The 121,896-nt window shown below is 45.7% G+C and overlaps 4 protein-coding genes across 9 annotated transcripts; 1 reads left to right on the top strand and 3 right to left on the bottom strand.

The window, feature by feature from the left end:
* Nucleotides 1-1,115: 1,115 nt before the first annotated feature.
* Nucleotides 1,116-3,139, bottom strand: SMIM4 (small integral membrane protein 4). The gene is made up of 3 exons (XM_038148750.1): nucleotides 3,029-3,139; nucleotides 2,523-2,699; nucleotides 1,116-1,444 (listed from the first exon to the last, which is right to left on the bottom strand). The coding sequence occupies exons 2-3, from the start codon at nucleotides 2,671-2,673 to the stop codon at nucleotides 1,377-1,379; spliced, it is 219 nt and encodes a 72-aa protein (XP_038004678.1). The 5' UTR covers nucleotides 2,674-2,699; nucleotides 3,029-3,139; the 3' UTR covers nucleotides 1,116-1,376.
* Nucleotides 3,140-3,189: 50 nt separating this feature from the next.
* On the top strand, nucleotides 3,190-29,275 carry NT5DC2 (5'-nucleotidase domain containing 2). Its single transcript, XM_038148742.1, has 14 exons — nucleotides 3,190-3,567; nucleotides 10,666-10,850; nucleotides 11,569-11,643; nucleotides 13,446-13,501; nucleotides 15,187-15,280; nucleotides 18,907-19,035; nucleotides 22,106-22,166; nucleotides 22,417-22,519; nucleotides 23,010-23,111; nucleotides 24,348-24,429; nucleotides 27,505-27,591; nucleotides 28,014-28,154; nucleotides 28,390-28,454; nucleotides 28,910-29,275. Exons 1-14 carry the CDS (start codon nucleotides 3,324-3,326, stop codon nucleotides 29,169-29,171), a joined length of 1,686 nt encoding a protein of 561 aa, XP_038004670.1. The 5' UTR covers nucleotides 3,190-3,323; the 3' UTR covers nucleotides 29,172-29,275.
* Nucleotides 29,276-31,445: 2,170 nt separating this feature from the next.
* On the bottom strand, nucleotides 31,446-84,343 carry STAB1 (stabilin 1). Of its 3 annotated transcripts, none has more exons than XM_038148711.1 (70): nucleotides 84,217-84,343; nucleotides 83,002-83,137; nucleotides 77,459-77,595; nucleotides 75,905-76,020; nucleotides 74,732-74,817; nucleotides 73,627-73,696; nucleotides 72,726-72,821; nucleotides 72,179-72,295; nucleotides 71,240-71,436; nucleotides 70,918-71,051; nucleotides 69,128-69,255; nucleotides 68,825-68,916; nucleotides 67,739-67,861; nucleotides 66,034-66,180; nucleotides 65,387-65,449; nucleotides 64,687-64,800; nucleotides 64,234-64,287; nucleotides 63,339-63,419; nucleotides 62,894-63,052; nucleotides 61,950-62,012; nucleotides 60,538-60,639; nucleotides 59,517-59,603; nucleotides 59,117-59,228; nucleotides 58,426-58,609; nucleotides 58,148-58,241; nucleotides 57,090-57,248; nucleotides 56,146-56,241; nucleotides 55,678-55,773; nucleotides 55,026-55,073; nucleotides 54,025-54,155; nucleotides 53,538-53,646; nucleotides 53,246-53,323; nucleotides 52,779-52,880; nucleotides 52,190-52,297; nucleotides 51,581-51,712; nucleotides 51,258-51,386; nucleotides 50,491-50,547; nucleotides 49,582-49,677; nucleotides 48,292-48,487; nucleotides 47,715-47,810; nucleotides 46,694-46,739; nucleotides 45,963-46,042; nucleotides 44,923-45,048; nucleotides 44,399-44,472; nucleotides 43,980-44,054; nucleotides 43,282-43,401; nucleotides 42,277-42,324; nucleotides 42,071-42,154; nucleotides 41,311-41,457; nucleotides 41,031-41,168; nucleotides 40,343-40,402; nucleotides 40,066-40,242; nucleotides 39,476-39,562; nucleotides 38,874-39,020; nucleotides 38,635-38,700; nucleotides 37,911-38,139; nucleotides 37,116-37,265; nucleotides 36,446-36,550; nucleotides 35,870-35,977; nucleotides 35,532-35,725; nucleotides 34,799-34,943; nucleotides 34,251-34,384; nucleotides 33,775-33,940; nucleotides 33,454-33,560; nucleotides 33,121-33,240; nucleotides 32,588-32,740; nucleotides 32,349-32,468; nucleotides 32,003-32,149; nucleotides 31,616-31,777; nucleotides 31,446-31,545 (listed from the first exon to the last, which is right to left on the bottom strand). In XM_038148711.1, the coding sequence occupies exons 2-70, from the start codon at nucleotides 83,080-83,082 to the stop codon at nucleotides 31,495-31,497; spliced, it is 7,836 nt and encodes a 2,611-aa protein (XP_038004639.1). In that variant the 5' UTR covers nucleotides 83,083-83,137; nucleotides 84,217-84,343; the 3' UTR covers nucleotides 31,446-31,494. The 3 variants fall into 3 exon arrangements, with proteins under 3 accessions (XP_038004639.1, XP_038004640.1, XP_038004641.1); XM_038148712.1 differs by having other exon boundaries at nucleotides 83,002-83,154; nucleotides 84,217-84,306; XM_038148713.1 differs by lacking the exon at nucleotides 84,217-84,343 and having other exon boundaries at nucleotides 40,343-40,399; nucleotides 83,002-83,495.
* Nucleotides 84,344-91,270: 6,927 nt separating this feature from the next.
* On the bottom strand, nucleotides 91,271-120,864 carry NISCH (nischarin). 4 transcript variants are annotated; one of them, XM_038148731.1, is made up of 21 exons: nucleotides 120,612-120,864; nucleotides 115,056-115,139; nucleotides 114,144-114,326; nucleotides 110,764-110,812; nucleotides 109,013-109,176; nucleotides 107,574-107,669; nucleotides 105,918-106,013; nucleotides 105,450-105,605; nucleotides 104,115-104,183; nucleotides 103,485-103,670; nucleotides 103,150-103,278; nucleotides 102,622-102,735; nucleotides 101,680-101,788; nucleotides 98,985-99,106; nucleotides 98,075-98,130; nucleotides 96,286-97,593; nucleotides 95,690-95,864; nucleotides 94,343-94,496; nucleotides 93,666-93,794; nucleotides 93,147-93,308; nucleotides 91,271-92,667 (listed from the first exon to the last, which is right to left on the bottom strand). In XM_038148731.1, the coding sequence occupies exons 1-21, from the start codon at nucleotides 120,696-120,698 to the stop codon at nucleotides 92,039-92,041; spliced, it is 4,257 nt and encodes a 1,418-aa protein (XP_038004659.1). In that variant the 5' UTR covers nucleotides 120,699-120,864; the 3' UTR covers nucleotides 91,271-92,038. The 4 variants fall into 4 exon arrangements, 2 of the variants coding, with proteins under 2 accessions (XP_038004659.1, XP_038004660.1); XR_005258347.1 differs by lacking the exons at nucleotides 91,271-92,667; nucleotides 93,147-93,308; nucleotides 93,666-93,794; nucleotides 94,343-94,496; nucleotides 95,690-95,864 and having other exon boundaries at nucleotides 96,877-97,593; nucleotides 101,672-101,788; XM_038148732.1 differs by lacking the exons at nucleotides 91,271-92,667; nucleotides 93,147-93,308; nucleotides 93,666-93,794; nucleotides 94,343-94,496; nucleotides 95,690-95,864 and having other exon boundaries at nucleotides 96,913-97,018.
* Nucleotides 120,865-121,896: the final 1,032 nt, after the last annotated feature.

Below are 121,896 nucleotides of genomic sequence, written 5' to 3'. Positions count from 1 at the left end.
GTCCAGAGAAATAACTAGGGCACAGGGCTCTTGCTTGAAAAAAAAAAACATATATTGAAAAACTTACTTGTTTTATGACAACAGAGCACAAGGGAGTTTGAAAAGGCTCAAGAAATAAAATCAGATGGAGCTAAAAGTTCAGCAGTTTTCAAAATCTGGCTTTTTCAGTATTGCTTTATTCTTTACTGCTACAGTCAGGGTTGACTTCAGTGTCTGTGACTGCTAAAAGCAGCTTGTTCACGAGTTTTGGGCTCTCCCTTGGAACTAAAGTCAAGGGTTCTTATTCCAGAGGAATAAATAGAGGATTTCCTCAAGTTATTCACTTGCTGCTCAGTCAAAATATGCAGTGACATAGTCACATCTTTAATTCTATCAGCTTTTATCCCTTGAAAACACAAGTAGCATTAATCCTCCAGATCAAGTCCTGGGAAGGCACAACATGAAGGTTTCCCTTTGTTTCACAAGTGGGGAACCTGCACCTTGACCTCTGCAGAGCTGCCCCTGTCTCTGAGTTGATGAAGACTTACAAAGGCTGGCAGGAGGCAGCACAGGCACCCCTGTAAGCGCATGAACTCCCTCGAGGTTGATTTTAGGCTGATCTTCAGAACTGGCTTCTTTGTTGCACCTTCAGCCTGCCCCCCTACCCTTAGAAATTAAACAATTGTATCAAAGTAGGATACTGGAAGATTACCCTGTACCAGTCACCGACCCCCACCACGCTCCCGGTGTCCCTGTGCAGGGAGCAAACACAGCTGGGACACAGCAGCCAGCCCTGGGGACAGGATTGCCAGGAGCCAGGGGTGCCAGGACTGACACTGCACAGTGCTCTGCCCTGTCAGCCGTGGGCAGCACAGCCCAGCGCACGGCTCACTCTCCACACACTGTGGGCTGAGCAAACACTGAGCAGTAAATCTGTGCTCTCTTTATCCAGTTAAAATTGTGCCACACTGCAAAGAAAACAAGGCAGCTGCCAGAGCAGTTCCTGTAAGTACAAAAGAAACCAACTCAGAATTGCTATTTCCATTTTGCTGAGATGGATGCACCCTGTAATATTTCTTTCCCACTGGTCTTGTCACAAGGGAGGTGTTTCACCAAGCAAACAAAAGCAACACCCAGACTGTTTACTCAGTTTACTTTATTTAAAAGCACTAAGCAAACATTAAATTAGTGGCAGAGCCCCAAATACAATGAATTTCACTTCATTTAAATACAAATATCACAGATATGGAAGAACCATGTGAGTGTATTACACACATGTGTGGATCACAGTTCATCTTGCAGAGCCAACATCTTCCCCCACCTTCAACGTGGCAGTGCTGCAGCTTTGGCACTTGTACAGTTGAAGCACTCAGGAGCTCCCCCTTGGAGAGTTTCAGCTAAAATTCCCCTTTCTTCATCCTTGCCTCGTACAACCTTTCAGATTGTTTCCTACGGTAAACATCATCTGCAGAAAAAGATGGTTTATGTTAGAGTTTCCCCAGTGTAAGCTGGTGTTAAATACGCGAATCCTGTCATCTCTTTTTAAACTTTTCAATTCAAACTTCTGTTGCAGATGCTGACTGACAGGCAACTGGAAATTCAAGCCAACAGAAATCCTTACTACCACTTAAAATAGCTCAGATTCTCTCCCATATAGGCTAAAGTTCTTCCCATCGGTCCCAATGAAATGTTTTTCTAGGAAAACTAAGTTTCCAATGTGAAACAGTTGTTTCTTGTCTACTTTCCCACGAGGGTAATTAAAATTACAAATGCCCTAACTAGCTGAAGGGAAATTAAATTATAGCCATGAAGTCAATGCCTGAGGGCTTCCAGCCTGACTTCAGTATTTTAGTCTTTTTTATATCAACAAAACACAGGAATATTCCCACCTCCATGGTCTTTCCAGTCATTCTTCCTGTCTCCCTGCTCCCTAATACCACACACAGTTGGGCACATCCCTTCGGTGAAGTACACAAAAATTTCTAGCAGGGTTTATTAAAGGGAGGAATGTCACATTAGAAATAAATGCTTTGACTTACAGAAACTAAATGCCATTAGCCAAGTTCTCTTGAGCTGTTTTCATACTTATTTTTTAAATCGTAGAAGTCACAGTTCAGATAATGCCACACCTCTGCTTAAATGCTGGCAAACCTCATGAGTCTTTTTCAATTATTGCAGAACGGTTTGAGTTGACAGGGACCTTAAAGATCACTCCATTCCATCCCCCTGCCATGGACAGGGACACTTTCTGCTAGACCAGTTTACTCCAGTCCAACCTGCCCTTGGACACTTCCAGGGGTGGCACAGCCACAGCTTCTCTGGGCAATTTATGCCAGGGCCTCGCAATCCCGAGAGGAAAAATTTTTTTCCCTAATATCCAATCTAAATGTACCCTCTTTCAATTTCATTCAGTACCCTAAACCCAGGGTTTTAGTTTGTTTCAGCCCAGTGTTTCTGCAGGGGAGGCAGGGCCCGAGCGCCCCTCGCTGCCCGAGCCGGAGCAGTGCGCGGCAGGAGCGGCTCCAGGGCGGCCCCGCACTCACAGAAGGTCTCTTTGCCGACGCGGACGTTGATCATGAACCACTCCATGGCCCCGCCGAGCACAAAGAAGAACGGCAGGAACCTGTAAAAGCCAAAGCGCCGCTGCCCGGGCACCAGCTTCAAAAGGCGCTTCACCCTCTCGCTGACCAGCATGGCCGGGCGGCACCGGCGCCTTCGCCCTTCCCGGCCGGAGGAGAGAACAGAAGGGGGCGTGTGAGAGTGGGACCGGGACGTGCCGCAGTCGCAGCGCGGCCGAGCCCCGGGCCATGGCGGCCCCGCCGCCCCCTCCCCTCAGGCGGGAACGCGCAGCCACTCGGGAACGCGCAGCCAATCGGGGCCGCGCAGCCACTCGGGAACGCGCAGCCACTCGGGAACGCGCAGCCACTCGGGAACGCGCAGCCAATCCGGGCCGCGCAGCCAATCGGGAACGCGCAGCCACTCGGGAACGCGCAGCCAATCGGGAACGCGCAGCCAATCGGGAACGCGCCCGCGCCCCCGCGCCGCTCACCTCCCGCGCCAGGGCCCCGCGCGCGGCCGGACGGACGGAAGGACGCGCCGAGCGCCACGTGACCTCCCCTCGCGGCGCCTCGCCTGATTGGCCGGGGCGGGGCGGGGGCGGGGCCTGGCGTGAGGGACCCGTGAGGCCCCGGCCCCGCCCCCCGGCCCGGCCCCTGTGGGCGGGGCGCGCCCGGCGCGGCCGAGCCCCGGGCATTGGGCTCCCGCCGGTGCCGCCGCGGGCCGGAGCGCAGCGGAGCGGCCCCGGCTGAGTGCGGCGCCCCGAGGCTGCGGCGTCCGGCGGGGACATGGCGGCGCTGGGCTCGGCGGCGCTGCGGAGGGGCGGCGGCGCGGCCCCCCGGCTCCTCGCCGTGGCCGTGTCCTGCCAGAGCTGCCGGCACAAAGCCACCGGGGACGGTGGACACGGGCAGCCCCGGGAGCAGCACCCGGCGGCCCCCGGCAGAGTCGGCGGCCAACCCGTCCCGGCCGAGGGCGCCGACACCAAGACCTACCTGTGGGCCAGGTACCACGAGATGAAGAAGCTGGTCTACGGTAAGGGGCTGCCGCGTCCAGCCGGGGCCGGCCTTTCCGTTCTTTTTTCCCCCTCTCCTTTCTCCTCTTCGCATCTCGGTGCCTTTCCCCTCCCCGCAGCCCTGGGGATGTGCCCGTGCTGTGCAGATGCCGGGTTAGGAGCCTCTCTCCCGGCGATGCCATCCACATCTTCCGTCGCCCGCGGCTCTCTTGGATGGTTTTATTTCATTGAAATCCGGTCTTGATCTTCCTCTCCCCATCCCGGGCTTCCTTCTGTGCAGATTCCCAGTCTGAACTCAGCGTTGGAGGACATTCAGGGTAAATGGGACTTTTCATAGCTAGCCATCGTCGGCATTGTCGCGGCAGATGGTCTAAATGAAAGGCTTGTTGCCTTTTTCTCCAGTTTGCCTTGGCTGGCACACGGAATCGCCTTAGACTAGGACGAATAGATGGCGATGCTGAGTGAAGGGGTGACGAGTCCAAGTCGCCCCTGGCACAAGGGTGAGCCTGGAGAGCTCTGATGCTGCAACTCCTGCCATGGGTCCTGGTCCTGAGCTCAGTTTGTGTTCCACATGTGTCACGCCAATGCACTCAGGAGTGCATTTTTGCTTCTCTGACCAAGAAGTTACCTGGCTCTGTCGTGTCCTTTGAAATCTTGCCAAGTGAGGCGAAAACTCAGACTGCTCGCCAAGTCTGTCTGCGTATAAAACAGGATTGTGGTCTTTTTGCCAGCGGCAGACCTCCACTGTATTAAACTCTCCTTAAAATAGCTTTAATGACATGAGGGCAGGGAACTTTTTCCTGTTGATTTCTTGATTCTTGGAATGCCGAAGGTAAGCACTGTAGAGAGCTAGGAAGTGAGTTTGTGCCTGCTCTCACAGAACTCTCTGTTAGCTTTTGTTTACTTAAGGGATTGGATAAGGACAGCAGTCAGCCCTAGGCATCTGGAAGAACTTTCTCCCTGTTCTGAGATCGACAAGGTCTGTCCTTCCTTCCTCCCCCATCTTCCAGTCCACTGGATTTGACATCAAATCTCGAGTCCTTCATGGTGCACAAACCTAAAGGAATTGGCTGCTGATCCATTAGGTGCTCAGGCTGCTGCATTCCAGGATGAGAGCTCCTTTCCCAGCGCTGTTGAAGGCAGTACAGGATGCTGACAGAGGTCTGGGGCTTTGGTAATACCCTCCAAGACTGAGTTGTGGTTTTAGCCCCACTGCTTGAAAGAAATTCCAATTTGCAATGCTTGTATTGCTGTTTGGACCTTGTTATCCTCAAAGGCATTATTTTCTTTGCCATAATGGGATTGAAACCATAAATGCAGATGTGTGCTGATAGGCTGTGTCATGGTCTCTTGGCAGAATGCTTGGTTTGCTACGTGAGATTGTGAAGTTTGTGTTCACATAACTCTGTTGTGATGCAAGAGATGCAGTTTTTAATTGAGGTGGAGCAGTAATCACCAGGAGTAAATGCCAAATGAAGTCAGGTGAAGTAGCCCAAGTGTTACAGAGCAGACTCTTCAGGAACCTTCAGGAAGCCATCAGATATGTTGAATAAGGCCTCATTTGTTCAAAGAGTATCTCCCCAAAGTAAAATTTCAGGACTGTGCTGTTATTGAAATCTTGTCAGGAAGAGACAGAGTTGGTCCAAGTTGGCTTTCATTGCTGCTTTGATGACTGAACAGTTGTGCAGAATGTGGCATCGGTCTGCTCCACTGAGCTTGGTTTCTAGCTCTGGTGTCAAGGTGAATGTCTGTGCTTGGCTTCTCAGTATTGCCCAGCACTGAGGCTGGGCAGACTCCTGCTGTGCCTCCTCCTCCTTCCCCCTCTGAAATGCCACCTTTGTGCAGTCCCTTGTCCTGTGCTGTCAGTGACTGCCGCTGGTTTGGAGGGAGTCTCTGCCAGGAGAATTCGTTGTGTGTTTTCAGACCAGCCCTTGCTGAGCACCAGATCCATGGGGCACTGTTGTGTTTTTGCTGACTGAGTTGGCCAGGGCAGGCTGCGCAGGACGAGTTTCCGTGCAGTGGAGCTCAGTGGTGCTGCAGGTTTGGGGCCAGAGGAGAGGCACAAGGGGTTCTCGGCTCTGTATAAAGACATCTGTGCTCTGCCCGGCTGGAGTGGGGTGATATAAATGACAGCCCAATGTAGCTACACAGAGAGTGCCTCTGAGGTAAAACTTCCTCTCAGTGTTGACCCAAGAGAAGCCACTGTCTTCATTATCCCCCTGCCTATTGCAGCACTGACTCTTATGACCAAATTTCACTACCTGTAAAAACTTGAGGCTAAAAATTTGAGGCACTTACTATGCTTTTTTTTTTTTCTTCTGCCAAAAGGATGGTACATTCACATTAGTCAGAGGGCTGGAGTTGAGCAAGACTTGCTGTTTTGCTGTTTTCTGATCTGATAAATGTCAAGGAAGGCTGATAAGCTCTCTCAGTAAGCTTTGAAGTCTTGCACTCTAGGAAACATCGGAACAGCCAAGCCAGTAATGCTTTGGCTATAAGCAAGTGTTTGTTTTTTCCTAGGTGTTCCAGATCTGTAAACATTGGCTACACTAACTCAGCTTTTCTAGGGAACTTTACAATACCTGCAAATTTCTTGCCTCTGCATGACAAGCTTGAGAATGGTTAAATGTGAGAACAGCCAGAACTGGAAGAGTGACCAGTTATGTAAACTTGTCAATTTTGTTTTCTTGGATATAACCCATTTTTTCTTGTGAAGAACTCTTGTAGCATTTCTCTAGTGCCTTTGTATGTTTTAAAAAGTGTAATTTTGGAATGAAATTATATTTTTAATATTGCTTATGGTTAATGTAGATTTCATTGGCGGGAAATCCCAAAATATTTAGGCATAATAGCATAAATCCAAGGTCTTTTAACATGGTTCCTCTGAAATTAAATGGTCTTTAGGTAATACATTTCCTTTCCTACCCTATTGGTAGAAGGATCTGCTTTGGCTGGTGGGAGTGCTTTGCAGGAAATGGCACAAAACAACACTTCAAAAGAATAAAGGGGTACTTGGAAGGGAGGAAAACTGGCAGTTTGTCTTTAGAAAGCAACTTAGTGTGAACAAGGGAAACTTTTTGATTCATGAAGAATGTGGAGGATGATGGCCGTCTGCTTCTCTGTACCCTTCTTTTCCCTGCTTTTCTTATGAAGAAATTAGTGCAGATGTCTGCTGGGTAGAACTTCTGGGAGCACAAAGGGTGTGAGCCATGCGGATGAGTTGCCGTGTTTGTGTATAATTCGTCTCTAACATGCTGGATCTGAGGCTGAAAGAACAGGAGCGTTTCCTGCGGGATGCTGCTGGCACCCCGGGAGCGCAGAAAAGCAGGAGACGTGCTTGGCACCTCCTGCCCAGAGCGTTTGTCACATCAGAAGGGGCCAGATGGTGTCTCTAGTGTCTGCTCACAGTTAATTACCTGCTTTTGTTTCCATCTCTGCTCTCCTGTTGGGGATTGAGGGTTATTGCTTTCTAACAATGTGGGTTATTGCCTGGGAAGAGGCACATGGAGACACTGGAGACATAGAGACACTGATTTAAGCAGCTGTCCAGGTTCTCACAGTGGGAAAATGAAGATGTTGTATGTTTACTTTGCATTTACACCCAGGTGTAAGAGATGCACGAGATCAAACACGCTTTCTTGTGGTCTGCCTTTGCTGCTGAATTTCATCGTGTGCCGTGGACATGCAGGCACTTCCCTAAAATCTGTCGGAGTTGCAAACAGGAGCAAATTGTGCAAGCAGGCAGATTCCTGGGGCTGCATCCAGTGCAAGAGCAACTTTTTCCACACCGTCCTCCCATGTGCTCGCACTGCTTCTCCCTCAGATCAGACTTCCTGGGTGAAGTGCTGAGTAGGCAACAACTGATGTCTGCCTTTCTAGTTAGGACCCAGACAGTAAGAGTAGTTGGCATTATTATTCTTTTTTAATAACCACAACTGGTCTTCATTTTGTGTGGCTGTTTTTTTTTTTTTTTTTTGTAATTTATCGTATCTGTCCAGCAATTTGTTATGATGTCTTGGCAAAGAATAAAAAAAAAAATGGCATCTTCATGAGCTTCTGGTGGGTGTCTGTTTGTTTTGATTTGACAATTGCCAGGAAATCTGAGACAAAGATCCCTGGCAGATTACGTGCACAGCATCAGCAGAGCAGCAGCGCCCAAGCCTGCAGCCCAGGACTTGATTAAGCACTAAGGATTGGTAACCACCCAGGAGGATATCTTTGAAAAACATACAAACAAAGCACCACAAAAAAAGCAAACCGAGCCCCCAAACAAACACAATTAAACCAAGCTTCTTGAAACCTGGCTCAGTAACCCTGAGGCATGTTTGGACTCACGTATTGAAACTGATGATGTGTGTGCTCCCAGGTTGTGTCTTTTCCCTGCTGTAGTTGGAAGCTGCATGGAGACTGCATGAGTTTGAGGAGATGGAGACCTGCAGCTCTGTTGAGGAGAGTGCTGCAAAGGGACATTTACACTGAGATAAATGTGCATCTTGAATCTCTAGACTGAACCTCAGAGATTTCCTCCTTCCCAGAAGAGCAGTGACTTTGAAATTACTGTAAATTCAAGGTGTAGGGTGCTGGAGTGGACAGACCAAGCTGCAAGTTGTGAGTGCTGTGGAATAGGAAACACAAGGAGATGTGTGGTGCTTAGGGAAGTGAACATAGAGAATGTTCTGTATGAGCCAGTGGGTGTAAATCATTTTGGCTGGTGTCTGCATCCTTTTTCAGCCCTTAGGAGGTAAGAGAGAATATGCTGTGTGAGTGACAAAATGTGAGTGGGGAAAAATGACCTGGGCAAGAGGCTGTCAGAGGACAGCAGAGAGGCTCTGTACCTTTGAGGCTGGCAGGGAGGAGCATTGCTTCACTCACTGGGTCTAAAAGTACTTCATGAATCGTGCTGTGGCACAGGAACTGCTTATGCTTCTGATCACAGATATAACTTGCTTGGTGAAGCTCAGGCTGCTGTCTCCTTGTTGCAAAATCCTGCTTCTCCCTGAGTTTTTCCTGATATTTTTGCAAAAGTTGTGGCTGGCATGTGCAGTTGAATCTAGAAGATTCTCTTTTCTTCTGTGAAAAGAGAGGTGGGGTTCAGGCAATGGTATTTTGTGGTGCTCTCAGGCTATCAAAATGTGTTGTCCTGAATATATTAGCAAAAGGGGAATGTTGGAAGAGCTTGACCTCTCTGTAGGGACACTGTAGCAGCAAGTTGGGTGCATTTGTCATAAAAAGACAAAAGTGCTTTAATAGAAGAGTAAAGCCCTGCACATTTCCCCTGAGGTATGATTAAGGTTGTGTCATCATTATCCTTTTGAGGGAGAAAAATAACACCCAGCAAATCCCAGTGTAAGCTTAGAAAAAGGTCTTTCCACAAGTTGACTGGGGGTGAGGACAGGAAATGGAACTCTGTTTATTTATGGTGCAAAGAGCATTTATGATGAAAGTATGAAAGTTGTGATCATCTGAATCCTATTTACATTTCCCATCTTTTAAAATCTCGGTGGAAAGTACTTGGATTGCATCCTCTCTCCTGAGCCTCTTCCAGGAACTTTGCCACCAGCAGAGCCCTGACAGAGAGCTTCTGTTCCTGGTGTGTGGCCAGTAAGTCAGCCCTCCTGCCTTAAGACACTGCTTTATTTTCTAGTGATTCCTTGCCACATGATCTGGGGAATTGTATTTGAAGGCCAAATGGAAGTCAGTTAGGAGAGAAGGATGGGTATGTTTTGTAACAGTGATTTTATTTTCCCTGAGAAAGAAACATTAGAAATGTTTGAATCTATTTCTTTGGTTACCTCTCTGAATTAGAGCTCACAAAAGAACTTCAGCCTTTTGCCTAAATTCTGTTATAATTCCAGACAAAGTCTTTATTGGAAAGGGCTGGTATCTCTTTCTAACAATGTATTTTTTGTCCTAGACACAGATGGAACTTGGTTTTATAGCAAGGAAGCAGTAAAGAACCAGGACAGGGGTCCTTGCTTAAATGCCAAAAGTTAAGGTAGGAACAGAAAAAATCCTGATGCTGAGTAGGATCTGGAAAATGTGCCTGCTCTTCTATCATTCAAAGAGAAAATTACCCATCTTTGAGGAGGGAGGAAATATCTCCTTCCCCTCTGTCCCCCAGTGAGATTGTGACCAGGCAACCTACTACAAAGAACTATTTTTATTGCCCTTTCTTGCAAGGGACAGTTCTCATGGAGCGGGGAGCCTGTGGGGAGATCTGTTCCTGCCTCTCCCGTTGCAGTGGAGCGAAAGCTCTCCTCTCTGGACTGGCTCTGGGAAGGGATTTATATACAGGTAGTTTAGCTGCTTGGTCACTTAACCCCATTTTCTCAGTGGTCTGGGGAGCAAAGTGTTATTCCCAAGCACCTTGAACAGTAACTCTGCTTTGCAGTGGCAAACCACATGTGAGGACTGAGCTGTGTCCACAGCTGTTTATCAGAGGAAAGCAGATCACTTGCTGCTATCAGCATTGCCTGCTCCAGGAGCATAACTTAGTGTGGGGTATTTTTTACATGTACGTGTTTGTACTTTGTTTTTTCCTGACAATAAATATAAAATTTTAAAAGTCCTAATGGTACTTGCAGGATTTCTCTGTGAAGTCTGGTTGCCTCTGTGAGAAACAAAAAATGCCAAAACACAAACCTCAAAATTTCTGATTTGGAGTAATCTAGACTTTTCCAAGAGCCTGTTTGCTTGTGCGAGTTCTAAGGGAGGGGTGTGTGTTTTTCTGGTGATTTATCACAGCTGCCTTTCACATTGAAGCCTGCAGAAACTGCAGCTGCTCTGAGATAGAAATTTGACACTTCAAAACCTCGGGTCTGCTTTGCTTCATGTAGGCCAGAGACCAGGGGGCATTGTTTTGCAGCTTCCTGACACAAAAGGTCGGTCTGGCTGTGCAGATGGTTAGAGAGCATTATCTCCAGGTGCAGCCAGAGGTTTCACAGTGTGTTTTTCCACGGGGACGTTATTTGAGTGAGTGTACGGCAGCAGCCTTCCACAGCAGCTCTGTGCTCTTTGCTGCTGCTGTGTGGCATTTCCAGCTGCTGTCAGGTCCAGAACAAAAACTAAACTTCAGTGATGCTCTGTTTCTCTAACCTCTCCCCTTTCCCCTCTTTTAGATCTCCTTCCACCAGGAGTCTGCAATCTCCTCAACCCCGCCGCCATCTATGCTAACAATGAGATCAGCCTGGGAGATGTGGAGATCTATGGCTTTGACTACGACTACACATTGGCACAGTATTCTAATTTACTACACTCCATGATTTTCAACACTGCCAGAGACATCCTAATAGAACAATTCAAGGTAATGAGGTGCTAAGAGTTTCCACTCAATTAAGCTTGCTGCTGTCTTTGCAATGCCTCAGACATGCTTGTGCAGGCATTGTGCACACGTCAATTAATTGATTTATTGAGATAAACTTAGCATTTCACAATCTTTGATTGCAGAATTAATTTCCTTTGAGATTATTTAACATGATATACATTCCTGAGGTTTTATAAGTGTGGAGTGGAAACCTTAGTGTAAAAAAAGCCCTGGTCAGCTGTACTCAACTATGGAAATAATGCCTACAGGATTGCTGGTTGGAGGTGCACATGGTGGCTAAACATAAATCATGGGCCAACACTGAAGCTGTGCAGGACTTGGAATGTGCTGGTCGATGGGATGATGCCCTAGAGCGTGTCCCAGAACAGACACTCTGTTTGCAATGGGTGACTGCTTATGCATTTTTTCTCATTGTGCCTTTCTGTTTAGAGGGGCTCTGCAGTGCCAATCTTTGCCAAATATATGCAAAGATTACAAGAAGTGTCTTCACTGTCTCAGTGAATCTGATGCATTTTCACTACTGTCCCTTACATGAAAAAACTAGTTTTGGGTATCCTGATCCCTTTGTCTTACTCCATTCATCCACTTTCTTTGCTGAAGGGGCAAAACTAGGCAGGACTAAACTAGCTCAAGGTGAAATGATTTTGTTGATTATCCAGTGCTTATGCTCTAATGATGTCGCTGTTTGTCTTCCCAGTATCCAGAAGGGCTTGGGAAGTATGACTACATTCCAGGGTTTGCCATACGTGGACTTCACTATGATGTACAAAAGGTAAGCTGTACAAAGTTCACTCTCCTGGGCTTTGTCTTCCCCTGTATGTTTTTAGTGGAAATACTTTATGTCGTTGCTTCCAATAACATCTGTCGCTGAGTGACCAGCGAGTCTGTCTGGCTGGGCTTTTCACTGCTTGTGTTCTTCCCCTAAGAAAGGTGTCTATTGTGCCAGCCTGACCTCCAGCAGAATAGACATTCTAGCAAAGGCCTCTGGTAAACAGCCTTGCCAATTTAAAAGTCAATTCATTCAACAGGCTAATTAATAGAAAACCGAGCTGGTTTATGTGATCATTTCTGTCTTTCAGGAAATTTCAAAAACAAAACTCAATCCTGCATCTATGAGTACTTGCCAGGAGCAGAGGCATAATGTCTTACTCTAATAATAGAAATGACTTGTCAGGAGAATGCTTTAGGAAGCCTTCCCCACCCCCCACCCCGAATAATAGGACTGCCTGGAATAAGATCCAAGCTACTTGAGATGCATACTTCTTAAGAACACAGGCAGCAGAGTGCAGGCATTAGCTTTAACCCTTTTCAGTGCTTTGGCCCGATTCCCTCAAAGCCTGATGCCCAGTGATGTCATGCTGGATGCTGCAGCCAGGCAGTCAGGAGGGCTCAGCACAGCAGAGAAAGTTGCTTCACCGAAGTAGCTTTCTCATGTGTTGAGTTTGAGTGGATTCAGAGAAGCAGGCAGTGCAGGCTGGAGTGTGTGTGCTGTCCTCCAGCAGGAGGGCAAAAAGAGAATGAAGGAAAAAACTATAGATACTTTCTGTCTTTTGTCCTAACTGTGGAGACAGCACGGCAGCAGACCCCTCGTGCCTCTGGCCTTACAAAGCAAGAAGTAGATATGTGGGAAACTGAAGGTTCTTTCTCTGTTTAAATCTTTGGCTGCTGTATCTGAGAAACACGGGCGAGTGGCCTGGCCAAGCAAAGCAGTGTGAGTGAGTGGAAAGTAGAGAACTCTCTTTTCTCAGGATCAGAATTTGCTAGAAGCACGGAAATCTGGGTTATGCCTATCTAAGTAAAACTTTCAGCATGTTTGCCTGCACTCCTCACAGGGAGGTCTGCCCACAGTGTAACAAGATGCACTGATATGGGATCCTGATGGAAGAAGTTCAATGCCACGTTCCTGGTGCGAGCTGTGCAGTGATGTGAGTTTAGTGTGAGGCTGCTTTCCATGCCCAAGGACTTGTGTTACAGCTTCAGAATGATGGATGGAGAAGGATGGCTCATGATTAAGGGAGTCTGATAGTAAAAATGGAAAGAAAGCTCTGTTACCATCCTCGTGTGCTCCTGAACATCTTTCCTTCAATGTCTACTGGGGAGGGGAGAGCTCTTGTGTGAGGAAAATGACTGAGTGCCACTGTGCTCTGAGCTAAAACTTGCCCACTTAGTTCTGCTTAAGATAAAGGTGGGGGGAAATAGATCTGTGCACACAAAGCTCCTTTGGAATGTGTGTTTTCTTGAAGGAAGATAAGAATAGATTGTCTTGAGTCACAGATATATTGTTGTCCCTGTTTTTTCAACTGCATCCCTGTCTACAAACTGGGGTGTAACAGACTTTGGCTCATAGAAGGATGGTGTTCTGCCAAAGAGGCCAATAAAAAGTCACAGTATGAATAAATGTGTCTAAAAGTAGCTGGAGAATAAGCGCTGTCTAAAGTGCATTGAAGTGGGATGCTCATATTGAACTTTATTTTCTGAATGTCTTTTGTGTGGAACTTTGAACTTTAATAAGGTTTCTGTGTAAATTTTAACAATAACTGGGTTCTAACAGTAAATCTCTATCCCTTGTCACAGAGTCTTCTCATGAAGATCGATGCTTTCCATTATGTCCAGCTGGGGACTGCATATAGGTCTGTCAGTTCTGAAAATCATTTTCTAAATGCTTATATATGCAAAAGTGGATTTCTACATCTCAGTGTATGTTCATGGTAAATGTTGTTCTGCTTCTTTCCTGAGCAGAGCACAATCTTGTCTGGCTCATCCTGTTTGCTCTTGCTTCAAATGCTTACCTGGCATATAATTGCAATGAGTTATTTTTTCTCAAGCATTTCAAGCCAGGTGTGGGTGGGAAGACCTGGAGCTTTTTGTAATGGTTAATAGCACATCTGGTCACGTACACTGCGTAGTGTTTTAGCTGCAGCTACAGCATGGCTGGGTTAACACCTGAGAGCAAACAGAGCCAATAGGAAAGGGCCCTTCACACATGGGCCTGTCTTTTCCAGGCAGGAGTTTGTCCCAAAAGTGCTCTGCTGTGCCTTGGAGAGTGATCTGGGTGTGCAAATCACGTATTAAAGCAACATAGACATGCCAATAAAGTAATAATACGTCAGAATCTGGGCTCACTTCAAGTCCCAGATTGTCCTTTTTTTCCTTTAGTTCTCCAAAAAGTGCTGGGTATGCTTTGGAATAAGTGGCTGAAACAGTGCAGAGCAATTTTTTCTCCTGCGAGTTGTGAGACTGGAGAGTGAGAAAACAACTTGCTGGAAGAGGGGTGGGGTTGGTGTGTAAGAAATAGTAATTTATAAATATCAATAGCAAATCTCCTGTAAATCCTATGTTGTATTTCCTGAGCATGGAAGCCAATGTGTTTTTTTCCCTTGATCTCTGCCCTTTTTCTGTTAAGCTTTAGTTACAGTAAACACTCTAAGAATATTAAGAAGGGAGTTTCATAACCAGAGAGAAAATTGGCTTCTTTGAGTGCCGACTTGGGGTTGAGGGGACCAGCAGTTTGTACTGCTCCATATTTTACCTCAGCTTCATAAAGAGATTTTTAGTGAAAACACATTTTAATTTTCTTTTCCCTAGTGTCCTTTTGTAACTCTCTCTTTTGGAGTTTCCTTCCAAAGTTTCCTTTGCTGTTGTGCACAACTGAGGCAACATTTAACTTCTTAGATGCTGTGTCATAACTGAGTAGAAAAGGAGAAAGGGAAAGTTGCTGACTGCTTGAGCAAAGAGTCATCAAAATTGTGCAAGAGGCAAAACCTGCAGCAGTCAGATAACCTGATGTTATGAACTACACAGATCAGCCGTACTCCTGGTTTTGGTGGTTTTGAGGAAAATAGCCTTTTATGTTGAATGGTCTTAGTCAAGATCTTGTTCTGTTAAGGAAAACTGAATAAGAAGGAAACTGTTTTCAGGAAGCCCTTTTCCTACACCCTTTCATTAAAGGTGATGTATCTCATGGAAGGAACATCTCCAAACCAAGTTAGTTACCCAGTGCTGCCCAAGTCAGGTCGTGGGGCTGATTAGGTGGGGCAGTCCTGTCAGCAAATTGACAGCAGACAGAGAGAAGCCTCTGGCTGGACTCTGCTGGAATGTGGATAAAGCCCCTCAATTAACTTGTAGGAGCAAAAGAGGTATCTGAAGAATGTCTTGGGAAAGATTTTATGTGAGTCTTTAGAGCTGTTGGGCTCTTTGCCTGTCTCTTTTGAGCAGGAGGAATTTTTGAGTTTTAGGAAAGAGTCTGTTTTTCTCTACTGTTTGTAGCACTGCACAGACTGGTGATTATTGACAAACTGTGTTGTTTTGTGTCTAGAGGGCTCAAACCGGTGCCTGATGAAGAGGTGATTGAACTCTATGGTGGTACACAGCACATCCCCCTGTACCAGATGAGTGACTTCTATGGCAAGGTATCGTAAGCCCTTAGCTGCTGGCATGCAGCAGCAGCCCTCTTTGAACAGCTTGGAAAACAGAGGGAATTGTATGCACATGTAAATGACTGCAGCCTCCCTCGGAGAGGCTGGTCCCCAGTGAGCTGCAGTGTGTGTTTTTGTTCTAGTGGGAATATGCCCCAGAGGTTATTTAGCAGTTTAGCATCTGAAAGACATCTGCAAAGCATTTTTAAATACCAGGGCTATTGGCCTAGAGCTGAATGGCTTTGAAGACCGATAGGGAGATGGTCCCTGGTTGTTCCTTGGCCAAATCTAGCTCCCAAGCTACCCCAGCAGCCTGCAGTGCATGTTTGCAGTGAGCTGTAGGGGAGGAGGTCTCTATGGGTAGCAGCAGTAGGGTGCTTGCAATGCCTTTCTCTCTTTGGTTTTGGGTAGGGTTTTTTCCCTTCATGTTAAGGATCTTCATCCACACTCTGTCAGAACTGCTCATGGGGTATTATCTGTATGGTTGTAGTGCATGAGTGTAGGGAGCAGTAAAATACTGACATTCTGACTGTGGGAGCTGTAAAAATCCTCTGGTTGCCTGAACCTAGAGGAAGTTAGGAGAGGCCTTTCTTCCTTGAGTGTCTTGTGTGGGGCAGTGGCCAAGCAGGACCTTTCACATCCCTTCTCCCAGAACTGCTTTGTTTCTTGCCTTAGTTCCGGTGCCTTAGGGGAAGCTGGAAGGAGAAGGGCACACTTCCTCTGGCAATACTCTTGTGAATCTGCTCTGTGAAGTCTCTAGCAAGGTCACTGTTTGATTTTTCTCTTTCTCTCTTGGGAACAATTAATCTGAGTGGTTGCTTTCTGGATAAGTATATACTCTGTTTATAGCTCAATGATGTTTCCAGCTTTGAAATAGGACATTTTTGTTTAGAATTTGATCTGTCTGTAAACTGCCCTTGATTGGCCTCCTCCTGTGCAACTCTCCCCACTCCTGCCAACTCAAGATGATTTAATCTTTCTTTTTAAGTAATTGTAAACATGAAACCTGCTTCAGGTTGTGGCCTTCTGTAGCACCAGGTGTTTATGCTGAGGTGCCTTTCTGTGCTTTGTATGTACCAGGTGCTTTCTTCTTTACTGTAGTTGGTATTGAAAAATTTGGCCACAGAAGTAGCCACATGCAGCTTAGTCTTTGTGAAGAGGTGAATCTCCTCTCCTAGTTATGTAATAGACTCCATGAACTAACAGGAGGATCCCAAAGAGAACAAAAGTATTTACAATTAATAGCATTTGCATTCAGCAATGTCTGCTCAACCTGTGCCACTGAGTGGGGCATATTTTCCCACATTAGTGAGAAAGATGAAAGAAGGGTTAAGATGACTGCTGGTGTGAACAGCTGCAGTGAACTGGTGAGGAGTGAGTTTTTAGCATGGATCTTTGATTTGTTCTCAGTCATGAGGAGAACAGTCCCCTCAGTCTCCTCATCAGCCATGCTGATGTTGCTGTATGAGCAACAGGAAGGTTGCTAACAGGCAATAAGAGAAGTGGGACTGATATGGCTGAAGTGTTTAAATACTCAAATATTTACTTAAATACTTCAATAAATCCCTTAAGTGTTTTCCTAGTTCTGTTAGCAGGAGTGTGTGGACAGCTGCCAGCATCCCAACACCTGCAGTAGATGGGCACAGATCTTTCCCAAGGTTCAACACTGCAGCTGGTGTGGCTTTACATGTGATGGCCTGTAATGAAGGTGGACATCTCAAGGGAGTTGTAGAAAAAGCACATGTAACATTCTGAAAGCAAAGTCCAATTTTTGTCACGACTCCTGTCGCTATCTGCCTAAGGAAGTCGAGGCCATTAAGGGGAATTGGAAGAGATTGGACTTGCCCTGTAGAAAAATGACACAAGGCACAAAAATGAAATCAGAGTTGACAAGGTAAATCTTTGCTGTTAACACTGAACATTTACCTGTCTCCTCTGTACTTCAGGTATTGAGAGGTAGGACAGGTCATTGCTCTGCTGCGCTCTGCTAAATTCCATACCTAGTTATTTCAGTAGGAACTGCCTGCCCTTGTCCCTCTTGCTTCTTTCCCAGAATCTCTGAACAGGAAAAAAAAGATGAAGGCTGTTTACAGAAACTGTTGGTTTTGCTATGGGAGAAATATTCCCTTAGCAACCAGACATCAAAATGGACAGAAGTGTTGGAAGGAGTCAGTGAGTATCCTAACCAGCACCACCGTGTGTGGTATGTGGCCCTTTTTGTTGTCTTCTGCTGTAGGTGAAATTGTCCTGTGCTGGGTGGATGGAAATTGTATAACCCTCAGCACACCAGCATAGCTTTTGATTGCAGCATTTCTTGGTAATACACCTCAAGCAAAATGCTGTTTGTTGTTCCTTTGCCCTTTTGACCCCAATTTGTATTGCCCCAGGTATTGCCTTTAGGCAGGGCTGGTCTCCTGCCACCCTTACCCAGTCTAAATGGGAGAGGTTCTCTTGTTACACATGCTGGCATGACAGGGCCACATGTTTGTCATTAGGCAGCAGGGGCCCCATCAGCTTCCATGATCTGCACCTGCTGTGGTTTTCTGGATGCTATTTTCACGTCTGTCTTTCACACAGCTGTAATAAACACTTTCTGAAGTGGGCCAGTATTATCCTGCAGTGTTGCAACTTTACAGCTATCAGTCCTGGATTGCTCAAAGCTCATGCAGAGATGTGATGGAACTGGGTTGCCAGGGCACTGCTGGTGACCAGGTTCATGGGGAAGTCTGTGTGCTTCCCAAGTTACTTTCCATACACGGGACCTCAGTAATTGTCCCATTCTTGTCTAGAACTTTATCAATGGAAAATGAAAAAATTGATCCCAGCTTCTTCTTGCAAGGGAGACTCACTGCAGTTCTCTGCACAGGTGGTACCTACAGAGTAAATAAAGTTTATTTTACTGGAAAGCCTCTCTGGGGCCAAAGTTGGCTCTTGGCCTGCTGATAGGTTTGTGATTGATAGGCAATAACAATAGCAAATGTGTGTGAGAGCTGCAGCTCTGCCTAATGCAAGGGGAGTTATTCCTTGGTCAGAATGCAATTGTCCATTTCCACTTGACTGCTGGTGGGCTGGAGTTCTTTTTCCTCTGGGCTTTCTGTAGTGACAGGCAGGCATTGACGAATGGCTTGTTGGAGTGATTCTTACACTGCCTTGTGAAATCTGACTGGAATGTGGTTAGAGCAGCTTGGTGCCCTGTGTAGCCTGGTTAAAGTGAGTAATGTGGCATCTTTAGCAAGGCCCTTGTCTGCTGCTGTAGCAGAGCATTGTCTGTTGGCACCTGTATTAATGTCAAGAGTCCAGGTGGGAAGCAGAGGTTGAAATAAAAATATCTGGGACCAGCTCCCTGCTTCCTGCATCTTCACCGTGTGGTATGAATGATGCTGGGTCTGTGTAAAGATTTATGTGAAGGAGACACCTCTCTCTGTTCAAGGTTGGTGTTTTGGTTGAGAAGAGAGGGCTGTTTGCTGAGTGACTGGGATTTGCCACACTAGTGTTTTTCTTTTTATTAGCCTGGAATATATTTCAGATGATGCTGGGTGATATGAGTTTGTTTGTTGGCTTTACTATTTTTTCCCCAGTTTTTTCAGTCTAATGCCTCCCTTTCATTTTTTGCTTTCCAGGGTCCATCACTTAAGCAGTTTATGGACATTTTTTCTCTTCCTGAAATGACACTGCTCTCTTCAGTCATTGATTACTTCATCACTCATGGCATTGAATTTGACCAGGTGCATCTCTACAAAGACATATCTGTAAGTGAAATGTCAACTGCCCCACAGCTCCCACCACAACAGAGCTGTGAGCCCTGCAGCACCCAAACACAAGGGGTTTGCAGTGACCAGCCTGATATGACAGCTCTGTTGTCCCTCTAGATCAAAGCATTACCAGGGAATATTCAAAGCTGTGTTTTCAGAACATGTTTGGGCTCTGTCTGTACTACAGAGCTGGTGTTTTTGGTGTATCTTGTGTAGGAGTGCCTAAGCTGCTCAGGCTGAAGGTCCTTCCATGGGAAATATGTCACAAAGCTTGTGTAAATATTTTCTGGTTCTGCAGACTTTTAAATTGTTTTCCTTAATATATCTCATTTGTCAAAGAGAAAAGCTGTGTACCAGACAGTTTCCTTTGTACAGTGATTGTTGTCAAACACCAGTCCTGGCTTGCTCTGAGAATCCTGTACCCCTTGCAGCTGCAGAGTAGTCTGATCCTTTGGGTGACTGTAGTCTGATCCAGTGGTGACTGAAGCTTTCATGTGTCATTTACTCCAAGGTGTTAAGTGGCACTTGAAAGGGCTGTGTGGGATTATCAGCATTGTTGGGGCTGTTTGACTTCTCAGTTCATGCTGTAGACAAGAAGTAAGTGCTTGAGATTGCTGCTCTGGATGCCTTATGCTGACAGACAATACATTTTCCTTATTGCACTCCTTTTTCCATGGAGAAGGGTTTTTGATTGGTACCTTGTTGTGGGAATCTTAGGTTCACCCACTGGCTGTTCAGTTCTGGGAGGGAAATGGGGCTCCAAGGGGAAATGGGGCTCCAAGTCTGTGCTGCTGCCTTGTGATAAGGATCCACCTGTCAGCTGTGTGTCCTGACCTTCTGTTGATGCTTGATAGGAACGTGCCAGCCCATTTCCCACAAGACCTTAACATGTTTCAAGGGTGTTGGGGGTTGGTTTTTCTCTTGGGGTGGGGAAAATGTGAAGAGGGGATATAGCTGACTCCTGAGGCTTTTTGTGGAGAGTATCTTCTGAACCTTCTTTTGAGATCAAATGGATGTGTTCCTAATTGAAATCTTGAGAGCAGGGGGATGGATGTCACAGCTGATACGTGTCCAGTGCAGGGTAACTGGCGTGGTCCAGCCCTCAGACTCCTGCTAATCCTGGCTTTGTCCTTTTGGAGGAGAATGTGGTTATCCCTGAGGAACAACTGAAGTAGGCAAAGAAGAGAGCTATGGCAGAAAATCTGTGGCAATGCCTGAAATCTGTATTGAAACTAGGGACCATCACATGCTCTCACCAGAAGTTCTTGCTTTTTTCCTGTACAATGAGGATAAACAAACATTTTTGCAAAACTTATCCCTTTGCAGTACCCAAGTTCAAGTGCAAAGAAATGCTTTGTGGACATGAGCACAGAGATCCTTCTGTGCCTGCAGAGGACTTGCATAGCCCAGCTGTTAGGACAGCACTGGCTTAGCCTGCCACCCTGCTGTAACTCTTGGTGGTCCTGCTGATGCAGCCTGTGTGTTTGGGAGCAGGCTAAGTGCTACAGGCACTGAGTCAAAAGGGCAGACCCTGGGGCATGGTAAAGGTTGAAGTTGACATGTAATTAAAGTAGTCCTGTCACACCAGTTTGGTCACTTCATATTTGAGAGTAAGAATGTACAGTTTACCCTGCTTCCCCTTGGAGGCATTTTTTTGAGCCCTGTTTGACACCTACCAAGGCTCCAAGATTTTACCTGCAGAAGCATTACAGTTTTCCTTTTTCTTTTCTCCTTCTTTTGTTTTATTTTGGAGGGCAGGAGTTTAGGGAAAGAGCACACTGAAATTTTTCTTCTCTGCAAAGGTAGTTTTGACACAAGTCCAAAGTTCTGCTTGCTTTTAGTGACAGTGCTAGTTAAGAGAAAGCTGTTTTCTTGTTAGAGCTCCCGTCCTCTTCAGATTCCTTCCAATAAGGCAATGAGATGTGACCTCTGCCTTTTTGCCCTTCAAATCCACACGGTGGAAAGAAGCTCTTAAAACTCCATTTTGAAGTGGTTATGCCTCCACCTTCATCATCCCCTTTTAAGTTGTAAATTGTGGTTCTCTCCAGCTCTGAAGGAAATATTTTTGGGGTCATGAGGAGGTTTCCCCAGCACTGCCATGAGACCAGTTGACTGTGTCACTGTAGTGATGTCAGTGGTGAGTGTGGGACTCAGTCTGAAAGGGCAGCTCCTGAAGGGGCACACACGGTGTAAAATGAATTTAGGGTTCTGGGGAAAGGCAGCAATTGTTTACCTGTGTGAATTGTCAGGGATGCAAACAGTGCTGTTCAAACAAGCATCTGCATGTGCAAGCACTGCAAACAGTTGCTGCCCTGGAAATGGTTTTGTGGGTCTGGCATATCTTGCTGGATGGAGACTTGTGCAGAATCTCAGTTGGGTGTGTCTAAAAAATGTATTTTATCTTGGCTTCTGGCCTGGAAAATAGAGGATATTTGGAGGCCCTTGACAACATCTGTTTTAACTTGCTTCCCTCCCAGCTGTGTTTTGTGCCACCCTGCTAGTGGGAGCTTCTGCTCTGCCTGTGCACACTGGCTGCCCAGGGCTAGGAGCTGTGGCCCTCCTTGGCTTGTGAGGAGCACTTGGGAACACAGGTGCTCTCCTCTGCTGCTGTTCACCCTGGCCACACTCCTGTCCTTTGGGTCACACCTGGCAGAGCTTCCACAGGCACAGGGGGAGGAAAAGCCACCTGGAGTCTGAGACACAGACAGTACAATGTTGGGACAGTGAATGGTTTTGGAGTGGCACAGTCTTTATGGCCTTGGAACCAGTGGGGTAGCATGTGCTCATTTCAAGAGCAGGAAGGAACTTGTGCTTTCACAGATAAGTTTTGAGGTTTTCCCTCTTGCACTGCATCAGCTGAGCCAGCCCCCTTGTTCTTCAGGCATCTTGGTGAGCCTTGCTGGGCAGGCTCTGCTGCTTTGCAATGATGGAACTTCTGTTCATTCAGCAAGGAGGGGATGTGTCATTACTGCCTTGATCCTCAGTGGTGGCAGTAGGTTTGCATGCTGGGAAACAGGAATGCCATGTTGTAAAACTGAAACATTTTCCCCCCTGCTCTTTTCTTTAGGATGCAATTAGAGATGTTCATGTGAAAGGAGTGATGTACAAATGGATTGAAAAAGATATGGGTGAGTTAACTTGAGCTCTGGTACCAAACTCACTTGCCACTTCCTCAGTCTTTCTCTTAAGGTAGAACTGGTGGGGGTGAAGAAGGCCACTTTGTCACCATGGTGGTTCATTGCCTGCCTGCCTGGAGCTAACTGTGACCTGTTGCATCTTTAGTGGTATAGAGGCTAGATTTGGTTTGGTTTATAGAAATGTGGTCATGACTTATGCCAAAGTGTTCTGATTGATGCCGTGTGTTTCATTCTGATACAGAACAGTATATTCTGCATGGGGATGAAATCTATGCCGTGCTAAACCGCCTGGTGAACCACAAGAAGAAGCTGTTCCTCATCACAAACAGTCCCTTTAGCTTTGTGTGAGTACCACTATTGCTCATCAGTGGGTCACCATGGCACAGCAAGAGCTCCCTGTGCAGGGTGCTCCCTCCTCTGAGCACCTGGAATTCATATGGGACAGGGTTTTGTGGCAGTAGTCATGGAGCTCTCTGAGAACTGTTTGTGGTGAATGTTGCACCCACAGCATTGATCTCACTTTTTGGAGAAGTTACAAGGCTGTGGCTGGCCACAACATTAGAGAGCTGACACTTCCTATTGCCTCTAGCAGTGTTTGCTGTATCATAGACTTCCCTGGGCTTCCAGTGGTGCAGAAGAAAGCGTGTGACAGCTTGAAACAAAGCATAGCATCAATACTTCATACAATGAGACAGCCTTGGGGGGTTCACAAATCTCTGTTTTCTTCTCTGTTACTAAATAAGAGTGAATTTAGGGCATACTGTTGTAAAGATGCAGTATTGGGTGAGAAAAAGAGTACTGGATCTGTTAATTTTTCTGTTCCTTTGCCCTTAGGGACAAAGGAATGAAGCACATGGTTGGCAAGAACTGGCGGGACTTATTCGACATGGTCATTGTGCAAGCGGACAAGCCCAACTTCTTCACTGACCGGCGGAAGTACGTGCGCAGGGCAGCCCTGCCTGGGGCTCGGGCTCCCTCCCTGCAGGGAACTGCTCCTCTGGCCTGCTAGAAAGCAGTGGTTTGCTAAGCATAGTCTAGCTCCAGGAGGGATTCGGCCTTCTCTCAGATACTCTCTGAGGAGGCAAGAATTGACCAGTCTGGGAGTAAGTGGATAGAATGTGTAGAGCCAAGCAGAAAACGTGTTTCTAAAATGGGCATGAGAGATGGCCATTTCTTGTCCTGAGAGTGTGACAAAATCTTTCCTTTTCTTCTTCCCCACAGCAAGTATCTGTGTGGTTTGTTTCTTGAGGTTTTTTGGGGTTTTGTTTGTATTGGATACATGTTTGGGAACTGGCAGTTCTGGAAGCCTTTGTATGTGGCAGCTGGGGTTTGCGGTCAGTTAGGAGCTGCCAATAGACAGGCTGCTGTCCTTACTTTGCTCTTTGGCTTCTTTGCTTTGGGTGCTTGTATCTGCTCAGTTAGGGGATTGGTCTGTTCTTTCCTTTGTATGTATTTTCCTCCCCCACTACCCAGACCGTTGGCATATGCTGGAGTAAACCTATGGAATGGCTTTATAAGCTGTGCTGGCCTTGTAAAGGTTTTTTTCATGGGCTGCAGGTGAAGTGCTTTACAAGCACAGCTTGGAGCTATGCTCTTGGATCTGGCCCTCTTGGAAATGAAACCTATAGCTGCCTGCTGCCTTAGATCCACTCATGGAGTGGAGAATGTCATGGCAAGCCCTCAGGAAAAACAGGAGGACAGCTCAGTTCACCTGGTGAACTCAGCATGGGGACTGCTTTCCATTCTCTCTGCAGACTTGCTTTCTCCTATTAGGACATTCCATGGTCTCTGTTGGGCTGGGGCATAGCCAGGTTGGAAGAGCACACGAAGTGCTTTCATGGCAAAGCCTTCTTTGCTTTGGCATTTCAGAAGGAGTTATTATAGTTATTTTCTTCCTCTCTGTATGTGAAAGCAAGAAGAATTGATTAGGGATTTTGACATGAAATGGTTACAGTCAATGGAAGCATTTTGGAAAGGTATTTCCCTTTCATACTTTCTCTTTCCCTGAGAAAATAGTGCAGAACGCCCAGAAGGTCACTTAGAACTCATATAGAGCTTTTATTTTTAAGTTGTTACATAGGTAAACAAGTTTTGTGATTCAAATGTTCTGGTTGCTGGGTAACAATCACCAAAAATCAAAAGAAGTTGACATCTCCCCTTGGTTTTTCCCAGACCTTTTCGAAAACTGGATGATAAAGGCTCACTGCAGTGGGACAAAATAAACCAGCTGGAGAAGGGAAAGATCTACAAAGAGGTAAAGAGAATGGGTGCAAGCAGGAGTCTGAAATGGTGGGGACTTATAACACACCTGCAGTTTTGGAAATCACTGGAAAAACAGGACAATCTGCTTGGTCGGGGTGAGGGGAAATGATGGGTTCTGCTGTAGGACACTTGTTCATGGTTGGTGTATGAAAAGTAGAAAAAGAAGTCCTTGAAAAGAGCATCTCTGTAGGTAGAGGGTAAGAAGACATGCTCTGGGCTCTGTGGTGGCTGTGGGTAGTGTCCCTGTGTCCCCAGGAGCTCTCGTTGGCCTGGTAGGACACTGTCCCCCAGAATGCTTTCAGCATGGGCTTGGCACTAGGGATGGAAGGACAGAGACAACTGGGAAAAGGCAGAGCAGGGCCAGGTAATTTAAGGTGTGGGGTACTTGCTTTTCTGCCCAGGGGAGCCTGTGCTGAGTTGCCAGGCTGGGTTGTCCCTGCTGCTGCCCTGTTTGTGTGAGGTGGGGTGCTAGGGAAGCATCCCCCGGATGTGTGGGAGGGCCAGTGAATGTCCCCTGCCCCCATGTACAGTGAAACCTTCACCCTGGGAGCTCTGCTCTGACATTGTCCAGCTTGGCCAACTGTGCACTTTTCCCTCAGGTCTTCTGATTGTCCAGGTCCTGAAACTCTTGTCCTGGAGGGACTCCCAAGAGTGTGGTAGTTGAGGCTAAAAAGGCACAGCTCTCTGAAACCTGTTGTGCATGCAAAGATCTACCACACCTCACTCCAAATTGTTCTTGATGAGGTTGGAAAAGGTGGACTTGTGTAGAATAAAAAAATAAGGAATAAAGAAACAAGGGTGATCCAATAGGGTACAAAGCATCGAAGAGATTACAAAGCCTGGCTCCTGACTCTCCCCTTCTGGAAGGACCAGCATGTCCAAAGATGAGCTGCTGCTCTGGTGAACTTGCTGCCCTGGGTGTTATCCTTGCAGCTGGTCTGTCCCCTGAGACAAGCTGCCTCTGGCTTTAGGACGGTTTGTTCTTGGTTATTTGAGCTGTCCAATCCCACGGGAAGAAACTGTTAGTGAGATTTCAGTCAATTAGCTGGGACCTGACCCGTTGTAGCAGAGTAGGTCATGTCCTTGAGTAGTGCTGTTGGGAAACCTCTGTCTGGTGGGTCTGCCAAAGTGCTGGGCTGGTGTCCCCTCCTCTGCCAAGAGCTCGGAGCTGGGAACTTGCAAGCAGAGCTCATTCCCAGTGGGTTGGCAGCTCCCTCAGGAGAAAGGGCACACCTCACCCGTGGAGTTCACTGCTGCATTAAATCCTGCTCTTGACCCACCTCCGTCTTGTAGCCACAGGTTGCTCACCCAAATGAATGGTGCACTGGGAAAGGGAAAATATGAGGGAGGAAGGTGGGCTGGGTAGGATTTTGGGCTCCTCTGCAGTTCTTCCCCACCATCATGTTTATCTGACTGCATTAAGGTTGTTGCCTAGCTGTGGTTCTTAGGATGTGACAGAGTGTGTATCCTGGGTGTAGCCCACCCTGTCTCCAGGATTTTTGGTTCCTTGGAGTGTCACAATATGCTTCTTTCTGGCAAGTGTTACTGGCCATGGACCTTGCTGTGCTGGGAATGTTGCCAGAGCCTCTGAGCTGTTCCTGTCCCCTGAAGCAGGGCTGGATGGTATTTTTTTCCTGTGGGTATCCCATGAATGGGACCTCAGAGATGGGTGTTTTGCCCTAGGGACTGGGAAGCTGAAGTGATGCCCTCTAGTCCCTCTGTTTCAACAGATGTGGTGTTTTCTGTATGTGCCAAGTTTGTACTCCATTCCCTCTCCAGATCTGTGATCTTGGGGGAAAGGAGGACAGGACCTGGAGGTCTCAGAACAGGTCTGTGGCTCCATGGAGCTCCAAGCACAAGTTTCCTGGCTCTCAGGTCCATTGCTGTTTGAGGTGACTGGAGCACAGCAAGAGGACTCTGCTCCTTCCAAGGCTGTGCTCCATTTGCTTTTCTGCCAGTGGCTTCCTGAGCAGGCCTCGTGTGAGCAGCAGCAACGTTGTGTCCAAGAAGGGCAGAGGCTGCCCAGTCCTGTTTCTGTGCTGTTAAGGGAAGTCTGCTCAGCTCCAGGGATGCTGCAGGAGCAGAGGGCCCAGCACCCTGGGCCTGGGCAGCCTTAGCTGTGCATTCAGCAAGCTGCCAGTGGCTGCTGGGGGGCTGCCTTGTGTTTGGGGGCTTTCTGGCCAGGCTGGTGCTGGTGGTTGGGGCTGCTGGCTCCCTCCTGCCACTGGAGACTGGCCAGAGGGATTGCTGCTGAGTGCCTCATGGGTTCACACTGACTGCTTGTGCTGGTCTGCTGGCATTGATGGGACTGTTTCCTTTCCTAGTGGGTTTTCTTTTTATGACTCATGTGGAAAACTTGTGTGGAGATGGAAGGGTAGTCCCTGAAGTGCCTTCTGTGCATGTGTGGATGTTTGGAAAGTCTTGAAAGCTGCTTGGTGCTGTGCTTTAGCTGGTGCTTTGGGGTCTGGTTTGTTTTACTCAGCTGTGAATCTGTGCAGGCTGCCTGGCTCTTTGGCTTCGTTAAACAGTTCCTGTGGACATGTGGGTGTTGGTAATCTTTGGGGTTGGAATGGTGGTCAGGGATGTAGAACAGCTCCTGACTGCAGAAGCCTTGCCTGGCAGTGCTCACCTTCCCTCTGGTGCACCCTGTGAGGTGAAATCATTATCACCTGAGACCAACAACTTCTAAACCAGGGGTTCTTTCTGCCCATCCTCAGGCTTTTCTAATTTAGGGTTTCTTGGCCTCTAAACTGCCTCCTTTTGTTGCCTTTTTAGACCATGTTGTCTTCTTGACTTGCTGTGCCTTAGACCACAGAACTTTTCCTGAATTCCCTGTTTGAAAAAACTCTTCGGAAGAGTTTTTGCCTTTTTCTCTAGCCTTAAAAATCTGAGGGATGTACAGGGGATTGTCACATGGGAAGAAAGTGAAATGAGGTGAGGAAGGACAGAAAGCTCTGGGTGTAGGTGGTGGGGCAGAGAGCAGGTTGACACCCATGCGAGTGCTCACACCTGCATGTGGTAAGGTGGCCTGTACCCATGTTTCACTCTGTGCTCCTGTCCCTTGCAGGGCAACCTCTTTGATTTCCTGAGGCTGACAGGCTGGCGTGGATCCAAAGTGCTCTACTTTGGTGACCATCTATACAGTGACCTTGCGGTGAGTGAAAGGTCTCTGCTCTCCAGTGAGGTGGGAGCAATCCCACATGGCTGCTGGGACTGGAGATAAGGCAGGGCCTGCTCTGAGTGTTCAGAGCTGCGCTGGGTGTCCCCCCCCACAACAGGACACACGGGCTTCCCCACTGCTGTCAGACAGAGGCAAGCACTGGAGAAAAGGCTCCTGAAGTACTTTCTGTGGGTAAAGTGTGAATTTGAGAGCAGTTTGTATTGATCCCACTTTTTTAGGTGCTTCATGCGACTGATCCTAGTGACCAGGAGATGGTTGTTGCTGGCACAGGCCATAGATGGCTGTCCCCTGAGAATGTGAAATGGGAACAAGCCCACTCTTCTAGGAATCAGGGTTGTGTTTGGCTTTTAGTCTTTATGTTGAATTCTTGGTTGTTTTTTCACCCTGACCTCCAGGACCTCATGCTGCGTCACGGCTGGAGGACTGGAGCCATCGTTCCTGAACTGGAGACGGAGATCCGGATCATAAACACAGAGCAGTACATGCACTCCCTGACCTGGCAGCAGGCTTTGACAGGGCTGCTGGAGAGAATGCAGGTAAACAGCTCCTGGCTGAGCAGGACACGTTTTATGCTGCCTTCTGAGCCTGAATTTTGGGTTTAGCATGGAGATGGGGGGATCTTGCCCCCATCTTGCCTGGCTCTCAAAAATATCTCATCCTCCTCCTGGTGCAGTGGGCTCTGGGTTTGTGAGTTACAGTGGAAATTGCAGGGAGGTGAGGTATGGCCTGCAGGACTGATGGATGTGATGTTTTCTCCTGCTGTCTTTGCAGATGTATCAGGATGCAGAGTCTAAGCAAGTATTGCTGGAGTGGATGAAGGAACGGCAGGAGATCAGGTGAGCATTTTCCCCCCTCACTTGTGAGGTCTCTTTGAAGCTCCCAGGCCCTGTTTTGTAACCTGCTTTGGGTACAATGCTGCTGCAGCTGCTGGACTCTCGTCCTGCCTGGTGTCACTTGCCTCTGGGTGGGGGCCATGCAGCAGTGCAGTCCTGCAGCCTGGGAGGTTGGACTGGTTTGAAGGCAGGGTGGGAAAGCGGAGTGCTGGGAGGGCTGGTGGGCTGTCTGCTACTGCAGCTCCACAGCTCCTGACACTGCCCGTACCGGGTGGAGTAAGAGTGCACTGAGTATTCATCAGTCTCACTGCACAGGGACTGGTCTGCACCACAGCCTTGGGAGGGCGTACTTGGGGTGATCCCCTGATGCCCAGGGAGTGGAGTGGCCCCGGGCTAAGAGTGTGGGAAGAATCTGTGACCACAGTTACAGCTATAGAACACCATCTCTTTCTTTTCAGGTCTGTGACGAAGAACCTGTTCAACCCGCAGTTCGGAAGCATCTTCCGCACCTTCCACAACCCCACGTACTTCTCCCGCCGGCTGGTGCGGTTCTCTGATATCTACATGGCTTCCATCAGCTGCCTGCTCAACTACGACGTGAATTTCACCTTCTACCCCCGGCGCACCCCTCTGCAGCACGAGGCTCCGCTCTGGATGGATCAGCTCTGCACGGGCTGCATGAAAACCCCCTTCCTGGAGGAGATGGTGCACATCCGGTGAAGGGCAGGTACTGCAGGCAGCAGCAGCACGGCCGGGGCTGGAGTGGGGCCGGCCGCTCGGCCGGCAGCACCTCTGTCTACCACTAAAGGGCGTTTGACACTTGCGTATGTGTGTAGATGGTGTGTTTATTTTCTCCCTTCACTGGCTCCATCCCTTTCCCTGAAGTACGTTGCAGGCTGGACAGAGGATGGGTGCTTGTGCAGGGAGTCCTCTCTAGGAGTAGGTGAGATGGAGGGACCAATGCTCGTCGTGGGACACTGCCCCTCCCTGCTCTGTGCCCAGAGACGTGGCTCAGGCATGGAGCTCCACATCTCCAGTGCTTGGTGACAACACCCATGGGAGGTGTGACAAGGTGTGTTAGGTCTACAGCTGCCCCCATAGCCTGGGACTGCAGCGTGAGTGACTCTGCAGATGGACAGGGAGGGTCAGGGCTGCCAGCTGGGCAACCACTCGAGCCCATCAGTGCATCACATGACAAAGCACCCGCAGCGTTACCTGTCCAGCAGCCCTCAGCCCCACCCTGCTCCCCACCAGACTGCTCTGTGCAGCTGGGGACCCTGCTAGGTCACTGGGCAGGATGTGCAAGCCTTGGGTGTGGGAGTAGGTCACAGGGTCTCAAAATTACTGTCTGGGGATATGGCTGCTTTTTGAGAAAGCTCAAGGCTGCGCACTGTTGGTATTTTGGGGTTTGGTGCCATGTGACATCAATACTTTGGCAATTGCTGTGGTGTGGTCTGCTGTGAGCTGCAGAGGGATGTATTCAGCCCTTCAGGGAAGGTGCAGGCCTGGCAGCAGAGGAGGTGACCTTCCATCTGTGTTCCCTGAGATGTGGCCTAAGGTGGCTGGAGGGGCAGGAGAGGATGTTTGAGGAGGGGGCGAGTGTGAAGTGCAGGGGGGAGCGTGGCCAGACAAAGCCCTGTGGTGCCTCCTCAGCAGGAGGAAGAGCAAAGAGATGCTAATAGTGATGCCAGAGTCTATAGGATTGGACAAGGGGGACAGTCAGCAGGCCCAGGATGGTGAGAGCTGGTTTAGGATGGGAGGTGCAGAAAGTGGGCTCTGCACCTGGCTCAGGGCCTTGCTAGTCCTGTCCAGGCTTCAGATTGTCCCAGGGCCATGCAGGATGTTGGGGAGGGGAAGAAGGCAGGTGAGGTGGAAAGGGAGTGTTGGGAGTTTGTGCCACTGTGATACTGGTTGGCCCTAAGCCAGGAGCTCATGCCCTCAGAAAGCTGGCTTGTGTGTGGGAAGTGATGGCTATAGGATGAAGGGGCAGCTTGCTCAGGGGCAGTCGGTATTAAGGTGACAGGGAGGAGGAGAGAGGGGACAGAGAAAGGAGGGCCTGGCAGTGAGCAGGAACGAGGAGGGGAATGAGTGACTGCAGCGTGGGTAAGGGCTGTGGGTTTGGAGGGAGCTGGGCACCAGCTCACCAGTGTGAGCACTGGGCCGTGGTGATGGCTCTAAGCGTGTCAGTGTGGGGGCAGCCGAGGAAGAGGAACGAGGGTGGTGTGGAGGACCCTGTGCCAGGACCTGTGACTCAGAAAGGTGCTGCATGTGTCAGCAGCGCTTAGTGAGTCACACAGACACACACACACACACACTCACACACTCTTCTCCTACCTGTTCCGCCCCAGTGCTGTGCCAGGCTGGCCTGTCAGTCTGTCACTTGTGTGTCACTGCCTTGTCTTTGTGCCATGTGCCAGCCTGTCGCACACTTTCAAGATGCCTTGTGCTCAACTCAGTGGCTTGGACAATCTGTTAACGTGGCTGCTCTAATCCAACACCTGTAGTAGGTGCATGTGGCACTTGTCTTTGTGCTGTGTGTAGTGTGTAGCCCAATAAACGTCTGCAGCATGTGTAACTAACTGACTAACCCGCTCACTGCGCTCGCGGGGCTCCCCTGCCTGCCCTGGGGGCACGACCAACGGCAGCCTGGGCTGGAGAGCGCGGCTGGGGCGTTCGGCACGGAGCAGCGGTGCCCTTGCAGCGGCACTGCAGGCAGGGGCACCCGGAAAGGTGTACCTGACCATGGGCGGTGGGAGGGCACAGGAGCGAGGCCCGGGAGGCGCCGGGGGATGCTGCACGGAGGGCCGTACGTCCCTGGGAGCGGCTGAGCCGGGCTCTGGGTGCCGGGGGCTTGGGCAGGCACCGCCTCGTACGGGGCCATGACAGGCGTGGGCGGGGGCACGCGGGGCTGGAGCTCCCACCTGCTGGGGGCGGCCGGTACCGGCGGGGCGGGCGGCGGGAGGCCGGGGCGGCGAGGCAGAGCGGGCACAGGCGGTGGCGCTGAGCTGTTTATTCCCCGCGCTGCGGCGCGGCGCGCTCGGGGTCACTGCGGGAAGGCGCGGGGGTCGCTGCCGGCGTCCGCCAGGGGCGGCTCCTGCGGGCAGAGAGCGCGGCGTGAGCGCGGGCGGGCGGGGGCGGGGCCGAGGGGGCGGGGCGTGGCTCACGTGCAGCGGTTCGTAGTCGGGGGCGTGGCCGCCGTACAGCGGGTTGGGGATGGCCACGAGCGGCCGCTGCGGGCGGGGCCTGGCGCTGCGCGGGCCCGCGCGCTCGGGCCGGGGCCGCGCCTCCTCCTCCTCGTCCTGCTCCTCGTCCCCGCGGAGATCGGCCTGCGGCGGGAGCGGCGGGTGGGAATCGGGGCGCGGGGGAAAGCCCCGCCCACCCCCTGCCCGTTGTCGCCCACGGGTCCCCCCCCGGCGGGCCGGCCCCTCACGCGCAGCCGCCCGCATCCCGCACCCCGCGCCGGGACCGCGCGCCTGCCGCGGCCGATCCGCCCGACCCCCGGCTCCTTCCACCGCCCTCGGCCCCCGTCCCGCTCCCCAGCTCGCCCGTACCTGATAGTACCCGAACTGCCCCTGCTGCCGCCGCCTCCTCACGCAGTAGTAGGCGACGCCGGCCCCGGCGAGCAGCGCCAGCGCGAAGCACAGCGCTGACAGGGTCCCCGTGGCCACCGAGCCCGGCCCCTGCGCCGCGCCGTTCACCTGTGCCGAAAACAGCGGGCCCCTCACGGCGCTGCCCCGGCACAGCGGTGGCACCGCCGCTGCTGCTGCTCTGCAGCGGCACCGTGGCAGCCCTCCCAAAATGAGCCGTGCCAGAGAGCGGGGGACAAGGCCAGTTCTTGGGATGACTGTCACATTATCCCCAGGCCTGATGCCAGCCCTGTTCATGCCCCAGACTCACCTGGCCAAGGTGCACAAGGGGCGGTGGGATCCTCAGTGGCTCTGCTATCACGTGAATGATGCCATTGAAAGCTATGATGTCCCACTCCACAATCATCGTGTCATTGATCCCCTTGGCGTCCTACAGCACAGGACACAGATGATGTCACCTGCCCAGAAAGGCTCCCCATCATTCCCTGTCTCAAAAGAGATGTGGTGAAAGCTTGAGGTGTTTTTGCCCTCTGCCAAGGCTAAACCTACTGAGCGCTTTGTAGTGTTGCTTGCTGGGAGCTCTGATACATGGAGGTCGTATCCTGACTGGGATGGGATGATGGTGCCCGTTGTGAGGTTGAAGCTGAAGAGGATGACATTGCTGGATGACACGTGGAGCTTCAGTTCTTCTCCTGTCAGTGTCTGAATAAGCACCAGTGCACAGGGGTGAGAAATGGATGAGCTGGTCTCTCCCTTTCCCTGCTAATGTGCAGCCCCTCCAGCCAAGCCCAGGCTCTCTCCGTGGCCACAGACAGCTTCATTCACAGATAACATGGCACAGAATGTGCAGAGCAAAGGGGATTTGCCACCCTTAGGATTGTCAAAGCTCAGCTGGAGAATTCTCTGAGCATCCTGACCTAAATGGCTCTTCTGAGGGAATGGTTGGACTGGAGACCTCCAATCCACTGGTCCTCTCTGACCCACATTCCTCTTCCTTCCCCAGGCTATTTCACAATGTCATGCCAGCTTTGGTGACACCTGCTCTCCTCTGGGGTTCTGATAGTTCATCCCTGCTTGCTTACCTCATTGTCTGCAAAGCCAGAATTCAGAGGGGCAAAGAGAGTTTTGGGAGCAGACACATCAGACAAATACATGAAAAAATCCAGTCCTTCTTCTGTGTCATTGGCAAAATTGAGCAACATCTGGAAGAGATGGGAGATCTTCCCCATCAGCACGTTGCTGGCAGCACAATGCTATCCCCTTCCCTGGCCTAGGAACCCCCAGCCCTGGAAAGAAACCCCCTCTGTGTCTGTAGCCCCTACCTTGCAGACAGACCGAACCCCAACTCCTCCCTGTCCCAGCTGATCTCTCCCTCTGCCTTGCGGCTCCTGCAGCAGCAGGAGAGCGGTGCTTACGGAGTAGAAGGTGGAGAAGCGGTCCTGGTCTGCGAGCACATCGGGCAGTTTCCCACTGCACCAGTACCCATCTCCCACAAACCCATCACGGCAGCTGCAGGTCACGTCTGCAAAGGAACACCAGGCTGTGACTGGACTCACCAGTGCTGGCTGCACCGAGCACCTGTTGATTTCTGGATACCCCAGCACATTCCCTCTGGACATGGGGAGAGGGAGTGTGCCCACCTGCCCTCATGCTCCAGGGCGGTTCCCTGCCTGCTGCCCTGACACAGCTCTTGTGCCCAACAGAACTGTCCCCAGGGAAAGTGCTGGCACCCTCACCCTTCTCGCGGTAGCAGAACGCATCCCAGGTCTCACTCAGGTTGCTTCGGGAGCCATAGTCCACGATGCCCACACGGCTGGAGCCACAGCTGGGGTTGGGGTAGGCTGTGGGGTATCCAGCTGTGCCATTGTCCAGCCAACCCACCAAGCACAGATGGAATCCCATCTAGAAGAGGAAAATCAATGATTAGATTAAAAATAGCTCTGTCCCAGATTTTCTGCCCCAATGAACATTCCCATTGTGCCTCATCACCACACCCCCAACATCCAAAGTGTTGGGCACAGTCACAAGTCCCATCCCAGCCTGGCAAGACCCACCAGCCCTCCCTGTTTCATGGATGTAGATGGAGCAAACAGGGCCTGGCTGAGGGGTTGAGAGGTCACCCACCCACATGTCACCCCTGGGCTGGCCCAGGCCGTGGGAGATGCATGGCCTGTCCCAGCCCCACAGGGGACAGAGCCACCCCTGCCCTGACCTGCTGCGCTGCTCCCAGCTGCTGGAATGTGGCCAGGGAAGCGCCTTCTGCAGCACAGGCTGCCTGAGCCTGCTCGTAGGTGAAGTCATACTTTTTCTGGGGTGACTGCAGGTGAAACACACCCATGGTCTTATCTGCAAAATACCAGAGCCCAGGAGCATCAGTACAGGACACACAGAGCCACCTCCCTGGGCAGCCACGTGGGTCCCTGTGTGACCGTGGGCAGCACTGCCAAGGAGGGTGGGATGTGGACAAGGCACAGGTGAGGGAGAGGCTTCCTCTGAGCTTCTTGCCTTCCACACGGGAGCCACTGCCACCAGCAGCCACGTCACATGGAGCAGACAAGGGTGGCTCGCCCTCCCCATATGACATGTAGGGAAAAGTGAGATGTGAAAACCATGCCGAGCTACAGAGGTGAGTCCTTGTCCCCTTGGCCATCCCACCCTGCAGCTCTCCTGAGGGGAGCTCCAGGCCAAAGGTGAAGGATGACGGAATGTGGCCTCTCCATGGAACACCGTCCCTGGCCCTGCAGGGCTGAGCACACTCACCGTGGAAGTGCAGGTCAGTGCAGATGGCCTCCCGATGGCACTGCCCGTTGTCTTCCAGGCACCGGTCCGTAGGGGGCACGACCTCTTCCAGGCACTGGATCCCGTCACCCACGTAGCCCTGCTTGCACTCGCAGCGCCGCTCGTTCTGCAGCACAAGGGAAGGGTGGCAGTTGTGTGAGTGCAAACACACTGGGGATCATTGCATCCCTGTGGAGACGGGGATGAGCCTTCAGAATGCCTCTACAGCCTGCTGAGGCTGTGACAGAGCTGTGAAAGGCCACATGGCCAGTTCTACGCCCACACCCAGGCAATGTCACATCAAGTCCTTGGCACATGCTGTTTGTTTGAGCTGAGGTACGTGGCTCCTGACTCTTGCACTACACCATGCTACCAGTCCCATCTTCTGGCCTGTGATGATCAGCTTTGGTTCTTCAGCAAAAATGGCCAGCATTGTCCCTGAGGGACCATCCAGGAGCCCCCAAACCAGCCCAGGAATGACACAACCGACACAGCTTTTGCTCCTTAGACAGAGGAGTGGGGGAAAACAGCCTCAGCCCCAGAACTGCCACAGCAGCACAGCCCCTGCCTGGCGGTAAGCGCCCGCAGGATGAGCGCAGCGCCTGAGGGCACCGGAGAGGAGGGGCAGGGGACTGCAGGAGGGGGGACACTGTCACATGGCTGTCCCAGGGCGCCCGGCTGGGCGGCTCTCCCAGGCCCTCGGGGCCGCGCTCACCGGGCCGGTGCTGATGCAGCGGGCGTGCTCGCTGCAGTCCCCGTTCCTGCCGTCAGCACAGCGGTCGATGGGCTCGCAGATGTAGCCGTCCCCTCGGTAGCCGGGGCTGCAGGCGCAGGACACGTTCACGCCCGTTTGTGAGCACTGTGCGTGCCTGGCACAGCCCCCGTTGTCCTGGCTGCACATGTCGATCACTGCGGGAGGGAAGTCCTGAGTTAACTAAACCATCTCATGAGGTGTCCTGGGGGTCAGCCTGGCTGTCCTGCCAGCTGTCACCCCCATGGCCATCGGCAGACGGACACCTGCTGTCCTGCCCCGTGTCCCGCGGCTGCCCGTACCTGAGCAGCTTCTCCCGTCCCCCTCGTAGTGCAGGTCGCACTCGCAGAGGTTGCCGGCGCGGCAGGCGGCCTGGGCGTGGCACGGGGGAGAGCAGGTGGGTGTCACCACTGAAACCAGAACACACCCGGCTCACAGTGACCGCAGGGCTGTGACACGGGCACGGCTGCCGCCACCAGCCTTTGCTCCAGAGGCCACCCGCCCCACACTGCCACCTCTCTCCCTCCCGCCGTTCTCTTCTGCAGGTGCCTGGCCCAAACACAGAGGTTTGTTACTCCATCGAGCACGCCTCAGATCTTCACCTCAGCCTCGAGCCCTGCTTGGAGCACCTCTGAGCTCAGCGACTTGCTCATGATCCAGTAGAGCTTTTCTCCTCCATCCCTTCCTCACCACCCCAACCCTTGTGAAATTCAACAGCATGTGGCAGATCTTGGGATGAGCCTCACAACTGAGAGCTCCTTTTTGGAGATATTTCTGAACAGCTGCTTGAACTGCCCAGCTCCTGGGAAAGCAGCCATGTGGCAGCAGGTCTGAGGGAACAGCAGGCGGGTCCCAGGGAATGGCTGAGCACCCCTCACCCAGTCTGATTTCACAGCGGTCCCCAGTCCAGCCCTCGGCACAGAAGCAGAAGCCGTCGCCGTGCAGGCCTCCGTTGCACACACCGTTCTCAGTACAGTTGCACTCTGTGAGGAATGGACAAACACAGCATTTATGCCTTGGTGGAAGGGCCCTGGGACAGCCACGTGGCAGAAATGTGGCATTGTGGGCAGGTGTGAAGATGGGCACAGGAAGCTGACACATCCCTTCCTGCCAGTCCTGGCCCCCTGTCACACACGCCCTTCTCAGAGGAAGAGAAGCCCCTGCACACACAGTACCCCATCAGTTCTCTCCCCTGGGCGTTTCTGGAATGTGTTTCTCACTCTGAAACATTCCTTGAGACCCCGTGAGGCCCAGTTTGGGATGGGAGGATGGAGGACTCTTTTTTCCCTCTCTTTGCTTTTGTCTCTCATGGGCACAGGTCCTTGCTGAGCATGTGCCAGGTGATGCTCTTTCTGTACGGGGTTCATCACAACTTCTGCATCCCGCAGCTCACAGTACAGTGAAATACTTTCTCCCAAACTGGGGCTCTCAGCTGTACTCGACAAACGAGGAGGGGTCTTTGACGCTGTGGCCTTATCAGTCGTGGACTGCAAGGGGGTGAGGCCAGCAGTGTCCCTCTCCTGAGGCCCCGAGCCCCAGCCCCGGTACCTCGGCATTCCGGGCCGTATCTGCCGGGCGCGCACAGCTCGCAGCCCGTCCCGATGAACTCCTGGCTGCAGTTGCAGATCCCCGAGCCGCCGATTTTGTCATCGCAGGTGCCACGGTTGTTGCACGGCGCCTCCAGCCCTCCTGGGCACGCTGCAAATGGGGCACCTTAGCGAGGCTCTGGTGACAAAGGGACCCTGTGCTGGAGGGTCCCTTTGCCACCCGCTGCCCCTTCCCCCCAGACCCCGCACACCAGGTGTCCCTGAGCTGCTGCTCACGGGCTGCTCGGACCACAGACAGCTCAGCACTCTGGCACTGAGTGCTGGGGACATCCCATGACAGCAAAATTTAGGAATGGGGGCAAGAGGGACAAATTTGGCACAGCTTCCAGCCTGGGAAGAAGCCCTGCTGTGATGTGCTGGGTCTGTGCTGTCCTGCCCCACACTAACAGCAGACTCACCCAAGGACGTGAAAGCTGCCCATGGCACAGAGGGCAGATGCCAGGGAATGGTTGAGCATTGACAACATCTAGAGATGAGTGACATGCCTGACAGCTACCCCCAGCAGCCCTGTGCCCAGGGCTCTTCACAGAGACAAGATATTCTCCAAGGAAAGGGAACTCCTGTCATAATCTCAGGGTATTGCTCCCTGCACCCTCTACAGGCTGGGGCTCCCCGCCTGGGGTTTTGCCCACCCTTCTCCATGGAAGCACACTCATGGATGTTGGATGTACTGAACCAGCCATGCCACCTTCCCGCAGGGGACACGGCCGGTGTGGGACAGGGGTGTGGCTCTTACCCCGGCAGTCCCGGCCATAGTGGTTAGCACAGCACTGCGGGACCCAGTGGCTGGACACGCAGCTCCTCCTGCAGCCTCGTCTGAGAGGCCCCCTGGAAGAGAAGTGTCTCCTGAAGGGGTCCCACGGAGAGTGTGGTGGCCACGCCGGCCTCAGCAGGGAGTTGTGGTGGAACAGGAAGGTGTTCCTCAGCAGGTGGTTTCCATAATAGTAGCAGCGCTTGGTTTCCCCCTGTGAGGAAACAGGCAGAACACAGAGATTGCCACACTGGTCTCTGATAACTCACCTTGACTTTTTTTGTGCCACTCATTCAGTTTTATGGCAAGCAACAGAGGCTTCCCTAACTTGTGCTGGGGCTGGTGACAATGGAGCCCCAGAGGAACCTCAGGGACATGTCAGAAGCCAGCAGTGAGAAAGGGGTACAGCCACTACCTCCCAAGGCTGCTTGCCATGGGATCCCTGAGCCACTCGCAGGCTGAGCTTTTTTGCTGTAAATCCCCCAGAGCCACCCCCACTTTCACCCACACAGGACAGACCCAGCAAAGACCACTGGACCCCATAATTTTCAGCCCAGCATGACTTGGAGCAAGGCATGGACCATGTGACTGAGCCAAGGGCTTGCCACACGCAGGTGAGCCTTCATTTTGCTGCTAAAACATGAGGGGCACATGGGTGTTGCTATCAGTCCCCCATGGGCCTCCCTGGTGACAAAGCTGTGAGCTTTACCCGTTGAACGGAGCCAGCAGGGCAGGGTGGCTCGAAGCCACAGAGTCCACAGCTCTCTGTAGATCCCTGTGGAGGGGAGAAAGAAACCTCTCAACAACTCAATACATGCTGCTGCTGCCTCTCTTTGCTGCTCAGAGCTTTTCCAAGGAAGGGCAGCAAGCCCTCCAGAGATCCCTGTTCCCAGGCATGGGGCTGCACGGGTGGCCCAGATCCTCCTTCAGCTCATCACAGGCGCTTACCTGCAGCTCAGTCAGGGTGAACTCATCACACCGAGACCCCAGATCTGGTGGCTCCAACAATCTATCGATGCCATAAGCAATGCCCCCATTGAACTCCATGTGCCTCTGGATGATGGTGGCGTCGCCATTCCCCAGCAGAATCTCCCCCTAACAGAGGAAGAAAGCAACTTGTGATTCTGGCACATCCTACATCCTGGCTGCATCACCCAAAAGTGGCTCGGTTTTGGCTGCTGTGGCTTCTTAATCACTCCAAGAACTCAAAAATCTCTGTGCACATGTCCTTGACCACCCTTCCTAATTAACACTTTTCACAGCCATCTCTCCTAAGGATGGCCTCTGTCCATGCAGCACGTGCCCTCTGAGGGTTGTTGCCAGGTCATTGTGACATTCATGTGCAGGTACCAGCCACCTGTACACTTCCCTGCCAGCTGGCCATGCCTTGTGCCTCTTTACAGCCCAGCTGCAGTCAGGGAATGGAGCGTCCCAGCCTGCAAGCACCCCGGCTCTGTGCTCACTCCCTGACAGAAGCAGCAGTTGCCCCATGGCCATGCCCAGGGACACTTGCTCCATGGGAAGCCAAGCCTGGAATCGCCAACACTCACCACGTGGGCTTTGCTGCAGCTGAATGAGATGGTGGAGCCATGCATGGTCCGTATGGTTTCAACCTGGGGCACGTTACCAGCAACAATCTAAGAGGGAAAAAGAAGAATGTGAAGGAGAGACTGACAAAACTGGCAGTTTGTGTTAAGACATAGTGAGGGCAGGGGTCAGTGGCCAGCTTTAGAGGGGTGTGATGTGGCAGTCCCTGAAGCTGGTGTGGGTGGCACAGCACAACTGTGCTGGGTTTGTCCCAGATTCCTGCACAGTGAGAGGCCAGGGTGTAAAAGCAGGGCCTGGCTTTGCTCAGCTGGACTCTCCCCTCACTCATACCCCTGTACATAACAGCCTGTTTGTGAGCCTTGCAGCTCCCCAGAAGCTGATGACAGAAGGTTTCAGCTCAGCCACCAGAGGTTCACCACGATAGTGTAGATGCCTCAAGTGCTCAAACAGCTTTGGGTCTTCTCAAGACAACAGATCCGCTGTGTGTTCCACGGCAGCAGAGTATTGGCAAGGTCACTCTGACACAGCCATAGCAGACAGTGGCACCTCGAGTGGCCCTGGCAGCTACAAGGCTGCGTGCTGTCACGTTTACCTTGGCATCCCTGATGATGTGTGCTTTGAGGTAGGAGGCCAGCACGTCGCGGTGCTCCCTGCGGTACAGGAACTTCTGCTGCTTCTCCGGGAGGGCGCTGAAGGCGGCGTCCGTAGGCCAGAGCAGCGTGAAGGGTCTGTGCACGGGGTTAGCGAGCAGCGGCAGCAGCTCCGCGTCCTGCCCGACAGCACAGCGACACAAAGGGGGAGCCCCGAGCACACAGTGACCGTGCCCGGGCGCGCAGCACCTCCCCAGGGCAGCAGGGGCAGCGGCTCACCTGCAGCAGCTTGCTGTAAATGGTGTACCCAAAGGCCTCGGCCACGTCCGTGACGTTCTGCTGCACAGGGAAGAAAGCAAACAACTGACGCCAAGGGCTCCCCATCCAGGACCAGCAATGCAGGGGAGAAACCAGACAGACAACTACAGTAGCTAAACACAAGTTTATCTCTGTCACTGTCATGCTGATGGTTTGGCCTGCAAAGGGCTGGCATTCAGCAGCCACCACTTTTCTGATTCATCCTGGATAGACACTGCTATGGCAGGAGCTGGGATGAATTCCAGCACTCTGTTGTGCTGCACAGAAAATATGTTATATTCTGTAAAATGCAGGGTCTATAAACCCCTAATGCTTGCTTAAGGAGTCACAGAGAGACATTGGCAAACTCATGCTGCAACCTGCTCTGTGCTGGAAAAGGAGTGTAATGGCTGGCACGGGACAAGATCCTCCTGCCTGCATCCAGAACTGTTATTCCCTCATGATGGAAAAGGCTCCTTATGTTCCAAATATCCCACAAATGCTGTCACCTTCGCAAGCCAAATCTGTGGCCTCAGACAACCCCTAGGCAGGCAGAGACAGGGAGGAAGAGCAGCCCAAGCAGCTTTGGGCTGAGGCAGCACTGCTGGGAGAGAGATCCTCTCTCTGAGCACACCACAGCCCTGACAGCAGGGCACGGCTCCAGCCTTACCTGTGAGAGCTTTGAGGAAACGTTACGGCCCACCAGGTCACCGGGAATGAGGATCTTGTTGATGAAGTGAATGACCCCGTTCACACCCACGATGTCACTCGTGAGCACTTTGGCTTCCTCGTTGAGAGTGATGCTATTCTGCGGGAGAGGGGACCTGCTGAGGCCGGCACCAGCACAGCTCCATCCTGTGGGCCCCGGGCAAGTCACCTGCCACAACCACAGTGCCTGCACATGGCAGGAAAAGTGACATCCTGACAAATGGGACAGCAAAGGGAAGTACCTCATTCACTGTGATCTTTATTTTGTGGCCAGATAAAGATGTAAGAGACTCCTGGCCTTCCAGGTCACTGGAGAGCAACTTCTGGCAGCCCACAATGTGGTAGCGGAGCAGGTCCCGGAGGAGGCCTCTGCTCTTCCACTCCTCGAACTACAGACAGAAAACAGGAGTGAGGTCACACCAGGGCACTTTGCCTTGCACACAGAGCCCCCAGCCCTAATGAGGGAGACCTGGATTGCCTGAGTTCCCTCTGACTCATCCCTGAAGGAAAGATGGTCTCCCCAAAACACACTGAAGGCACAAAACCTTTTGAGAGCTTTGGGAAATTTCAACCAGCTTGACTAGTCAGTGATGGGGTTAGGATATTCCATTACACTGACACCAAAAAGCTGCTATTCTCTTATTCCTGAGAAGGAGTAAGGGGTCTGTCACAGATGCATGGGAGCCTTCTTGTTACCAGCCCCATGAGCACCAAAGGCCCCTTACACCACTGATCTGGCACAATGCCTCTGAGGCCCACAAGACATCATCTCCAACAAGGGTCTCCTTACAAAAGGAGATATGTCCACCCCTGTCCAGGTTGTCTCCTCAGTGAGATGCCTCCAAACTTCTGCTTTTACACTGATGGAGAACAGGGGATGCCTTTAACTCTCCATGGTGCAGCCCCTTTGCCGTGATTCACTGGGCAGAGCAGTCCTGGGGGACATTGCCACAACTGGAGCTGTCAAACACCCAACACAGCTTGGCATGGGAGGGCACTTACCACTGTGGTGTTTCCTATGAAATCTGTCTGTGGGACGAAGACAGTAAAAGGTCCTGCCCCACTGAGCTCTTTGATGCTTTCTGCCTGTGTTAGAAGAGCATTTGTGGGAAGGGAAACAGAAAACATTTTTCCAGTTAGCAAGACCCTTTGCAGAAAGCCCTAGGTGGGATTTACTACACAGAGACAAGGACAAAGCTGTCACCAACCTGTATCATCCTAAAGAACATGGATGCATCTGGAATCCTTCCAAGCTCCTTAAACAAAGGGAATCAGGTGGTGTTAGCAGGGTCCCTTCCACTGGTTCCTCAGCAACCAGCACAGTGATCTGCTCCTTCCACTCTGGGTCACTCTCCCACCCCAAGAGACACCAGTTCTGGCACTCCACAGTGATCTTCCCTCCCTCCCTCACCAGCTTTGCAGGCACAGATGACATGGATGCTGCTGTGAGCTCTGCCTGCACCATTCATGAGTGCTGCAGGATGGAGTGGCCAGAAGATGCAATCTGGCTGGTCCTGCAGCACCTATCTCATGGGCAACTGCCCTGCGCTCACGGGACACCTCAAGTGCTTCACAAAGTCTCCGCTTTAATCTCACTGTGCTGCCACTGCCAGTTCTGGGATGCTGTCCAGAGGGCAGACATACCCTAGAAGGCAAGGGCCCTCTCCTCACCACACTGATTTTCAGGAAGAGCAGAGGCACACACAGTCCATCTCCTTTCTCATGGCTCTGCTGTGCACACAAGCTTTTATTTGCCTGAAAAGGTCACCAGTTTGCCCAAGGACAGCCATTGTACTGGCAAGAGAACTGGACACAGACTGCTGCCCTCCTGGCTGGGTCCCAACTCCTGGCATGGCCATAGGGGACACCTGCCCTCATCCCACTGGGCAGAAGTGAGTTGCCTTGGGAAAAAACAAGATCACTCCCATTTGTTTATGACAGGAAGGAAGCAGTCCCCTGGAGGTATGGCCAATGTTGCTGACAGCAGTAGAGTGTTCCTTCCCTTTGGAACAAAGTCACTTTGCCATGTTTCTCTCCCATAGCTGGCACACCAAACACACCTATGATTTATGGAGAGTTTGCTCAAAGCACCTATCTCCTCTCCCACACCACACACGTGTCAATGTGACACCAAGATCTGCTCACCCTCGGGAGAGGAGGGAGTGGTCTGCTGCAGGGCAGGGGACACAGAAGGTGCAGCACAGGCCTCTCACCTGATGCATTTTGCCACGGCAGGTGAAGCCATCTCCAATGCTGTGCCAGGAGCAGGAGCAGTTCCGAGTGCCAGGGCCCGTGTACTTGCAGAGCCCAAAGGGGCTGCAGCCTCCGTTGTTCTGGCAGGGAAAGCAAAAGGCTGCTTGGAGGGCTTCTCCCACCACCTGAACTGCTGTGTGTGGGAGCTGCAAACTCCATCCAGCCCAGTGAAAGGAAACCATCCCTTCCCCCTGTTTAGTGCCTTAGAATAAACCTCAACTAAATTCTCAAGGGCTTCCCAGCACCAAATCCTCCCATGAAGTAAGACTTTTACACCTCACTTTGGAACACAGGGTCCGTGACAAAGCCCCTGATTCAGAGGGACAGTTTGACATGGCAGTGACGCCTGTGAGCACAGAACACTCTGAGGCTTTTGAGCACATCCCACATGAAATGGACACAAAGGAAAAAGCCCATATGCCTCCAACCCTGTGTCCCTCTTCCCACCCTGAGGGAATGCTGGGTGACAGACACAACTGCAAGTGACTGCAGGAGGCAATGGAGACCAAACACACAAGGAAATCCTTCAGTATGTGGAAAAGCAAGACTTCAGCTCTAACCAACCAGGCTAATACTGTTCCTGCTGTTAACTCCTGGGAGAAGGGAACACTTCCAGACTGTGGCCTTTGCCTCTGGAAGCAGCCAAATGCTGGCATACCTGTTCACACAAGTTGATGGGGTTGCACTGGCTCACACCATCCCCACTGTAACCAGGCAGGCAGTTGCAGGCGACCTGGAGGGAGAACAGAGCCTTGGGCTCAAACTTGGACCCAACAGAGGAAACACACAAGGGCTGCCCTGGAAAGAAGGCATGTGGTGTAGCAACCACTGCTGCCTCCATGAATAACCAAGCTTGTGTCCACAACAAATATAACCTGAGGCTGCCTTCAGCCTCTGGCCAGCACAGCCATCTGCTCTCATGGAAACAACAATGTTTTCATGCTCTTCTAAGGAACCTTCTCTGCATGGAAGGGAGTAAGCACAAAGCAGGGCACTGCAATGGACAGAACTGTCTCTAGTGACAGCTCTGACTACTTCCATGATAATGTTGTCCTGACATCCACCCCACACACTCACCTTCTTTGGGCCTGTTTTGATGCACTCTGCGTTGGTATGGCAGCCCCCATTGCTTTCCAGACAGAGATCAATTTCTGCAGCAAAACAATAAGGCCGAGTTATTGCTGAGGGCTGCTCAAGGCAGCTGGGAACTGGTGATCCAAAGAGGTTTTGGGAAAGCAACAGGGAGAACTTTTCCAGTCTTGTGATAGCAAAGGAATAGGGTGCAACTACAAAGTTACTCCTGACACATGTGGGTCTCTAAGCTGTGACAAATCTGCCCACAGAAAATTCCAAGCCTGTCTGGGTGTACTTTAAAGAATATGAGAGGACTGGGCTCCCCCTAGCTCCATCTTCACCCAGAGCACCACTGTGAGAGACTGCTCTCACCCTCTGTCTCTAGGCCTCTCCACGATATGCATAAGAGCAAGAAACCTTGCAGGAATCTTTTTGTCTGAGACCAAAACCTGGTGTTTTAGTCTGAAATTCCCCTTAGTATTGATGCTGCTCCTCTGCTACCCCCAAAACACACCCTGAGCACTCACCCATGCAGAGTGTCCCATCCCCAGCATAGCCTTCCTTGCAAGCACAGGTTCTCTCTCCTGGGGACACTTTGGTGCACACAGCGTGCATGGAGCAGCCACCGTGGTCGATAGTGCAGGGATCTATTTCTGTGATCAAAAACAAAAGGAGAAAAATCAGCTCAGAACACCTAAGAATGATCAACTGTGCCAGAACGATCATCTATCTTAACAAAATCACAACATCTTGTTAAAAATCTCTTTGTTTCCCAATGAAGCTGTTGGTTCTTTAAGGACATGGGGCCTTATCCAGACCTGAGACAGGTCAGTCCAAATAAATAAGCTGAGTTTGAGTAACCTCCAAATTAGAAATCTTTCCCTTACAGCATTTGCTCACTGAGCACTAATGGTTAGATGAGAAAAAATATATATACCTGAACAACTCACATGTTTGAGGGTTTTGTTGTTGTTTTTGGTGGTTTTGTTTGTTTGTTTTTGTTCCCCCCCCCCACTCAATTTCCAACAAGGGCAATACTGAAAAGAAATTGGAATGTCTACCAGTGTTTTGACTCTTAAAATTTTATCTCTTGTTTTTTTCCTGGTCTGTTTGCTTTTGACAGAAACAAGGTATGTAATGTAGCTCTGATGAAGTATTCTGAAATTCCACCTCATTTTGGTTCTACTGCTGCATCATTACCTGGTTTTGGTACGGCCAGGAAATAGAAGAATCACAAAGTTCTAGGGAATTGAAGCACCCACATTCCAAGGATTCATGGCCAAAATTGTTATAACTTTGCCACCAATACTGTCATCTTAGAAGGAGTACAATCCATTCATGTACATCAGGCTGTAAGAGCTGCCCTCCTACACTTGCCTGCCTTTTTATCCCTCTCTTGCAGGCTTTTGCAACAACAGGAGCATCCTGTGTAAAGCTCTGGACTGGAAAACATTTCTACCAAAGCATGGCAGAGTTCATGGTGGATGGCTGAGAGGAAAAGGATTTGAGTGATCTTTCCTCTGGCAGCTTCCTGCCATTTATTTCACCGTGTCTTTGCTGGACACACCTGTGCAGTGGGTCCCATTCCCTGTGTATCCAGCAGAGCAGAAGCAGGTCGGCTGGGAATCTGTGGAACTGTTGAGGCAGCTGAAACAAGACAGGGATAAACAATCACTGACAACACCTCCTGATCTGCTCAGCTGGTGGGAAGCACTGCTCAAATCTGGCATAAGCAAGGGACCACAAGGACCATGGGAGGCACATTGTAAGTATTCCTTTACAGCTCCAAACACTCCAGTCACGCTGGCTAAGACCTGGTGTCCAGCCCAGGCCTCCCACAGTGCACCCTCACCACACCCACGAGCTTCTGCAAGGTGCAAGGGGGATGGCAGGGTCCCTGCCTAAAACAGGAGTCTGGATAATGGATGGAGAAGGGAGCATGGGGGAGTAATTCCAGCCCTGTTTCATTCCTTGGCAGGGGCAGAAAGGGTTTGTAAATTGCTGGTTGATTTGCTCCATGCATAAGGCCAGCCTTGTAGTACCTTGGAATCTCTGCTTTCTGCCATCCACACATGCTGAAGGAACTTAGAATGGATTTATGCCTGGACAGACAAAATCCTTGAGGAGACTACATGTGGCTCAGGTCCAAAGAGAGTTCCCAGAAAGAAACTGACAATTATGCATCTTTGATGAGTAGGCACCTTCTGCCAGCCCTCTGCCAAGCCCTAAACAAGAATCACTTCTGTGTAAAATTCACACAAACACACATGGATGACTCAGCCCCTCTTCTGCACTTACTTGGCCATTTGATGGCAAGTGTTATTGCATAAGTCAATCTTGATTCCTGCAAGAGAAAATACAAATATAACTTGGAATTTTTGGCTGGGGCCATTTCTGCCATCTAGAGATAAGGAGCCTGCAAACCAGGAATGATGCTAACTCTCTTGTCCTATGTGGCAGCAGGAAAATCTCATGAGATTTGTGTTTTGGCACTTGGCAAGGGAGGGAATTTGATGTTCTCTCTCTGAGCTAATGGTTCAATTTGATTTTATCTGTGTGGCCTCTGCACTGATTGGAATGAAACAAGGACTGAAAGCTTGTTAACCCAGAACACAGAGCCATTTGGTTTTGGCCCTTTTGAAGCAAAAGATTAACTTTTCATGCTTGACATTTACACTAGATAGGACAGCTCTGCTTGATTTCTATTTCTAAATTCACAATGAAATCAACCGTTATGTGTAAACCTTTAAAATCCCAAGGTATTTAGAAGCTCAGGTTTCTCCTCACCCAAATGCTAATCAAAATCCATAATCCATCTTCAACATGCTATTTTGATGCACAATGACAGATTTATTGAAGACTGCACACCACATCCTGAGCTCACCTGAGTGACTGCATCTGTGAGCAGTAAAAGCAGCTCAGCAAACACACTGGAGCCTTTAGAAAATTCAAATCAAGCCCTGCCACCTTCTTAGGAAAGCAACAGCAGTCATGACCAACCCAAGGTGGCTGGAAGCTCCCATTTCCCTCCCAGAGCAAGGGGCTGTTTTTGAGGTGCCTCTAACCTCAGTGAAGGTAGAAGCAGGGATAGGCTTTTCTTGGTTTACCAAAATAACTCAAGGGCTTGTGTGTGGTTGGGGAAGTCACAGCAAATGCAGCTTGTGTGCAGGAATGAGAAAGGAGAGTCTGAAAAGGTTTTGGGGGAATGCAGAGTACATGTGACTCTGTGTCAGAGCAGACAGAGCTGCTCTGACAACTTGATAGGATCCCTCAGATTTCTCTGCCACTCTTACACAGAGGCCCCTTCACGCTCACGTACTTTCTTGGCAGGTGGGGCCCGTCCATCCCGGGAAGCACTCGCAGCTCCCATCCCCTCGCAGCCCATCGTTACAAATGCCATTGTCACAGGCACATTCTGCAGGGGAAATACAAACACCACTGTCAAACCAGCCAGGGCTCACCAGAAGAGCCTTGCTGCTATTGCATTGTCTGCTCTGTTACTAATCCAACACATCAAACTGCCATCAAGAAAATGTCACAGGAGTATCAAAAGAAAATGTCACAGGAGTATCAGCTCCTGATCCCTCACTGCCAGGCCAAAAAGCCCAGGAAGAGGTCACCTGCCTGAGCTTGCTGTAGTTTGGGTGGCAGCAGGAAGAGCAGCACAGCACAGCACATCCTTGGTTTGAGGATGCAAAACGGGGCCACTCCTCTGACTGGCCACAAGTTCTCCCTCCTGCTGTCTCTCTCTCAGAGACCTGGCAGCCATTTGCCTGTCTCAGAGTCCTGGCACCTTTCTGCTCTCCCACCACCCCTCCTGAGAGCTCAGATGTGGCCCCCTTTCTGCCCTTGCAAGCAGTTTGGTAGAGCCAAGCTGCCACAGCCATCGGTGTCACCTGATTTGCAGTCGGCTCCGTATCGTCCCACTTCACACATCTCACAGGCAGTGCCGTGAAAACCCTCCAGGCACCGGCACTCCCCGCTGCCCTGGATGCCATCCTGGCATTCCCCGTTCCCAGAGCACCACCGGCCTGGCTTCCCGGGGCACATCTCACACATGTGGCCATAGTAGCCGGGGCAGCAGACGGATGTCTGGAAAACCAACAAGAACAAGCTGGGGTGAGCCATCCTGTGCACACAGACAAGGTACAGCTTGATTGTGGGAGCTGCTTGACTCCCCACTCTGTGTGACAGCCATAATTTCAGACAGCACATGGAAGGAACAGGTAGGATGGGGTGAACATCCTGAAATGAGGTGCTCTGTTGCCCAGAGCTTCATGCAAAGGTCTGCACTGCCCTTGAGAAACATGGGCCCTTTGGTGAGTAACTGAAATATCCTGTCCCCCTCCAGCCTATCTCCTGCCTGTGTCCTCAGTGCATCTGTCTGCTGGGCAAAGAGAGGCTCTGGCAGGAGGTGATTTGGTTCTAAAACCTGATTTAACTGCTCTCACTTCTTTCTGCATCTACCCATGGAGGGAAGAAAATCACGACAGGACAAAGTTAGATATTACAGATGATGAGAAACAACATCTAATGAAGCAATGCAAAAGTGCCAAATGAGGTACAAGCGCTGACTGAAACTCTCTATGTGTCTACAGTAAGTCTAACTCCCTCTCTCCCTTTTCAATTTCCCATTCCCTCCAAACTTTCCAAGTGGTGCTGAACACCTATAAGACATCAATTCACACAAGCCTTTCTTTTACCATTTTCTCTTTAAGTGGTTTCTTCCAGCAACCCATTTTCACAAAACGGGTAGGGGTCATAATACACACAACATGAGGTGTGAGCCCTTCTGCTCCTCCCTTTGGTTCGGCTCCAATGAGTCATCAGTTATTCGGGAAGGCACAGGCACAAGCAGAATACCATCACTCATGCCTCATTTCCTTAGGAAACCAGACTGCAAACATTCAACTCCTTCTCTTCCTCTGCAGGACAAAACCCAGAGCAACAATACCAAAGCAGCAGGTCCCAATCCATCATGGTGCAGACATTTCTGCAGATCTGTTGTTGTTCCAGTGCCCTCCACCTCCCCGAAAGAGAGTGATTCCCAGACACCCCAGTCTCAGCCATGCAGCGGCACAAACACAGCCAGGATTTCAGCACAGCCTGCACTTCCATGGCTGTGCTTCTCGCACCCATCTATCTTGCTTTTGCCAAAATGAATCAGAGGCAAATGTTTTTCTCACCAGAGAAACTTTTGCACAGGTGAAATGGCAACCCGTTGTTGTTGCACCCCCAGAGCGCAATCTACAGTTAGCGAGATTCCCTCTTCCAAGGGGCTCCTGAGGATATAATCAACATAGACACATATAAGAGATAGTACAATATTTAGACAAATAATGTACATTTTGGTGCATATGTCAGCGTTCTTGCTTTGTATCTGACAGGAATAGCCCTAAAAATCTGAACTACTCAGAGCTGAGACCAAGGAAGCATTTCTGGATGTGAGGTCACCACACAGAGTCTATCTTTTACCTGCCTAACCCAGGGTACACATTAGTCTGAATATGAGAAAAAAAGACTTGGGAATTTTTTGGGTATGGGGTAAAGCAGCGAGGCCTAAGAAACCAGATGTAGCTGCTAGGCATTGCACAGCCAGCATGGAAATTAAATGCTTAGTTGTTTTCCTCTCTGGACATGTTTGTCACTCACTCACAAACAAGCTGAAGGCACAACCAGCCCATCTGCATGAACAAATCAATGGTCCAGACAGGGAAATTGCTACAGGCACTCTTAAATTGGCTTTCCTTGATGATAATGCCAAAATAGTCAAAGATAAAATTAAAAAAAAAAAAAGAAAAAAAAAAGAAGACATCTATTCTTCCCTGTTAAGTGGGAAAATGAAAGGGCTCCTGAAATTCAGGCAAAAGCGGGTGCCAGCTCTGGGTGGAGCTTCATGATTCATGCACATGTTTTTCCTGTGTAACTCTCCCTTGGTTTCTGCTTTTTCTTGCAAACCTTGGTAATGGATGAGCCACAGAGGACTCAAGGGCACATTTTTTCAGGTATCAAGATGACACCTGTAGAGCAATAAAAGCATCTCAAAGCACTATCTGCAACCAGTCTGTGAGCTGTCACATGAATCCAAGACTCACCAAAAGAACTGATCCAGAAGGACACTTGATCCCCTTGTCACACTTGCCGCACCTTGACTAGGGCACAGAGAACAGGACAAGTCACCAGTGTGCCCTCACCCACATCACACCAAAACACTAATCTTGAATTACAAATGCTGCTCTATAGGCTGCTGCCTGGGACAAAGATGTTTTTATCTCTGTGGCTCAGAACACCAAAAGAAGTGATCATAGGCCACACCTTTCCTGAATCTCAGGGATTTTTGTAGCCCTGGGGTTCCTTCACACAAGGCTGCAAATAGTATTTTTTTCCTGATCTGTAGCAGGCAGTCTGACACTTCAATCTTCAGGTTTAGTGGCTTAATTGCCATGAGCCACAAGGCACGTGCAAGCTGGATTTTGGCCGTGACTCCCAGGCAAAACAGGGAGCATTTTCTAAGGGATCTTGTGGTCATGGCATGCAAAAATTTGGGCTGGATTTTCCTTCCACAGCTGAGTATCTGGGAGTCCCTGCGCTAGCCAGCCTCATGGCTGGCACTGTGAGGGAGGCTCAGCAGGGGAGCTGAACATGATCTGCACAAGAGCTGCATTAGATGCCCGGAATCTCCAGGCAGGAGGTGCCAAATGTCCACAATGTCCCACTTTATGAGGCTCATCTGGGGTTACACCACAAGCTACTGTCTCATCCATGAGGGCAGCCAGGGAAGGTCGTCTGTTACCCATGAGTGTGGCTCAGCAGGTGGAGGAACCCTGTGAAATGGTGTCAGCTCCTTGGACGTCACCATTACCTTCAGTATGGTGGTGGTATTGGCAGTGCAGCGATTCTTCTGGACCTGGAGCACCTGGGACACCCCGATCAGGATGCCATTCCTCGTCTCAAAGGACTTTCCATCCAAAGGAATGTTATTGACAAACTTCTGCAAAGCAGGAGATAACAGCTGAGACAATAACCTTCAACTCCTTTTGCATGGATTGCTTGGCAGCTCCAAGACAGTCCAGCAGAAAACTTGTGAGGGTGTGCAAAAGAGAAAAGGGAGTATTGGGTCACCAGCCTTAGGAAGTGATAGGTCAATCCAGAGCCTCAGATGGCAGAACAGCCTGCTTTCCTTACCTGAGTGCTGTTCTGGTAAAACATCAGCCAGTAGGAGAGCCCTAACATGCTGTTCTTATGAACTCCACTTCTCAAGTCTGCAGGCAAGAGCTTCTCTCCCAGTACAATGTGGTACTGCACTGTTTCATTGTCCTAAATCCACAAAAATACAAATGTTTGGAGTCTTCTGACTTCCTAGACTACAATTCAGTCAGAGGTATGGCATAAGAAATGTTCCTAAGTGCCTGTAATAGCTAATTAAGCCCACAGAACCGAGTAACTCTCTGATCACACTTAAGGATTCTGATACTTGATGAACCCATTAATGTTTTTTGGAACCTTTCAGAAGTCTGAAAATTGCCACAGCCAGCCAGGAAGTGGAAGATGTTGTGCCATCTATCCACATACTAATTTACTCTGCCCTTGGGGTCCAAATATTCTTTTCAGGTCCCACTGCAACACCCCTGGAAATCCTCTCATTTCTCTGCCACATTTCTCCCAGCTTTTAGCATCAGATATTCATCTCCTCTGTGTGCTGAAATCCCCTGAGCTTATTTACTCTTTGGCAGTGTACATGCCCCTGCACCCACCACAACACATACTCAAACTGCAAGCGAGCAGTGAGCTTACCAGCTGGGTCACATTGGCAGCACGGCAGTACTCCTCAATGGAGTTATTTCCAGGAACAAAAATTGTGTATTTTTCAGAGGACTCAACTTTCCCAATGAGCTGGTACTCCTAAAAAATGTCAAACAGTAACATTAGCAATTACCCTTGTAATCACTAAAACCCAAACCACACGCGAGATCAATTGCAAAGGCAAGAGGAAAAGCTTGAAAATGGGATATACAACTTCTACTCAGCCTGATTGCTACATCTGATTGCTTGCTCCTTGTCCTGGCTGACATAAGAGCAGCTTCCCAGCTATGAAAAAGCCCTCTCTTTCTTCTGGTTTTCTCTGCCTTGTACAGGCATCAGAGCACCTGCAGTAGACAGGTCATCTTCCACTGTAACACATGGCAGTGATCTCTAGATCTAACTGTAATTATGTAACTCTGGCTGCTCAAAAGCTTTCCTAGAATACTCCTCATGTAGGACACACACGATCTCCCTTTCTTACCAGGCAGCCCGAATTTAGGTCCCCCAGTAGAGGGTGAGCTGGGCATTTGCTCCAAAGACTGTTGTGACAGTGACAGCTGTGCTCACCTCCACTGCTTACCTCTAGCAGCTCCTGGAATGTGCTGAAGGAGGCCACAGAGCTGAGCTGCTCCTGCAGACCAGGAGGGCTTGGGGGGATAGCTCCTGGGGGCGGCAACAAAACCTGTGGAAAAAGGTTCAGAGCAAGGCTGAGAAAGGGGCTGAGGGGAATCTCACTGGACTCCCACCCTGCTTGCAAGAAAGGCAATTAAAAGGCCTCATTTTACACAGTCATGTAGGAGCCTGAACTCCTCTATCAGCCGAGATAAGGGGAACTCTCCTCCCACTGGTCCTGGAGACAAATGTTTTAAACATTGAACACTGCTGCACAGGAAACATCTGTCAGGACCTTGTGATAACCTCATAGATTTTGCCTTTATATCCCTTCCTAACCAGACATGTGCTCCTCCTTGGCCCTGTAACACAGGCAGCTACAGAGGCCTGCTGCTACAACAGCAGCATTTCCCAGTGCCACATGTACTGACATACCTTACTGAGGACATGGATGATGCCATTGCTGGCAGGGATGTCACTGACAACTACACTTGCATTCTGGATGATCAATACCTGCACAAGAACCAGAGGGAGAAGCAAAAGGATCAGGAAGTGCAAAGCAAGTTCAAATAAAATACATTGTTCATTCAAGGCTGCACATGGTTAATCTGGGTACAGTTTTTGAAAGATGCCTGCATTTGAGGGCACTAGTGTCCCACCCAGGCTCCCCGCTGGATACAGCAGCCCCTCAGCAGTTAAATTTGAGCTTTATGTAAGAAAGCCTTACGCCACTCATGGTGTTTATCTGCCATCTGGTCTGTGGGTTGAGAGTGGGTAATTCTGGCCCGTACTTTTTGAGCTTTTCAGCAGTGAAGACACCTTCAAGGAAGTGGGCTCTGTGGGGAACAAAATCAGATAAAGAAAAGATTAGGGAAGTGTGGTAATGACAGGGAGATAAGACCATACCACCCAACATTCACATCTCTCACAGGAAGTACTTTAGCACATGGAGAGAACAATGGAGAGAATTGTTCTGATGCCATCTGACTGGGAAAATCTCTCTGCAAATACATGAAAAATAAACCCACTTCCCATGGTCTGTGATCTGTTATGTTTTAAATGCCTGTTTAATTTTTTGCCTGCTAGATATTTAAATTTACTTCTATATTTATCTCAAGATATGTCCTCATTGGTCATGCACAAGAAAAAATCCATTTCATGGCTCTGGTACTATTGTTTGGCCCAGTAAAGCAAAGGCAGGAGGCCCCTCATACCTGACTAAAAATGGCAGCATGTAAGGGGTCAACCAGAAATCTTTGTCAGCATTGCTCAAGTTCTTGATAGCTGCCTCTGATGGCACCAGGACAGTGACATTGGCTCCTGCTGGGATGCTGAAGAGAGATTTCTGTTGTCCAAAGCACAAAAATGAACAAATGAGACACGCCACTGCCACATCTATAGTACAAAATACACCACCAGCCATCCCGCTCTCGCAGCCATGTGAAAGGGATGTGAAGGAGCAGGGCAGCTGCTCAGCAGCACAGCAGGAGCTCCTGCCTCTCCTGGGCATGGCAAGCAATGAATGCCACAGGTGCTTTGGCCAAAACAGCTGACACCTGATTGCCAAGGGAAAACCTGCTGTTTTAAGCTCTACCTTCCCAATTCAGTTTTCCTTCAAAAACGTTCAATCATATCCATAAATCCTTTTTGAATGCCCAACATCAGTGCTGGGGGAGGGATCAAGATAACTGCTGGCAAAAGCAATTTTTTATGCAGCAGGTCAGGTGAGCTAAAGCTCAAGTTAGAGGCTGTCCATCATAGTGAGTTTGCACAGACTTAGTGCAGTCTGTGGAGGGTCTCTCTTATTCCCATAGAGGCAGGGAAACAGCAATGAGAAAAGGAACAAACATGCAGTTTAATGTCCCAAAGGATGCTCTTCTGAAAAACAGTGTTGTAATGCTAACTCTTCTTTCCCTTCTGTGCTGTTTTTTGATGACCAGGAGTTACAGATGGTACAACCATGAAAATTAGGTGCAACACAGCTCCGGCTTCCTCTTGTGAGAGAAACAAAGCCCCCAAGACACACTCATGACCCTCATTCTACCACAAACTCCCCAGCTTTTCTACATGCCTGCTCTGTAACCATTTCTCATTTGCTTTGCTTTGTTTTCTCTAAGGAAAAAGATAAATGGAGTTGCTTGTCCTCTAACAGACTCATTCACAGACTTCACTTCTACAGAGCTTACCCATGTGAGTGTTCCATGATTTCTCTTACCTTCACCCAGTTGTAGAAGCCTGCAAAGTGGGAATTCCTGGCCAGCTCCTTTCAAATGGAAACAACAGAAGAGTTACCTCTGCTCAGCACAGGGTACAGGGCTGGGGATCTCGGGGTGGGGGAAAGGAGCCCTTTGCAAAATCAAATCTGGCAACAATGACTTCAACATTCTTCTCACTTCACAACCATTACAGGCACCATGCATTGTGAGGAGAGATGGGCACCGCTAAAACCAAACTTCGGCCATTAAAAAGATATATTTCCAAATTTAAAAAACTCTTTTGAACTCATCTGCAATGAGTTCATGTGTACCAGGGACAAAAGATTGAATCCACAATGGCCTTTGATATTTCTAAAGACAGAAAATGGGCCTGACAGCTCTGACCTGAAAAACTTTCCTAACAACGAAGGAAAGATGACTTATTGCACAGGACAGGTGCTCCCTGCACAGAGGTGAGGCAGCTTAGAAATTCTGCTTTCACTGGCAGTAATTAGTCCTGGCATCACTCTGTCCCTGTGGCCTTGGAATACACTTGGGCTTCACGCTGATGCTGGTAGAAGGAGTCAACTCAGGTAACAGGGAAAAGCAAAGAGAGAGCAGAGCCAGTTCTCTCCAGTCTCAAAAAGGCCCAGACATTTGCTCTTCACTAACTTTTAGAATGTCCCCATAGCATGTCATGCCATCCCCAACATAGCCTTCAGAGCAAACACAGGATCTCTCTCCTCCACCAAGGGGTACACACGTAGCCTGCAAATACAAGGAAAGGAAGAAGAAATTAGAGAGCAAACACAGGTTATGTAGTGTTACACCCATCTCAGAATTGAATTCTGGCCTTCCAAGGGCTGGTCTAGAGTAGCACACACAAACACTTTCCCCCTGCTGCCTTTACGGCAGCACTGAGTGTTCCCCTCATGCAGCCAAGCCTAGGTGATTGCTGTGGTTGTGTGAACCCACAAAAATCAGAGGATCCATCTTTGAAGCCTGTCAGTGCAGGCCAGTAAGATGACATAACATAAGCCTTTGTAATTCTCTCAATGCCATGGCTGCTGCAAAACCTGTAAGTGAGCAGGTGAGCCTGCCCTGCCATGCCAGCCTGAGGAGAGCTCTTTAACTACTCACCAGGTCATGGCAGCCACCATTGTCCATAAGGCACGGGTTGATGGCATCACAGCTGTGGCCATCACCAGCATAACCCCTCTTGCAGACACACTTGCTCTGCAAGAAAGACATTTCAGTTTTATAGACTTACCAGAGCATCCTCATTTACTATCCAAAAAATGTCTAAGGCAGGAAAACTTATCCTTAATATATTTTCCCAAGTTTTCTTCCTGATCTCTCAAGACCTGGAAATGTGGAGTTGTTTCCTTAGCAGAGCATCATCCTCTATCAGCAAAAGCTGCCTGGTTAATCAAGCGCATTGATCCCCTGCATTGCTTGGCTGCGGGGGTCACTTGAAGATGGTGGTTTCCTCCTTTATTTCCAAGTTTTTAGGGAATAACACAGACTTCATGAATGACAGAAAGAGGAGTTCATTTCAAATCTTCCTGCTTTGGAGATACCTAGGAGAGGACTTGCACATCTCACCTCACTAAAATGCACTACAGCTTTTGTACCTTTTTTCAGCACATTGTGTGATGCTCCCTGTGCTCAGTGGGGAGAAGCAGCACCCTGAGAAGTCTCCTCTGACATGCACCTTCCTCCTACCTCTACATGCATTGCTCTTGGCCCAGCTCCCTGCACAGACTGTCTGAACAGCTGCACATGCTCTTCAGTGCTGTGGTCTGGGGACAGGGGCACGCAGCAACTGCTGCCTTAGGTCAAGCTCTATTACAGAGTGTAGTCCTGTCCTTTGGCTGCACAAGTCCCAGAGTCGAGCAGCAGTCCTGAACGCACCTCACATGCAAGTGCACTGTGATGCTGCAGCTGCAGATGGTGTTTCTGGCAGTGGACAAGCAAGCTTGGCTGCTGGCCAGCCCAATTTTTACCTCTGGCAGTCCAAGGCCACCTGAGAGCAGCTGAGAGAGTATTAGTCCCACCACCAGGCTGCTTAGCTTTGCTCATACCTGCCCAGGCCCGGTGTACACGCAGTCGGCGTTGAGGTGGCAGTTCCCTCTGCTCTCCAGCATGCAGTTGTCTATGGGCACACAGGCCTTGCCATCCCCAGTCCAGCCCACATTGCACTGGCAGGTGGCAGTGCCAGGGCCTGTACTGGTGCACAGGGCCTTCAGGAGAAAGGACAGAAAAGGAATTACACCCAGCAGAAGGGAGAGAGTGCAATGAAAATACAGCAACAAATCTCCTTCCTCACACTGGAGAATTTCTGATGGACTGACTCTGATTCCAGCACTGGGAACTGGGGGTGGAAGCATCTTCTCCAGAAAAGTCATAGAAAACTTCATAATAAAGTGATTCTGGAGACATTTTGTGTTTTAATAGAGGTAGACACTCATGTCTAAGGTGGCTCAGAAGTCGTAGGGCATTCATTATCATTGTGTAAAGCTCTTCCATTACACAATAAGTATTCCCTGAAGAGGAGAACCACAATCTCCTGCCTGGATGTCTGGGATGGAATCAATGATAGATGGCAGATACCTCCCTCTAAGGAAAAGACCTGCTTTGTACTCAGTGCCATGCTATTCTCTTGTATATGGCCCAATGTCTTCCTCTGACTGAAGGGTCTAATTTATGATGAGGTCTGATCATATGGCAGTAATTTCCAACATGAAGCACCGCAGTTTTTAACCATGGATACAAGTGCAGTGTTGATGGTTACTGAGAATATGAGTTGTATCTCACAGTTAAGCTACAGAGAAAGTAACACATTTCGAAGAGCTTGAGGGGAATATCATTGCAAATCAAAAAATATCTGTACAGCTAATCTGTGTGGCTGACAAAATATCTGGTGTGAACCAGCCAAACTATCCTTGGAGTGTCACATTTTGGTACCAGCCCAAATGATAGACATCTTTACAATGACTATGCCAAGGCACTTGTTATTCCACCTCATCTGACAGACAGGAAAAATTAGCACACAAAATCTGTAACAGTCCCAGGAGTGCTGGATCCCTGTTCTGATTGAGAGGAGTAGCCTCTCCACTCTTCACAGTCTGATCCCACTTACATTCTGTGAACAACCTCCCCGTCCTGGCTGACTGCACAGGTCAATGGGCTGGCAGGAAAACCCATCCCCTTCGTATCCATCCATGCAGATGCACCTTAAAAGTATAAACACAAAAGGGACACAGGTAGAACAGTCCCTCAAGCAAGCAAGATTTATTAGTAGCAGGCTGGCTGAGTCACTCAAACCATCCTGGGCACCAAGTACACAGACACACATGGCCACAGGGGTGGCAGCCATGTACAATGGCAGTGTGCCCTCAACGTGCCACAGAGACTGACCTTGCTGTGTCATTGAGGCTGCAGACAGCATGCTGGTGGCAGTACTGGGACAGCCCACTGGGGCCACAGTTCCTGGATGTCTTGTCACAGAATTTCCCAGTGTAGCCTTCCTTGCAGGACCAGGACTGACACACCCCCCCACTGCCAGGCCTGTTGTCACAGACACCATGGACACAGCCACAATCTGTCAAGGACATGCAGTAGGATTAGTAAGTAAAAAAAGTCCAGAATCCACCACAGTTGTAGATTTCCAGCTTTCCTTCACAATCTCTTGTGAAGACAAGACATCAAATAATCATTCCTTTATTTTTTTTGACAGGGGGGATGTCTGCTGAGAGACATCCATCACAAATCAAGTCTGGCTAGGGAACAGATTCTGCAACTGCCTGGGTCCATGTTTTCCACAGGCTGTAAGAACAGACTCAGATTTATGCTATCAAGCTCAAGATCATTGTCAACTGTCTTTTGTTTCCTAACAGGAGAGATCTAAATTAGGTTGATGTTTGCAAAACATCACCACTGTCATATCAAACATATTTTCTCCACTGTTGTTTGAAGGGACACACAGGATGACGTTTTTGTCACTTCTTTCATGATGCTGGTCTTGCCAGAATGGAATCCAATATACATGAATTTGCACCATTATCTTTGTTCTAAATTTTCCTTTAGTCTCTCCATCAGAGTTACTAACCTTCATCACAGTTCTCGCCGTGCTTGTTTGGGTTTGCACAGATGTGGCAGGCTGTGCCTTTGAAACCTTCAAAGCAGTGACAGTTGCCATTCCCTTGAATGCCATCGCTGCACTGGAAGGAAAACAAGAAAAAAACCAAAGCGATTGAAACTCAGAGAAATGTCAAGGCATTAATATCCATCAAAGGTACTTTGATACAGTAACAAACAGGACTTTGAAGAGTGATTGTAGTAATACAAGATCCCACACAGCCAGAGCTGCGTCCAACAGCCATGACCTAATACTCACTAAATATGTGCCATCCTCTCTGGATCTTCTGCTACCACCTCTGTGAGCTTATCCCTGGAGCACAAACTTGGAATTGTACTTATCTCAAACTACACTCTCCAACCACACTTACATTTCCCCGGCCATAGCATGGGCTGGAAAATCCCCCAGGGCATGGCATGCAGTCTGGACCAAAGAACCCCTTGCAACATCCAGGTTTCTGGAAAAAAAAAAAAAAAAGGCAAAATTGATAAGGTATGACATGACTTCACAAGAATTTCCTGGAATATGCTCATAATTCTCAAATTCTGGTCCTTGTCTCTGCCACGGAGGGAAACAGAACATTGTATTTAGCATCTGTGTTTCTTAGGAGCTCCTGCACCTAAATTATTTTTCAACCATGACCCTCTTCCTGCTCACAGACAATTCTTCTCAGAACAAACCTGTGACTTCAACACACAGGATGCATGTTTTTTATGAACTTTTAATTCTTTACTAGCGCTGGTCCACTCACTTTCACTTTATCCTTGCCCAGAACTGCATTCCTCTGGAGGGATGTAGCAGTCCTGGATTGCAGGCCTTGTCACGACTGACCAAAGGAAGATCATAATACAAACAATCAGCTGTATTAAATGAAACACCCACAAATCATCACATCCAGTGGGCACTGTGAGAGCTCAGGAGCTGCAGACAAACATGAGGTTCATAAATTCACTAAGAGAGACTTTCCTGAACCATCTGACAGTGGTTCATAAACAGGATGCAATCACTTCACAGCTTACAACATTTTCCCTGTGCTCAGCTTCCTTTGGGAGAAATGCTAAAGCTGGCACACTCCAGTTAACACTACACCATCATGGCTTCCTACAGCTTGGCGGGTCACAACAGGGACGCTTTATTTTATTTATTTGTTGCACTTGGGTGTAACTGAGCTGCCTCCTAACATCTGCAGTAGGTTGGTACCCTGTGTTCTCCTGGAAATACGGAGGCATAAAAAATAAAAGGAAAAGCAGATTGCTCATCTATGTGATGGTCCTGGGAACAGCTTTCCTTTTGCTCCCATCCAGCCCCTGGACTCAGAGTCAGCTCCTGGTGAGTGAGGAAGGGCAGAGCTGAGCTCTCCCAGAGGGAACGTGTTCCTCCATCACACTCACCGTGATGGTTTGATTGCAGTACCTGGCGCACCCCTTCTTCAGGACGTTCAGGCCTTGTGGATCATGGATGTAAACACATTCCTTTGGGGACAGTGTTGGTTCCTGCACAAACAAAACAAGCCACTAGCACTGTCACCTTCCCCTTGGCTCTTTTTGCTGCAGAGAGCAACTGTGCCTATCTCTGAGCTGGGGAAGTTCACTGAGGAGCCAAGGTGAACAACACAGAGTTGTGGCAGGCCTAGGATGAACCAAGGCACACAGTGGCCTCCTCCTGCTCCCAAGAGTCCCCAAGCCTGAGCCAAGGTGCTGCCCTTTAGCTCTAATAATAGTATCTGTGATAAGGGAGACAGCAAGCACTGGGCAAGGAAGGGAGGGAGAGGAGACAAGGGGGAGATAAGGGTGGCAGGGAGGAGAAATAGAGGGTAAGAAAGAGGGGAGGAAAGAGAGAGGAGAGGGGAGGAGGGAGAGAGAGTGGGGATGGAAGGAGTAAGGACAGAATTAGACAGTGAGGGAGGGAAGGAAAAAGACAACGGTGAGACGAAGAGAGGAAGACATAGGAGGAAGGGTTGCAAATAAGATTGGAACAATGCTCAGTGACCTGTCTTGGAGTTGGGCACAGGTAGAATTGGGCCCCAGGTGATTCTGCCTTTGCCAGCCTCAGTCAGAGAGGAAAATAAGCAACTGGTGATTTTGCAGATCTCTATTTCAGACATCCATGCTGAGACAGCATTAGCAAGTTCTCCTGAAAGTCAGACTGCTCAGAGGACACCCAATAAGGGTGGTGAGCACCTCTCTGGCTTTCACAAACAACATCTTGGGTCTGGCCTTCACATTGCAATTTCCTGGAACTTGCTGTTCTGCTAACCTCAGCATGGGATAACTCAAACAGCAGCACTCCTCCTTCCTCCACCTTCAGCTAGCTCTGCTCATCTCTGAATCAACAGGGAGCACAGGCCAGGAACATAGTGTTTCTCACCCTCTGCAGAGCAGAAAGGTTGTTGTGATTCTCTAGCTGTGATATAGGCAGAGGCAGTACAGGATGGTACTTGTGGAATCAGGTTTGCTTCTGAGACTCTGGAGCAGCTGGCAAACCTTGCATGTGGGCAGGAAAGCTCTGCCTGAGGCAGAGCAGAAGTGCTAAAAGCTGCAAGTCTACAATTTCATTTAGACCAGAATTTCTCACCGTGCTCCACATTGATTCAGCAAGCAGACTCCAGAATAAGAGAGTGCACAGAGCAGTGGGTGGGTAACAATCTGGGATCACAAAGCTTGGATACCTACCCTCTAACAAGCCTCTCTGCTGGTTGCCTTTCCTGCTCCAAATTTATTTGAAAGTGGCTTGAGGTAGAAACTGCCAGTGTGCCTGTTTGTCATTATGCAAAGAAATTACAGAAATAGCTACAAATATTTACCATTTCCTTGCTGCCAGGTGGGCAAATGCTGCTGTTGAGGGCCTCACAGTCCACACAAGAGCCCTGTTAGAAAAGAAGAGGCAAAAATGTAATCTTCTCAAGGGAACCCCTTCCCCATGCCAAGAATGCTACAGAGCTACTGTTCCCAGTACATATATCCAAAACCTCACAACATGTGAGGTTATAATATGTGAAATATTTAACTACTATTAGTTTCCATGCTCTGAAATGAGCCAAGGTTATCGCTTAGATGAAATCTCTCATGTGTCTCAAGGAGATACTTGCACCTGCCTGAGGCTGGGGTCTGTCTGCACTCTCTGAGTTTCTCTGCCACTGTACATCCTACTAGGCTGGAAAGCACTTTGGGCATCCAAGCAGCAAAACTCACTGAATCAGTAAGTTATGTGGACACTCTGGCCCCTCGGGATTCACTGTGTCTCCCCAAACCTCTTGCTATCCAGAGCCTCATCTTCTTTCCTCAGTAACCTACCAATGATCAAACTGGGGAGCAAGCACCTCAAATAAGGTATATGAAACAGTTCATGGGAGAATACTGCACAGCATTTGTAGCTCCTGCTACTGAATGCCTGCTTCCTGTCCAGGCTACAGGACACCAGTGGGACAGAGGTGGGAACACAGCAGTCTCAGCCGAGTTAGCAACTCTAGTGGGAAGAAGATCATACAAAGGAAAAGGCAAATGTACTTTGGAATCCAAGGTAGGATAGGGACATGGAAAGAGCAACAACCTGCTGGGAACATTTGCTGATTAGCAGGAAAGCAGTGCCAAGTGCAAGCAGAAGAAATGCTGTCAGTGCTGCCAAAGTTCACACCAGGGGAACTCAGACAGACCACCTTTCCCAAATGCAGTTTACACAGCCTGCTTTTGGCCCCCCAGGTGAGTGTGGGGTGCACAGCAAGCATGAGAATGGGAGGAGCTGACTTACCATCACAATCTTATGTTGCTCTTCATTGCATCTGTGAGGCAAAATGGGAACGATTGAAGGAGGGATGAAGATGCCATCCAAAGTATGAATAATACCATTTGAAGCCACAATGTCTCTCATTTTTAAGGGGATCCCTGATTCATCCATCAGAATTCTTCCCTGATGCAGAAACACAATTTTAGCCCATTAGACAGGAGCAACTACATAGAGCCAATGTGGGAAACAGATGGTTCACAGCATCAAGGGCAACCACACAAATGGTCAAGCCTCTTAGTGGACTCACAGATTGGATAAGAAGCAAACTAATTCAATGCTCTTATTTAAGTCTAGTTTTTTAAGCAGAGGAGGAAGCAGAGATTGGCTGAAACCACATTGTTCAGAACCACATGCAGACTTTCTCCTAGCACAGAAGGGTTTGCCTCAGAGGGTTTTGATTCACACTTACATCTGCACTAATGTTGATGGAAAGTATCTGGTTAGCCATTGTAACGATGTGTGGCATCATTAGCAGTTGCTCTACAGTCACCTGAAATAAAACACAAGGGGGTGGTACCATGAAGAAGCAGGGTCATTTCAGTGTAGCTTACAGAATCCTTCCATGATTCCTGCCACTTGAGAAACTTCTGAAGGGGACTTAACATTTACATTTCATGAAATACCATAAAAACAAGCAATGGGTCAGAGGGTAATCTAGGACTTTGTGTGAATTGTTTGCAGAACTACAAACACAGCAGTGCTGGTGGCAGCTGCCTTGGTTTTCATTCCTTGTTTAGGTAACTGTCCAGCACAGCTGAAATCAAGTCTCACTAACAGGGTCTCTTGCTAATACAGCTGCAAGTAGGGTCAGACTAATAATGGTTTTTTCTAGGACATATTCAATAAACAATGAAAGTTCAGCCAGAAGCATAATAGAGAACATATTTTGACTGAAAAAAATAAGCTCTAAGGCAGAAAAAAATGTAAATTGCAGCTTCTGTACTTAGAAATGTAATTATTTGAGTAGAGAGTTCTGAGAACCAGGACAATTCTTATTTTTGTGTCCTGCAGCAAACTCTGCCGCACAATATTTTCATTGTAAAGGCCATCCAACTGGGGAGCACCAACGCTCCAGAAAACTCAGAGTTCCATGATGGAGAGAGAGCACAGCTGTCCCTTTTGGCAACTCCTTTCATGGCAAACACTTTGCCTCATCAGATCCTGCAGAGTCACATCTCTCCTCCTCCAGGGAAAGTCCAAGAAGCAGCAACTAAAGTCATCAACACTGTGACCTCTATGCCAGACAAAAGAGTTGCTAAGGTGCTGGTCTGAAGGAGGTCTGGGGTTAGAGCTGCCTGCCTTACCGCTGCTGAAGTGTAGATGTGATGTTTCACCAGTTCCTGAAGCTTATTGATGCCCTAAGGAAAAAAGAGAACATGAGAATTAGATACTCCTTCAATGCTCAGGAGTAAGAGGAGGCAACTACATTTTCTTCTAATCAGAGACTGACAATGCCAATGTCTATAGCAGTGAATTCACTTGATGAATAAGTTCCTTTATTTTCCCCTGCCCAAAGCTGGGGTGAGGAATGAAAGTCAAACACCAGATTTAAGCAATCTGGCTGACCTTATTTCTCACTGCAAGTTCCATCAGCTCCCACTTCTCTCCTAGACCCTTACAGAAACAAAGATATGGTTTAGCCACCCCCAGGAAGAACAACTTTCAGCAATGACCAGATCCACTGCACAAAGTCATTCCAGCACAGCCCAGTGTAACTCAGGCAGCTCAGGATGTCTTACACTACTATGGGCTCCCACCTCTGTGAAAAGATAAATGAGCCTTCCATCTCTCAGCCTATCCACAGCATCATTGCTGGGTACAAACACAGTGAAGGGGCCTGGTCCATCCAGTATTGCAGGCAGGCCACAGTTCTGCAAAAACAACAGAAGATTTCATCATGGATCTAACATGGGTTACTGAGGGGGGTCCAGCAGGAAGTGAGAGGAAATATTAAACAGCTCACTAAAGGCAGAGCTGTTGTAAAGCAAAATATGCAAGAGGCAACTGGACACCAGGGACAGGTGAGTTATGTAACAGAAGTGTAAGTGCCATAAAACCACAGCTGGGACAAGGAAGCCACTGGTGGGATGCAGCAAATATGAACTAGGGAGTCCTGGGCTAATGCTCCCTGCATGCTTTAAACACAGACTCACCTGTGGTCAAGAACTAAACATACTTTGGAGAACAACTCTGCAGGGACAAGGGGAAGATGGGAAAGAGGCATGTACCCTTGCTGCTTGTGCCAGATCCCCTACAAATGTGATAACTCCAATATTTTCTGTTACATTTGCTTAGGTAAAATAATAAAACCCAAAAATGGCACAGAATAAAACATCCAGAAAGAAAGCCAAACCACTGAGATGTATTTAAACGCTATTCAAAATTCCCCCTAAATCAGCAGCAGGCTTTGTATAGCAGCAACACCACAGCTTCTTGGGCAGACACAAACTTGCTTACCTCCAGTATAGTTTCAAATCTACTGAAAATCTCCATTGAGGCAAGGATCTCACCAATGGTTTTCTGCAAGAAGATACAAAGAGGAAAAACACGGCTGGGGCTGAAGCCAGGTCTGAGCACATACTGGAATGCCAAGCTTGTGGTTTGCAAGCAAAGATCTACAGGAGACTGTCATCCTCAAAGAGATGGGCACAATCTAATGATTATTTATTCTCATTTAAGACACAGAAAAATTTTTGATTACAATTTCAAAATGCACTACAGATCAATTAAAGAAAATATTAGTTTGATTTTTATGTGAAAAATGCTTTGCAATACTAGTCCTGTAAGAGACATAGTCTGTAAGATACAGCAGAAGAAGAGCTCATTTGCTATGATTTTATTCATGAAAGTAGAATTCTCTTCTCATCCAAGCACTGTAAAAGCATTATGGCAAGATTTTTATCTGTCTTATGTAGTACTATTAGCTACTTTTAAAGGTATTTTAATAATACCTAACAGGCCTAATCAGAGCTGAAAACAAAATAGCCTTTTCCCTTTAAAAAAAAAGCCTCACTGATTTGGAAGATTAATGATGAAAATTGCTTTTTTAAAAAGTGTTTATTCTGCTGCCCCATAAAAGAAAAGAAATATGAATGCTTCTGTACCTGTGGGTTTCTGAGGTTGTCAGTGCTGGGTTTTTTCCTGAGGCTGTTGACAATGTGTATGATGCCATTGGCTGCTGGGAGATTTGATTGCAAGATATTGTACAGTTCCCCTGGCAGATCTTGATACCGGAAAGATTTGATGTATGTCTGGGTGATAATAAAAATCAAAAAAATTGAAAATAATAATAAATAATAAAAATTGAAATAAATAAATAAAAACAGATATATAAATTGATATATCAATTTGATAATAAAAATTGAAATAAATAAATAAATAAATAAATAAATAAAATCTATTTCCTTGTGGTACATCTGTGTTACTGTGATACAGCTGTAAATCAGTCCTTATAGGTCAGCGAGGGGAAGGCACAGCCAGAGTTACTCTTGAAAAAGTAAACGTAAGGGATGGCCTGGGTGTAAGACAAGCACCCCACGTGACTTGAGTTTGGATGATATTTTGATCCTGAGTGGCACTTTCATGTCTTAAAACAGAAAAAAAAAAGACCTCATCTGGGACACCCTCCAGAATTGGGTGTGAACAATGCTTGATCACAGCTCTGGATCACAAAAGGATGTCCTGACCACCACATAGCTGGTTTGGAGGCAATCCTGGAAGTACAGTTTTGACTGCAGCTTTTATTAATTCCTTGTGCCTACAAGAAGTCTTCCTAACAAAGCCAGAGCAGTCAGGCTCACTGAATTACAAGGCTGGTGCCTCCACTTTGTATGGACCCACACCCTGCAGCCTGGTGTGGGAGGGTGTCCCAAGGTTAACCTATGAAGTAAGCACCCAAGCCTTGGTGCTGCAGCTGTGATTCAAGTTCAGGGAAGCACAGCTTTCCTGTGCTCTTCATTTTACCATGTGCATTTTGAATTGCTCCTCCCTGCCCTAAACTTCAGTTCACGTCACCAAGGACTCAGTCTGAAAGAAAGGAAGGGGAGTGCAGACTTCCCAGATCAAAAAGCTCCTAAGTAAACAAACAGGAAAGAATTTTAAAAGGAGCATTGACACAGTCAGTTCGGATTCCCCTGCTCCCAATAGTGCTTTGTCCTTTTGATGTATTATGACCTAGACCTCAAGGCCAAGGCTGGATCCTCAGAGAGGAAACACAGGGCTCTCCCCCTTGGCCACCTGTGGGCTTGCATGCAGGAAAGGTCCAGGATGGGGAGAGAGCAGTGGATACCGGAAAATGTGAGTCAATTGGAAAAGGAAAAAAAGAGCCTTCCATGTCAGAACACAACAATGAAAACTTCTTTGCTAGGACGACTAAGGAAAATATAATAGAGAGGAAAAGAGAAACTAGAAGAGGAAATATTCAGCATGTGGCTGTGTCCAAGCACACAAACTCCAAGGTAGCATTCAGTCTGAAGGGAGACTTAGTTGCTTCTTCCATGTCAGCCACATGGATGGATATTGTAGTGGCTGACAGTGTAGGGAAAAGGTCTCTTCTCCACAACATTGTGCATACAGAGAGCATGGAAAGTCTATTCACATGTCAGATTCTTGGTTGTCTGTGAGACAGGAGATGTGGTTGATTGGGGTGCCTGGTCTTAAATCACCTTGCTTTAGACTACACAAAGGAGCTTCTTGTTTTGATCACAGAAAAAGGTTTTCTGGTGAAGAAAGCCCATCAAGGAAACCATGCTCAAGCTCCAGCCTGTCCTATGTGAAAACAGTGCCCCAGGCCTTCAGGAGATTCCTCACCTGGCTAGTGAATGTCAGCTGATGTCCTGACAAGGTCCACATAGTCTTGGCTTTTATCATGTCTTCTATCAAGTGCAGACCAGGAACAATGTGCATTCTGCACAACTGCTCAGCAGCTGTGTCCTTTGGGGAGGAAAGCCCACATAAAAAAGAAAAATGACACGTTCTTTCAAGTTCTTTCAAAAACTTAATTTACCACAACACCGCCTTTCTCCCAGCTAACACACACAGAGAAATTCTTAACATAGAAGACTGAGCTTTCCTCTTCATTTTGATCCACTGGAGTAGCTCTCTGGCAAAACTCTTCTGTTTGCCAGCACATCCAAGAGGGAGACTGATTAACCTGCAAGTGACTTTAGAGGAATCCCCTGGACAGAAACCTATTGGACGTGGACAAATTAAAAATTATCCGTGCATGATCCATATTATAAAATTTGCTGAAGCTCTCCCCAAGTGCAATTTTTACCTATGTTGGACCATGCAGGTGGTCTAATCTGCTGAAATTACATTTAGCTTCTTCCTTTCTTCTCTGGGTTTACCATCATTGCTATTTTTAGAGTAATCTTCTGTCAATACTGATTTAGGTGGAACTCATCCTTGGGGGAACAGGTCAACCAGGTAACTTGGGGGCCTCTCCTGATACATTTTCTATGGATCCAGAAGTTAGTATTTTTAACCATAGTTTGAAATTCCAATACTTTGGTGTAATATTTTTGGCCCCTTTAGAAATCACACCCTCAAGTATTAAAAAGCCACTTAAAGTTTTAAGAATAGTCATACATAAGAGGTTTGAGCTTTGAAAGAAGAATGGCCAGAAAGTCTTACACTTCCTGACATTGAAAACAAACAAATAAACTCTGTCAGTGTTGAAGAGAAAAAATAGAGATTTTTAAAATAATGTGAGCAGTGTAACATCCTCTATAAGGCTACAACTTAACCAGACAATGAAAAGTATTCCCAAGAGATTATTTCTATAAATAGTGCATGCCAAAGTTCCTCCCTTGTGTCAATCAGTTTTTACAGGCTGCAGAGCTGAAGCAGGAAAGAACCTTAAGACAAAAATTTGCTAAAACCAAGAAAACTTACGTTGAATTCCATTCTATCGAGGATGGGAAGAAGGGATGGCACAAACACTGTGAAGGGCCCATATTTAGTCAGTAATGTTGAGCACCCAGAAGCTGTAAAAAGAGGGGCAGTGTGAAGTAGTTAGGCAGTGATGGTTTAACCACAGCAATAAATATTCCTCTTGTTAACAGCACAATTCAAACTACACAGTATCAGCCTGGTGCAAGCAACAAGTATTCGTTTACAAGGAAGCAGAGGGAGTTTGGCACTGCTGCCCTGTCCCCAGCTTGCTCCATCCCCCAAGCAAAATAAAAAAGCATTTACCAAACATTTTCTTGGCGACGTTTAGCTTCCTTATAAACCTTCCTCGCAAATTATGCTGATTTATCTCACCCAAGAGATCTTTATAGCAACTTCTCCCATCTCCAATCTCCCCTTCTTTACACACACAGCTATGAGGCAAGGATGAAACATAACAAACCATTGTAAACCAGTTTGCAACACATTCCACAATTGCCAAGTAGAACAACATGTCAGTATCTACACTTGAAAGACCAATCCCAGCTGTAAGATTTTAGAATCATAGAATGGTTTGGGTTGAAAGGAACCTTAAAGATCACTTAATTCAAATCTCCCCTGCCATGGGCCAGGATATCTTCCACTAGACCAGGCTGCACAGGGCCCCACCCAACCTGGCCTTGAACTCTTCCAGGGATGCAGGTAATGGCTGAGTAACTTCTGCCTAAACTGAGTGACAGAAAAAAAGATGCACATTTATGCCAGGAAAGCCAGTTTATATCTACCCAAAGAGAATGGAGATGTATCTTTCTCAGATACAAACAACATAAGGATTGTCTGCTCTAAAGTTCAGAGTACAGATTGCCACAATATAATTATTGACACCTTTTTAATTAGATATTTAGTCAGTTGTAGTAATTTCAGCATCTGAAAATCTGAGGTAATGCATGAAACCCACAGGCTAAGTGACGATCTATCCAACAGCTCCTGTGTGACCCCTTGGCTCCAGTGAGAAGCCAGCCCAAGCACACCAGGTAGCTACAATTCATCTGGAACTCACTGAGGGACCCAGACAGGTTAATGACTTTTCCAGAAAAGCTTATCTACATGTGAAAATCTCTGTCCTGGTTCACACGGGTTTGCAGTCATCACTCAGAGACTACCAAAGATGTTTTTTCCCGTTTGGGCTTTTTCCAAGTATCAGCTCTGCTCTTTCTGTTTCAGCCATGCAAAGACATGTGACACAGGGGAGGAATTTGACTCCACTCCAGCCTCAGAGGGCTCAGTGCCAGCTGCTGGGGAACAGATCTGTAAGGCAGGGACTGCACTGAACACTGTGTCCTGCACTGTGCTAGCAGATCTTCAGAAAGGGAAGCCACTGTATTTCAGTTTTGGCCTGGAGCGCACACTGAGCAAGTGGATGCTAATAGTTTTAGCAGCATTGGAGAAGGAAGGATCGAGGAGATGGGATTGCTCTTTCCCTCTTCAGTGTCTCAGAGGAGTTCTACCTTTTCTTGAAAACACATAAAATTCTTGGGGAAGCTTTCTCTGGTGTTTGAGAAGCCATTATACAAAAATGATCCTCTATCTAGCCATATTTCTCATCTAAGGGGTACAAACTTGTAAGTGTTTTGCTCCAAAGGACTACATGAGGTCTGGTGTTTCTGCACTCACCCCTTCTCTGTCACTCTGCAACTTTAATTTATTTATTGCTCACAGACCTGACTGGGAGAAGAGACAAAGTCTTATTCCTCATAAGCAAATGTGCACAAACAAGCCACACATCTGCCTTTTAACGATTGATTATTAACTTCTACCACCACTAGCTTGGGGAGCTACATCTCCAGCTCACATCAAAGAAGACTCTGCCACCCCAGACGTAAAGCATTTTGTGACTCACATGCAATAATTTACAATTACTGATGTCAAACTCTACTTTCAGTAGGTTTGTTACAAACAGGTTCTTCCCAAAGGGCAGCTCTGGCCCACACTCCTGAGATCACCCTCAGGTTCTTCAAAAGTCAGCTCATCCAATCTGAGTTTCCATTCTAGCTGCAGAATAAGCTTCTTCCTTTGCAGTTTTCAAACTGGCTTACCTAGGAGTGCCCTGAGAGTTAATTTCACACGTGGCAGTCACGTCGCAAAGGTACTGCCGGCAGTCGCTGGGAAATGCCAAACACTCGGATGAAGGAGTTCTCCTACTCATCCCAGACTTGCAAACACACGTTGCCTAAGGGAAGGCAACACAGTGATCATAGAGCTGCATTCACCATCTTTTACTCTGTGAGTAATCCTACAAAAGAGCTGTCTGGTTTCCCTTTGCAAAATCTGAGGTAAGGAGAGCAGATCTGACCAACACATTCATCAGTTCATGTGAAGATCTTCTCCCCTGGCCAATTTTGCCTGTTATTAACTTACCTCTCCTGGACGTCTGTAAACACAAATTGTAGAGTTTTCTGGGCAGCCTCCATTGCTGTCAACACAAGGGTTGATAGGCTGGCAAATCTTTCCATCTCCTTGAAATCCTTCTTTGCAGGTACATTCATATGTACGTGATCCAAGAACTTTACATACAGCAAAGGGGGAACATGGAGAAGGAGTACAAGGATCCTGAGCTGCAATTAAAGAGATTAGAAGTAAGCAGAACCAAACTTCTGTTTTCAAAACAGCACTTAATGCAGCACAGCACACTGCAAGGCATGGAAAGAATGGAGCATAAGGAATTTGTACTGTTAAACTTCTAAAATTTCACAGGGAAATGAAATCATTCCAGACAGCAGACATTTGGGGGTTTTTATTCAGAGGAATTTGGATGATGCATTTTCCATGTTACTTCAGTAACAGAAGTGTGAGTGACAGAGGATGCTTGGATTGATTGTGAATCTGCATCATATCTGAGGGTATATGAAAATGCAGTTTGGTCAGCAAAACCTGTAAAGAGCCACTGAAAACTTCTATCCATAGCTAGCTCATCACATGCATCTTATCAATGTTCTTTTAATTAAACCAATTCAAAATCTTAAATTTGAAATCAGTGAAGACCTCTTTGGACTCCTCAGCTTATAATTTTAACTGGTTCAGACTCACCAACATCCTGCTATCACTATTTAGTGCATAATTATAAGTGAGTGCTGGATGGAACTTGCAACTTTCATTCACTTCTTGCTTTTATGGCCAAGTGAAAGGAGAGCCAAAAGCTTAGCCTTTAATCTTACGGGTATTCCTGAAAAAAATGGGTTTTAAGCCTCTGCAGTGAAGTAGGCATTGTGTTCACAGTAACCAAACTCCTCTGCAGATAACAGTGTGATAGGATTTTTTCCCAACAGGACCATTTAGGGTCACAGAGAAGTTTCTCACCTTGGCAAGTGCTGCCCTGTTTTCTGTAGCCCAGCTTGCAGTCACACAGGGCTGTTCCATTCCTCACCACACACTCGCTGTTGGCCTCGCACGTCACACCTTTGCAAAGGGGGAGCTCTGCAGTCACACAGCAAAGAGAGTTTCCCTTTGAGCATGTAGGGCACTGGTAGGAGATATAATTCACCTTACAGAATATCTGGAAATAAAGGCAAATGTGGTTTCCGAGGACCCCAAACTGGGACAAAAGCCAGAGGATATGAGCAGTGCAGGCAGCTCTAATTTCCGGCAGCCTAGGTAGTCAGGTCCCCCAAGGCTGAGATAAGAGCTGGTGTCCAGAGAAAGAACAGAGGCATACACAGATAGTACATCTTAACACCTGTCACAAAGTGGGGAGTAGACCCCAGCTCTTCCCTCTATCTTGATCTCCAGTGCTCATCTTTCCTCTACATTCTCAACTTACTCAGTGCCACCCTGCCCCTTTAGGGACACCCAAGCCCACATCATAGGGCTGCTCTCCCAGCCCCTCTGCAGCTACCAGTGTGTTTACCTTGGTCACACCTGGGGCCTGTGTAGCCTCCATAGCATGTGCAGCTCCCATTGCCAGCGACGCCGCTGTTGCATTCCCCGTGCACACAGTCACAGTCTGCAAGGGAAGACCAGACAAAGCTTCAGCCCTTTGGCTGCCAGGCAATGCACAGGGCTCCAGGAACACACTGGCCAGCTGCCCTGGCACTTGGCATCCTGATTTCCCACCAATAATCCCCTACAGCTCCTTTTAAAATTTGGCCATGCCACTCAGAGCTTTGAGAGTGTCAATTGCTTCTGGGCTCAAGAAGACGAGGTAAGAGCAGCCCTGAATGCAAGACCTAGACCAGATTTTCAGGCGTGTGTTTTAACACATGGGCACAACCCCAAGATCACACCTATCTCACCTGTGTGGACACAAGGAAGCAGGAGCCAGACAAAAAGGACTCCTGTAACAGCCAGACTGCAGTGCCATAATTCACTTCCCAAAATGCCATACATAACAGGCAGCATGGGTGTAATCACTTTTTTATGGAGGGCAGCAAAGAAGAAGCTGGGAGACAAGTGGAGCTGTTATAGGAGTCTGAAAAACAGTTGGGAAATGAGCATGGGTTGTTTCAGGGATGTAGGTAATGGCCTGGCTAGAAAGAGAGGGTAAAGTGGGACAACCCAGGTAAGAAGGGAGAGAGAGAGAGATTTACAGTAGGAAAAATGGACTCTTTGAGTGAGAGACTGAGGATCATTTATTTAGCGGGACAATGCAGAAGGGCACAAAGACAAAATGCCCAGACCCCTGCTATTGAACACTGCCTGCTCTCTGCCACTTTCTCCCTCTCCAGCACCTTTCTCACTCAACCTCTTCCTCCTCCTTCCTTGTTTTCAGTTATCTTTGTGGAAGTTTCACTTGAATGACTTGTTCTTACCTGACTGACAGTCTGGGCCAAAATGATTTTCATCCCGGCAGTTCTGGCAGCCATACCCACTGTATTGCTCCTAGAAGGGCCCCAAAATGTGTCAGGTATTATTTTTCTGTATCACTCTATTGTTTCATGCATCATATAGTTTAACGTCTCTCCCCATTTCTGATTTTCTGTGATATCTGAAGAAACACAGTGAAGAAAACTGATTTGCTCAGTGCTCCAGTACTAACCAGCCCCTGTGGCAAAGGAGATCCCAGTGTAAGCTGATACACAGAGGGCATGCAAATGCCAGGAAACTTTACTGGGCACTGAGGAAATAATGTCCTAATTAGAGACAGAAAGGAAAGTTCCAGCTGGCTCCTGATGTCTCTCTGAAAAAGGAATCTGGAATTCATTAACACCAGTGGGATTTTTTACATTGATTTTACAGGGCTCAGGGATCTTCAGCATACATTTTTGTTGATATAAGGTGTCTTTGAGTTAAATCCAAAATCAAATTTTCTCAAAGATAAGTCCAAGAGGTAGGATTTGAGCTGTTAATTAAGGATGCTGTAAAAATACACAGCTCATTAGGGAAAGTTTCAAGTCTAACACTGATTCATTACCCTATACATTTTAGAAACATTGCTCTATTCAATTCAAGTGTGCAGGAATTGTTTATACTTTGGTTGTATTAAGTCTGAAGTAGTAAAGAAAAAAGAAAAAAATATCTGCACTAAATTCTTTCTCATCTCTCCTGTTTTTCCTGAGAGAGGGAGCCTCTGTGTACCTGGGTACAGCTCATTAACAGCCAAGTGCCTCAGGGCTTCTTGCAGCCATAGACAGATACAATTATTTCAATTGATCAGGGGTTAAATTAATGCAATTCTTTCCTTATTTTACCCTTGAGATTCTTCCCAGCTCCCCACCGTCACCAAGAGTGTTTTAGTGCTGTTGCTGACAACAGCAATGCTGCAGGAAAACCACAGACCCTGATGCTGGGATGAAAGGAGCTGCAAATGGCCTTCCAGGCAGAAGGGCAGCCTCCACCGAGAGCACCTGCACAGACACCACACAAACAGCTCCCTCTGACAAAGCACATCACCCTCAGAGTAAATCATGCACTCACCTTGCAGACGCAGGTCCCATTTTGCTGTATACCATCCAAACATGTCCCATGGCCATTGCAGGGATTCTCAGAGCCACCTGGACACTCTAGCAGGCAAGAGACAGGACAGATGAGATTAAATTGCACAACCAGCACCTTCCCATCTCCTCCTGCCCCAGGTATTCCAGCTGTACAAAACAAAGGCCAATTCACCAGCAAATTAGCCAGCATGCCTAACACTGGCCCAGAGGTGAAAGGTCTAAGGTCCCAACAAGCCCTAACTAAATTGCAACAAAGGCACTGAAACATATTTTGAGGTTGGGCCACTGCTGCCAGCAGCACTGAGAGGTGAGGGCAGTTCTGGAACTAGGAACAGACAGGAGCCTGCTTTGCAAAGACACTGAGTATTTTCAGCTCTCCTTGACTTCATGGAGAGCTGGAAGTGTGCCAGAAAAACAGGGTCTCCACATCTTTAGAGTGGGGTACCTCCAAATTCTGAGGACTATTTCTGATAATTCTGAAATCTGTGATTTCTCTGATGAAACTAGTTGCTTATTCAACACTAGTATGAGAACAGGCTCAATCACTCAAACAGTCTCCCATTTTCTGCAGAACTGGAGGGGGCTTTTCCATATTCTGTCAGTCAAACATGTGAGAAGTGTTCAGCTTAGTAGGTCTTGATTTTGGATTTTTGAGACAAGACAAAACAAATTCTCATTACTTGGCATAAATCTGAGTGGGAGTTTTGGGATTGTTATTTTCACCTTGGGCTGGAATTGCTAAGTATTTTCTGTGGCTGAACAGCTGACTGACTCCAGACTATAGAGCAGCACACGTGGCACACGCGCTGCAGACAAGAGGGATATCAGAAAGATCTTCCTCTTCCTTTGGAAACTTTTGCAAAGAGGAACAAAAACATCCCTTTCCAAAAGTTTATTTTTATAGAAGAGACAAAAGGAAGTTCCACCACAGGAGGTTATGTTATGTGTTAAATGTAAGGGGATTCAGCTCATCTGGAGCAAAGAGATTATGTGCTGAGCAGACAGATATGCTCCCAAACAGATAATGGAGACCTTGTGAGTGTTCAAGGAATAATGAAAATTAATCACCTCAATATATATTTAATGCCTCCTATTAAAATTGGTTTGACCTGTTCAACAGCTGGAGGTTGTTGTAAAAAACCCCAAAACTTACCATAGCACTCTGTACCCCAGAATCCTGGACAGCACTTCTTCTCCTCAATTTCCTTTTTACACATGTGATGGCACCCTGGCAGGGAAAGTGTATTTTCTCCTAACTTGACAGAGTATCTTAAAAAGAATAATCCAAGATTATGATTATACTACAAAGCCAGCACAGACTTGCTGGAGGGTTTCTAGGCAATCACACTGCAGTGCCCTAAGCTCTGAAGGGAAGGAAGGGCCCTCATCCCCTGTTCCATGCACACACACAAGAGGTTTCACTCCACTTATGTCTTCTCTAAAGAGGCCATTGATTCGAGCCTCAGAGATTGGTTAGAAGAAACCTGTCAGGGACTGGGCATGAGACAGGATCTTACATCAGGATGGAAACCTTGGGTGCTGAAGGGTTAAGCAGCACAGAAAAAAAAGGTAGAATTTCCAGGGTGACACAGCATTCAACTTCACATCTAAAATAAGTTTGAAAGAACAAAATCTTGTTTCAGGACTCATACCTTTGTGTCTTTTACTAAAGACTCCAGATCAAGACGCTATAAATTTGGATTTAATAGCCATATTATTCACAGATTCTCTATTAAATCCTGGACAAATGTCTTAAATCCCCCAAGGAAGCATCTTCTTTTCAACCCATCATCCCTCCCCTCTACACACAGGGTGAGTCCTTGGTGGCAGTGCCTCTTGTTCTGCACGTACGCAGTACAAAACTATTCTTGGGTCGGTCCAGCAACCACCACAAGAGCAGATAACACTCAGAAAAAGCTGCATAGGCTCACATTATTCTTACACTTCATTTTATTTTTGGCACCACATCCTTCCCAAAAGGAACTTGGAAATTGTCTCAATAGCATTGCTGCTTTGGCTTCCATCTGACTCCTGAGTGTGTGCAAAAACTGCTATAAACTGCAAAACTGCCACCACTATTTTTAAAGTATTTTGAGGCAATCAGAGAAAGAGCAGACAATGGGGCTATATATTAACAGTTAACATTCACTGCTGAATACATACACAGTTTCATTTTACAAAAGCCTCCTAGTAAATTCAGTTTTCCTTCATCCTTTTCCTACCTGCCAAGCTCAACAGAGTATGAGCAAGGAACACATGAACAAGCAATTGTCATAAAGTGAACTAGGAAGGTTAAAAGTTCAGAGGATTATTGCTGGAAGCTGGGAGGATATACAAGGGGAGCTATCATTAATTTTTTTTTCTTAATAAGCCACTAAGGAATTCTGGGTCTGAAACAGGTTTTTATGCTAGACAGACCTCTGTTAAATTGCTATACAGCAGGATTAACAAACTTAGGTTATTTGGGGCAAGTTAAGAGGTTATTGTCATTTAATTTGTTCTGTGTATATAGAACCTGCCCAGGAAAAAGTCTGTGGGATTTGCAAGGAGACAAAAGCAACAATAATAGGGGCCATAAACCCATCTGAAACAGAATTCCATGGACGTTTACAGCTCAAAACCACGTGTGTGTTCTCCTGAAGAGCACCCTACTCCCTGCCTAAAGGGCTGCACCAAAAGCATAACACAGTTAGGAAACAAGCCTTACCTGCAGTCCCTCACCCCTGATCTTTGGGTGGTCTTTAACCAGCCTCTTGGACACAACATTTTAGGCACTGCAGCACAAGAAGTACACGCTGTATTCAAGGTGAACATCTTCTTGACATTGCATCGCATGGATTTTAACTTAAAAAGAGAAAACAGAACGGAAATAGCCCCAGATTCAATTGTTATCCTAGGCACTTATCTTGCCAATCTTGCAATATCTTTATCAAGTTGCACCATTAGTTAGATATCACTGGGGAGGGTAGTGGCCACTGCAGCTGCTGGGAGGTACCCCACTCTCCCATGGACCAGACCCCCTTGCTAAGGTGCTGCATGCTTGGATCCCCTGGATCTCAGTTAGAAGCAACAGGGCAGATCACAGCTATCTTATCCTTCCCCTATGACCCACAGCAAAATTTCTTACCATTTCTAAAATAACCATAACTCTGCACTGCTAATTTCAGCTGATCTTTTATAAACGTGTGGTAGTGGTGTGTGAGGACAAGCCCTAAATTAATAACCCTTGCCAGAAGACACTGAATTAAAAGGCAACACAGTGTTTATCTTTTCCATGCCACTGATAAAATCCAGTTGATTGCTGTTCCATGATTCTGCAGAGCTGACTATGTTAGTTCAGTCTATTTCCCAGAGCCAGGAGTTGCTCACAGGAATATTTCTCATGGCAATTGTCTGTGAGGAGGCACAGGGAGGTGGATGAAAAGGAAAAGTGCTCTGCACCTCTCTGAACACCTCAATGTTTTGACCCCAGGTGAGAAGGACTCCATAAACATTGGCATGAAGATCAGGTAGGACACTTGGATATATCACATGGCTAATGAATAAATCAGTAAGTCCTTCCACCCAACCAGAATGACTTTAGGGGTTTGGTTTTCCTCACAGGGCTTTTCTGCACCCCTGCACAACCTTGCTTTTCAAGTGAAACACAGATGACAAAGCACAGCCTCAAGAGTGAATGATCATCATCATATGCCAAACTGTCATTAAAACTTGTGATTTTGCTCCAAAAGCATTTCCTTGAATTTCTAAACTTCTGGAGACAAGTAACTGCATGGAAACCTCATTGGTAATTTTGAAAAAAAAGACAGTATTTGCCACTGCTGATGACAGAGAAAAACTGGGAGGCATGAGCTGTGTATGCCCCAGAAGGTCATTGACTGGAAAAACCCAGAGCTCATCTCAACTGTGCCTCTACAGGCACTGTATTTTCTAAAAATAAAAACATTATATCAAATTTTGGGAGGAGGCCTTGATCTGGAATTTTTAAGCCAATCCTGAACAATGCTGCTAATGCAGCAGCCCTCCTGTCCCCAGAACTCCTTGTTTTGGATTCCCATCAGCAATCTCAGCTTTGCTTCCTCTGAACTTAAGCCCAAATACATACATTTGCCTCAAGGCAAGGGAGGAAGCCTGTGGCTTCCCATCAGTTATCAAGAGCTCAGGAAGGCCCTCCCAGATGATAGGCAGCAGACCCTGTCAGGAAAACCTCCTGAGAGATAACCCTCAAGTCTCAAGTCCACAGGGACATGTCCCTGGAATATTTCCCGACTCCTTCCCTCTGACTGGAGTTGTTGAGCTTTTGCTCACCTTCTGCAGTCATACATGCAAGAATGCTGCCCAGTGAAGGAAATTATTTCTGTGGCAGTGGTTGCCTTCCCATGGATATTAACGTCTAGTTGTGCTTCTGAGGCTTTCCTGCAACACAACAACCTCCAATTCCCCTGGCAGCAGAATCCCTAGGAACCTCTTATGTCAAGGACTCCCTTGCAGTATAAAGAGCTCAAAACCAATCTGAGATCCACCAACTCCATCTCTCCTGTGAGCACCAGCTTTACTGATATTATCCAGCAGAACAGAGATCAGCTTTGCTGTTCCTTATGCACAGAGCAGGCAGAGGAGGTTTCCCATTTTTCATGGAGCAAAGCAGAGAAGAAGACAAAAAATATGGATGAACAAACAAGGTGCTGCCTCCAGAGTAACTCGGCCTCTAAAGATCAGCAGTGCCATTGATGGGGTCAGCCATCTGATTGGATCTTAAATGAGGACTCCAGATTAAAGCTGGGCTTTTGAAAGGAGCCAGTCGAAGCCAGGCTCATGTGTCTCACAGAACAGACAGCTCCTGCCTTTTTGGTTCCACCAAACCCCAGAGTTAACCTTTCCTAAGACAAGGCCTCAGAAAAAGAAATGGGAAGATGCCTGAGCAAGAAATACAAATGTGGACTCCTTCCTATAAGTTAGAATTATGCCACAAACCTTTACCAGGTATCTGAGCCACCCTATCTGTATCAAAAAGATCAATAAACAGTAGAGCACAAAACATTAAATTAAAATTCTCCAACCTTCTATTTCATCTGTACTTTCAGACATCAGACACAGTTGGGCCATTAAATGCGTTCTCTGTCATGGTGGTGGAGGAAGACACCATTATTTACATTATTCTCTTTCCTTCATCAATGTGGCTCCATTTCTCAATGGAAATGAAGAGTGGGAGAGATGGATGTCTGCCATTCCTCCCTGTTGGCATGCTTAATTACTTCCAGACCTCTAAGACAAGACAGTTATTGTGGAATCCCCCTACCCTACTGGGACACTTGATAAGCTTTAGGCAGCTTTCCAGTAAGACCTTCCCCTTTTTATAAGGAAATTTGCTTGTGTAAGCAGCAACAGGCAGGAAGAAAGAGGAAGAAAACAGCTGAGTGGAAAAGTATTAAAAAAAATTGTCTTCCAATTTGAGTGACAGAACTGATGAAGCAGTCATTTTCTGGAGAGTTTTGCTTCTTAGGAAAGCAGAAGAGGGAATCAAGGGACATAAATGTAACAGTCTGGATACTCAAATTCGGGAAAGGATGAAAGACAGACAGTTTGAGTCAGAAATTGCTCCTGGGGCACAGCCTCATGGAAAACAATGATGCACTGCTCCCTTGGGCTCATCTCTGACTGCTGTTTCTAAGTGCAAAGCCACTGGAAAGGAAGCAGCAAGAAGGAACATCTGTCCCTGTGATGCAGCAGGGCTGCCCGGTGACAGTCACTGTTCTGATCAGGTGATGTTGTGAGCCTGGACTGGGTCACACTTTGTGTACAAAGGAACAGGAAAGGAGGACTGATACTCTCAAATATCTCCAAAATGAAAAGTTTTTAAAGCAGAAGACATCCAGCTGTAGCCAAAAGAAGTTAAGAGCCAGGGTGCCTCTGTTTTCCAGGCTGTGCTGTGCTCTCTCCCTAAACTCAAATGCTTGTGCAAGAGCAACCACTGTTCTCTGCACTCAGCTGAGACACATAGAAGCTTCTGGATGCTGCAGTGTTTCCTTCCCTCCTCTCTGAACAGATGTCCTTCACTTCTCAAGTGCTCGTTTCTCGTATTCCACCTCAAGAGAATAAGCTGGGAAGTATTTCGTAAGGGCTAGTTTCATACCCCTCATTTTCACTCTTTATCTTTTCCTCCCAAACCATAACACAAATCCTTCTGCATGGTAAAAATCTCAAGGAAGAAAGAAAAACATATTTGAATGTCAGTGCTCGGCTCCAACAATCCTGGGAGCCAGTTCTGGAAATAGCCATTATCTAATGAATCACCAAGTTTCCAGGGCATTTGTCCTTTACAAAACAGAGCTGTAGACACATGCTTGAGTCATTATAGTCATGAACCTCCCCAAGTAGTTCTCAATAACTTGAGAGCTGAACAGAGCAGCAGCTCCTGGACACAAGCTCTTCACACTTGTTCAAGGAAGACACTTTGTAGCGTGAGGATGAACAACAAGCTCAGAGATCACAAAACATGAGATTTACTGTTGCCCTGGGTTTCCCAGCATCTCAGCTGCAGAGCACTGGAAACATGGGGATGCTGAGCCACTCTCCTCATTTCCCACCTGCCTCCTTTCCTCCTCCAGCACAGCCTGGGATTGGCTCCCTCCCAGCAGAAAATATTCCATAGTTCTCACATCTGCTGCATCTTCCCCAGCCCATAGCAAGAGGAATAAAAAACCAAATCAGACTAACAGTCACTGTCATGTTTGAACCATTAAAGCTGAGCCCTGAGGTCACATCACTGAAAACCAGGTAGCACACAATATCTCTTCTCTCTCAATGGCCCCCTGTGAGCCAAGAAAAGCCTCCTGTGGAATCACAGCACTTTTATTCCAATCAGATCCAATGGGTTTTCTAAACTGCCAGAGAAAGCTTCATTAGATTCTTATTTTTTCCTTATCTCCTATTATAACCTTGCAAATGTTTCTTCTCTTTCTCTATAAAGAAGGAATTTTTGAGGAAAAAACTCTAAAAGGGAGTTATTTCTGGATTAAATAAACTGCTCCAGAGGTGATTCAAAACATTTAACTTCTCTGTAACTGGGTCCTCACTACCTAATAATGTAACTGTTTCATGCCAAGCCAGACTCCTCAGTGGTTACAGAGGTCAACAGAGTGTCTCCACATAGAGAGACCATTTCCACTCACAGCAGCTGAAGACACAAGCCCATGCCTCTGAACACAATCTGAAACCCATCTGCCTGGAACCCATGTCTCCAGACAGATGAAATCCACCCCGAGAAGCACTTCATGCTTGTGCTCAAGTCACCAAAATGATCCTACAAGCCTCCCTAGTATTCATGTATGGCCCTTTCATGAAAAAGTCTATACAGAAGCTTCCACCCAAAGGTCTGGCACTGAAACATGTTTCCAGTCCTCTGGCTTTTTCTAAATCAAGTCCTTAAGACTTACAGGTCTGTCCACTCACCACAAGGCCCTGTTGTGTCATTCAAGACAAGACAACCCTACACAGGGTGTTTCCCCTCCCCAGGGAATTTCCAAAGACCCCCCACAACTCCAGGTTTAGCAGGCCAGTTCACTCCTCCAACAGCAGGACACAAGGAAGGGGATGGCAGGAGACAATACAGAGTGAATTGGTGTGAATTCCAGCCCACAGGAACTGGGCTGCCTCACCACAGAGTCTAGAGAACAGATCTACAAAGGTATCAGACATCCTCCTAGGTGCTGCTGCTTAACACAAGAACAGAGAGGAAGGAATCAAAAGAAAATCAACAAAATTGAAATAAAATTTAAAGTTCAATAATCCTTACTGAGGAGCTTTTGGAAAATATACTTGAAACAAACTGTTGCCAAGGGACAAACTGATGAGACTGTAAAAAATTTTTTTTAAGTAAAATTCTCCTGGGAAACTTCTGGATCTGTCCTGATGGATACAAAGTTCCCGTCCCACATACTGAAACTAACCAAAGACAAAGATGCTGAGCGTTTCCCTCTGATGTTGCTTCTTTCAAGTTCTATGCTGAACACAGACACGAATTTAATCTGATTTAAAACTCAAGCAGCTCCCTTCAACCTTATATTTAGTTCCTTAGTTTGGACTACAGAGAAGATACCTTACAGCCCTACAGTTTTTACTGATTTTATTCTGCACCTAACTAAATGTAAATGAAAAAATGAGTTGTGGAAAGGACTATTTCCTAACATGCTACCATCCAAATATGAAGAACTTTTTAATGAACATTTAAACAAAGACCCGCAGACTTACCTTCTGACTCTGGCAGTCAGCTGTGGGAGTGAGGCATGCTGCTAAGAAGAAAAACAGCAATCCAGGAGGATGCATTTTCATGCTTTTACAGGCAGGACCCTTTACACAAAAGGGGTGGCGAGAGAGGCTGCAATTTCTGTAAGATAACACCGCCTACTAAGAATCAGATCCAAGACAAACCAGAGGTTAAAAGTAAACAGGGAGAGAGCATTTTTGCACTGTGCTTTTTGGCCGCAAAGCCTTCAGAAATGGATCTGCTACTTCTAGCGTGATTTCTGAATCAACATAACCTTTTTCTTTCCATTCTTTTTTTAAATGCACAAGCAGAACTCCTTAGTAAAAGGTTTACTCAAAACAGGAACGTCTACGGATTTCCTCTTACATATCAGTTCAAAACAGAAGGAAGGAAATCCTTAGTTTTCAACTAATTGGAATGAAAAGAGGTTAACTGTATGCTTAACAGAAGGCAAATGCAATGGGCAAACCTAAATACCATAAATTCATGAAGGGTAAGTTAATTTCCTTTTGCCACTGATGTGAATATGTCCATAACACCTCAAAGTGAAGGTAGAGCTGAGCACTGCCTATGCCAAAGTATTGCAAGAACAAAGCAATGCGAGTGACAGGCTGTGCTTCAGAGCAGGAATGGAGAACATTGCATCAATCAATCAATCTATCAAGCACTTTGGGCAGGCTTTGATATTTTTATTTTAAATAGTTGACTTTCTCAGCAAGAAAAGCTGATGCTGTGGCACCAATGGCAAAATTTATAATTACCAAACACTCTGCTGACAGCTTGATGAATCCAAGGAGCACTTCCATAGCACTCAGAACAGGAAAGTCCCAAAACAGGATTTAAAAAAATATACAGTAACCTGAGGTACAGTCTGCAATTTATATTCTCCTTTTGATTTTTACAAAGAATTGATTATTGACAGATTTTCCATGCTTTTTGTCTCCCTGCACTGCCAAGAGAGCCCACTATCCTGAGCAGTCTAAGGACTGCTTCTGTTAGCAACAAATCTCACTAAGCGATGAGGCACCTTCATATTTTCAAGCCATTAATAGCACATGAAGGTGCCTAAATGAAACCAGGAAAGGGATCCATTCTTGTGTTTACATAAATAATGACAGCATTATACCTTTTTGCCCCTGCATCCCCACAAAGACACACATGCTGTAACATATGAGGCATATAGGAAGCGTTGTACTTACTGGTGCCGTTAGCTGTGCTTCACTTCTGCCTTCATCCTACAGGGAAAGGCAGCATGATGAACAGCCAGCCCTGCTATATATCCTGCACTAACAGGAAGCAGATAAGGCACACAACCATCCACTGCAACCCATGTGAGCAGCACCAGCCCACAGCTCAACCCAACAGCTCAGCCCACTTGTCCTGCCACAGGACAACTGCAGCCCTGGGACTGTCGCTGCCCAGCTGGTGCCACCCTGTCAAGGTCAGAGGGCTCACACTGCTCTGGAAACCATTTGGTACCCTGAAGGTCTTCAAAATGAGGCAGCTACATCATGGCTCAGCCAGCTCTGGTGGGATGGGAAAGTCACAAATGGGCAGCGGGGACACTCTTGTAGAGAATGGAAGCTGTACAGTGTTTTCTTGGCCTGCAGTCATGGCCCTGAACTGGCCATGGAAACACAAGAATAAGGCTGCTCCTCTCCCCCATGCTGCCCCAGGAGGATGGTGAAGATTATTGGGTTTTCCAAGAGCTGGCTGTATGACACAGGGATTAAGTTGCCAGCATCCACACATAGCTGATAAGTTTTTAAGGTGAAAATAGCTCATCCTGGGGCACTTGAAAGTGCATTGGATTCTTTAATGGGTCTTCAGACAGTTTTCTAAATGGCTCAGCACTGAAAATGGTACAGGGCAAGAAAAGACACACCAAGACTGATCCCAGGGTCCACTGCTGCTTATCATCACTGTATCTGACCTACTGCAGGGAAACCAGGAAGGGAGAGAAATGCTTGGTGAAATTCCTGTCTGAATTAAATAAATCTGATTCACAGCAACATCAAAAGCTTCTCAGCCAGCTTCCTTATCTGACCTCACCTCAATTAAAGACTAGCAATACAAAAGCAATATACAGGCTAAAAATGCAAACAGTGAGTAGTGCCATTGTACAACAGAGCAGAGCATAAACTGAAAAATCAAAAGGTCATCTGTCATTAGACCCTGCTTTCCTGACCAAGCAGCATAAGCAGTGTGTGTTTCAGCCACTGCCTATGAGCTGCTCTGAGAGAATGGAAACTTTGCTGACCACCGCTGCTGGAGCTGGAACACCAAAATCTGCAACAACTTTGGAGCTTCATGATTCTGGAAATTAGTAAGAAGGTGAATCACTGACTACCTCTAAATTAATAGGTGGCCAAGAGCCATTAGTAATGTTCAGTGCACAGAAGCCAAGGTGCTCTCAGCAGCAGTTCCAGCTGGCAGTGTCATCAAAGATGGCAACACCAGCAGAGAAAGAGCACAAGAAACAAAAATGAGCTAAACAAACCCCAAACTGCTCCTCTCTGTTTCTGTTCTCTTCTCATAGATGGATTCCTCCTAGGCAGATAAAAGTATTTTCTCATGGATGACTCTATAAAAACCTTATGCCTTAGAGGCAAAATGCATTGGATCAATTTTTTGATTCCACTGTTTAGTCCAATACTCTTCAAAACTATCAACAAATGGAAACCCCAGTTCCCTCACTCATTTCAATATTAGACCCGCTCATGCACAGAGGCATCTCTACAAAGTATTTCAAACCTCCAAAATCTCATAAAGCAAGATTCTGAGATCTGCCAAACAGCCTTCATCAAAAGAGAAAATTTAGGAAAGGCTTGTAAAGATCTGATGACAGAATACACAAACAGGCCTGTGCAGGCAGGGTAGGAGGATTTTGTTCACGTCCTAGTCAATGCTTGATTGAAATAGGATTGTGTAAATCCAATTTTAAAGCATACAGTAGGAGTTGTCAACTGTCTGCCAGCGTGTTTATCTGTGAGGTTTCACACATGGATTTTATTTGTTTTAGAAAGCACGGAGATTGACTTATTTGTCAAGTGTTTCTTGCCCAGATAACAGAAGGTGGCTGGTCTAGCAGAAGTCACAGATGTGGGTCTCAGAAACATCTTCAAATTCTGGCCCTGACTTCTTCAAGATGACTGCTACAAAACACTTAAATTTTACCTTGTGGGCTCAGTCTCCCCCATCATCAGCAGATTGTTGGCAGCAGGAAAGCTCAGGATTTTTCTCTCTCAGGGAAAAATTATCTTTCTTTTTATTTATGCATCAATAACAAGCTGAGTCCTCTAAAGCAACTTTCTTAAGGCCTAGAATTTTTATTGTGTACACATTAACATTTAAAGTTGAGAATCTGCTGGCAAAAATTCCTCAACCTGTTTCACAGGAAAAGAAACCAAACCCCCACCTGGATAAAGGCAAAGGATAAGGCTGCAAACCCTCCCAGACTCCCTGCCTGCCTGTGCCACAAACTGTGTTTTAAAATGCTGGGTCACCAGCTCTGCTTTGTGAAGTGTGTGCAGCTCTGACCAGATTGGGCAATTTCCTGCTATTGAAATCTTTTGTTAAGAAACTACAGAGCCAAGGCAAGTGATTTGCCATCCAGTCCACCTTGCCACACAGCTTCTCTGGGAACTGACCGTTTGGTTACATCCACAAAGAGAAAAGGACTCTTGTTCTGCACTTCTGGCAAAGCTGGGAAAGGACATTAAGTCCCTTTGCTCTGAATTGTAAGGCTGTGAGTCTGAAAAGGATTAAACAGGCCAAGCCAATAGTGCTTGTGTGTAGGAATGGGACCAGCTGAACCATACTTACCCAACTTACCCTCAGGGTCCTGGTAAAGATGCAAGGATGCAACTCTAATCTTCCTTTCCTCCTGGCAAGTTGGAAAGAACTGGAATTTTAAGGTTGCTCATAAAAACAAAAAAGCCTGCAAGGGTTGCACAGAGAATAGAGTCTGTTTATCCTTCTCTTTCTCACACAGACACTGTAGTCCAATTCCGAGCAGACAGGTAGACATTGTGCTGCCTGAGCACAATGCTGTGGCAAAATTCAGAAAGAAATTGTCATGGTTGCTCACATCCTGTTACTCCAAAACCCCTATGGCCAGCAGTCCCAAGATCAGTAAATAAGTGCTTGAAGTCTGGCCTATCACGTTCTCTTGACCCTGAGCTCCTTTACACATTCTGCTGCAGTGAAAACCAGCAACATTTTCCCGTCTCTTGGTTTTAGTTTTGTATTTTTCCCATTTATTAATCTGGGATTGTACTGGAAAGTCAGACTCTAAATTCCCCACAGGTACCCAATATTAATTAGAATCCTGGGTAAAGCTGTTTGCTCCAATAGTTGAGCTATTGAAACTCAGTAGCTGACAGGAGCACGATGGCAGAGGCAGTGAGCTCTCCCATGAAGTGCTGCTGATTCTTCAGGCCCTGCTGTCTGTAAGGGATACAAAGGGCCTACAATGTGCTTGACTCAAGCTGTACCCAACAGTTTGCCAAGGACAGCACTGAATGTCTGCCTGAGAACAGATGGAGATGGGAGTCAGAATCCTGCTAGCTCTGCATTTTCAGCAACTTCAGAGAGGCTAGGGCTTCTTGTCATCCCCTCTCAGAGACCCTGAAGACTGAAGCCCAAGGGCTCAGTGCCCACCTCATCTACTCTGGCTACTGCTCTTCATGCACCTATTCAGGTAGATTTTTCCAGTGTTGGCCAGTCTTTCTGGATCTAATGAATTTCCTATCCTCCCTTTTTCACATCAAATTTTAGCTTTCCAAGTTACTAAATGCCCTTTAAAATCAGGTGGACATCAAGCTACAGAAGCTTGTGGTTGCTCTGAGCCACAACTTCCCTGCTTTTCCTCATGTGGCTGCCTTCTGTCTAAGATTTGGTATGTTTGAAGATTAGTGCTGCAGAAATAAACTTCCTGATCAGAATGCAAGATGCAACAGTACTTTGTGTTACACCAATTGAAAAAGGCACCTTCTTATCAGGGCTGATAAGAAGAAGGTGAGCCAGAGGGACTGATGGAAATACACGGCTGTGCAGTACACCCACAGCCAGGCAGAGCAGAGCTCTGTAAAGCAGCACAGGAACGGACACAGGACAGACAGGATGCAGGTCACACTGTCATTCCTTCTTGCAGAGAAAACAATGTAGCCCAGGTCAGCACCTCATTTACTTTCCTTCCTAAAGAGGTTAATTTATAGTTTTTTAAATTGCAATACAAGGGAAGTTTTAAAACCTTTGGGCACATCCTTGGCAGATGACACTGAACAAAAATAATTGTCTAGGTCTTCCTAGGGTGGCAAAATTCTACATCAGCTGCAAAGCCAGAACACAGAAGTTTGAGAGTACAAGAGATACTTCCCTGACAAAGGTCCCTCCACCTGCTTCTGTGTCTTTCTGGTCATAACTTCAGCTACTCAGATATTGTCTTAATGCTGAACAAGGGTTGGAAGCTGGAAAGAATTTGAGGACAAAGGGTTACTAAAGAGGAATATGGCTGCTGTGCTTTGTAGTGCTCTTGCAAAAAGAGAGGCAGAAATCAAGACTATCCTATGTGACCTCAGCTGTTCACAGTGACTTCATTACTTCATTCTGCAGAACCTTCTGTAGGAATTAAATGTAGAAAGTTCTGGGAAATCTTTATGAACTGAAGCAATCAGTTTAGTTTCAAGATAAATGATTGTACATTTTCAAGAAAACCTCACTTAAGTTCTGTATTTAAGAAGACTACATTAAAATTACACAATCAAGACAACAGGCTGGCACTGAAGAATGACAGTTCATGAAAATTTCCAGCTTAATATTGCACTTAAGTGAACAGAAATGCACAACCACAAAGCACTGACTCCAGCAGGTTCTAACACAGAACATCTCTCGTCAGGAGACTGGCTGGGAGAGTCTGAGCTGTTCAGGCTGGAAAAAAAGCAGGTCTAGGGAGACCTGACTGCAGCCATATCAGTATTTAAAGGGGTTTTTTAATGAGGGACTTTTCACCACGGCAGACAGTGATAAAACCACGGGGAATGTTTTTTAACTGAAGAGAGGAGATTTAGATTAGATTTAAGGCAGACATCCTTTACTCAGAGGCCCTGGCACAAGTGGCCCAGAGATGCTGTGGATGGCCCATCCCTGGAAGTGTCCAAGGCCAGGCTGGTTGAGGCTCCTGGAAAATCAATAAAGTGGGTGGCATCCCTGCCCATGGAAGGGGGGTTGGAATGAGATGATCTTGAAAGTCCATTGCAACAGAAAGCATTCTGTGATTCTAAGAAAGCAGCAAGGGATCAGGTATCTGGTAGCAGGAGAGAGGAGGATTTCTTATTTGGGGTTTGGTTGGGCTGTCGTTTCTAATTTTTTTTTCCAGGTAAAAATGGAAAAAAAGGGTGAAGTATCAGGGAAAAAGCTTTATATAGCCCATGCTCTACTTCGCAGAGAATAAAAGACGATTTATTGAAAAAATGCCCTGAAAATAAACAATTCTGATACCATCACAGGTAAGATAGTCAATGGAAGAATCAAAACATGTACCGAACATTTCGTTAATCTTGAAATGTGATCAATACTTACCAAGATATAAAGGAGGAATTGCAGCTATTTCCTGGATTAATAATGTGTTCCAAAGGCACAGATTCTATGTTTTAAACAGATGTGAACTTAAAAAGAATTTAAAGTTTAACCAGAGATGTGTTTTTTCTGCAATAAAATATGAAAAAGAGGCCTTACCTGCTCAAAGGATGTAACAAGCAGCGGGTCATCCCTGCTTACTCTAATATAAGATTCTCTGATACCCACTACTGTATTAAAATACCTTTAAACAGTTGGGTTTTACAGAAAATGCTCAGAACCAAACTCATGTCTGTCTCAAGCACAGGGCACCCCCCAGAACAGCCCTTATAAATCAGATGGAAGCAGGGCTGACTTATCCAGAAGCAAAGACAAGTAAAATCCTCATATGAGAGACAGGTATGTCCATGTTGGCCCAAATCCCAGGCAGTTCCAGAGGAATCCTTACAGACTCCCTTCATATTCAGTTATAAATTCACTTGTAAGTTATCTGTTCATCTGGTAAGTCCTCAAATGCTTTTGAAAATCAGACTGTTTAAGTTGCCACAGGCTCCTCAAGTGTTACCTTGGACAATTATTAATAAGTGATCAACAGAGCTACTTCAGAAAGAACTAGTGAAGACCTAAGATTTCTTTTAACTACTTTATTGCTAGGATGTTTAATTTAGAAATTAGCTTTTTCTACCCAAGGATAATTAAGCTTAAATGAACATAAGCAACCTTGAGATTTCAGAGATTAGAAGAGCTTTTAAGTACAGGAAAATTTCGTTTTCTCCAAAAGCCTGCAGTACCTACCTTAACTGTTCAGTTCAGTCTAAGCTTAAGGAGTTAGGCTTCCTCTGTCAAACTGGGAGCAGAGCTGCACTCCAGTTATGCTCCTCATCTGTGCTTGCTTTGGGAACTCCTCTGCCTCCTGCAATACAATTTGACTTTGGCTGCCTCTGTCTTTGTCATCCTTGCACTGACTGCAATATTCCTAGCTTCTGAAATCCAAAAAGCACAGCCAAGCTCTGCAACAATGGAAAAATACTCAGTGAAACCACCAAATTCCTAACACCACTGTGGACACACCATTCTTGGAGGCAACTCATAACTTGTTTGGACCAGGCCCTGAGCAGCCTGTTTGAAGATTGCCCTGTTTAAAGCTTGACTGTTGGATGTCCCGACGTCTCTTCCAACCCAGATTTCTCTATGTGTTTAAGTGGCACCAGTTTTAAGCAGCATCAGCTGCTGTATAAGTATCAAAACTGTTCTTCCCTTTTTAATCCATTGGATATAGAACATTCTTTTTCAGTGTCAATATCTGTCTTCATAATAGTGAGTAGGGATTTTACTGTCATGGATGGAGAATGCTAAAACTTGTTTGGCACAGTAACAGTCAAGTTAAACATGACAGCTTAGAAAGAAAATCCCTAATATTTAACAGATAAGCAAAAGTACTTGAAATAAATCCTCAAATTGTGTTTAGAGGCTGCAGATCCTCAGTTTCCATGACTCAGCGCTATTTCTGGACTAACAATCTTGTTTCAGTAGAATGAACTATTTTCTTCTTTCATCTTGCTGCACATTTCATACTTTACAATGCACTCTAGGAACAGAATGTGTGCTGCTGAACTGCCATATGGTATCCTGGAAACACAAGATATAAACTTGAATAAAGACAAGGCCAAAAGAAAACTGTCAAATTACACTTTATTTGTATTGACAAGATAGGCAAAAGAAAGACTTGGTGTTCAGAGATACAAATCCATTATTTGCTGACAAAATGCTGATATACCCACATTGGGTATTTCCACTTTCAAGACAATACTGAGGGGATCTTTACCAAGCAATTCTTTTATCCTTGGATAAGGAAAATGAATGCCTGTGAAAATAGTTTCATATGAAAATTTGTTACCTGCTTGTGGCTCAAATTTTACTGTTAAGTTAATGATTGGCAGCAAATAATTACACTTGGCCTCAAAGAAAAACATATGTAAAACTGTAAGATCATTAAATAATAAGCATTAGCAGCATACCAAAATACTTCTTGTACAAAGAACATTGCACTTGAACATACACAAGCATTTACCCTTATTTACACATTAGAATTTGTATAGAACAGCAAGACTGATATATACAGAAAAATAGTGGAAACCTTAACAGCCCCAGACGACAGAATATCTAGTGTTGACTCCTTAAATTTTCCATACAGTTTCCCAGGATGTCTCATGTGGTTTTTCTCACTATATACTATTGCATAAAAATAGACTGTACAAGAAGGTCAGTCCCCAGTTAACACTTCAGAATATTTCTATGTACTATTACACGTTCACTGCACCAGGGAGCAAAGGAGTCCAGGTCAGCTCCTCATGAAAACAAAGAGAACTTGCCAGGTGTTATCTACTTACTCACTGTGCTTTACCTTGTAATGCATACTGCAATCACTCGGCTGTGCAGTAACTACCCAGTGAGTTCCAAAGGCAATTCCCTACCACACAGGATCTCCCACTGTCTTGCAAGCAATGAAATTAATTTCTCCCTGCTTTCTGCACTTGGGATAAAAATGTACCACTGGATCTCTCTGCTCCTGCTGCCCTCTTGTTTGGAATTTCCTTTTGGGACACTATCAGTTTCTCCAAAGTGATCCAGTGTTAAATTCTGCATCAGGTCCTGATTCTGAACATCATCAAACACAAATGTAAGGGCCTGTGGATATGTCTGATACCCCATGAGCACTCTATCTAAATCCCGGATTCGTCTTCCATCTGCAAGCTGATACTTGTCTCTCTTTGGTGGCTCCTTAGCAAATTCAGGTAGTGGGTAACTGATATAATCTTCATCAAAGAGGAACAAATCAGAGCTGGTCAATATCAGTGTTTTAGGTTGAAGTGAACTAGTGTTCTGAGCAGATCCTTCAAAGTGATTTACTTGAAATGCCAACACATACAGAAGGATGTTGAGGGATGGAAGATTGGTCAAATCATCCATCTTCTCTGCCACTAGAAAAGCAAGGTCCCCAATTTCCTCTTCATTTGGATAAATAAATTTTACTCTGCTAGAGTGAATCAGTTCATAATTCTCCATTTTTCCTGCAAGAAACATACATTATTATATCTCTATTCAGTGCTATACAATACTTTCTTAATGTAGTAGAATAAACAACAACCCTTGACAGCTGGCTGTAGCTGGAAGAATTTAAGTTTTGTATCTATTGATACATGCTTTTGCTTATAAACAATACTGGAATAATTGTATTTGGATTGCAGGTCTCTGCCAGAGTCTTCTTGCATTACCAATGTACTTTTCTGCAAATTTTTAACCATGTAAGTCCAGGGTGAAAGCAAGAACCCATCACTAGCTTCACTTATGCAAGACTCTTACAGACATTTAACAATCCTGCTCACATAAGGTACATCTAAGATAATTAAAGTCAGGGAGTTTAGATGAAGTACCAAATAGGAAATGAGTGCTGCATAAATGTCCCTCAGAAGAGTTTTTAATCAGAACAGTTTAGGTGAAGCCTTAAGTATGATGCCTAAATAAGTCATGACATGTAGAAAAAACTCACCTGTGTTTTTACTCCCAAATTCAGAGTAGAAGTCCTTATCCACTGGTTCAGGTGAAGGAGTGCGTGCCAGCAGTGACAGGACTGCCATAAGCTGCTGTATGAAGGTGTGAGTGTTGTAACTGTCTCTTGTCAGGCAGGTGACAATGTGATCTGCAGAATGTCCTGAGGAGAACACAGAACATAATTCACTCACTGTGGCATTACCATTTCTTGAACCAACATGCAACTATCATCAGAAAATATTTTTAAGGGTTATTTCTCCTGAAAACATGCATCACTATTCAGAAATCTTTCAAATTGTTGAAAACAGCAACAGAATCCTTACAAATCCCTCAAAAAATACATAATTTCTCTTAATTCAAAACACAATGTGTACACTTATGATTCAAATCTTGCTCTAGGGATTCAAGAAAAAGAAACAACAGAAAACCTCTCTTCCATCTCACTAAGACACAGATCCATCTAAAAAGACTAGAGCAAAATAGAACTGGAAAATAATAAAGCACAGGATGTACTCACCAGTAATTCGGAAGTATTGGTCAAACAGGCCAACATTTACTGACTGCAGGTCATTAAGTTTTAGCACAAAGCAGCAAGAGAGGTGGAAAGCACTGTTTTCACAGTCTGAGTTTTCTTTAGTCCAAAAATCTGTTAAAGAAGTATATATGATAAAAAGATAGAAAGAAAAAGATTGTTCTGTCCATAAGCATAATTTCTATATTACAATCTAATACTTATCTCACACTTGAAGAAAGAAATTAGGAAAAAACTGGGTACAGTGGCTAAAATTTCTCGAGCAAAACACAAGCAAATTTTATTAGGAGCATTTTTATAAACATTTGTCACACACAGGATTTAAATCAGCAGATGCACTAATAACACACTTTAACTGAATGCCCACCATGAGGTTCATTACCCTACACTTTCCATTTTCATTATGAGAGGGACTATGAAATAACATCAGAGAAAAGCACAGATCCCATGGCAGTTGAAAGGGTCTGAGAAGCAGACATGAGTCAAGACCCTGTTTTTTTGAACATAAAAACCTTATGCAAATACTGACCCCTTCAGCTAGGAGGTCTAATTAAGAATATTGAATATTAAGATTACTGAAAATTGGTACTTAGACCGAGGACAAACACAGAGAGAGGGATTAAGTTGGTAACATGATTAAAGGATCAAAATAACTATTTTACCTGACTGGTGCTCATCTGCATGAATGAAAGAATCATCCAGCAAAAAGTAAATAGCTTTTGTTGAGAGAAGCACACAAGCCATCACTTCCACACTGGGCGTCTTGTAAAACAGAACTGAAGACCACATGAGGTGTCTCAACTCTTCATTTTCCACCTAAGATGTAAATTTTATTTCATAAACACATAAAACTTGATATTTCAGACAGTTTCATTACCTAAGAGGCAACTTTAGGCCCCCAGAGAAAAAACTTCAAAATTTTAAGCATCTGAACATGCTCTGGTCAAAGAGAGGTAGTTCACCTCAAAGCTGATAAATGAGGCCACAACGGCAGCCACTGAAAATATCTTGTGTTTATATAAGAAAATTATTTTTCTGCTATAAGCAAATTATTCCTTGTTTTCTGACCAAAATTAGAAAAATACAGAAAAACATTTAATTTATAAGGAAGGCTTTTTAGGGCTGACACTGCAGGCAAAACTTCAATCACCAGCTGAGCAGTGGCGTCCCAAACTTTAAGTGTGCTGAGCCTTTAGGTGTTTCTGAGGGTTGCATTCAAAGACCCTGGAGACAGGACAGGAGCACAGCTTGCCACTGCAGCTGCTGTTCCAACTCAGCATCTTCCCAGCTTCAAACTTGATGGGCTTACTGTCAACCCTTAAATGAGTCACCTGCTTTTTTTATCAGCTTCTCCCGATATAAAAAGAGAAGCACAGCTTGTAACTGTGCTTACTTAAAACATTTGGAAGAGAGGTAAGGGAATAAGAAAAACGTATCTATTTCTTAAGCTTTTCAATTTGTACTCAAATTAGAGTGATTTATCACTCAAAAAGCCACATCATAAATTTTGGGTAATATTTTTACTTTTCAACCTGATGTTCCCCAGATACATTTAAATGTTTTTCAGAAATCAGGTTTATCTGTTCATGTTTCTGGAGTACCTGCAGCCATGCACATGTGTTGCAGTCATGCACAGTACTACAAAAACATTGCAGAACACTTATTTATTGATGTAGCTAAGAACCATCCCAAAATAATTTCATTCCTGTTATTTTCTTTCCTTTTCCCACTTTAAAGAAAACAGAGGAACATTCTTGGAGCAATCACATCTTCAAGACATACACTAGTGTACCCTCCTGTACAGATCCTGGAGGCAAAATATGCCTTGCAGGATCCCAGTTGCAGGGAACTCAAAATGGATTAACACACAGATTCTTGATCAAAAAGCTTTCAGGTATCCCAGACCCTAATTCTTGTGGCTAAATTTGATCAGGAAAGTTTTTATAGATACTGTGTAGTACAGAAAGGTCACAAAGCATGTTTTTGTACACTTGGTATAGACATGATACCTCTGCAATGTTGCTATGGAAAAATTCAACCAGGGCTCTTCCCTTCAGCCCAGCCACATACTGGAGAGACACAGAAACATGAATGTGAACAGGAATCTGGTTGTCTTCTGTTATCTTCTGCATAAGAAGCTCAGATGGGTATAAGGATGACAATGTCAGATGAGGCTTGCAAAAACTAGAAAAGATCCAAAACACAAATAATCAAAAGGTAAAGATCCACACAGCTTTTTCCCTTCAAAAATATTTGTATTTCATTCAAAAATTAAAACCAGGTAGCTTCAATTTTAAATAGTTTAAATTATTTATATCTTGACCATAGCTGTCAATCTGCTATGACTTCAGCCTGCAGGCACATGAAATAGGAAGTCTCCTTCCATCGGAAATTACAATTTATGTTGCAGCAACAAAACAGAAAAAAAAAAAAAAAAGGTGGACTGCTACAGTCCAGGATAACCACCCACACTTACACCAGACTAGCACAGTGCAGAAGTATTTCATCAATACTACAGTCCAAACCCAGCCACAATGACAGCAGCAAACACAGGGGTCACGCCATATCAAGCACTGTGCTAGAGACCTTTCACAGGAATCATTACCTGGCTGCCTGACCGTGTCTGTTTGCCTCCACAGCATGATTTCTTACAGCATCCGATTTGCTTGAAGCTCTGAAAATAATAATGGTCTTAACATCCTGGAGCAGTGTCCTTAGAAGGCTGTAGATTCTTAGAAAGTGGAATTTCTCATGAGGTAGAACAAACACTGCTGTAACAAATCTGTATCCAACAAGCAACTCCAGCACGTGTCCATCCAAAAACGAACCCTTCTGCTGCGTGGCACCGTGAGTTGGATGCAGCACGAGTGATGCCAATGGAATTCTATTCAGCTTAAATACACTTCCCAACTCCCCTGTGCCTACCCATTTATCTGGCAGTAAACTGAAATCCACCTTTACTATGTACAAATGCTGAGATGTTAGAAATATCCAACACGGATGGACCACACAGGGACTCTGGTAAGAAGATTTATATACTGAAGAATAAAGTGCAGAACACAAAACATTCTTTGACCATTCCTTGTTATTGCCAGCTGATTCTGGCTGATGCAAGACTTTCTGAACATTGGTTTTATTCCCATAAACAAGATATGTTGGGAAACAACCTTTTATTTCAACATCTTCAGCTGAAATGCAATTCAATTCCATGAGCTGACAGAGAAATTCTTGGAGATTTGCTTTTCTACAGTACCATGTGGAGCTTGGTAACACTGATGTGTAGTGTTGAGAGCAACACGTTTGTAAACAGGAATAAAAGTCTTGAAGATTCTGGGAGTCTGAAACAATAAACAAGCAGTGGTCACTGTTTTTCAGCTTCAGAGTTAAACAGATTTCTGGCAGGAGAAAGCCAAATTCTATTAGATCAGTGTAGGGAAAACACAGTGTTAATTTCAAGGCAGAAGGGATGTGCTGGCAATTTCCTCTCAATTCCTGATGAGGAATCTCAAACACAGCTAGCATCTCATCGGTCAAAACCAAACAGGAAGCAAACTGTCTGAGTCCTTTATGAATGTGAATTGAAAAGCTCCAGAGAATTTTGACTATGTCAACACTCTCCACTGCTATGTTGTCAGATGATTGAGCATCCAAAGTAGTGCTGAACTCAAAAGTCTGATCTCCTTCATGAAGTCCCATTTCAAAATATCCATCTGCTTTGTCTGTGGTTGTGGAATTACCCACAGGGCTTCCTTTATTCTCTGTGAGGGAAGGGGCAGATTTCTGCACAGCCTGCACTATCAAGGCAGAAAGGTGCTGGATAAAGTCTTGGTTGGTGGCAGTGTAGGACATACAATTAAAAGGCAAGATGATGGTGTTACAGGGGTCAGGCACTGCACAGTGTTCTCTCTCCAAACTTCAAAAGAGAGAAGAAGCCACAGTAAGTACAAACTTGAGTTTAAAAACAGTTATGGCTACCTACAATTCATGGTGCTGCTTCTCAGAACTTTGATATTTGCTCTTGCTAATACAGTTAAATCAGTGTAATTTTGTAGAATACCTTTGTGCTGCACAGCCATTCATTTTAAAGGCTGGTAGTGTGTAATTCTATAGAAAATAAAAACTAAAATGTTTAACTCCTCTTTCCTTCCCCATTCCCAATAAGCACAACCTCACGAGCTAAATGACTAGACAATACAGCTATTGCTGGTTTTGAAACCACCAGCAGCATTCCAGGGTTCAAAGGTTAAAAACATATTTTTGGTTCAAAAAACCAGAGGCAGAATACAATGAAAGAGACTGTTTTGCCTTAAAGGCTGTGTTTAAGAAAACAGTATCTACTGTTATTACCCAAAAGCTAACAAGGATTTAAACCAGAATTTATTTATGTAGCTTACCACACATGATGACCACCACCATACTCTTCGCATGAAGCCAATAAAGAGGCAGGTGCCTAAGGAGAAGAAAGCAACATCAGGAAACTGTAATCTACTTAAGAGTCCAATACACATGAGAAGCAAAGTTAATGCTGGCTCATGCTTTTTAAAGCTGGCCAAGTCCTGCTGTTTTCACAGCCATCCTTTGAGGACCCAAAAATACTGTTTGCTTTAGGTAGGGCTTTCAACTGAGGCAGAAGAAGAAACAACTCTGCTGCTGACCTGAGAACAGATCCAACCTGTGACCCAGGCATTTCAGCACTCTACAAACTTTTACTGAATTAGTGTAACATGACGCCAAACACTAAGGGAACCTGACAAAGACCAACTACACTGGTAGCAAAGGAAGAGACACCAAGTCTTCCTGTCTTATTCCTTGAAGCCACGCATAGGAAGAGTGCTTCCAATACCACAAAAGAAATCACAAACCAGAAGTTATCAGACAGGAGGAGATTTAAGAAGACAAATTAAGGCCATTGCCTATTGACGGGGAGAAGGTTCTTCTGGTCTACCAGCAAGAGAATCACCTTTCAAAAACTGATACTGTAATATAACTGAAACAATTCTTACACTCAGCATCTAAATGGCTGTTAAATGATGTTATACTAGCACTGGGTAAACATCTCAAAGCCATAGTGGCAACAGTTCTCTGCAACTCTGGTAAACTTGGAGTCTGCTTTTAATTTATAAGCTGGACTAAACACCCTTGAATCAAATTTGGAGCTGCCTCCATTTCCACTAAAATAGCTCTGAGAAGAAAAAAAAAAAACCCTTTGCTATGGATTACTATGATAATCTAAGTTTAACATCAGAAATAAGTTTGCAAAAGCTTTTTAAAATACTATCATATAAACAGAAGTGTGGCAATTACCTGAATTTTACATCTGGAGTCTGGTATTTCAAAGCATCTCTGGGGAACTGTATGGTCTGTAGGAGTCGAATCACTGGATTGCAAAAAACTGCTGGCTAGGACTGTTTCTTCACAAATTATTTCTAGAACAAACATAAACAGCTTTTTAAATCACTGAAGTAAAACAAAATATAAATATCTAATAGTATCTGCCAATCAAGTGGAAATCAAACTGTATAATCAAGATCTAATCATAAATCATTAAAGCTAAAGGATATCTTCACACAATAGCCAGGACAAAAAAAGCAAGCAGAATTTTAGTTTTAATTAAAAAAGACTGCTACAGCTTCTTTCTCAAACTAACAATCAATTTGAATCTCAAACTCTGGTGTGTAAGAAATCTTGACACAGCTCAGTTTTAACAGAATTAGTCAGCTGCTAGGCTGGCAGAGCACTCTTCATGAACTTTGTAGCACACTCCCAAATTTCTGCAAGCTTCAATTGAACAATATCTGTAATATCTGTGTACAACTTTCAACCAGACAGGGAAGCTCTGATATCTCTCAAATGTCTCAAGACATTATCTCACCTTATTTGGAACCTTTTTCAAGGGTTCAAAGCTGAATCATCAGTAAAAACTTATCATGAATGAATACAAGGCAACATTCTCAGGGACGTTTGACTTTTTGCCAGTTTGATATTCACAGCATCTAACTGACACAACAGAGCAAATCAATTTTCAATATTGCCACTGAGCCAGCCAGCTCAAGTATTTAAATATGAAAATAATCAATAAAATTACAGTGTGGACATGTTTCTGGCTTGAGTATAAAAAACCTGTACATATCTTTCGGGATTGATGGTAAAGTTCAGCAGATTACACCAAGACATTTCATGGTCAGAGGAAACACAAGAGGTATTTATTACTTGAAAAAAATACTGCGTTAGCAAGAAGGAAACTCAAATTGACAGGAAAACCAGAACATGACAGCATTATTTTTGATTTTCTGTTTCCTATATAAATATTTAATCTTTTTCCATAAGCCATTTCCCAATGACATTAAGTATGAATAATATGTTACGGAAACAGATGGTGTCTAGAAAATGCAGAGAAAACAATTCATAGAAACGGCATATCAGGAAATTAATTCCATTATTCATGACTTAAGGTCTAACAGTGAAACTAATTGCTTAGCATATTTCCATTTTCTTGAAAACAGATTTATCAAAACTGGTATTTTGAAAACAACCCTTCATAGTTAGATATATAGCAAATAATAAATTTTTATTGTTGAAGCTGAGAAACAGCCTGCACAGTCCTCATTTTCCCAATATTTATAAAAGTCTTCCCCAAAATTCTACTCAAGGAATCTTATGGAAAAGGATTACAGTAAATAAACCTTGACTGTTATACCACTGTACAGAACTCCTAAGCCCTTAAGAAAGATCTATATTTTCTTTTCTCCCAAGATTTGTTTGCTCCTAAACATTTACTGTAGTAGAAAAAAAAAATGTATTTTTGATAAATAATTTAAACAGTCCCAGGGGTTGCTGACATACATTTTTACAGCAAGTCCTGTATAAAACTGCAGGTTGTTACATAGTTACAGGACTGAGACAGTTTGTTAAGTGTTTAATATTTTAAAGCAAGCATTTATTTGATTTTGGAAAAACTGGCATTTTTTATGCAGATGAAAAATGATCTAGAAGGGCTACAAAGGCAAAGTACATAAATAGCAACTAAATCTGTATCAAGGTGCCTGCCTCTTAATCAAATGCTGTCAGAAGAGGTTCATTTCTCTAGAGTGAACTAAGAAACCTCTGCTGATTCTGCAGAAGTCACAGCAACGGACTTTTTCTGAAGATCAAGCTCCTCAGGGATGCTTCTATCCCTTATCCACCAATTAATGGTAAGAGGAAGCTGTGCCACCCCAAGAAATTGGGAAGATAATCTCTGCTCTTTTCCATGGGTACAAAGTCTTCTCTTGCTATGCATATTCTACTGCACTTTTCAATCAGACAAAAGCCAAAACCAGCAAGTATTTTTATCTCTTTTTGTCAGTCGCAAGTGAATATTCACATAGGTCAGTCCTATGGGCTAAAGAGGAAAGTCAAGTCATTCTTCTAAGTTCCTAATGCAGCAGACACATTCATTTGAAACACAGAGTAAAAAAAACTTAAGGTGAGGTCAGCAGGTACTATAGAGCACAACAGATGTGCTGAAATCACCAGCTCAGCCAGAACACTAATCCCACAGGTGTCTTTCACTCATCTCCTTTCTCTACCTTCCCCCTGGTGTGACAGAAATGCAGCTCTTGCAAAAAGCACTAATGGAACATATGCTGCTTGAGCTCACATTTTGCAGACCAAGAATGGGTAGTGAAGCAATTTTAAAATATTTCTCTCTATGCCACAGTTTTCCATTAAGGCATGACTCCAAACCTGGAAATGGCATCTAGTCCTCTGCAGGATGATGCAGTAAAAAGTCCTGTACCCAAACTCTCACTCCAGGTATTTAAGCACTACTGGGAACTACAGGCCAGTTTTGCTGAGTCACATTCCATACAACTTTCACTTTCAAAGCCAATTCTACCATGTCTTTGTACTTGTCTTGTAAAGCCCTAAATCCATGCACATAATATTCATGTATATCAATGCAGCTTAGAAAAGCAGAACCAAGAGGCTCAGCCCAGCAGCACGATACATACATGATTACCTTGGCTGGAGCTGACAGGACGAGGCAGAGAGGGAGAGGAAGGACGAACAGTAAGAGAAGAACAGTTTGATTTGGAGCTGGCAGCAGTGAGCCTGGAGTCCTCACTGATCTAATAAAGAAAGTATGCAGCAATTAAAGAAAAAAACTAAATATACAGGACACATGAGATCCTGAACTAAAATAAGTCCACACAAGTTTTCTCAATTTTAGTAAAAGGAAAGTTAGTGCCAGCTTTTTTTTTTTGTTGTTGTTTTTTTTGCTGGGGGGTGGTGGGGTTGGTCACCTCCTCTAAGTCTCAATTTTCACACTAGGTGGAATTCCACTAAGAATTCTTTTAGAGAAGTCATTCTGATCACTGACTAATCACTGTATTGACAGAATTGGCAGTGTCACAAGTCAAAAGAATGAAAACAGGATTTCTACATTGTAGGGACAGAACTTCTTCTGTCCCTACGTTGATTTCCAAACCAAGACAAACCAACTACACAGCACACAGCCAGGTATGAGGGAAGGCAAGGAGAATACAGATTTCTGATTCTCTCCTACTGCTGAATACCCACAGGAAGAAGGTTTCAGGAAGTAATTTCAGTACTCTGCAACGCAAGCAGTAAAATCACAGCTCTGCAATACTTGTGTAAGATAGAAAATATGGCTGGTTAAGGTCAACTGTGAATTCACTGTGAACACCATTAAGTCATTTTATCTTTTCCTCCCACTTCCTCTCTCCCAAGCCAGCCCACAAACAGAAGGTCAGATAACTACCAAAAATGTATTGAAAACTAAATAGGAAAAAGAAGCAACATTAAAAGTTCATATCACATTAAAACACAAAGCATAAAAATTTTAATTCCAAGGAAAATTTAGTGCATTCTGCTTACATCTAACTTGTAGAAGTAATTTTGTAAGCTGCACATTCTACTTCTCTCGCAGCACCCGACTTACCTTTTTATCAGAGTTGCTGAGTTTGTATTTCACCTCCTTTGCTTTTTGAATAGCTTTTAGCACTTCCACTGTGTCTAGTTCCTTTTCTGTGGTAACAATATTATCCAAACAAACCTAAAAAAAAAGTTAAAATATTTAAAAGTATTGAAGATGAGACATTCTCCAATTTATATCAATCAAAAATTACCATGGCTCAATTCAAACCATGTGCATCTTTGTAACCATTACACAGAAACAATTACCACATTAGACCTTGAGCTAACATCACTTTAATGCAAACTCAGCAACATTTGGTAAGTTTAACACCATTCCAGTGCAAGAGTGTTTCAATATTAACAGACTGTTACCCAATGAGGGCAGGGTAAAATCTCATTTAGATCGGGAGCACAGCCAAGCAACATTAATAAGGTGTCACTCTCTAAACACCTTCTCCAATGCACACTAAAATCTCATCGTGTTTTCAGAGCATTTGCACCACTTCCCTTCCCAGGCTGAAGAGAGGGTGAGAAGAGCAGCACTGGGGCTCACCTCTGAGGCCCTGTCTCCAAACTGAGCAAGGACTTTGGTCCGGTAATCAGGGATGATGCTCAGCGGGTTGCTGGATAACATCACCTTCTCCAAGCATGGCAGGTTGCCGATATTTTTTACTTCATCAATCTGAAAGTATTTGAGAATAAAAGCATGAATACAGACTGGCAGAATGAAAATGAGCACACACAGACTGAGCATTTCTTCCATAGATCACATACATACAACAAGCAGGGAAAATCACTACAGCCACTTTTACTTATTTGCAGTTTGATCCACTAAAAGAAATGACTTCTGATCTACGACACACTTTGACACCAAAAGTCAATGGTTACCTGTTCTATTTTGTTGTTGCTCAGATCCAAGTTGACTAATGAGTAGAGTTTGTTAAGACCACACAGCCTTTCCAGCTGATTTCCTGCTAAATTCAGAGTTTTGATGTTTCCCAGTTTTGTGTGAACACCTTCTAGTGATGTAAGTTTGTTGTAGGATAAGTCCAGGTGAACAAGGTTGTACAGATGCTACAACAGCACAGAAAATTCATGTCATACACCAATTAAAACTGAACAAAGATGCTATCTTATGGCTGGCTCATTTTATTGTGCAACAGTGTTTTCATGCTGGACACTACATAGCATGAAAGACATGACCTGAAACTGCTCATTACAAAGGTTAAAGCTTGTGGAAATGGAATTTCCTCCACTGCATTTTTACTAACCCACACATACAGCTGGCAGTGAATGAATTTAGTTAAGAACTAATGTTGTACGCCAATATTGGCAAAGAAATTGAAATATCCAGGAGCAGTTAAGAAAAGCATCACTAGAAGAGTACTTGATGTTACAAAGAACCAGCTGAAACTACTCTCCATGAAGATGAGCAACAAAATTCTGAAGCATGAAAATCTGTGTTCTAAGATCTCAGGGAGCTGGGTAAAAAACCTCACCTTCAAATGCATCACTTACCTGTAAATTTTCCACCAGAGACACCCCATTGTGACTCAAATCCAGGAACTCAATCTTTGGAATTAATTTCTAGAAGAGAAAAAAGATCCACATGTGTTAAATGCACTTTAGTTTTAAGTCAGACAACACTTCCTTCAGAATCTGCTGACCAGCAAAAGCAATGGAAAGGTGTTATCCAACAAAGTCTCTCTTCCCAGCTTCTGGCATTAAGAAAACATTGTGTGACAAGGGTCAAAAAAGAGCTGACTCCTGCTCTTAAGAAAACCAGGTTACTCTAAAGTGCACCATTCAGTTTTAATCTGAAACATCGTTTCTTACTGAAGACAACTTCTCCTAGTTTATCCCACTAATTATAGATCAAACTCATTAATGCTGCTTTGGTCTTCTCAAACAGATAAACCAGGGGATTTATGCTACACACAAACCTGGATAAAGACAGTAGTACCAAGACCCAGAGTAAGTCCATTACTGATTTTACACCAGTCAAGAATTATAAGGTCACATAAACTTGTAGAAAATGCATTTTAACTTAGAAATTCTTTTACTTTTGGAGGTCTCAAACCTTGACCTTGATGCTGAATTCTGACATCAGTGTTTTGCATCTGCTTTATTTTGCTTGTAATCTCAGAATTGATTTGCCTTGACAGGCCAGTTAAGACCTGCACACAGATCTGAAACATCTTAAATCTACATCACAAAAAATCATGAACAAGATAATTATACTCCAAGTCTATGATGTCTGGTTGAGCTACACATGCAAATATTTCCTGCTTCACAAGAGTAGCTCAAGTAAAAAGCTATGTTCATATTTTACCATGCTCTTGTGATGAAGGTTAACTTTTTTCTTAATAGCTGATTTACAAAACAAAATTCTAAAGTACTGGCAAAATACTCCAAATTCTGTTTTCATGCTTTTCATATTGTTTTGATGTCAAGAAAGCTGCCAGCAAGTCATAGGTTTTTAAATATGTAGGAAGCTTCAGCCTTGATAACTACTCCAAAGTTGAGCCATGAGGTGTTTTTCTTTTAAAGAAAATTTTAAAAATAAATTCTAATTGGCTCCTACGGCCAAGGCAAACAGTAAAAGCATGCTTCAATAAGTGAGCATTCATGGAAATGCCTACAGAACACAAAATGACAAAACTTTTCTCCTTTAGCAAAGGAAATGAAGTTCTGATAGAATAAATCTCCTAAGCATTAACTTGGGTAGATAATCAACAAAGTGCAACTGAAAATTCTCCAGAAAAAGCAATAGAGCAAATCCAAAATCCTTGCTGTGTATAATGTGCCACAGATAAGTAATACTTTTTTCTAAAAATTAAAAATAGTTCTTACCACTGAGTCATCAATTTCAGAGATGCTATTGTGACTCATATCCAAAGTTGTTAAAGTTCTCCAGGTTGGGATAATTGCTGTCACTGGACAATTTGAATCCAGCGCATCCTCTGGCTCCCACTGATCAAACTCAGAGGCCTCAGGAACCAGGATTTCCTATTTAAGAGAGGGACACCAACATTTGACTTACATCTTCAGGGAAAGCTAATGGTTTTGGAAACTATCCCAACAATCCCATGTAAGCAAGCACTAAAAGTGTCCCTGTGAAGGGATACATCCCAACATTTCCTTCATTGAAACCTGAGATTCTGTAACGTTAGAAAACCCGTAGAGTTCCTGGTTTTAAAAACAGAACCTGCAATAGGCAGTACAGAAAACTCCATGAACTCCAAATGGATATTTCTCCATTGTGTATGTTGGTTTTGCACATGCTTTGAACATTCACCAGAAGTAGGAACTTGCTCTTACCTTCATTGATGTTGCTGAAAATCGAACACTCAGTGTGGCCAGAGCATGTTTTGATGAAGTCAGCCCTTTGATAAGCTTTCCCCCACAATGACTGATCTATTAAAAAAAATTACATTACAAAGTCAGAAACCTTAAGACAGACAAATGATACACAAAAGAGGTAGCTGAAAGCTTCAACAGCAGATTCTACAGCAATCTGCAAAGTAGTTACAGCACTTCCTTAAAATCTCCTGAGATTATCAGGTCAGAAACACTGACACTTGGCAAAGCTAAAGCAAGAAATTAGAGACATAACTAGAGAAAGTGAAATTCAAACATATATTTAAACAAAGCTTCTCCGTTGACTTGCCACCTGTCCCACATATTCAATGTGAAACTACCCAGGTGATTTAACAGCTCACAGCATTTTTACTGTTACCTAAAAGAGATCTATTTCAAACTATGACTCTACCTGCAGACACATTCATTTGGGTATCAGATGTCCTTTTAATCATAAGAAAAAATAGGATAAAAGTGAGAGCCTAGAAAGTGAGGACACTAATCTAATGACCATTACTGAAAATCTGCTACAGCATGTGTCCAGGTCCTTCTCTGTAGACAGTCACACACATTGTGCAGCCATGAGAGCTGGCACATTTGCTGGTATATCAGGAAAACCACAATGAACTGACAGAGATTGAAAAATCTCTGTCATTCTTGAAAAAATTCTTCCCAGATTACCACTGTTACTTTTTGGACAGTGCTTACTTTGGGATGAAAGTATTCATCGAGTGTCAGTCAATCCAAAACCTTTCATGAACACACAATTTCAAAAGTCTTCAAGATCTAAAATCTTTTTTCCTCACATTCATGCTCACAGAAAAGGGGAAAGTTGATACAATTCTGCAATATCCTCTCTGCTGTGTTGGACTCTCTCACTCTATTGTAGTTTCCCATATGAAAATGGCAATAAATCACTGACTGCAGAAACACACTTCAGTTCTTAACCAACAACTGTCTCATATCAATGAGACAACAGCATTCACGTACTAGAAAAAGTACAGCAAAAGTCCACCAAAAGTGCACAGAGTACAGACTGCGTGACAAAATTTGATAGTCTCTCTCTCTCTCTGGAAAGACTTGAAGTTGTCAAGAAGGTATTTCAAAAAACACCCATTGAAAACTGCTAGAAACCCTGGTATTTATACTGCAAGCAGAGCAATGAAAAATATCTGCAAATTATCAAGCAAGCAGCACTACATGCAAAAGTGCACTTTCACAGACAAATTTAATGTCAGGGCATTTTCACAAATACTCTACGTACTTTTTTTTTTCCAAACTAAAAGCCCTTTGTAATAGGGGATCCTACTATAGCCACTTGTTAGTTCTTTGTGGTAGTGGAAAGGCACTCAGGTATAGGTTTTGTGTGATACTGTAAACTGATTTTTTTGAGACACACACAATGCAAGGTCTTGTAATTCAAACATTGTTTCCTTATTTCCAAAACTTGTGAAAAAAAAACCCATTATTTCACAAATGAAACAGTCCTCCTAAACTCTGCATTCCCCAATTCCAGCAGCAAAATCAAAGCCAAGAATCACCAATTCTGAGATATAGGCAGGCAGGCCTGGCACTTGCAGAGCACCTATGCATTTATGAGCAGTATTTCAGCCCTACCTCTATTTGATGAAGTGATTTGAAAATAGACAGATCAAAAGGCAAGAGATGCTCCTGAATGTTACTGGTTCCAAAAGGTCCCCCTGTTCCAGTGACCTGGCATTTAAGACATTAAAGAACTGAGTTAGTGCAAACAATCCAACTTGTTCACATTCCAGTCTTACACAGGCAATGGCCCAAGGGCAGTGGCTTGGAAAGACAGCCAAAATTCCAAGCAATTTTTCAAATATGAAATGATTCATGACACTTGCAGGTTAACTCTTCAGGAAAACAAATACCAGTTGCTCCAGCTAAGCGCACTGAACTTGAAGTGCCACCTTGTGCTTGCATTCTGTAGCACATGGGGCATGCAAAAAGCAATATCATAAGCAAGGCTGACCAAGGCTCCTTTCTTAGCTGAAAATCAGTTACATTCACTGAAAATAACTTCCCTGAAACCTGTGAACCCTCCAAGTCAGCACTGTCTTTAATTCCACGACAAGGGATGAAGTTCAGGGCATTGACAAGATGGGTTTGAAGAAAACAAGCATTACACTGATACATCAATAAAAATGCATCTGGTATTTCCATATGGTGATAGGATTCTGGCCTCAGGGCACGTCAGCAGCATAAAAAACAGGTGGCTTCATTTATGTTTGCTGTGAATAGAATTTTGAGAGAAAACTCTAAGGATTTTCTCTGGTTTTATGTATCTTACAAGTTCTGAATGTGCCCACTCACAAGCATTCAGAAGGGCTAGAAATTCTGCAGATGCCGATTTTTCTAAACAATAAGCTCTTCTCCAGCCAGAAAATCCTCCCTTTAGAGAATTCTATACAGACAGAGGATGACAAAGGCAACAGAGGAACCCCAGGAACACCAGCACAGCTGTGGTTTTTCCTCCCTGATCCACCATTTGATTTCAGCTTTGAACACATGGCACAGTGAAAAGGCAGCTCCTCATGCAATAAAAGGGCCAAAATGATTTTTTGAGTCATATCAAGCAGTGTTAAAAAAATTACTTTAGGGAAAGTCTAACTCATTTATTTGGTAGAAAAATAAGTCAAATTGTCTCCTGACAAAAACTATCTCTTCTGAGGCCATTTTACATTTATTCTGAAATGGCATTTTAGCTAAAAATTCAGGGCCATCTATGAAACTGAGGAGCTTTTTAGGGTTTTAAGTTTCAGATGCAGTCAGTGAGAAAGGGGGCAAGATTTATATAGATGCACATGTATTCATATACAGTGGCCTACCCATAGTGCTTGCAAAGAAAGCAGGGTTGAAGAGGTCAATATTTATTTCTTTACCTATCCCTACTGGCACCCAGCAAGATTCTGTGGCTGCATCTATAGAGGGGGCACTGCTGAAAAGACCACATCACACAGCAAACACCTTGGCTAGAGGACAGCATGGATTGAAGGTTGGCAGCATGAACAGCTATCTAACATTGACCTCACCTTCAGATACTTGAGTCTACAAGTGAAATCCAGAATATGCCCTAGATCTGTTTTGGCATCTCCATTAGCACAGGTAGGTTTGCCCTGCAGCAGCTGCTGAGTGACAGCGTACAACTGCAAGGGCCTGATGGTGAAGACTTCTCCAGCCATTAAAAGCTGCTCTCCTGAAAAACAGAGTAGCTTAGGATCAAACACAGTGCTGCAAGGCTTACACAGGAATAAACAGTACATGGGAAATGTAGTGATACACGTTTGTCATTTATGCTCTAAGATGAAAATTGAGTTAACACCAAAATAATTCGGGCATTCAAGTGGGCACTCATGATACAGGCCTGAAGTTCCTAATGCAATTAATGACAAATTTGCCTCGGTCTTAACAGGACTGGAATGAAAGTTCCTTTACATAATGTAAGAGTTATGAAACTTTTTCTAAGATATCTCTAAGTTTATAGCAGTTAGGTTTTTTTCTATTAAGAAAACGCAGCACCTGCTATCTAAAATACAGACCTCAGACCTTTTGCTACGCTGCCTAAATGCAGAATTGTAGTAAATGTAGTTTTTTGAAAGTATGGGGATTTTCTGCATGCTAGTACCAAAGCAAAAGCCCAGAACAGAAAACGCCTTATCTAATTACAATTTCATAATCCAATTTAACAGTAGGAACAGCAGGAAGCAGCACATAAAAGCCTCTCTGAAGGCACCATAAGCTTGATGTAGGCTACAGCAGCTGGAACACACACATGGAATGAATAGTTTGACTTCATGGACAAGAAAGCATCAGCTTTTGTGATAAGCAGAGTTCTCAGAAGTGCCCTGAGGAGCAAAATTCCCTTCAGCTTCAGTGGGATCAAGTCCAAGAGTCCAGCTGCACATACATTACTGGAAGGTTACACTAACACAGAGCAGTCAGTGACACATCAACAATTCTTGTATCAGCAAGACTGCAGGCACTAGAAAGCCAGCAAAGATTTCTTCACAAGCTTAACATATTCCAAAATTTGCTGAATGGGCTCTCTGAGGTGGCTTCACCTAAAGGTAACTTTCTGCCAGAAAATCTGAAATGGCATTGCTGAAACATGCCTCACCTATCATGCCTACCACGCCTCAGCCAACTGGAATTATAAAGTAGCATCTTGTATGTCCTTCAAAGCAAAAATAGCAGGGATTAATCCTTTCACATGCCTCCTGCTGTTAATGGAGCAGCCAGAGCTGTTGTAGTTACAGTAAGAGCATTTAATTTTCATCTGCCAGCCTCAGAAAAGCACACCCTTAAATTAACTGACCAGAAGGTCTCCTGTCTCCTGAATTTTGGAAGAATAATATTTAGATATCCAAAGTGATCTCTTGCATTTCATCCACAGACTGTCAGGACTCACTGACACAGACCAAGCTTCCTTACAGGCTACACTAAAACACGCTGAGAGAGAGAGCTTAGCAAAAGCTCCTGATCACCACTGCCACATCCTATCTCTTAAGGACACAGACTAGGATGCCCTTTTCAAAACATACATTCACCAATTTCTTGTTTCCAACAATGGCTGCTAGACTGTTGCAGCTCCTCACAAAATGCAGCTTGAATTAAAGTGCAAGCAGCAAAAAAAAAAAAAAAAAGACAAAAAGAAAGAAGGGGAAAAAAAGTATCAGTTGAATATGGAACATCAGATCTCTCATTGTCTGGAGGTAAAATATGAAAGATATGTGAATGCACGAACAGAGAAAACATTCCTGGAAAAATACTGCAAGTTCCTTACCTTTGTGAAAGAGCTCTTCAGCCAATGCAGCAGTGATTCCATTGATCTCCTGCAAACAATAAATCATTGAATAAGTGTTATTTGCATACTTATGGTTCCAATTTTTTAATTTGGACCTTTAGTGAAGTATCCTTTTTTTGCTGTGGTAGAGGACTGTTGTTTTTTTTAACTGAAATCAGAGGTGACTGTTTTATAGATTTGTTTGTAACTTGAAAACGCTTCATAAAAATGACTTGACATGATTAATTTCATATGATTTTCACTTCCAAGATGAAAGACAGTGAACTACATTTAAATAATCCCATTCTGCACACATTATTAAAAGGGCAGCAGCAACTAGAGCGAGTTATTACTAGCCATCATTAGTCCAACTTGGAAGATAGTTCTGTTTTGAAGAAAGTATTACAAGTGTAGTGTTCTTCAGATTTTAACATTAACACTATTCTAATGCCTGAAGCACTCAACATTTCCTCAGAACATCACTAACACAGAGAATGCTTTAGATTAACAGGTCTACAGAAAAAAAAAAAAGAGATGTAAAAAGTAAATAGTCTTCTGGACTTCAACTCTGCTTGCTGCAAAGTAATGCAAATCCCTCCTCATCATCCCTCTTCCCCTCCTGAACCCACCCGGATGCTCAACCTCCATTCCTGGCACTGATGGCTCCAGCATGAAAGGCCGAAAACTCTCAGTGCACTTTTAGAATTTGTACTTTCTAAATCTGCAGGTGCACAAAGATCAGTACAACTATTTCCCACCTGGGTACACCTCTCTCCACAAAAAAGCAAATGCTCTGCCCAAGTCCAGAAATAGTTCTGAGCACTTCCAACAGCTCCCTTTCAAAGGTCCACAAAAAGAACAAAATAAAACCGTTTGTGAGGGTGAAGCTTCCCCTAGACAAACATCTCATTTTAAGGTAGCTGCAAAGTATAAACAGATATTATGGATCATTGCCACATGAATATTTCATGAGTTTACTGTGCTGACAAATACCTCATGATTCATAACAAGGGAATACATCCACAGGACATCTGCAGCAGACAGCTCAGTTCATTTGATGAGGCAAGGCTTTTAGAACATCACATTCTTAGTGCAACTGAAACCCCATTCAATGAGGATGGACAAAGCCTCCACGCCATAGTTTTGAGAACAACAAGCTCAAAGCTGTATTCCAAACAAAATTAAACAATTCTGATTCGCATTTGAATAAGCCAGTTACATTCATCTGGCAAGCACAGACTTAATTGAAAACTCTACTCTGTATCTCTTTTGTCATCTGGGACACACAGCCAAAATTTTTTTTCTACATTTATAATTGGAACAAGATTATGACTTAGACTGTTCAGTGACTAGCAGGCAAAAAAAAGGAACTCTATTCTTCTGTCAGATCTACAAGAGACTTCTGTCTTAGTTGTAACTACTTAAATGCATCACACCCACAGAAGTTCATTGTTTGCAGGTGTCTCTGAACAGCAGTTTGCAGGTACTCAACGCTTTTCCTGCAAAACCTTCTATATGTAAGTTAACAAACCAAATCTTCTAAGATGACAAAGACCACGCAACAAAATAAGCACCCTCACATCACTGCAGAAATCCTTTTCAATGTCAAAGTAACAATAAAGTTCTACATTGTGTCACATGCAACTGTTTCTCTTTGCTAGGCTGTACCCAAGAACAACCAAAGGCTTCAAAGTGACTTTAATGTATCAATGGCTGGTATTTCAACTCCATTTAGTGCTATTAACCTGGGAAACAAAATTGAATAATCCTTACTAGAAAAGCTGCGAACAAGAATAGACAAAAATATTGTAGCCCTCCTAGATAAATTAATGAGTCAATATCAGGGACTATAATGGCTCCAGTACGTACGTGGGTTGTCTGGTAATGAAGATCTTTTAAAAGCTCAAAGTTCTGCAAAAAGATCTTTTTTTTTTTTTCAGTAGAATTACTGTGGTAAATATTTAGCTTTTCTTCTGAATAATTAACACACTTTTGGTAAATATTTAAAAGTATTCTAAAGTTCCAAGCTAAAAACAATAGAGTTTACAACTAAATCAGATCCCCCTAAAGCAGAGAAATGCAGATTGAGCAACATCTTTGCTCTTAATATCCATCTTGGCTCTTAATATCCATCTTTGCTCTCAATATCCAAGAGCAGTTTAGAAACAGGGAAGCATTTCATATTCAAATACTGCTAGCTCTTTGGGAAAGCAAAAAAAGATTACATTACAAGAGGAAAATAGTCCTGAGAAATAAGTCAGGGGCAAGGAAGAATTTCTGCTTGCATAAAAACCATGTGGAAGTTACAACACTGAAACTTTAATGAAACAGACATCATTTACAAGATAGAGCACAGAACAGAAAAATTATGCAATTTGCTGGTGATCGCTGGAATTTTGGTTTATTTGAATTCTCACTACATCGTCAGACATTTTGAATAAATTTAAAACCTCAAATCCATTTCAGAATGCTTGATAGTTACAAATCTGTGCTTTTCTCTTAAGTCTGCAAGGCAATAGCGACATTGTGGAATAAACCTTCTATTATTTTTATCTAAGAAACTCTGAAGTCTCACCAGGATAATTATGTTCATATAACATAAGTAAACCAGGCTTTCTTTTGTTGCTAAAACTTAATTAATGCCTATTGGATCACTTGTGGCTAATTTCTGAAGCTTTTCTATGAAACCCTGAAAAGCCTTCCCAAAACAATCCACCCCAAAGCAGTTACTGTTCCTTCTTTCCACTCAGTTCTCCAGTACTTATTTCATTTTGGTGAAATTCCTTCTCCCCCTTACAACGTGATGCCATATTGCAAAAAAAGCCTAACTATACACAGGAGATGAACAAATTGCAATCTGAACAAGAAATCAAGTAATTGCTTCTTGCTGTAAGTATCCTTTACCGTAACATTCTGTCTGCTGGAGCTATTTCTCCAAAGGCCACTCCATCACTGAGAAGCATTATTTTCCTTCATTTGGGCTACTGCAAACTGCAAACTGTTTCAGTGTGAACCACAGCTCCAACCATTAGCCACTAAGTAGGGGGGTGCGGATCCATTATGCAACGTTCATTTGAGAGCCAGCACTTTTGACTTCAGCCTAACCAATTCAGCCTCACATTTATTCACGGCTTCCAACTCTCCTGCCAGCATTTATTTCTTCTTCTTAGAGGCCCTGCCCACACTACTTCCCAGCACAGTGTCTACTGCAATAAAAAGCAGTGTCAAAAATCTTAAGAATATGCTTTGTTATATTGTGCAAAATGTTGAAAAAGAACCCGTTTCAGCAAACTCATGAAGATTCCACAGAATTCTCTCCAAGTCAGAGAATTAGGGAAAGAGACTCAGGCCTCTATTCAGACACTAAAAACAAAACTTACATATAAATGAAAGTGTAGGAAGTGTGACAAAACTTTTGGTGCAGTAACAGGGAACTTGAGCAGCAGAGTTTGCAGATAGATCTCCAGTTCCTTTTGTCTTTTCTCCACAAGGCTTTTGGAATTTTTTCCAATGATCTTCTTTGGAGGTAACAGATTTTTATCTATTTTCTTCTCTGAAACAAGCTGAAAGACAAAGACCAGAGCTAATACCTGACACACCATCTCAACTTGCACAAAAGATGCAATGGAACATATTAAGCACATGTTGCCTGATGCTGGGAAGATCCAAAAATAAAATTACTTCAGTAAATTTAGCTACTGCCTTCAAAGTATTAGGTATTTTCAGAAAGAACATTTTGTCATGGAATGATCAAAGTGAAATAACAGTGTCTGCTCAAAGAATCACTCTCAGTAGCAGGGCAGAATGCAACAAATGTGATAAAACAACAAAATAACCAGTGTACTTCTGAGAAGGCAGAACACTGTTGAACAAAGTAGACTTTTCCTCATTTCTGTTTTTTATCAGCACTGGTTGGTAAATATCCCATGCTACTTTAAGAATGTTTTTATCATCCACCGTGATGAGACTTTGATCACCAAATCAGCTGATCATAAACATCCTTCGTAGCAAAAAGTTCAGTGACTCCTGCCTGAACTCTCCCCTCTGACACAGCTTCCACCCAAGGCTGAAGTTGTCCCGGTCAACCTCCCCCAGGATCAAGAGGGGAGTGCAACAGGGGCAAGTAACAATGTTCTCACAAAAACAACTTAGTCTGCAGTTCAGATGGCATCTGGCAGAAATTCTCTCTCTTTATTGAAGAAAGAAATTATGTAAACCATTCTGTAAAACAGAACTACAAGAACTGCACAAAGTTTTGTAATATACCAAGGTCACAGTTTTAACATTCTTACCTTTTCATGCAGGTCATGGAAATCACTGTAACGATGTTTGACTGTCCACTGATGATTGCCAACACTGACCTGAATAATGTACACCTGAAAGGATGAAATTCAAGTAAGGACACTGCAAAACATTGAAAGAGAGCTGACTGTGAGACCAGCTGATTGATGGAGCACTGTAAAGTGGGTATATATTCTGCAAGATTCGGAGCTAAGGAAATGCTAACCCCAGCTCTGAGGTGGCTTTGCTGATGGGGGATGCCTGATCTCACGAGGGTGCTCCACAGCAAGAACATGCAGATGCCTCAGTGTAAAGCAATGGCTTTTTTTTGCAACCCAAAGGTTAATGACCAAGGGCTCCAAGCCACTTCTTTTTCCAAAAGTTTCTGCTAACTGAAGTTGGTCTTCATAGCTACCCACAAGCCTGAGACAGCAGCATCCCTTCTTCCATCTACCAAGTTCCACAATGGGCAGAGGAACTTGGCAAGCATCCTGCTGTCACTTCAGTTAAGCAGAAATCTGGAGCTTAACCCTTGAGAAAATGGAACAAATCCTTTGGTTGGGCGGATGCTGTTTTATTCCTTTTGGGGTAAAGCACACAAGAACATCTTCCTGAAGAGTTACTGAGCCCAAAGAATCACTACAATTATCTAAAGCAACCAAACATCTCCTAATACAAAAATAAGTATTTTTAGCCATGCATGTACCAAAGAACGATATTCACTCTAGATGACTTTCGGGATTGAACAGCACTGGTTTTGCAGGAAACACAGCCTACCTTTAGATATGCCAGAAACAAGCCATCCCACAGACATTTTAAAGGTACAAGCTAAAACACAAGCTGAAAACAAACAAGGCTCTGCAAAACCAGTTCCACAGCTACTTGAATACAACGAATTAAATAAACTATATTATCCAGCCCAACTATACTCTTTGGGGAAACCACCAACTTGTAATCAAATCTTGAAAGCATTTAATACAGTTAAGAACTTGCTTACTACCACAGATCACCCAGAGCTGACTCATAGCTGCTATGAGGATGATACACATCTAGTTGCTAAACCCACATGAGAAAACAAAAATCAGTAACAGTTTCAATCTGTTACATAAAGGACCAGTTTTCACTTACTGCGAGTACAGAGCAGCACAATGTCAAACACTAAATAGAATACCACCTGCATTTTTGAAGATGAACTATAGTTCATGTCAGTTTTATTTTTGTAAGCATCTGACACTGGCTCACTGAACAAAATCCAGCCCCTACAGAGAAGCAAACCAAGATGTCTGACTAGCGCACGCGGTGAGTGACACATCAGTGCTGGGATGAGCACTGAAAACACAGAAGAATGCCCACACAGAATTATGGACTCAATTAAGGCCTGTGCCTGTTTTCCTGTTGTGTTGGGAAACAGCAGATCAGGATTAATCACTGTGCTGGTGACAAACCAGAACAGAAATAACACCAGCATTCAAAAGCACCTCATAACCCTGAGGAAAGCAAGGAGAAACTCCAAGAAATGAAACTTAGAAGTAAAGAAGTACTACATTTATAAGCCATAATAAAAATACCAATTCTTTTGAAAAGCTGACTGTACAAAACTAAGGCAGAGCAAGTAACACATCTAAACGCAGTGCACATTGAGTACACAAGGCATGAAACTGAAGATTAGACTCTGGAAAATCAGTAACTTCACATGTCCCAACTGACAACTCACCAGGTGAGCAAGCAAACCCTTCCTTCCTGTATAAAATACAGAGCAAATTTGTAATAAAGGTTTAATAGCCATCTGCTGAAATGGCAAGCACTGACCACTTCTAGAAACACAGCACTCAGTGAAATGAACAGTCTGCTTGGGAAAGTACCTGTTAAAGTGAGTGTTTGCAGGCACTGATACAATTCCTTAAGTCTTTAAAAAGCTGTAGCATTTCCCATCCAGAAGGCAGCCAGAGCAGGCAGTACCTATTCACCCCTCAAACAGCATCAGCATGCAGAGACAGCAACTGACTTCACATCAATCCACAAGCTGCCATTATATTGAAGAATAAATATATAAATGCAATATGCTGATGTGCATATTAAGACTTGTCTTAATATAGAAACAAATCATTTTAAAGCAAAAAATCCCCTTAGATATTTTTAGGACCTTAAGTTCATCAGCAACAATTTTTGAGTGCACTAATACGACAAGGCTGACAGCTGAAGTTAAGGTTCTCCAAGGGCTGCCTGTCACACCAAGTGCTAAAGGAACACATGGATAGACAAGACATCCTCACTCTGCACTTTCTTGCAGACATAAATAAATATACCATGTGAAATCCCCACCCATCCTTACGCCACAAACTGCACTTCTATTGAGCTAAACACAAAACCTTTCACGTTCACAGGATTTCCTCCTCCACCTGTCTCTACCAAACCTTTCTGTATACAAAGTTTTGTCCATCTATCCATAAATCAGTTATTTTGGTTACATTCTCCTTCGTAAAGTGTTTGACATATTTGCAATACTACATTTTTTTTTGTTTTCTAGCAAGCCACTACAAGTTCTTTGCAGTTAAGAGCCCACATCACCAAACAACATCCCTTCATCCTCTTAAATACTGAGGGCTGAAAGACCTACTAAACATTTTTAAACCAGATATTAAATGAACAACAGTGATTCCAGACTGCTTTTGTTCACTTCCTATACACAGCGCAAAAACCTGCCTACCTTGCTTTACATGGAGAACTGGCATTTCTACATTGTGTCTCATCCCACTGCACATGCTTCAGTACTGTAAAAAAACCAAATAACACCCCAACACTCAAATGACAGAGCTCTCCATGGGAAGCCTGGGACACAGGTGTGACTACAACCAGTAGGTCCTAAATTCCAGAGCAGTGATGCAGCCACATCTCCTCCTCCTGCCTCATCATGTAGTCAGTTTACACACATTCAAGGAAGCAACAGTATTTCCTTAAACATCAAAGTTAGTATTTATGTTAAAAATAGTATTTATGTTAAAAACAGCTGCAAAAACCAGGAAAAGCAGGAAGGCAATTTTAGCCCAAACAAATGCATAGCAGGAAACAAATGAAGCACTGACAGCCTTGAGGCCTTCTACTTAAAACCAGTCTTCAGTGAGCATCAGCAGGACCAGCACACCCAGGAGAACCCCTGTAGAAATGCTCACAGCTTACTAACCCAACAGAAAACACATCAACCAGTGCAGCACTTTTTCCTGCTGGATTTACCCATACCTTGCCTTTCATGCTAAACACTCCAACAAGAATCACATTTTTGAAAGTACCTTCAACATTACACAGAACTGTGGGGCTCGCTGATATATTCTACAGGATCTGATATCACAACTGTCAAAGGGATGTCAAGACAGCCCCCCTTCTCTTGAGACCGAGTTCTGAAATACAGAGTGCAACAGGAAGCTCATATGCCACAGGAAAAACAACTCCTTTAAAAACAAGGATGTAAACAGGATCACTGCCACCTGACCACATGGTAATGGATGAAGATGCAGGTTGCTACAGCTGTAGTTCCTTTCTTACCTTCACGAAATTTGACTGACTTTTACACCATTTAACAACCTCTGTCCTGGCACAGGTCTTTGTCATGTCCTTAAGCTCCGCTCAACTAATTATGAACACTAACCACATGCTATTTTTTTCAAAAACTTTTCAGCCTGTGACAAATTTTGTAAAACTTCTTCTTTCATTTAAAGATCTATTCCCACATTTCTAATGGCTTGGGCCTGTCTCATAAAAGCTGACACCCTTGGAGTGTGCCTTGGAGTCCTGCTAACACCTTCAGGAGGTTTACACACAGGCAAGCTTAGTGCCAACATGCCTTCAAAAATGCAGCAAGAGAATCAAAGTAGGACCAAATACTGGTATATCCTGTCCTTCATACACTGTACTTTTAAAGCTCCCAAGAAACATGGCATTAAAGAAGCATGGTATTTCCATAACCACTAAAGAAAGAAATCCAGTCTTGAAAAAATAAACTTCCTTGGGTTTAGCTGCAGCAGCTTAAAATGTTATCCTCAACCATCAGCTGATGAGATGAACAGCGCACGCAGAGTTACACCCCTGAACTCCAGCTCAATCTAGAACATTAGTGGTGTTGCCCAAGGGAGGCCCAACCACAGCACTCGTCTGCAGAGTGAAGCAGCAAAGGAGCTCCTTTCACCTCCTGCAACATAACTTCCAGAGGGATATGGGGGCAGATGACACTGGCATTTTGTAAACTGAACGCACTTGATTTTCTCATTCACTGGTATTGCATAATACTGATTGAAATTTTCAACACCTGCACCAGCACTGCTGAGTCTTGGTTCACACCTGACATGGAAGTTTCCAGTCCCCAAGCCACAGGTCTCACTGTGCCTGACTGAGAGCTGAACCACATCCTAACACACCCCAGTAACACCTCAACAGCAGCGGCACCATTTCTGAGAATACACATCATGCAGCTTAGAGAATGAGCTCAGGCACTTCTCAAAAATTCATTTCAAGCTTGCAGTCAACTCCTTCACCAAACACTCCACACGTTTTTGCCTGTAAAAACGGCAACTCACCACCTGAAAGTCATCCCCACAATCATGTTCCAATAGTCATCACCTGAGAAAGAGTTAGGCTCTTCATGTGCCACAGCTGTGTAAAGCTCTGTCCTATTAACAACTCAGAAACCACTCTCCTGTTGCTGTGTTTTCCCTGGATACCTTTACAGAGGCAAGAGCATAAAGTATTACTTGTGTCCATCAGACAACTTTCCAAATACTGTCTTTCTAAACCATTGCTCCCCTTTTCCTTTTCTTTCCCACAGCAGGAAGCCTGTCATCTGTGAGCATTCTACCAAAAAAAGGTCTTTCAAATCACACTAAAATACGGCAGAGGGAGAAAACATTTTTTGTTATATAACTAAAGGGTGGTGTGCTCGAGGCATTTTCTATCTGCAATTATACTGAGGTTTGCTTTAGGATGAGCTTCTTCCTGAAAAACAGACCAATTAACTCTTGGTAGAATGCGACCAGATGAAAAACAAGTTATATATCAAAAGCTTCATTCCTTCCCCAAATTAAAACACTGCTGGCAATTTTTTTTTTGGTTGAGTAAAAGAAAAACTGTCTATCCTAAATCATCTGATTTCCTACGGAAATAAGATCAGAGAGGTTTTTTTATGATACTTACACGCAAAGGAAAGATTTTCTGCTTTGTTTCGTCCAGCTTTGAAAGCTATGTTGACTCGATAGCAATCTTCCATAAACATACGCACAGACACATAGATATATACGGGCAAGAACACGACACTTGCCCACGGAGCCTCCGCCTCTCCCAAAGGACCGAGGCTCCGCGGAGCTCGGGGCCGCTTCTCCCGGCGGAGCCCCGCTCCCACGCGGCTCCTTTCCCCGAAGCCCCTCGGAAACTTGTGCCAAATGTCTCGCTCCGTCCTCAGCGCGGGCACGGCTCCGGCACCGAGCCCGGCCTCCCCCGCTGCCCCGGCACCGCTGAGGCGGCGGGCCCGCTGCCCCCATCCCCGCTGCCCGCACGTCCCGCACGGCCTCCCCGCTCCGCACCGTGTATGTCTCCACCAGCTCAGAGCCCAGGACTCGGGCCTCCCGCGGGGGCTCCTCGCCGTCCTCGCCTCCCGCCGCCGCCTCCATGTCGCCGGGAGAAGCGCCGGGGCGCAGCCGCTCAGGCCGTCACGGCTCCCCCGCGGCCGCCGCCGCCCGCAGCCGCCGCCAGCCCGGCCCGCACTGCCGCCGCCGCCATCTTGGCTCGACCCCCTCAGGGCGCGGCGCGCTCCGCCCGCGCCCCTTTATGGGCACAGGGGGCGGGGCCCGGAGAGAGGGGGCGGGGCTTTAGCGAGGGAGGGAGGTGCTCGGTGTAGGGGCGGGGCTTGGTGCCGGCGGGGCGGGGCTATGGCCCGCGGAGGCGGAGTCTAACCTATTCTACTGCGCATGCGCGCTAGCTGCGCTCGGGGGCGCCGCGCAGTGCGGGGCAGGGCGATCCAATGGAGTCCAACGGGACCCAGCGGAGTCCAATGGAATCCAGCCCAGTCCGGTGGAGGCCAACGGAATCGAATCCAATCCAATGCAATCCAATGGAATAGAATCCAGTCCAATGCAGTCCAGTGAAATAGAATCCAATCCAGTCCAATCCAATGGAATTCAGTGGGACAGAATCCCATCCAATGCAGTGCAATGCGATCCAATGGAATAGAATCCAGCCCAATGCAATCCATGGAACAGAATCTAATTCAATGGAATAGAATCCAGTCCAATGCAACCCAATGCTGTCCAATTCAATACAGTGCAATGCAATGCAATCCCATAAAATCCAATGAATCCAGCCCAATCCAGTGCAATCCAGAGGGATGCAATCCCTGCAGCGTGGAGCTGCCAAGGGCTGAACCCCCTCCCAGTCCTGGGGCTGTGACACTGTCCCAGCTGCTGCAGCCCATGGTGCACATCCGTGGCCATCAGGGCTGCTGGAGGCTAGGACGCTGTCACAGCAGGCTGAGGTGCCACCCCAGTGGTTCTGTGACTGAGCTGCCTGGTGCCAGCCCAAAGACAGAGCGGAGGAGCTGGGCTGATTCGCTCAGGAATGAGCCCAGAGTGAACTTGGGGTGTTGTTTGGGGTTATTCACTGACAGCATGGACTTTACTTTCACTGTCCGACTGAGCATGGGGAAGTGTTTCAAGCCTGCACACACTTAAGGATCTTGCCAGGAATTTGTAACAGAAGTGGAGAATCTAAAAGACGGCAAGCAAACCCTCCTCAACCTGTTCCCCTCAGCTGAGCCTGAGTTGCCCCGAGGGGAAGTCATACTATGGCAACCTTTCTGACAGGCTCAACGTG

The sequence above is a fragment of the Motacilla alba genome, chromosome 12, assembly GCF_015832195.1.
Source record: "Motacilla alba alba isolate MOTALB_02 chromosome 12, Motacilla_alba_V1.0_pri, whole genome shotgun sequence".
In the NCBI taxonomy this organism is placed as follows: Eukaryota; Metazoa; Chordata; class Aves; order Passeriformes; family Motacillidae; genus Motacilla; species Motacilla alba.
This window is presented reverse-complemented; position numbering and strand designations above follow the sequence as displayed.

Excerpts from the sequence above, each read along its gene's own strand:
- SMIM4 (XM_038148750.1), bottom strand. The coding sequence starts at position 2,673 with ATGCTGGTCAGCGAGAGGGTGAAGCGCCTTTTGAAGCTGGTGCCCGGG. Across the intron at positions 1,445-2,522 it reads CGTCGGCAAAGAGACCTTCT|ATGATGTTTACCGTAGGAAA; the intron begins GTGAGTGCGGGG and ends CTTTTTCTGCAG.
- NT5DC2 (XM_038148742.1), top strand. The coding sequence starts at position 3,324 with ATGGCGGCGCTGGGCTCGGCGGCGCTGCGGAGGGGCGGCGGCGCGGCC. Across the intron at positions 22,520-23,009 it reads AACAGTCCCTTTAGCTTTGT|GGACAAAGGAATGAAGCACA; the intron begins GTGAGTACCACT and ends CTTTGCCCTTAG. Across the intron at positions 24,430-27,504 it reads AGGGAAAGATCTACAAAGAG|GGCAACCTCTTTGATTTCCT; the intron begins GTAAAGAGAATG and ends TGTCCCTTGCAG.
- STAB1 (XM_038148711.1), bottom strand. The coding sequence starts at position 83,082 with ATGAAAATGCATCCTCCTGGATTGCTGTTTTTCTTCTTAGCAGCATGC. Across the intron at positions 44,055-44,398 it reads TCAAAACAGGCCCAAAGAAG|GTCGCCTGCAACTGCCTGCC; the intron begins GTGAGTGTGTGG and ends TTCTCCCTCCAG. Across the intron at positions 34,385-34,798 it reads CACTGACCTGCACTTCCACG|ATAAGACCATGGGTGTGTTT; the intron begins GTGAGTGTGCTC and ends GGTATTTTGCAG.
- NISCH (XM_038148731.1), bottom strand. The coding sequence starts at position 120,698 with ATGGAGGCGGCGGCGGGAGGCGAGGACGGCGAGGAGCCCCCGCGGGAG. Across the intron at positions 107,670-109,012 it reads GTAGACTCAAGTATCTGAAG|GTCACTGGAACAGGGGGACC; the intron begins GTGAGGTCAATG and ends CTTAAATGCCAG. Across the intron at positions 92,668-93,146 it reads ATTTGGGAGTAAAAACACAG|GAAAAATGGAGAATTATGAA; the intron begins GTGAGTTTTTTC and ends TGTTTCTTGCAG.